We start from the raw sequence: 144,179 nt of genomic DNA on the forward strand, positions 1-144,179 counted from the left end.
TTCACCTTTAAGACTCACTGAAGCTTTATGCTCAGAAAAGGATTTTTAGTGCTCAGACTAAGAGCTGTGAAAGATGTCATTCAGTCATTGTGTTAATCATCTCACATGAGTCATCTTTTAACAACTTTCTCTAAAATCTCTGCTGTTTGTAATAATCTGTGTGTAATAATTTGTGTATGAATTCCACAAACAAATTACGTCAGATACCCTTCTTCAAACTGTTAAAATGTCATCTTCTCCACCTCCCTCAGTGTTAAATCTCTGAATATGTTTAACAGTTGGATATCAGATAAAGGATTATATGTAGTATTGAAGAAGTCATGTGACAGAACACATGTAGGACTACAAAATCACCAATGAATCAATGCTATGTGTCCACAGACCGTATCATTCACCAAATAAAGTTAAATAAAGTGTGAAACTCAATGTTTATTCACATCTGTATGACCAAATGTTTGTCTTTTCAAGAAAAACCCTGTTAGTCAAAATGATATGGCTGCCCTTATCTTCTTATACTGCAGCAGATGATAGTTTACATTACAGCTGTCAGCTTAGCTCTGTTTTTAGGCAGAAAATGGTCACAGTAAAACCACAGATCATGTCCATTTTCTGTAAGCTTTGTGTTGTCAATAGCAGCACTAAAGATCTGTTTGGAATCATCCAAGCAAGGTCAGAACTTTGACAGTTTAGTCTGAACCATGATTCAAACAGAGCTTGAAGAAAACGATAGCCTCTGCTCTTTTACTTCAGAATCCAGTGTAAGTAAGTAAGTAAATTTTATTTATAGAGCACTTTTCACAGACAGTCACAAAGTGCTTTACCAATTCAAATTAGAATCAAATCAAGTTTACAGAGACCCAACAGAATCCTCCAGGAGCAAACACTTTCACAGTGGTGAAAATAACAGCAATGCTTGTATTTTTATCACTTTGCAAAGCTGTTTCTATTTCTCATCCTTAACTCAACCTTGGCATTAATTTAATGCAGTGGTTCTCAGTCTTTTTCTGTCAGGCCCCCCTTTGGAGGATGAAAAATCTCCAGCCCCCCCTCAACCCCAACAACATTGTAACAGTGGTGCAATTATAACTTTCATTGAAAGAAACATCAGTATCTTCACAATACTTTTTTCTTTTCCTTGAATAATTTCTTGTGCAAATTAAAATAACTTAGATTTTTTTGCTTGAACAATACAAACAAACTCAAAAGACTGCTCCCTGAGACAATGTTTTTATGAATAAAAATTTGAAATGTGCAATTATCTTACAAATATGACAAAGTTCCTTTTTTTTTTAGAACAACAAACAAATTTTCATAACAAAGATGAACATTTTAACAATATCAGTGGCTGCAATGAGCCTGTTTACATTGCCCATCTCAGAACATTATAGTGCAAACTGTAGAAGCTGTGTAAAAACAGGAACATTGCACATTTTTCTTTTCCAGTCCAATCTTTGTCCATTCTCCAAACCTAAACTCTGTGTCTAGTCTAGTGACAGATCACCATGGTAGTAGATTGGTTTGTTGTACGTCCCTAAAATGAGTCCAGGGTGCTCCAACGCTAAAACATTAGTTCCACTTGCTCCATATTCTAACCTGAAGAAAAAAACCCCACCCAGGATAGATCCCATGCCCCCCTGGCAAGCCTTCACACCTCCTCTAGGGGCCCCACCCCACAGTTTGAGAAACACTGGTTTAATGAAACCAGCAGAGTGACTCACTACTGCCCTACTGACTTATGGAGCTAACATAGCTGGCTACCTGACCAAGACACCAATGTCAAGGTTATTACAGAATCTGGGACAACACAGAAATTTGTTTGTTTTTTTGAGGTGGCAAGAACAAGAACAAAGTTAACCCATAAAGACCCAAACATCCATCACCGACCAAAAGCGTCTACTCATCTAAAATGTTTAATACTTGTTGATCTACTAATCCTGTTGATACATGTAAATAATTGCTGCAAAATACAGTTGTTCATCTTTTCATGGTCATCAGATATGACCCATTTGGACGTTCAGAGGCTCCGTAGTGAACATGGAAACACTGTTGTCTTCTACAACATTGATTCACCAGTAAAATCCATGGAGTTGGATCAATGACAGTGGATAGAAATGCTTGGTTTATATTCAGTTAATGATAGATTTTACTGAAGAAGTCACATTTTCTTCAGTTTTCTCTGTTTATGATATAATAACCCTCAACTTTAAGCTGAGTTTTTATAAACATCATCATGATCAGTAAATTGAATACAGGAAAATACCTGATTTATGCTGACAATATGCAAAATACGGAGGATAATATTATAAATAAATGATAAATCACTTAAGAAAGGTTTAATATAGAGAGAATTTCATTTGGGAACTGATATAAAAGTAGCAGTGGGTATTTATGGGTTAATTTTGGTCAGGACATTTCATACTTCACCAGAAGCTCAAGTGCTTTTACTCATTAACCATGCCCACTTCAGATTTCTGACTGATCATGCAATAGTTGTCGGTCTCCACACAAGAAAAAAGTTCTGCTGAATGATATGTCAAGAATAAACAGTGAGAAAAAATTACGTCATTCCTTTCTTCAGGCTCTGGGAGAGAGAACACATTTCTGTGTTCATGTGGAGTACATAATACTCTAGTGTCTGGTAGTGTGTGTAAGTGTTGGCAAGTGAAAGTAGGGTTACACAAATTCTAATTAACAGCTCATTTTTTTACAGTTTGTCAGTGGAGGCTAACATTATGTGTTTGTTATGTTATAATTCCTTCTGTCTATCAGTAATATTCTCATCTGAGCTGTTGGTCTGAATTGTCCGACACTTCCAACTCTCTCACAGTTGGTCAAAGTTTTTGTCCGTTTGTTTTGGCAGCATACGCTGTGATGTTCTGTGGTGGCTGTTATTTTTGTGTAAATTCAGTAAACATTTCCGTCTCATAACAATTACCCTGTTTTCCAGCACTAATCTGTCATGTACCATATACGACATCACACTGGGCTTGTCTCCATCTGTCTCTGCTCTTTGACCTCAACACCACCACAGGCGGTTTGGATCGGCTTCATCTACCTGTGAGTTTAGTGTTTGTCTGTGGATGAGAGTGATCAAATAATAATAATAATAATAATGGATTAGATTTCTATTGTGCTTTTCAAGGCACCCAAAGCACTTTACATTATCGATCCATTATTCAGTCGCTCTCACATTCACACTGGTAAACTGTGTTTGCTCTGGGGCAGGCTGACAGAAGCATGGCTGCCAATTCACACTAAACAGCCCCTCCAACCACCACTAAATATTCACATGCATTCATACACCAGTGTTAGTGACATTGGAGGCAAGGTGGGTGAAGTGTCTTGCCCAAGGACACAATGGCACATGACTAGGACAGAGTGGGATTCAAACCTCCAACCCTTTGGTTACTGGGTGACCCACTCTACCTTCTAAGCCACGGCTGCCCCAAATGCCACTACACTGTTGTCAGACTGACCACATATCTATATTGGCAAAAATAAACACAAGCAACAGCATTCCTAAAAGCTGCTGTGTTGCTTTTTATTCTCTGTGTGTATCTTCACTTCTTAACTTCATCTAAGGGGAAAAAGAAGAGCTTTGTGGCTTTAGGCCATCCACAGAGAGACTAGCACAGTTCAGTGTGTGACAGTTAGTCAATAAGTCTGTCTGTGGAGAACACTTCATCAGAGGTTAGGTGATGATATTACTTGCCTCTTTGTCGAAATATTTTTCATGTATATCGTATGTATAATTTAATCCAAAGTGTCGTCTTATCAATACCATTACAGGTAAACTGCAGAGGATCAAATCATTATGGATTCAAATAAGTTTTTTCATGTCTAAATTATATTAGTTTCATGCATGGTTTTCCACTAGTAAATTTTGTGATGCAAGTTTTATCTGCTTCAGATCAGAGCAATTATGTCATTATCAAATCTCGGTTTTCCAAATTTTGCCCATAGATATGGTAGTAATGATGGCAGTAATTTAATGCAAAGTTATGTGAAATGTTTTAATTTTATTATTAGTAAACGCTAAATTTTCTTGTGGGAGGATAGCCAGAACCTCACCACTAGTATTAATACACATGAACATAGAAAGATTTAAACACACATGCATTCATAGATGTATTCATACATACATACATGCTGTACAAGTACAACCTGAACAACTGTTGTCTGACAATTAGGCTGTACAAGAGTTTTCTCATGTTCATTCATGCACAAGATTTGATACGGCGTAAAAGTTATGTTATATAAAACAGTTTGAGTGTTTGCAGTCTTAGTGTTTGAAGTGAAGGTGTTATTTCACATGTGCACTGGATTATTTTTACGTGCTTGGTTCTATGCACCTGTAGGGTGTGTTTTCAGTTAAATTTGGCACAGATGTCCTCTGTTCTGGTCTTATGTGTGGAAGATACTGTGTGCTTATTACATTGTAAGTTAAATATGCTGTCAATATGGTAACAATAAAACATGTATTTAAAAGCAAGTGTAGACTGGGAAATAAGTACATGTTTATGGCTTCAGAATCTAAAAATAGCCTGAAGTGCTTATTGTAAAGACTGTTGTAGAGAAGAGAGCAATGCATCGACATAATGGAAAACTCAGTTCTTCACTTTTTTTTACATGGTTCATGGTTTAAAAGGGCAAATTGTGATATTTTTAGCCTAAAGGAATTAAGCGCTGAACTGTTTCTTCAAGATATCCTATAAGCTGGCAGTTAAGACCAGATATCTACTGAACTGAGGCAATTTTTATGTAGCAAACAAACAGGCATTGTGACATTGTTTGGACAGTGGAAGTGAATCTTTAGTGAAACCAATGACAACATAAACCATACTGAAAAGAAACCCAAACAGTGTTCATTAGTGGTTTTCTACTGGCTGTTCTTTTGCTGCTATGGTTGCACAAAAATCTGAGCTGGGTTAGCTCTAAAATAACAAATGGTATCTTATCAAGCGTTCACAGTTTCAGTTATATGACAGTTCTAATGCCATTTTAATGCACTACCCACACCATTTTTAGCCTTAATTTAAAAAAAAAAAAAATCATCCCTTTAATTTTCTTTCTTTCTTTCTTTCTTTCTTTCTTTCTTTCTTTCTTTCTTTCTTTCTTTCTTTCTTTCTTGTTGATAACAATGTTTTTGCAGAAACAAATATCAGCTGCATGGCTATATATCAAAACACTAAGCATAACTCATTGGGGAAATAGCATTAGTAAATAAATCATGTGTAAAATAAGCCGTCACTGTGGACAACATTATCAGAAGGGAATACAGATCTACATTTTGCAGAGTTACAGCTACATCTAGTGGACAAAGGTGGGATGTTATTGGCTCTTGAGTTGGCTTTCTTCACACCTGCAGATGTTAAATAGAGAAAACACACTCATATGTAATCTTTGTAGAATTTGCATAATGCATTATTTTTCAGATTCTTTGTGTTAAGACTTAAGACATGTTAAATCATTAAATCAATCAATCAAATTTTATTTATATAACACCAAACCTCCACTAGTGACCAAAGACATCTACTGATCTAAAAGGTTTAATCCCTGTTGATCCACTAATCCTATCGATACATGTAAATAATTGGCATAAAATGCAGTTTGTCATCCTTTAGTGGTCATCAGATATGACCCATTTGGACGTTCAGATGCTCCATAGTGAACATGGAATCTTCTACAACTTTGATTCACCAGTAAAACCCATGGAGTTTGATAAATAACAGTGGATGAAGACACTTGGTTTCAGTTAATGATATCGTTACTGAAAAAGTCACTTTTTCTTTTGTTTTCTCTGTTTTGATATAATAACCTCTGAATTAACTCTAAGTTTTCATTAACGTCTAAATCAAATAGAGGAAATAAAATATAGGAAAATACATTATTTACAGTGAAAAATACAAAATATAGAGGGTAATATTAGAAGAAATTGTGATAAATCATTTAAGAAATGTTAACTAGAGAGAAAAATTCATTTGGGAATTGCCACAAAAGTAGCACTGGGTCTTTATGGGTTAAAACAACCTCAGCCAATCAAAGCGCTGGACATCAACCACAGGATAAAATCAACCCAAAATTGAAAATAATACATATATACAGACCTTTCTCCGATTTTATAGAAATTCACAGGTCCTGTCCACATGCCAGTGTCAGTGATTCAGACTGTTACACTGCTGTGTGGTCAATGTGACACACTGTTAAACGCTTTGGGCATTATCAGGGTAGAAAATAACTTTAGAAATTCAAGCACGTTTACCATTTCAAGATACTTTTATATTTAGTGCAAACAGGATGTGAGTCAGATATGTTAATTATGTTCACATAACAGTGAAATGCTTATATTTAGTTACTCACAGTTAGTTCTAACTGTAGACCTAGAAGCAGCCTATGAGAAATTCAACATAGATTATGGTTTACTCTGTTCACCTACGTATGGACAACCTGTAGTGATATTAAAGAGCAAATTATAAAACCTGTTTTCTGTCTAATCACTGGAATCAGGATCTATTACTTGCTTACATCTGTGACTATACATTTACATGCACACTATATTTAAGTTTATGCATAATAAAAAAAGGGTAAAATTCCACAGTGGAAATGAATATTTCACTAATAGGCTATATCTGTTTATGTGCAGCTGTGCACACTTCATTAAAAGGACCTCTAAAGTTTTTCACTGGTGACAGATGTGTGAACTCAGCTGTTTTCGGTACTTCACACACCTTCTGGAAAATGGTCATCTCTTTGATATTAGCTCATATCTGTAAACCTGTTCATATCCTCTGTCGTCATGTTTAACAGTAGCTGTGGTTCTCCTTCTCTCTTTGGAACATCCATTTCTATCAGAGAAGATCTGTGTCTTTATTCCAGCTCTTTGTTCTATAAACAGAGTATCTAAGTGGAATATGCTGTTTACATGACACCTGTTTGGAATAATAGTAGAACAGCAGTCTATGTAAACATACTCAGTATCATCTTTTACGGGGCATGAACATGAAAAAATGTAGTTTTTTTATGTAGTTTTATTGTTCCTAACCCTTACCCTGACAAATGAAGTTGACTGTGCTCTTCTTAATTTTTTAAGCTGTTACTGTTGTAGTTTTTGATGTTAAATTAAGCATCCTTATATTTTGATAGCTTTAAAGCCTTCTTAGTGTCTTTTTCCTTTTGTACTTTTTTTACCGCTTGTCTGTTGTAACTGTGTAATCTGTCATAGTTTTATGTTTTTGCTGTAGCACATAAAACATTGTCAAATAATTAGCTGTTTTTTTCTGAAATACCAGTATTTTTCAATGGGGGTGGTACTGCCCCCCAGGTGGCGTTGGGACATTTGGAATGAGAAAAGTGAGAGGGGGGTGCTGAGGCAGAAATGAGGGGTGTTAGTCTCAGATAGTCATCACATTGTACAAGTATCAATCAACCAGCCCCCCTCCGTTGCAAATTTGTTTTGGAAGGGGTGATGGATGAGGGGGGGCAGCTGGAGGCTTATGATGAGGTGAGGGGGCTTTTTTTCTAACTGTGCTATTCAAATAAAGTAGAAATATAATGATGATGATGATGATGATGATGATGATGATGATGACTACTACTACTAATAATAATAATAATAATAATAATGATAATGATAATAATAATAATAATAATAATAATAATAATAATAATAATAATAGTAGTAGGAAGAAGAAGAAGGTAAAGTATCTCCTTAGATCGTATCACACCCTTTCTATAGAGGAGCAGTCAAATACCAAACCTCTTGGCTGCAGCTGTTGTTACATTAGTCCATTTGATCACCTTTCAGTTTCATCATCAGCTGATTGTTTCCTTGTTTTAAAACCTGCTTATCATTTGGTCTTCCACATAGGATCATGTGTTTGTGTTTGTATTTGTTTTCCTCAGGATACAGAACACCATAACTCAGTGATTAGAAACCCATTAATCTACTCCACTGAATGGTCCGAAGGCAGGGCACTAATTTGTTCTCAATTCATTTCTTATTACTTGTTCATTGCTGGGGCTGATTTCCTTCCTTCATGTGGAAGGAAACAAACAATAGATCATGAGGCAGGCTTTTCATAATAAATATTCCATTTAAAATCCCAAAGTAAATTGTTTTTTCTATAGACATCTTCTTTGGAAAGCCAGATAAGGCTGTTGGATTGCAGGACCAGAAATGTCTCCTATTCAATTCCATAGAAGGACAGAATCAAGGATTTTTCTCCTACGTAAACCTCAGTTCATCTTGGTGCCAACTAGATGCTTTAAGGAACCTGGGTCTAGGTCTGGCACTGCTGTGCAATGAGAGAAAGACTAAAGGATTCCTGCTTTAAACTGAATATAAGCCCAGATAGATTGTGTTGGAGTCTTAATGGCTCACAGAATAATGAATTTCTCCTCTGGTTTTTCTCTGATTGGTTAATGGCCAGCAGATCTGGGGTCAGTGCCAATCAACGCAACAAATCATCTCACAGATTGTCTTCAGTGGCGGAGGGGATGATAGGGGATAATCATGTTTGTGGTTACCAAATAGTCTCCCTGACGAGGAGGCTTTGTGTGTAATTGCCACCTGTGACCGCCAACAATAATAAAGCCTTGTTAAAAATGTATTTCAGGCCCACATGGAATAATATTTGTCTGTGTTTAAGGCTCATGTTGTTTCTCTGAATACAGGAGCGCATCACAAAGCTCAGGCGAGTAGGAGGCCAAAACACAAAGGAATACACATGTTAATTCAGCTGCATATATTTACATATTGTCTTTATCTGACATGTGTTAGCAGATCTTTAAAAGGTGTGTGACTATATGTGATTAGCATACTGTTCTATATGAGCTTTATGTGTGTGTGTGTTTTAAAGTAAACAAAACAGGCCTTTAAAACCCACAGATGAACATTCACAAAGATGTTACAGTTTTTAACATGCATCTGTAAACCTTTAATTTCATGATAATAAGACTAGGATGAATTAACATTTCTGCATCATTTATTTATTAAAATAGGCCAGTGGTAGTTTTTAGCAAATACAGCATTGAATAGATCATAGTTTAAATTTTAGCCAATAACACCAGAAAATTCTTCAATTTTTTTTTGTTTTTAATGAATGTTCTGTACAGTGCACAATTATTGTTGTTGTTGTTGTTGTTGTTGTTTTTAAATAAAGCTGTGAAACTCTTAAACAAAAAACTCATAGCAGGGTCTAAAAATAAAATAGAATAAAATAAATAAAATAAAATTTATTTTTGCAATTTTAAGCTAATTTGTTTTACTGAAGTTGCTTATTTTCAGCCTTTTTTTCATTCCACTACACTTGACTGTTTTACTTAAATGATATTGTGATAGTATTAAGTCTGAAATGATTTGCATAAATCTAAACAACATCTATGTAGAGGTTAGAAATGTCCATATTCTTGTTAATCTAGATTTGTTTGTGTCTAACAAAAACATTTTTTGAGCAACACATTAAAATACATTTTAATTGTTACAGAACTTTAAAACTACCGAACATTACTAGTCGCCTTATATGATTTATTTCAACCAGTGATCACATCTGAGGGCTTCAGGTGAAATTTAAGAATGTTAACATCTTTTTCGCTAAACTACATATTTAATGCATATTGGAAAAAATGAAAAACTTAAACTCAGCTGAACAAATATGAGATTTTGCACCAGTGTCTGTCTGTCTGTCTGTCTATATATATGTATGTGTGTGTATGTGCGTGTGTGTGTGTGTGTGTGTGTGTGTGCGTGTGTGTGTGTGTGCGCACAAAGAAGTGAGCTAAATGGGTTGTACAGGTTAAAGTCACCATTTAACGTGACCCCTGACCCCTTGACAAGAAGCAGCACAAACAAAACCATCTGACATGTGTTGAATGAAACCTGGTATAAAACATCAGAAAAGAATGTCATAAATCTCATATTGTCTGAGCAAAAGGGTTAAAGCCATATTAAATGCACAGGAAGGCCACACCAAATACTGGCACTTTGGTTTATAGAAGGTGTTTTTTCATATATACGTACATCAGATTGGATCTTAATGCAGAGACTGACAAATGCATATGTGTGGTCACTTTAACTTTACTATACCAACAAACCTAATGTTGGACAAGGACTTATGCACAGTACTCTAACTTTTGTTAGAATTGTGTTCATCCATCCAGCTCACTGATGAATCAACAAGGCCATGATCAGTGTCACAGTATATAATTATTTCATTTTAGTTTCCCCTTTGACGCACTCGGACACAGACGTGAGGAAATATAGATTCCATCTTTGACCTTTTCAGGCATCATGACAAGTAAGACACAGGTAAGATGACTGCTGAGACAGGAAGTAAATAAGATACAAAGGCAACTTACAGCATGTTGTTCAGGTTTTTCCTTTAATTTGTCACTCTTCTGTAAATCAGTCTGATAGGAACATGTCATCACTTTAAACTGATAAACCTGTAGAATGACTTACACAAATGAAATATGTTGTAATGTTGTTGTAATAAACCTTACAAGTAAAATTATTTCAATTCAAGACCTCTCAAGACCCTCATTTAAAGTGGGATATTGTGCACATAAAACATGGTAGTTCTATGTTATATACTGAGTGAAAGCTGTCAATTTCAGTAAAGATTTGTGTTTTATATCTTAATGTCATTAAGTTATCGTATCACAGTCCTGATGCTCTCTGAAACATTCTGAGGCATCAAAACCTCTGTTAGTTTTACATAATTGTGTCTATTGTGTTTTTGTAAAAATGGAATTTACACCAAAACAAGGTCAAACTGTTTATTTACCATCTCTGTCACACACAATAACCATGAAATAGATGGCAATGGGCAAAAAAAGAACACAGCATTAATTTTGAGCATTGATTCTGAAGATGGAGTTTACTGAAACCATGGAAAGCTGTTGTTTGATGGTGTACAGTGCCTTTAGTGCCTCCTTCTTTTAGATGTCCGTAAAGAGTAAATAAATATGGGTAAAAAAACAAAAACAAAACAATGAAATGCACAAAAAATGCCACATGACACTGTTTGGTCAGAAACGCATCAGATTAAAATGGTTCAGCTCAGACAGATAAGTGCAACAGTACATTTCTGCCACAAAGATTTTTATTTTTATCATGATTTTTATCACAAGCTGCACACGGCTGTACAAAAACCTAATACATAACTGCATCCACATCCTGTTTTTCAGCTAGTTTTGCTTACAGCAAATACAAAACTGAATATAAATATTGAGAATGGGGAAAAGAGAGTTGGTTTGTTGTTTTATCCAACAGTGTTGGAGTGCTGTCTTTGCTGTAGAGTCCTGGTAAATACAATCAGTGCTGGTAAAATGTTAAGCAGGCAAAGTGGTGTTCGACTCCAGCGGTGGAGCTGAACATTCAGTTACCTTTGTAACAGCTGCACATATAGCTCTTTTATATCCTCTGTTGCACCAAATGATACTCATTATAAAATACAATGAAATGTCAAGGAAGGGTTTAAAAAGCTAAATTGGAGTTTGACTCATTTACTGAGATCTGCGTTGCAGTCCTGCAGAATCACCAGAAGAATGAAATGAAATGTAAAACTGGTGACTTAATCCTAACACCCTTAGATTCAGACACTGTATTAAAAAAACTGTTTGGGGGAAAAGATGAGAGCAGAACTGGAAACACATTGTATATTAACACAAAGAGACAAAAGGCTTCATTTGAGTCCACAGGAGAAAAGTCTGACTTTCTGCACTTGACTGATGAACAGCCACTAGTCCATTTTAACAGTGTGGTCGCTCATGATGGCATCAACACAGATACACGTTGAAGAAGTCATATAAAATGATGATACTGGGTCATAGAGTAAATGTGAAAGTTAGACGATGTGTTGAAAAACAGCCCAGTTATTCAGTCAGTCAGTTCACAGCAGATTGTGGAGATCACTGAGGCTGAGGAGTCCATCCCAAAGCCAACTAAATGTTCATCAACTCTGTCACCAAAAACATTACAGACCCAGAACTGTCCTCATAGTGTCCCAAGAGAGTCCTGTGACTCCTGCTCGTTAGCCAGTATCGTCCGTCCGTTGTCGCTGTAGCTCCGGTTTGGGAGGAAGGATAATCTGAAGGACAGAAATGAAAATTTACTTTAGTAGAAGCCTGAAATAACTTCCTTTAGGACAGTCTCTGATTACATTAATCAGTAAAATCATATGTACTCACACACACAACCACATTAATATCCCAGACCACCACAAAGATTTTTTTTATTTTAAGAATTATTTATACATTTTTCTGGAAACAAGTTGAGATAAAAGCACAAAAAGTCAACCACATTTCTGATAAATTTCAGTATTGTGGATGAGAGTATTTATTTGAGGAGATAGCAACTAGTCTAGGTATAAATTACAGTCTTTAAGACCTCGAATAACATAATGAAAATAAGTTAAGATGCATTTTAACATGCAATGTAAGATAACATAATACTCATGTTTTAATGTAAAAAGAGTGTTGTTTGGTCATTTATGTTATATTCTATGCAGCAGTACAAGCAGCTCAGATAGGGCCCCAGAAAAGACACAATGCCAGCTCCTCAAAAGTGAAACCAAAACATCTCAATCTCAGCCTATTCACTAGGCAACAAAAATCCTAATAGTAGACAACCACTATATTTTTCAATAAAATCATATTCATTCATTACATCATTCATTTATTTTCTGAACTGCTTAGTACTGGGATACCAGAGCCTATCCCAGCAACCAGTGGGTGAAGGTGGGCCCCAGACCAACAACCATTCAGTCTCACATTCACATCTATGGGTGATTTGGACAAATTAACCTATGAGTGCTAGCCTGGCCAGCCATCCATCTTTCTCAATGAGAAATCGTGGGGCTTGAATCCAAATATGAAGGTGGGACTTACAGGCGCTGAGTAAACCAATCACAGATAAGATGAATGTGACACTTTTGTCAGAGAAACTTAAGAATACAGGTGTAATCTGTGATTCAATCCTTATTTTTGAATCAAGTAAACAACTGACAATAGTTGTAAAGAGATTTGCAGACTCGGAACTGACTTTGATTCACTACAAGAACTGTGATTGGTTCGGTATAGAATAGATTGTGCATATTTCACAGCGACTGTCCCAATTCCAGACTGTTTTCTCAGTACTGAATACACTGAGAAAACCGGATGGCTGACCAGGCTATATTAGTGCATGTCTTTGGATGGTGGGAAGAAGAACAGGAACCACAGAGAACCAACTCAGACACAGGGAGAACATAATGAAAAATATAAAAAATCAAATGATAGAAAATGATATCAGTCATAAAAACCATCATCTTCAGTGAAAACAGTTGACCGACAACTGTACTGACCAATCACAATCCAGAGTCTAGGCAGCTGCAGGTTTTGACTTGTTTATACAATCTATACTTCTGACCATTCACCTTCATCTTAACAACCCAGAGGTTTTCAGTGTGGTTCATATCTGTACATTAAAATGGTTATTTTTCAGCAGAATTACATTGTTTTACATAGATTTTAGATGCTTGATGATGGGCAGACCAGATGCACCGATTCCATAACATAATGCAAGTTGTACTGTATGTCTGGCAATGGTCAGTGGGAATTATACAAAAGCACCAGATGTAAGACTACAATCCACTGGGAACTGGGAACTGTTAACATTCTTCTATAAAACTGTGGCAAACTCCTCTGGAAGGATGAGACAAAAATGAAGAGTACAGAGGCCAGTATAAAGGAGATTTTATTGCATTTGTTTTTTCATTGTCTGTTTATCTGACATAAAATATAAACAGCAAATCAAATCAATTAAATCACTGAGACGACAAAAACTATGTTGTATGTTTTCACGAGTATGTTTACAGATTAAGGTCAACAAAACAGCCACAAAACCCTATGAACATTTCTTTTGAGGGGATGGGTAATCTTTGGTGTTCACTAAGACCCCCACAAATAAATAAAAACATGCATAGAGAGACCAGAGGGATGAAGAAGGACAAAGAGAACATGTGCTGTAACTTCTGCAACTTGGTTTTTCATGTTTTCTGTGTGTGTCCTGTCAAAACACAGCTGTCTGTCTGTTAAAGTCATGAATGAGACACCAGGACACAAAACAAAGCACAGCACTGAGGAAGAACTGAAGGGAAACTGGGATTCCATTCACTTTGTGTGAATGCATTGTGTGAAATGTGGGTTGTTAATTTCTAAATCACTGGAGATCTACAGTTTATCCTCGTCCCATGTGAAAAGAGCTTAAGCTAGAGGACTGTGTTCTATCTGAGGTACCAGGAAAAACACCTTTAATAGACCAAAAATGAGACAAATCATCAAATAGCATATAAGAGAGACTAAGTGTTGCCCGTAGAGAGCATTAGTTTGGTGCTGTGTTCCCTGCGTTCTGCACAAACGTCTTCAGCTCAGAAAGGGTCCAAAATGCAAAAGAAATATTGGTGGAAACAGCTTTTGTTTAGCACTGCATGTCCTAAATCAACAGCAAACAGCTGCGTTTACTGCCTTAAGAAATATTTGGAGTTTATTAAGTTTATTTTAATTGAATTGTTAAGACAGAATCTTTAAATAGATCATCTTTATGCTCTCTCTGGGACAAAACAAGCTCCTGTTTTTCCCTTCTGACCATCCACATCCTTAATAGGGACAAAGATCTAAAGCCACATTAATTCAGTCGTAAATAGAGTCATGCTTACATTTAGCATTATTAAATAATTCCTTCCATAACATCTGCGGGCTCTTTGGATTCGGTTATCTCCTGCTGTGTAAAACTGACTTGCATTTAAATTAACATTAGGCCTACAGTTTGACCAAAACACTAAGTCACCACTGATCTAGCTTTTATGTTTATTCTTCTTATCACCACAAATTACATCACATTCAGTTTAAATTCAGGTCACTTTACAGGACGTACATATATGGTGTTATTCATAAGAAAAACACAGACATGTTATCTTTAAATCGTACCCATAAGGCTGAAGCAGATGTTTTGACTGTACATATCAGATGACATATGACACTCGAATACATACACATTCAATATATTAGTCCAAAACACTTATCATCTCTCAGACGTTTAGTTTAACAGACTGCGGCTACAGCCAGTGTGGCTTCAATTTGACTTCAAGTGTCATATGGAGCATTAAAATGGTGAATCAACTATTTTTTCCTCCACATAACATTCCTAGAGCTTTAAAAAAAACAAAAAAAACAGGCTGGTGTGGACATGGGGGGGGGGCATTGGAGTTTTCCCACAAGTAAAATCAAATCTTATAACATCAGTGTCATGAAGAAACTGCAGGCCTGGCGCTTTGTCCAGATATAGTTTTAGCGGTTAACTCCCACCAGTGCTTTTCCTCCCGTGTCTCCTCTAATCTGTCTTGCTTTTTGCTTTTTCGCTGTCTGAAAAAACTGAAGAAAAATGGCAGAAAAGAGAAATAGGTGGGAGGGGAAAAAATAATAATTTTGGTGATTTTTGTTGAGTTTGAGGGTAGTGACACATTGCCTCCTGCATGATCAGAGGGACAAAGTAGAGGAATGTCCTGTGGTGTTTTACTAATTTGTCCCATGGGAACGTGCAAATGCGGGTGAATGTCTGTTTCTATTTTGGTAATAGAAACAGTAACTGAGCCTGAATTGAACTGGTGGGTTGAGCTGATTTATGCTGAAATGTGAAACCCTGGTGGTGTTTCTGTGTGTGTCAGGGAAGATAGACAACACAACCAGCTGCTGTGGAAAAACATAAAGGAGTTGTCATGTTGTTCTATTACATAATCTGGAGCCAGAGTCTGAATAGTAAAGATCGTGGGCGGCAGACACAAACTGGTTGGTAGTTTGATCCCCAGCTGCTATTCACATGTTGAGGTGTCCTTGGAGAAGACACCAAACCTCCAGTTGCTTTCATAGACTGTGGTAATGTGTGGATAGGTTCATGAAAAGTGTCAGGATGGAAGAAAATAAATATAAGCAAGTATGAGGGGATGTGGTGTTCTCTTCTTGACAACAACTAGTCATCAAATTTTGATGCCTGATTTCAGCAAAAAATCCAAATTGAACGTCAAGACCTGCACAGTGAACCTTACCTATGTGAGCTTTTAATGTTGATCGCTATTAAGATGTTAAAGTCTGTGGCTCATCACAGACACATCACGGCAGCTCCATAACCATATCTTGGTTTTACTTTCCAGTAGCTGAAACTTTTACTTTCCTGGTTTTCTGGGGGATATATTCCCATAATTTTGATGTAGGCTGGCAAACTATATCTGACTTGACCGGCAAAATAATAAATGAGGGGAAGCTCTGGTGACCTAAATATAACAGAAACTGGAAAAAAACAAAACAAAAAAACCAAAAAAACCAAAAAAAGTGTAAATCTTTTATTTCTGTGTTCACTCACTTCACCCACATGCTTTAACACTGACTTAGCCTTAATTTGCTTTATGAATCTGTTATTACCAAATGTAGTTATACCCAATTTACACCAACAGAAATTCTTTTAAGGCGCTACTGGATGCATGAGAAAGAAAGAAAAAGGGAGAAATCTACTGTCTTGCAGAATCCACAAACATCAGTCTATGGTAGGATGTCTCTGTTTATTTATCAGCTGAGACATTGATTATGATGATGGCTCAGTATCACTGTGGACCATTGCCATGTATAACATAAAATTATTTTGTAAACACTAGATCAACTAGAAAAAAATGCTTAACAGATCAATTCTAATCTGTGATATTAATAACATAATTAAATCTAAATTTGTTTTTTTACTTGATCCATTTTATGCACCATCATACTTCTAATTATACTCTTTTAAAATAAAACCCCTTACAGTCATTGGAAATTGTCCCAAAGCTGAACACAAGTCTGTTTTTCTGAGCTCGTGCTTTGTAGAGACACATGTTTCTCACAGGACAGTGATGCTACAAACATATGATGCCGAGTCACTCCCCAGAGCGCTTTGACAGGAGCTTTCTCCACTCTGCTGTAAAAACATGGAGCAGCCTTCCCACTGCTGTCGTTGGAGACAGTGCTCAGGAAGAGAAGAAGAGAAAGGGTCTGAATAAACACCCCCTTATTATGAGAAAGTTCATCCTAGAAAGTTCATGGACTTCAAACATATACAAATCAGATTAATATATATTCCTGAGTGGCTGCAGAATGAGTCCAAAAAGCATCACATATACAATAAAATACTGACAGTGACTCATGCTGTAAAGACATGTTGCTATTAACAGTCAATAAAAATAAAAGCAAAGTTTTAAATGCTGATCTTTTACTTGTAGTGCAGTATTTTCCCATAGTGCAGGGGTTCCCAAACTGGGGCTCACAGGGTGTCACCTGGGGGTCACGAGATGATTTTCAGAATCCTCTTAATGAGGCCTGTGATTTGATTAAGACAGTTAATCCCTGTAATGTAGCACCTGTGGTTTGAATGAAGGAATTTTATTCTGTGGGTTTTAATGAACACAGGAAATGCTTTTATTTAGCAAGATTATAGTTTAAGTCAGGGGTGTCAAAGTCATTTTCCTCTAGGGGCCACATTCAGCCCAATTTAATCTGAAGTGGGCCAGACCAGTAGAATAATAACATGACAGCCAATAAATAATGACAACTCCAAATTGTTTTAGTGCAAAAAATAGCATTCAATCATGCCAATATTTACATTTATAAACTATCCAAACAAAAAGGATGGGAATAACCTGAAAAAAATGACACTTGTTAAGAAATATAAGCACAATTTTATCAATATTATGCCTCGGCTTATCATTTACACATAAGCATTACAGATCAGATCTACAAAGGCACAAAACATGTAGTAACAGGCAGAATATTGTTAAAATTGTGCTTAATTTTCTATAGACATTTCAGGTTTTTCATATTTATTCAAGTTATTCACATTTTATTGTTACAAGATAGTTTGTTAATATAAACATTTTCATAATTTAATGTTTTTTTTGCACTAAATCAAAGGAAAAAAATGGTGTTGTCATTCTTTATGGGTTATTATCATATTATTTTTGAGTTTGATGCCCTAACTTGCACTTTGCAAATTCATCGCACAGGCCGGATTAGAACCTTCGGCGGACTGGTTTTGGTCCCCAGACCGCATGTTTGACACTTGTGGTGTAAGTCAACAGTGTACATACAGCAATGCATTAGTGACAAACAGGTAAGGCATTGTTTGGCCTACAGGTTTGACTAATGGTGTCACATTAGTAAAAGTAAAAATAAACATAAAAAGGCCAATAAACGTTGTAAAACAGACACATTAGCCTGAATAATCATTAACACAAAACCCAGTTAAACCCCTGCACATAAAACAGAACACAATAAGTAAAATGTCCAGTACCCACAACACAATGCGGCAAATATGCCACGGTATCATTGCGTGACTTATGTGCGCACGTTTTTTTATGTTTCAGTCACTTCGGGAATTGTGAGGGTCGCCAATCTCTGACACAGTTATTTTGGGGGTCGCAAGTTTACAAGTTTGGGAACCTCTGGCATAGTGCATAAGCTACAAACAAGTTAGACTCTTGTTTGTGAAATTCAAGGATGACATGCATGATCATTTGGCTTTGTTGAATGATACTGGCTGAAATGAGACGTAAAAGAAGCAGTTCACCATTTCTATCTGTTGATGAAGTTGATTTAAATGCTATTGTTGATATTGTTTTGATTTGTCTGGGACACAGCACAGTTTCAGCCTGTGGGAACTGAGCTGGTTAGCAGCAGCTGTAAGACAGAAAGCGAATTAAAAACAGCACGGAACGGGTCATGTATTCATGCAGCTTACAGTTCATAACTGCATCTGGCAACGGTGCTGTATGGACTGCCAGCTTTTATCTGTCAGAGAGTCTGATCTGTGGCCGAATTCCAGTCTGACAGATTGCAAGTGTAAATGAAAAGGCACTTCAAAAACCCGTGCTTACAGTTTGTTCAGATTTCTAGATGTATTCTGTTTTTCATCAGAAAATCAAGATTGTTACTGGCAGCGTTGGCTTCTGATGAGTTTTATAACTGTAGGTACGGCTTAATTTAATTAATTTTACATTCATTTATGTTCATTTTCCCTGCACTTCTGTTTAATATCAGTGTCTTCTGTATAACCTGACAGAAGCAAATACTCAACAACATTTAGAAACCTTTTCACCAACAGTTGCTGTAATCCTCGTCTTCGACGTTTACTGAATACTCAATTTGGATTATTGTTTTCTATTTTTCTGAAATGTGTCATGTTTTGACATGTTTCAGTCACATTTACTGTCATACCTGAAAAGCACCTAAGCTCTACAGACTGTCATTGTTTATACTGGGATAAGACAACAGTTGTATTATTAAAGATATGCATGAAAAAGGGCAGACGCTTTCCTTTGCAGAATTGTAATTATAAACAAGCCCTTCAAAAGACATGACAAAAGTCACGGGCGTAAAAACATCATCTGATCTGCAACATGACCTTTCCAGAGATAAAGAAGAGGTTTGTGTTCCTTTAATTTTGAGCTAATATCTTTCTGGGACATTAAATAATCAAATTTCACTCTTATCTCTTTGCCCTACAGTTGTGAGGAAGGGAGCAGAGATGAGGGAGGGAGATAGAAAGTTTTCCCACAGGAACACAGGGGAGCATAGAGATGAGGCGATGACATTTGTTTTATAGTGCGCTTGTGGCAGGTTGTAGGTTCAAATCCCCTGACTAGGTGACCTATGATCACTGGAAACTATCACAACCGATTTGGCCTTTTTTCTAAATAAACTCTGCAGATGTCTATGAATATTTAGAGCCCTACGAGAGTCACACAGGAAACAAGGAATGTAAATGTCTACTTTGCTTATTATTATGATAAATAAAATAAAACTTATTTTAGTTCTCTGTCCTTGTTTCATCCATAAAGAAAGGGAACAACAAGTACAGACTAAGGCTTTGCTTGGACAGCTCCGATCCCTCAGAGGATTCAGAGGCTAATTGGCAATGTGGATTCAGTTTGATATGTTGGAATCTGGGCCAGTAAAGCTTCAGCGTTTTCAGTACAACTAATATATTGGACACCTCAACTGGGAAGAAGCAGCTTGGGACATAAAACTGGCCGTGACTCTGTGAAGGATAAGTTTTAATACAACAGGCCTTGGTCAGTGTGATCTACTTTTTACTCTCGGCCATCGCTGCAGAGTATTGTCATCAGTTCATCATCTGTCTGTCTATCAGTCCTTCTGTCCATCCCTCCATCTGTCTGTCCATCCGTCGGTCTGTCCGTATTGGCAAAAATTTTGGTGTGGACTGAAGGCCGAGGGTTTTCAAGTTCGGGCAAGTTATGTTTAGAAACTGTATCTGATTAAGTGATGTTGATGATCTAAACTCACTTGGTGCTGGTTTGATCTGGGTCAAGACCACTTCATGTTTAACTGTATCACCATCCAGAGGAGGTTTCTGCCCTTCACATTTGGTTTGGATCAAACTGGACGGACGGAACCGAGCGAGGTTCTTGTGAAAGAACCCTCAGATCTGATTTGGTTCTCTCTGATGATTTAATCCACATGTAAAAATACGCTGAATGCTTTTTATCTGTGTTGTGTCCCATATGGGGCTATACAGCAGTCGGCATGTCTGTCCATATCTAAGTCTCTCATCATTCTGTTTTTGGAGCGTAACTTGAAAAATATCACATATTTTCCCACCAAATTTACTACAATTAATCTCTTATATGTTGCAGTAGTGACTTCTGTTTCCTCTTCTGTTGTCCATCTGTCCATCAACATTTTATTTCAAGAGCGTCACTGGAGAACCATTTGATTTTTCTGCCAGAATTGCTGCGGTTTATCAGTTGTGTCTTTTGTTACTTTGTCGTCTGTCCATCACATCCATCATATTTCACATTCTTTTCACCTTTTCTATAACCAGACTGAGCAGTAAACACCATATGCAAATGGATGTTAAATTTTCTACATATGATGTTCACTGATTCAAGGTGCCATTTTCTAACTCTACTCTGCTGTCGATGAGCAAAAGCAGTTAAACAATGGAACAATAGACCGGTGGCTTGTTTTTTTCAGACGTATGATTAATTATTACATCCATTGTTTGTATCTATTGTATTCCACCTGGTCTCTAGAATAAACTGCCACCATATGTTTCTGCAAATACATATAATCATAACATGATTTGTCTTTGAAGAATCCACTGCATTTTACAAAGTCCTCCTGGCTCCTGTCTGTTTTCAGGTCTAGAAAATAAAAGTGCAACAAGAAAAGCACTCGGAGAGCACAGACCTCCGCCAAGACAGATCTGCCCCCCCCAATCACCACCAAAATTTAATCATTTCTTCCTTGTGCCAGTATCAACATTTCCTGAAAATTTCATGAAAATCTGACCATAACTTTTTGAGTTATCTTGCAAACAAACAAACAAACAAACAAACAAACAAATAAACAGACACGCATGCACACAAAGCAAAGCGATCACAATACCTCCAGGCGGAGGTAAAAAACACTTAGAAAGAGTTAGTACTTTGGTTTAACTATTGCAACAGTCCATGCCATAGTGTTTTCCCTCAAGCCAGTAGAACTCTGAACTCCCTCTGAATGCTGCCTCCCACACCACCGTCCATGACAAATTGAGACTTATATACATAGATAAATATGTGTACTGCACACACAAATGCATCAGAATGTTCATCTGAAGCTGCTCTTTTTATTATCCCACCCCCCAAAGGCATATTGTTTTTGGCTCGGTTTGTTTGCTTGTTTGTTTGTTAACACTCTGCTAAGCAAAATGGTTGTTTGAATTCATACCAAATTGGGTTTATATATTGCCAGTGACCCAGAATAGATCTGATTATATTTTGGGAAAAGTAGATCAAAGTTCAAATTTTTTTATGAATTAAAAAAAAAAAAAAAAAATCCCCATTTACTTATAATGGTTGAAATTTCATATGTCTTGTTGTAATTATCCAAATTACGTCCAAAAATAACGAAGCGAGACTCTCGGTTTAAAAATATGCATTCATTTACTGCGTGTGGCAACTTGAAAAACACATACAACTTTCACAACTCGTGGGATACATACATCTACTTCCGTGAAAATTTCTTATACCTATGGGTAATGCTAAGCCTCATGGGAAACGTAGTTATCTTAATCTTAACATTCACTATGGCTTATTTTAGCTCAACTTTTAACATAAATCACAAATAAAATATACTGTATATTTTACTCAGAAATAAATTAACATGAAATTGCATATGCATCATGAAATTATAATAAATCCAAACACAAATTACTTGTACTTTATCTTTTTCCAAATAAAGTCACAACATGTCTGTAGCAGCAAAACTATAGGTTGAATTCATGCCAAATTGGGTTTATTGTTTGCCGGTGACCCAGAATACATATGGTTACATTTTGGGAAAAGTAGGTCAAACTTCTTTTTCTTCCCATTTACTTATAATGGGCAAAATTTCAAATGTCTATAAGAACATCGATTATGTTACAATTTACTTCAAACATGGCACATATATAGAGGCACTGATATGCTGACATCAGCACATGCATAGACATGATAACATCAGCTGGATCGATGCTAAAAATAAGCTACAATGTTTGCAAGGGGCGGGGTTTGTTGTGCCTGGCACCACTTGTTTTTATTCTATTTTTCTATTTTCTTAAAAGTATGTACTGTGTTTTTAATATTGTCTGCTCTTAGATGTGTTTTGTGTCTTTACGTGTGTATGTTATTCAATATGATGTGTATCTGATATTTGGATAATGGTAGTTCACTCCCCAGTATGCAGAGTGTATATCATGGAAGTAACAAATAAAGCTGATTCTGAAAGACACAGAAACCAGCCAAAAAAGCCCCACATGCAATAATTCGCTGGACTGTCTTTTGCTTTGATTACACAAGGACACATTCACTGTGGAATTCTTAATGCTAGCAATGTCAAAAAAACTCCCATTTTTTTATGACCATAGTTGTTTTTTTTTCAGCCAAGATGTTACATTGATGATGGGAGAGTTGGATCACTGTGTAAAGTCTTCTCCAGCACATCCCAAAAATTCTGAATGGGGTTCAGGTCTGGACTCTGTGAAGGCCAAAACATGTGTGAAAATGATGTCTCATGCTCCTGAATCACTCTTGGCATTGTACAGTCTTTATGCTCTCTAGTAAAAATACACTTGTTGAAAAAATGAGAAGCCATTCACTGCATCAGTTAATGTCAAAGAAACATGAAACATATGAATCACTGCTGTAAATATTCAGTTGAAGAATCTAGTTTATTCCAGGTGGGGACTTTATTTTTAGCTGCACTGTGTATTAATAAATGCATTTTAATCACATCTTTGTAAACATTTCTGTATTAAACCAACCTCACTCTTCAGCTCTAACAGAGTAGTATGAGAGCCTAAGCCTAACCATAAACAGTTTAATGATACTGGTGTGGGCTGTTAAAACACTGTGGCTTTGATTTATACATATGTAAAAAGGTTGACATGAAATGTTTTTTGGTTCTTGTAATGCTGAGATTAAATATATCTTTGCTTAGCAGAAACACAACATGGCATCTATCAGTTCTGGCAGCTGAGTTTCATTGCACTCCATGGATTTTCAAATCATTTGTTGCTGAAAGAACATATTTCAATAAAATTCTCATACACTGGCATAATGATATACAGTGAAAAATAAATAAAAAGTTCACCATAGACATGTGATTAAAAAGCCAGAGAAAAAACACAGGAACAGAAAGGTGAAATGGAATCTCTATGTGATGATAAATGGCTTGTACATTTGTATTGTAAACAGATGTAACTATTCCAGGTATCTGTATATAGCTGTAGTCAAACAGGCCTCTCTGCTGATTTATTAATGAATTACAAACTAATAGAGCCCCTAGAAATGTATAGTCTAGTCCTCATTCCACCATGAATTTACTTTCTGATGGTGACTACATAATGTATTTGCTACTGTCATCCAAGTGTGTATTATTTCAGAAACAGGGGAAAAAGACAGAGGTTTTTGTGGGAACGATGCCGGATAGGTTTATTCCAAAAACCTTGAATCACTTCAAATTGCAGATTTGTTTCTCATCTCGAGTGCAGAATAAACCATCACGTGTTGAGATTTCACGGGGGACAACAAAACAGCTGCATTTAATAGACAGCACACTATAATCAGTCAAATGACTTAATAAAGATGTCAGCCCTGTTCTCTCTCTCTCTCTCTCTCTCTCTCTCTCTCTCTCTCTCTCTCTCTCTCTCTCTCTCTCTCTCACTCACTCACTCACTCACTCACTCACTCACTCACTCACTCACTCACTCACTCACTCACTCTCACACACACACACACACACACAGTCAACAAACACAACGTTTAATCACACATGCAATAAAATCCAAATCTACTCAACATGCTGTTACATGTTTATTTTTGATTACTGTTCATCTTAGTCCTCCGTTCTTGTTTTAGGTGATTTGTTTACTTTATATTTTAATTGCTACTCTTATTCTTATGGTTTTATAGTTTTACTGAATTGCCTTTTATTATTCTTATCTGTACTGTTTATTTTACTGTAATCATGAAAGTAATTTACTCTGCCATATTGAAAATGAGGCCTTCACTTAAATACAGTCCAAGTTAAAATATAGATGCTATTATTATCATCCCTGAGTCATCACAACAAAGACAAAGATCAACTATGTTTTGAATATGTCTGTGAACACAAGGCTTATTAAGTCTCAGAAAACTGAAAAATAATGACCAGACTACACACATGTTTATTGGTACTGTACTTTGAGGGGAGAAAAAAAAAAAAACTCATTAAAATTAAAGCCTGGTGTGAATATGCCTTCAAAACCAGACTTCAGTACTGTCCGACTGATCCACAAACAGCATGTGTTAGCATGAATCCACACTGCTAACTGTCCTGTAGACCCTTTATGTGCAAAATCTGGATTTCTAGGACAGAAATATACACTTGGTTTTGTTGTGTGTCATTATAAAATGATATGTTCTCATACAAAGATGAGACAGATCTGTGATTTGATATTTTTAGTGTCATTGTGATTTACACCCTTTTTCACAGGCACAAAGAGAGCTGATGCTGATAATCCTTTTCTTCTTACTTTATATGGATATGCACAATAGTGATGTAATCAGCATGATCATTTTACAGTGGTTTGTATGTGTTATGTTTCTTTATACGTTGTGTGTGTATGTGCAAACTATCATATAGCGACTGGTATTAACCAAACAAAATGCCTTCCTCTCTCAAAGCAGAGGTTATTTTGTTAAAGGAGAATGAAAAGGATTTCATCTGAGTGAGTTTTGGACCTGATCCCCCTTCTTCCATTGAAGTTAAACCTCCTCACTTCCTGAGCTCCAACTGCACAGAGATGAACCACTGATAGAGATGCTGCTTCTATTTTAAACCCATGTATGTTCATGAATTGTGCAGATCTGTATGTGTGTTTATTTATGGCTTTTAACCCTCAACGACCTAAAGCATCTACTGATCTAAAATGTATAAAACTTTTTAACCACCGATCATATCAACACATTGAAATAATTTGGTTAAGATGCAATTTCTCAGCTTTTCAATAACATCAGGCATGATTTATTTGGAGGTTCAGAGGCTCCATAGTGAATGTGGAAACCCACATAGCTGAACAAATTATAGTGATTGTAGATTATTGTTATTATATGTTCAGTTAATGATACAGTTGCGGAAAAAATTATTAGACCACCCCTGTTTTCTTCAGTTTCTTGTTCCTTTTAATGTTGGGTACAACCAAAGGTACATTTGTTTGGACAAATATAATGATAACAACAAAATTAGTTCATAAGAGTTTAATTTAAGAGCTAATATCTATCCATTTTCCATGTTTTCTTGATAATAACCAAAATCACTTCAGTTCTTACATCAATAGCTATGGCACTGTACTGACAAAAACAATGCTTTTAGGCATTCCATGTTTTCTTTTCTGTCTGTTTTAGTCACATGATACACACAGGAGTTAGTACTTCATTGCATAACCATTGTTTTTGATGACTTTTGATGGTCTAATATTTTTTCAAGAAGATGTAACTTATGCTTCAGTTTTCTCACTTTTCATGTAAAAACCTTTAAAATACTCTGAGCTTTTATGAACATCTACATCAGGGGTGTCAAACATGCAGCCCGGGGGCCAAAACCGGCCCGCCAAAGGGTCCAACCCAGCCCGCGGGATGAATTTGCAAAGTGCAAGTTAGGGCATCAAACTCAAAAATAATACCATAATAACCTATAAATAATAACAACACCAATTTTTTTCTCTTTGATTTAGCACAAAAAACATTAAATCATGAAAATGTTTACATTAACAAACTATCCTTTAACAATAAAAGGAATATCCTGAACAAATATGAGCAACCTGAAATGTCTAAAGAAAATTAAGTGCAATTTTAACAATTTTCTGCCTGTTACTAAATGTTTTGTGCCTTTGTAGATCTGATCTGTATAATGCATATGTATAAATGATAAGTTGAGGCATTATATTGATAAAATTGTACTTATATTTCTTAACAAATGTCATTTTTTTTCAGTTTATTCACATCCTTTTTGTTTGGATAGTTTGTATCCTGGCCCATGGGATGAATTACTGAAATACAAAAATTACACTGAATTTATTAACAATCAAGGATGTCAAAATAATTTTAGTTCAATTCCATCTAAAGTGGGTCAGACCAGTGAAATACTATCATAATGAACTATAAATAACGAAAACTACAATTTTTTCTCTTTGTTTTAGTGTAAAAAAAATTAAAAAAATAAAAAAATTACACAAAAATGCTAACATTTACAGACTACTCTTTTACAAAAAAATGTGAAAAACCTGAAGAAATATGAACAACCTGAAATGTCTTAAGAGATTTAAGAGTAATTTTACCAATATTCTGTCTGTTCTTAAATGTTTTGTGCATTTGTAGATCCACTGTGATCTGTACGTTGTATTGAACAAGTAAAACTGAGAAGCTGAGGCCAAATAATAGCATAAATTGTCAAAAAATTACACTTTTTTTCTTGATAAATTTCATTTTGGTCATGGTTGTTCATGTTTTTCCACATTTTTTAAAAAGATAGTTCGTAATTGTAAAAATTTTGATAATATAATCTTACTTTTTTAACTCTAAAACATAGAAATTACACATACAAATTTTGAAAATTGATATTAATATACTATTATATTATTATTTTAGTTATCCAGCCCACTGCAGGTCATATTGGGCTTTATGTCGCCCCTGAGCTAACATGAGTTTGACACCCCTGATCTACATGATCAGTAAATTAAATAAAAGGGAAATACCTGATTTTTGCTGAAGAATGCCAAATGTAGATGTGTTATAATAGTCACTGTGGACAGTATATATGTAGAAGAAAATAAAAAAAGAAACTCACCACAAAAATAGTTTCAGGTCTTTTAAGGATTTCAGGAACAAAATTAAAATAAAATACTGACAAATGGTCTGCAGTTGTTAAATTTGCTTGAAAGAGTCTCTTGTAACTTGTAAAAAAAATAATGCAAAAACACCCTATAAACACATCTGTCTGTTTCAGTGATTGTATAAAACTGCAGAACATGGGTGTTGTTGTCCACTGTTTCAGAAATATAATCGCTGTATCTATCTATACCCAAGAGTGTAGGCTGTTTGGATTTAATGAAACTTAATTAAAATTTAGTTAAGTGATTGACATGTAGCACAGTGTTTTATATGGACAATAAAACTACTGGACAATTACTCATACGTGCTTCAAATAAAAACATGCCTGTCTAACTATCTTCCTGTCAATCAAAAACAAACAACCACACCAACACGCACACACAGCATGTCAGTCACTATCACTTAAGAATGAAAAACAGCTCCTTCCAGATTTAATCAATGCTAAATCTAAAGCAGCTGGAAGTTGTCTGTAGCCTCAATCCCTCAGTGTCTTTAAAGTAGCAGATGATGGATTATGACAAATTTGGCCGTGGAGGAGACACTTAAAGGCTGTCCATCATCCTCTATTGTCTTGTCAGAGGAGGAGGAGGAGGAGGCTTAATGCTCTGCACAGATCAAACGAGAAAACTGAACATCTGAAAGCTTAGGTCTGCAAAACATCCAACAATGAGAGAAATGGGAGAAATGCAGTGTTAATCAAAAGTATTTAGAAAAAGTAGTTCAACATGAGAATATACCAGACGTGATATCAGTATATTTAACAAAATAAAAATCCATTCATTCATTCATTCATTCATTCATTCAGTCAGTTTCTCACAAAATATCTCAACCTGATTCCAAAAAATCAAAAGGGATGTTTCTGGTTCAGGGATTTCTAGATTCTCAGAGTGTTTTGAGTCTAACATGTGCAATAGAAGAAGGGATATTCAAAGTCTTTGCAAGTTTACATTGAGGAACATTATTCTGAAATTGTTCCTCAATGTATTGATATTTTCACAGATTGGTGATGATGCTCAAGTAACATGTTTAGAAATATGAAGAACGTCTTAGAGGTGGAGACTTGAAGAAGTAAAGATGTGCAGATGTTCACCAATCTGGAAAAAAATGGGAATTCTGTTGCAATGTAGGGAAAGTCCAAAGAATCCTCAAAATGGTGTTATAACATTGTCTTATTCCACATGTTATAAGTGAAAAATGCTCCCATCAGAAGACATTATAATTCACAATATACAGGCAGAAGATGCTGTTTACATGACACCTGCAGCATCCAGAATACTGTTATACTCAGAAAAGCAGTAAAATAATGGCGTGTGTGTGTGTATGTGTACTAGATGAAGCCATCATTTTGCACATGAACTACACAAAGGTGAAATGAGTTGGGGAAAAAAGGAGCATCAATTAAAGTATAGAAGCTATGGTAAAATAAAAACAGAAAATCCTTGCTTTCCTTTTACAGTTGGAGTAATCCCAGTATTTTTATCCTGCTCCGGGGAGGCAAGGGGTATTGTTTTTGGTTCGGTTTGTTTCTTTGTTAACACTTTAGCAGCAAAACTATAGGCTGAATTCATACTAAATTGGGTTTATAGATTGCCAGTGACCCAGAATAGATGTCATTACATTTTTGGAAAAATAGGTCAAAGTTCAGTTTTTTTTTTTTTGTTTTTTTTAAAATTTAAAATCTTTTTTTCCCATTTACTTATAATGGGCAAAATTTGTCTATGCTGACATGAGCACACGCATAGACATGATGACATCAGCTGGATGCCAAAATAAGATGCAATACGTGCAAGGGGCGGGGTTCATTGCGCGTGGCACCACTTGTTTGTCATGTGTTGGCTACACCAAGTACATATTTAGCAAACTCCGTAACAAAGGAGTGGAGAAACTCAGCAGATGCACTTGTGTTTTGAATATTTGTCAATGAGTAAGAAACAGGCTATTAATAAAATATTGTACATTTAAAAACACAAAGAATATGAGTTACACAGTGAGCAGTGAGTGGCTTGTGTATCTCTGCTCTGCATCAGCTGTATTTCAAATGCACCAAGTTCATTATATTTTAACACCTGTGTGTGGCTATCAAACGCCGCAGTTAAAAAATACAAGGAAACAATCTAATCATGGGAAATCCCAGAATGCATGCAGTCACAGCTGCTATCTTTATCTTACAAGGATAATTTCCTCATCCATCTCAGCTATCTTCATCTCATCATCTCATTGTTCTTTTGTCTCATTTTTTGGATTTTTATTGTCTTTGTAGCAATAGATTGAGTTTCTTGTACTTTTTGCCACACATTTTCCTCCCTCCATTCATCTAACTGTACATTTTACAACAATCAGGATAAAACACTTAAACCAACCTGCTACTAGACACCTCACACACACAGACACACAAAGAGAGTTTATAGTTCATCAAACATGGGGCAGTAAAGATATATTCAATGTTTGGCATGAAGGGAGAGGCTACTGCAGCTCTAACTGAGAACACAATGTCCAAACACACGCTTCTCAGAAAACAATTTAACTCATATGAACTGAATTGGACTGAATTGAAGTGAATTATACTGTCATTGCTCCTGTGGGAGAAATTTGCTGTCCAGACTGAGTTTAAAGTAAAAACACATGATCAAAGCAATAAAAACAAATGAACAAACAAATCCTAAGAATGCCTGAAACTCATCCCCAAATTTAATATCAACTCTGCACAATGCACATGCTCACCGGTTTTATTTATGTCAGATTTAACCTGAGCCTTTATATCATCTCTATCAGACATGGTTCCATTATTTTTCTGTCTTTTCTGCAGACGGATAAATGTAAAGTATGCGATTCTCCTGAAGCCAAAACAAGGTCAGCAGTTAAATATTCACCACTTGTGGTAACTGTGTGCCACTGAAACTCAATTGCAAGGCTATAAATGTGAAGTGCAATAAAAGAAAAGTAAAGAAACTAACACACGATTGCACAAAACAACAGGAAATGGTGGTAAAATCGCAAAAAACAATGCATTATATGTACTAGAGATCACTGTTGATAGTAGATGGTGATCACGCTTGAAAAGTAGGACAAAATATTAGCATCAGGTATGGTTCATGTAAGTACTTGTTGGATGCAAGTCTAACAAAAGTCCATTTAGTAAATAAACAGCTAATTGTAATTTCCATTACAAATTTAAAATTGCTGAAATTAAGCTGTAGTCATGTGGTGAAACTTAATAAAAGGCTTGTGGCTCATAAAAATTTCATTTTTGGGACACATTCAGTTTTTTTTGTAATGCAAATTCATGATCAGGGTCATTTTCAATATATCATTCATTCATTCATTCATTCATTCATTCATTCATTCACTCATTCATTCATGCATTCATGCATTCATTCATTCATTCATTTTCCATAACTGTTTAATTTTCATAATCCATGGTACAATCTGAACAAGTCACCAGTATCATTGTGGGGCTGATACTGATTTAACCATTCACTGTCACATTCACACCAACAGTCAACTTTCTGTGATCACTTAACTATTACTGTACATGTCTGTGCTGTGGACGGAGGCTGGACACAGAGGAACCATACAAACTCCACAGAGAGGCCCCATGCAGCCGGCCGGCGCTGGAGGGACCATAGATTAACATCTCTTGAGCTGACACACAGAAGTTAAATATAGGCTGATGATATTTACAGACGGGAGCAGGGTTTGAAGAAAATATAAACCATTGTGCTTTAATTTCACTGTCTTCTAAGGACATTACTGTTTCTTTAATACTTGGCCATCGTCATGTTAGCTTTTTAGAACTAGAGAAACACACCGAGTTTATCTTGTCATTAAATCACAGAAAACAAATACCACACTAACAGACTAGGAAATGTTAGGTTAAATGCCACCAGGTATTTTCAGCTACATGTTAATATCAATACATATAGAAATAAAAAGTCAGTGTAATAAATAAACACACTGATTAGCAGACTAGGTGCCAGACTATGTGGGCTAATATACAGTTGTACTCATAAGTTTACATACTGATAATTGATTTATTGGCCGATAACCAATTTATTGGCAGATAACCGATATATTGGCAGATACATGAAATAAGAGATAACAAATTATGGTGGGCTGATTAATCGGTCTTGCTCTAATAATTATAATCCTACTATAATAGACATTCTGCATGTCTTTGTCTGATCGATGTTGCATTCTGCATCATCACATGAGAGGGTGTTTGTACTCCTTTTCCTCAGCCTTCACAGGCCTGATCGCTGCCAAACTTGCCAAATACATAGAAACATTACCTATCTACTACGCACAATTTTATGTCTATATTCAAATGTTGTGATTTATACTGGGCGATTTTTCCTGGGTGACCAGCTCACAGGTAAACACACACCAGCTTGCAGCGAACCACAGACAGGGTCCCACCTCTGGCACAATTTTATGTCCGTATTCAAGTGTTGTGAGGTATGCTCAGCAATTTTAGCCTCTCTCTACTTTCAAGTCTTCATCCCTGCCGCCGTACTCCATTTTCAGTCATGTGCTGAAATACAGGTATAAATACATATATTTCAGTACATGACCAAGACAGAAACAGGATCAGGTTTGTATACATGTAACTGATGTTATTAACAACAGTTACAGCACAGTGTGTGACTTGCTATGTTGCAGATCGAAATAAATCGATGCAAATAGCCAGTATTTCACTGCATATACTATAAATTGATGGTACTGAAATAAGCAAACTGCCTAAATGCACAATTGTGTCTTGAAAATATTCCTTCAATATCCACTCCCAAATAAAGTGAACAAATAACAGCACAACAGTTTTTTACAAAATTGCTGCTGCTCTTGCTGTGTCCATTTACAATAACGTATAGTCACTTTTCACACACAGTGGCACCACGGGTACAATGCCGCTAGTAAGTGGGGTGGCCATGGCTCAGATGGTAGAGTGGGTCGTTCAAAAACCGAAGGGTTGGCGGTTCAAATCCCGCTCTGTCCATGTGCTGTTGTGTCCTTGGGCAAGACACTTCACCCTCCTTGCCTCCAGTGCTGTTACTCACACTGGTGTATGAATGCGCGTGAATGCTCGGTGGTGGTCGGAGGGGCTGTAGGCGCAAATTGGCAGCCACACCTCTGTCAGTCTGCCCCAGAGCAACTGTGGCTACACATGTAGTTTACCACCACCAGAGGGGGAATGTGAGAGTGAATGAAGAATGGATCCACTGTGTGTGCTTTGAGTTCATAGAAAAGCGCTATATAATTCTAATCCATTATTATTATTATTATTATTATTAAACCTAAAAACCAAAAAAGGCTAGGGTGCCTGTTGTCATCAGTCTGGGGACTGCAGCAGGATACTAGCCATGTTGGTTAAAGCTGCCCTTTTTGCTGATATTGATACAGTTAATTACTTGGGATTGTCCACGATACAGTAAACTAATAAACTAAAAAAAAAAACCTAAAAACTAAGCTAGAAGCAAAAGCTTGTGATTGGTCGGGATAGAATAGATTGTGCACGTTTTACATATTCTAGACTGTTTTCTCAGTATAGAATACATTGAGAAAACCAGATGGCTGGCCAGGCTAGCTTTTCTAGTGCTTTGTGTGCTACTTATGTAACTGTTATCATAGATACGTCCAATTATTCACAATTTCAATGCTGGTTAACACTGAAAACATCATAGAGTGACATGCCAAGTGCTAAAGATTGACTTGATTAGCAACAGTAACTAAGGGGGGCGGGGCTTAGCAAAGGGTCAGTGTCCTCCTTAGGCAACAAAAGAGCCATCAATACTGTTATCAATAACACTTGTTTTTAACCCAATGAACCAAAAAGAGGAAAAGATCTTAAAAACAGAGGAATATTTTATAAGACAGCCAGAAGTACATTTATTTTGAAAAATGTTTATAGAGAGAATGGAAATACATAGAGGGATCTTACCCTATAATGTGGATTCAGACTGCAAGGCATTTAATTGAAACATTTTTGCCTTTTTACACCGTACAGATGTGCACTCATGTTTAGGGGTGTAAGAAAATATCGGTTCTGCAATATATCGCGATATTTCATTTCACAATACTGTATCGATATTAAAAATTACTGTATCGATATTTTTAGGTATTTATTCAAATGCAGATACTGTGGAGGTTCATTTTTGTTTTTTTGGTTTTCTTTATTGTTTATATTTTCTTTATTATTATTTAACACTGTTTAATGGTTCTTTGAAGGATCCTAAAAGAACTTTTTATTGTCTGAGAGTGGCAGATGTTAGTTCCTTTGGAAACTAGGAAAATTAGAAAAATTTGGTGATATAACATTAGATCCTGTTGTGATCAAATAAAAATGTGTTTAGTATTTGTACATATTTTGGGTATAATTCAAGTCTTCCAGGAAATAATCTTAAAAAAAAAAAAAAAAGAAACAAAAAATTGCCTTTTTAACAGTATCATGATATATCGTTTATTGATCCTAATATTGTGATTTGTATTGTATTGCCAGATTTTTGCCAACACACAGCCCTATTCATGTTTATATTTACAACAAATAATTTGTGTGATAGATGCTCATTCAGTTCAGGCAGTTCTGGTTTGCAAATATAACAACAGAGCTGAGTTCAATGCAGGAAACCCACCCAGAGGAAGCTCATTGATAGCCAAAATCATATTTACAGAAAACAAACAGAGCCAGGCTTTTGTCCCTGGGAAAATAGAGCGCCTTAAATGAATTTCAAAGAGCTGATTTTCCCAGGTGGGTCCACTCTATGTCCAATTTGTCACCAAGGAAACTACATTTCTGTGACAGAGAAGAGCAGAGATAGAGAATGAAAGAGAGATGAGTTTCATTTATGAGCACAGATGAGTTTGTGGTGATGAAAACACAGTCCACTGCTGAATAGGTGGAGAGTCGACAGCAACCAGTGTTGCAAAGTGGAACAAGAAGAGCAATCGCCCAAGTCAACCACAAAGTTTTTACTGTCTTTGGTAAATGTAAAAGTTATTTTCTGCTCCATTATTTTGTGGATACAACATTAATCACAATATTATACAGAAAGTAAATAGGGCAATTATTAATACTCTTGGTAGACAGAATGTGAAAAAGACAAGGATGTAGCGGTCTAAAAATGGTGAGAGAAAGATGTACGGTGCTAATTATAGAACCAAGGAAAACGTCAATATTTAATAAAAAGATAAAGAAAGAAAAAGGGAGATAAAATCTTTTGGAAACAAAGAAATGTAAAATATGGAGAGGAGCAGCTGGAGGATTTGGGGTTTCAATCAAACAATAATAAATCACTCTGGTCTCATAATAATTCACAGACTGGAGTGTTTATCCTTCTCCACTCTCTCTGTCTAAACTAAGTGTCTGTGGTCGACTAAATACTTTTTCCCCCACTACTGATGTGCTTCTTATTCAGCTACGTAAATTCACACCTGCGGTCGAACCCACACGTTTTAAGAAGCTGAGCTGTCAAGTGGTTAAGGACACTGATCATAAATTCTGGGTGTTTGTTGTACATTCTTCCCTGTTTTTTTTTTTTTTTTTTTTTTTTTCTAGACTTGTTTCTTTCCCTGTGTCCATTAGTCTCTCTACTACAGTGGTTCTCAGTAGGTCTGGCTTTGGGAAACACCATCACCATTTAATGACCAGCCATGAACAAATTGGTGGAAAACTTTAAGCTTCTAAAATGTATTTAATGAAAATGCTATGCAGTTTTAGCTTTAATAGCAGAATATCAAAATATGCAACGGAAAGAAAAAAAAAAAAAGATTAACTAAAACAACCAGCAGGTGGCAATGCCACAGAGGGATATATTCCTTTTTACACTAAATTAGCTGCATTTTAACTAAAACCAACTGCTGCTTCATGTAAGAAAATCCATATCTTATGTAGTTGGTATTGTACTTGTGTTTTGCCATGCTCAGTCCATCCATCCATCCATCCATCCATCCATTTTTTAACGCTTATCCGGGCCTGGGTCGCAGGGGCAACAGTCTAAGCAGGGATGCCCAGACTTCCCTCTCCCCAGACACCTCTTCATTTTGCCATGCTCAGTCATCACATGAAAATGAACTTTGTGGGTCATCTTCTATGCTGTCAAATCATATGTCACTTAGCATTACCGCCACCTACTGTTAAAGAGTGTGAATAGACAACATGCTGCTGCATAAAAAAATTGGCTTTTTTTTTCTTAACCTTTTTTATTATTATTATTTATTTATTCATTCATTTTACCCCATCCCTGAAGGGGAGACAAGGAGTATTGTTTTTGGTTCGGTTTGTTTCTTTGTTTGTTAACACTCTATAATGGGCGAAATTTCACATGTCTGTAGCAGCAAAACTATGGGTTGAATTGATACCAAATCGGGTATATAGATTGCCAGTGACCCAGAATAGATCTGACTACATTCTTAGAAAAGTAGGTCAAAGTTTAAATTTTTTATGAATTTTAAAAATTTTCTTTTTTCCTATTTACTTATAATGGGGGAAATTTTAAATGTCTATAAAAACATAAATTTGGCACATATATAGAGGCAGTTGATATGCTGACATCACCACATGCTCAGACATGATGACATCAGCTGGATTGATGCCAAAATAAGCTACAATACATGTAAGGGGCAGGGTTTGTTGTGCCTGGCACCACTTGTTTTGTTCTGTTATGGATCAGTTACAGCCAGTTACAGCCTTTAGATTTGAGACTGAGGAGGTGAAATCAAGCGGGAAAAAAACCCCACTGCAATCTTAAAATACACACCTTCCTCTCAGTCCAAATCAAAACAATATATGATTAAGATTGCCTGATACCATTTCACCCTGCTATACAAAAGAGAAGACACAGAATGAACAGTAGAATCTGAAGCAGAACCAGCAAATACATGACAAGCACACTTTTGAAAGTCAGAAAAATGGCTGTATGCAAATTATGTACATTTCCATATACTAGTTTGGAGGGAATAATCTGGGTTGCATTGTAATGTCAGCAGGTGACACTGTAGGGTATGTTACACATGACTCTCATAAACAGAGTAGAAGAGCAGAGCATTCTATTGTTTTATTTTTTCTCAATATAAAAGGGCTCTGATGTTTTTTCATTAAGGAGACAGATAATTTATTCTTCTTTTCAGTCCACACTACCTGTCATTCCAGGCATGTTTTCACACTTTATCATAACATCTTAAATGTTTGCTACATCAGAATTAGTTTGATGAAGTTGTTTCAGTTTACCTTTATATATTATACTCTTTTCTGGAAAAACTGCAAAAAAAGAGCTGAAGCAAGTGAAAAGTAAAAAAAACAAAAAAACAAAAAAACAAACAAAAAAAAAAAAGGTACATTAAATACTCACCATCTTGGTCCAAATACACCTATGAATACCCTCCCATCACAGGGTACTCTATCTATACCAATGGAATAGACCACAGACAGGTTGACTTAAACATGCTGCATGGTCATTATGCCATATTTACCCCATAGCACCAAAAACATACAAAACATACACTGAAGCTTTAAGCTTTCTTGTAACAGAAAAGACTTTGCCAAGTAGTAATGTGATCTGATGAGTCTGTTTTCCAGGTTTTCTGTCAGCAGGAATATGCCAAAACTATGGGTCAGTTTTCATTTAACATGGTAGAAGGATAGAACGAAGGCTCAGGACTCTTTACATTTTGGATCAAATCCATAAAAAGAGGCAGAGTCTGGAACGTTTTCTAATACCATGAGATACCATTTGATTGAATTACAGCACTGGGTGTCCTTGGTGGAAAAACACAGGAGCATGTGGGAAACAATGCAGTAGTTTTTGTGTAATCCTGCTGGCACACAAACAAACCAACAAACAGACCAGCTAAACACTACTGTGTCATGTAGCCTTTCATGGATATGTGTGGTCTACTGAGCGAACACACACACACACAAACACACACACACCCGTGGGTTGAAAAAAAATCTGCACATCTCTCTCTCTCTCTCTCTCTCTATATATATATATATATATATATATATATATATATATATATATATATGTACACACACATATATATACACACATATATACACACATAGTGATGCGCGGGCTGTTTTTTCAACCCACGAGCCCTACTTTTGTAGAATTATTTTACCCACCCCAAACCACCCGCACCACTGCAGCTTTTTATAACTGCTCCGACCCACAACCAATTAATTAGGGCTGCATATTTTAGTTTGAATGAAAACAACTTTATTTAAGCCTTGATTGCAAGTAAATCTGACAAACTTCCTTAGTGGCACTTGTAAAAGAGCAGGTCGTCCAATAACCGAAGGCTTGGCGGTTCAAATCCTGCTCTGTCCTAGTCAGTCCGTTGTGTCCTTGGGCAAGACACTTCACCCTCCCTGCCTCCAGTGCCACCCACACTGGTGTATGAATGTTTGGTGGTGGTCGGAGGGGCCGTAGGTGCAAATTGGCAGCCACGCTTCTGTCAGTCTGCCCCAGGGCAACTGTGGCTACAAATGTAGTTTACCACCACCAGAGGGAGAATGTGAGAGCGAATGAATAATGGGTCAATAATGTAAAGCGCTTTGGATGTCTAGAAAAGTGCTATATAAAGCCAATCTATTATTATTATTATTATTATTATTATTATTATTATTATTATTATTATTATTATTATTATTATTACTATTAATAAAATAAAAGCACTACCTGTGCTATACTTCTCTCAGAGAGCATTCCACCAAGCCACGCAACAATGTAAAATATAGGCTATATATTCCTAAATATTTTAACCTGCTATAGGGAATTTATATGTGACACGGTACATATTTTTGTGTCTCTGCTCAGTCAATGACCCACCCCACAAATAAAGTGACATTTTTTTTAACCTACCCCAACCTGCTGATCCACGCATCACTAATATAAATTGAAGTTGTAAACAAAAAAGAAAAAAGTATACTCATAGAACTGAATTGTATAAGTTGAAGTGCATTACTGGATTTGCTGAATGTAAGTTATTTAGAGCTAATGCATCTCAGGTTTAGGGTTTTTCTTCGTCTAAACTTGTCCACAGTGACTTGTCGAACCTTCCATGGGTTACACTGTCAGTATAGCTTAAACAAAACCCACTGTCCAATCTTTAAGAATCCATTCATGTCTATTATACACTGAATTTTTGCCCTCATAGTTTATTTGTCTTCTTCTGTGCTGCATAGATCTAATTTCCCTGTATGGATGGAAATGTTTGATTTTATCTTAAAACTCAAAACACAGACACGTTTGAGAAGGAAGAACAGAAAAGGCTCATACACTGAGTGAACACAACATGGCCTTGAGGCAAAGAGTCGTCTTACTCGTCTCCCAGATGACCTTCATTCCTGAGAGATTTCAGATTCAGCCTTTTTTTTCAGAAAGCTGCTGTGTGCCTTAATGCTTTCTGCCAGATAGTTGAGTCACATAACAAATCACACAGATTGTTTATGGTTTCGTTCATGAATTTAGCACTTAGCCTCTATAATCTCAAAGCGGATGTGAAGGTGAACTAAGGATATACTCAAAAACATAAACCTCTGCAGGAAGAGCAAGACATTTTGAGTTGTAGTTTGTTATTATCCAAAATAGACAACTTTGACATGGGGAAAACGTTTGTGAGTTCTCAAGATATCCTAAAATGACTTGTACTTTATTTCATTGCCAATTGACTGCACCTCACCGTGTAAAAACAGTTGTTTAATGAACAGATTGTTTTAAAGGATACATTTGTGATTATGATGATTAATCCAATGTCACTACTTCTGTCATACTTTTTTTTTTTTTTTTTTTTAAGTTTAAGCTCACACATTGACTCCCACAGAGTTTTTTGTAGTAATGTCAGCTGCTTTGAAGGAGGTAAGATGAGACATCTGAGAGAATCACTGAGAAAACAGCGAGGGCCAGAGGAGAGACTGGAAACTCCAACAGTCCTTAGATTGATCAAATAAATGCACTTTGGACAGATTTAAAAGGTACATTAAAAAAAGAAATTAGATATGAAGAGACCCCTAAAATACCTTGCATCTCTCCAGGACCCAAACTTAGAAAAATGAATAATGAACAGTCACAATATCTGCTTTTTTTTTTTTTTTTTTCACTGATTCTTCCACTGTCAAAGCCTGCACTGCAGTATGAGATGAAAAGATCGATGGAGCAAAAAAGAAAACATTTCTCTTTGAATTAGGCCGAGGTGAAAAAAGCAGATATATGGCAGGTGTTCCAAGTATAAGTCAATGAATGCAAAATGTGACTTCAGTGAAAACACAGCAGCGTTTTCAGTCCAATGTATTTTAAAGCATTGTTAGCAAAAGTTATGCAGAATGGTGTTTGTTTTCTGCTTGGCCAAAAAAAAAAAGTCAACACCTCAAATGAGTTAATAAATCCTTCCATTGGATAATTACTGCAGTGATTAATATGTTTCCACTGTAACATGTTGTTTATCTGATGCAGTGAGTATCTTCTCATTTCTTAAAGCTATTATTATTATTATTATTATTATTATTTTTATTATTGAATAACCATCAGTTTGATAAAGACCATAAAGTGTGGACTGTGTTTTAATGGATAAAGGTCATGTGGTCTGATGAGTCCAGACTGACCCTGTTCCAGAGTGATGGACGCATCAGAATGAGAAGAGATGTAGATGAAGTGATTACCCATCATGCCTCGTGCCTACAGTACAAGCCTGTGGGGGCAGTGTTATGATCTGGGGTTGATTCAGTTGGTCAGGTCTGGGTTCAACAACATTATGTGTCCAAAAAATTAAGTCAGCTGAACCTGAATTTTCTGAATCCCCAGGTTTGTTACCTCCACCGAGGAGGTTATGTTTTTGTCGGTGTTGGTTTGTCTGTCTGTCTGTTTGTATGCAAGATAACTCAGAAAGTTATGGACGGATTTGGATGAAAATTTCAGGAAATGTTGATACTGACACAAGGAACAGATGATTAAATTTTGGTGGTGATCGGGGGTGGAAGGGGTGAGGGGGCCCACTGATCTGCCTTGGCGGAGGTCTGCGCTCTATGAGTGCTTTTCTAGAAAAGAGAGCGCAAACCTCCACCAAGGCAGATCAGGGGCCCCCTAACCCCTTCCACCCCCGATCACCACCAAAATGTAATCATTTGTTCCTTGTGCCAGTATCAATATTTCCTGACATTTTCATCCAAATCCGGGGCAGACACTGATCTGCCTTCGTGGACGTCTGCCCTCTCCGAGTGCCTCTAGTTTATCCATGTATTTCCTCTTCTTTGGCGACACAGGCATATTCCAATATGTAAATGGTTTATCAGACTGAAAGTGGGTCAGGGAGCATGGACTGACCTCTAGATTCCAGTCCTGAACCAGACTTAGAATCTTTGGGATGCTGACTGTCCCATCATCAATACAAGATCTGCGTAAAAATTGATGTAGCTATGGACATTAAATAAATGTTGTGACATTGCTTGAGCTCATCGACACAATGCCACAACAAATCTACAGGCAACCACAACAAAATATAGAGTGTGGGACTTTTTGACCAGGCTGTGTAACATTATAGAACTTAATTTTATATTGTTTTTTTTTTTTTTTTTTTTTTTTTTCTTTTTTTTTTTTTACAAATGGATGTTGTAGTTCATCATTGTGGAGTCAATATTGGATAATGTGTACACTAGTGGGTAGATTAGTATTACATCACACCATCAAATTTTAGAGGCATATAAGTTTTTAGCTCATTCTCTGTCCGCAGTCGTCACATACTGCTGTTTGGCTTCAGTTTTCAACACCCCAGGGTAACCTTAAGGCACAATTTTTGACATGCAGTGTAACAGATTGAAGTCAGTAAATTTTTAAAAACATCACCTGTGCCATTATGTCTAAGTGGAGGTTACAGGAATGACCAGTGTTCACGTCCCATTTCAAGTTCCCTTTATTTATGTAACTTCTTATTTCATTTCTTTTCCTCTAGTAAAGGGCTGGAGGGCTGGCTCTCTCAAAACCCCTGAATTTTTTAGGTTAAAAATAGCCTCCACTTTTTGTTTGCTTTGAAGATGTAGTAGGAATGTTATGTGACGGCACGGCCACATGACCCACATATACTTCACTGCAAAAATTATTGTGATTCTGTTGTAATTTTAGAATCGCCATATACTGACAGATATGCAATAACAGCCAAGAGAAGCTGAACTAAATATCACTAAACCTAGAGTACATCACCATTTGCCTTCAACGAATCTGGCAACTATGCACTATGCAAAAAACTCTGCTGAGAATACTCTAAAAAAAGGTCTAAATATTGTCATCATATCAGCCAAGAAATATGATAAAATGTGTATTTAGAGTCAAAACAGCATATTTTCTTTGGCCCTTACCCAGTACCTCAAACCTCCACAAACCTAGAGGGAAAACACTGAACTGGTCTGAAATGTCAGAGTTTTGTTTTTTGATAGATTCCTTTAGATTCTTTGATAAAAGTAATGACAAATGGAAGAATTGGGGAATAACATTTCACATGTGTGGATTTCTTATAGAACACACTTGTCTAGTCTTAAAATTACTGTTCTGATGCTAAATTAATCTGAGTCAGATTATGAAAAATGAAGAGTTTTATTTTAAAAATTATGATAAATAATGAAAATGAAGGTGCAAAGACAAAATAATGCATGTGACTAATCTATATTTATTCAAATGGTTAGAGATTAAAGCTGAATTGTGATTTATCCATTTCTCTGATATAAACACACAGCTTGAGTCATTGCCCAGGTACTTTTTTCAGTTGTACAAAATTGTACAGTTGTTTAATCACAATGTGTTTCTGTTAAACTATAAATGCCAAATATATATTTTAATACAGTATGTGATTCAGTAAATTAGCAAAACGTGATGGGATCCCCCCCCCCCCCCCCCCAAAATGAACGTTATTAGAACAGAATATGGCGAGAAATTATTGTTAGTTTAATTTTAGTGCTTTTTGTATTCATGTCTTTTTTACAAGGTAAATATTCATCTATTTCCAAATTTCTAAACAGATTTATATAATAGGCAATCATATAACTGCAGGTAAATGGATAAAAAATTTATCTGGTGGTATATTTGCTTGGATTGCAGAGGTATGGACTAAGCCCCAAATGTTTACGACGTCTGGTTCCACCAGTTACCTGAACTTCTCCCTAACCCCAAACCCTTTCCTAGTCCTTAACCAAGATGTTTTTTTTCCTAAATAATCTCAACATTATCTAGACGTCAGTTCAATTCCTCATATGTTGAAAACTGATGCTCTATAGATACCCTATGCATCAAACACCTTGGCCAAGCATCAGGTTGAATAAATTCCAGGTTTTTAGGTAAAAAGTTGCAAGTGACTGTTAAATGACAAGTAAATGTAATGGCATCAGTGTACAGTATTTCCCTCTGGAACATAATGAAGCAGAAATAGAGCCTTTTTCTCCCCTACATACGACTATAGAATAATTTTCCATAAATTACCGATCTGTTTCTGACTGAAATAACATATAACACAGATTACAGCTGTTACACTGCTCTCTGTCAACTAAAATTAAACACTGATGCAAGAAAACTGTAATGTCCAAGATTTCTGCAGTGCAAATGATCAAACCTACTAAAAGTAAAAACAACAGAACAAAAAGTACAGTAAAAAATTTACATACGTGTTCCGTTTTTTCAAGCAGAGGAACACAAGGATGAGGCAGACAACGTGAGTGTATTTACTCAACAGCTTTAACCCCTTTCAGATGGTTAATGTTTTTTTTTTTTTTTACATTCTCTACACCACTAGTGGTCATAACACCAGGTCTTTGTTATGACTCTACACAGTATGTATGTTTTGTGTTAAGACCACTCAGGAAACAGCCTCAGGTTTCTCATAGTTCAGAAATATGCTATTAATGCCTTTCATGAAAAGAAAGAAAAACTATAACTCACATCCCTTAAATGCATGTATATAAATGTAAATATGGATATTTTTATGTTTTAATGTTTGAAAAACTGACTTGTGGTCAATAATAGACTTTTCCCATAAGTCCGCTCTCCCCAGCATAAAAACTACCACATCGAGAACCTGTGGAGAACCACCTCGGTATGTCTTTTTGTTGTTATATGTTTCCTGATACATGTTTTAGGCTATTTGTATCTTGTGTCATTTATATAGTTTTTGCCTTTTATGTTGTGTTGTTTTATTATATCTTTTACATCATTTGCATCTTGTTATTTCTTGTACTACTTCATCATTGTTTACATCATGTTGTTTGCTACATTTTTATGTTGTTTTAATCTTATATTATTCATATTTTTGTACTATTTAGTAATTAATGGTGTTTTATCTCATTATATTGTTTCATCTTGTTGCATCTTTTTGGTCAGTTGCATATTGTTATGTCTTTAATGTGGTTTTCATCTTGTTTTATCATTGTCAATGATTATTTTGTGTTGTTACATTGATTTCACCTTTTATCTTTTACATTGTTTACATCTTCACATGTTGTTTCACTTTCTTACATTTATTTGTACACTGTTTCATCTTGTTGCATCTTCATCTCGTTGTGTGATTCATCTCATTTTCATCCTGTGACATTCATGTTGCTTGTATCTTGCTGCATACTTACTAATGCTAATTTTGTGTTGCTACATTGTTTTTATCTCATGCTTCTTATGTTGTTTGTGTTCTTCTTGTTATGCTTTTTTATGCTTTTTTTCATCTTGATATGTTGTTCCACCTTATTACCTCCACCAAGGAGGTTATGTTTTTGCTGGCGTTGGTTTGTCTGTCTGTCTGTCTGTCTGCGTGCAAGATAACTCAAAAAGTTATGGATGGATTTGGATGAAAATTTCAGGAAATGTTGATACTGGCACAAGGAACAAATAATTACATTTTGGTGGTGATCGGGGTGTGTGTGGGTGTGTGTGTGTGTGTGTGTGTGTGTGTGTGTGGGGGGGGGGGGGGGGGGGCACTGATCTGGCTTGGCGGAGGTCTGCGCTCTATGAGTGCTTTCATAGAAAAAACAGCACAGACCTCCGCCAAGGCAGATCAGTGCCCCCCACCACCACGCCCGATCACTACTAAAATGTAATCATCTGTTCCTTGTGCCAGTATCATTTCCTGAAATTTTCATCCAAATCCATCCATAACTTTTTCAGTTATCTTGCACGCAGACAGACAGACAGACAAACATCGGGGGGGGGGGGGGGGGGGGGGGGCACTGATCTGCCTTGGCGGAGGTCTGTGCTCTCTGAGTGCTTCTAATTACATCTTTTATGCTGTTCTCATCATGTTGCATTGTTATTTTATCTTCATCTCATTGTGTGATTTATCTCATTTTCATCTTGTGTCATTTATGTTTTTGTGTATCTTGTTGCGTTTTTTTTTTGTTTTGTTTTTCATTACATTGTTTTACAAAACCACTGCATTACACATCATCAACATTTACAAAACCCTCAAGAGATCACTCTTATTCTATTTAAACCAAGAAAGTGAATTCACTTTTCATATTATTATCATTGTCATGTATTGAACACTGACATTTGGCGACCCAATAAAAGCAGTGAGATACTATGAGTTGAGGCCATACATTTGAGAAAAACAATGGTTAACTAAAAGCAAATGAATGAAAGAACACTAGTCTGATTTACAAACAGCTAAAGGATATAAAATACATAAAGTCCCCAGAGAGAGAACACCTGATGCTCAGTGAAAAAAATAAAAGGACATGATTTCCAGTAAACTATGCAGTAAATTTTTCAGGATCCTGCTGGCTTTAATCTGATTTTCTGAGTCTGTTTCTTGTCAAGACAGATTTTAAGAGAGGACATCAGATTGGATTTAACACTGTTTGCCTTTTTGTTTCCTACACACACACACACAGACAGAACACATAAAAAAACCCAGAAAGACAGAAACACTATCACGGCAAAACCTGTTGAAGAAATGTCAGGTCAGAGAGTGTGTGTGTGTGTGTGTGTGTGTGTTTGTTACAATTTATTTAGAATCACAGGCATAAGAAGACTAATGTTTGATTATTCCAAACTGGTTTTCAGATTTGTGTTTGTGTGTATGTATCTGCATAAATCCACATGTGGTTGTTTCTGTTTGACTCCGTGTGTTGAAGTGCTTGTGTTAAAGTTAAACAATGCCGACACGAGCAGGTCGCCTCCTCCATCATCCTCTGCACTCGACAGAGCAGCGAGCACAAACACAGCCGTCTACTAAATCACCGACATTAACGTCAACACAAACCTCCCGTAAAAAACAAAGAATTCTCGGAAAATTATCTATTGTGTTGTTGCACAATCACAGATTTTACTTTGTAAAAAAAGACATATTTGAAAAAAAACTAAAAAAAAAAAACTAAGAAAGGCTAAAGGAAACTTAGTACTACTAGAAGGTAGATTACAAATATAATCATTACTATAGTTAACTTACTATACTTGCCTGTTTCAGTGAGTTATTGAATGATAAGTCTGCTCCATTGTCTTGTATCTCCTTCTGTATTTTCTTCATACAATAACTTTAATTCTTGCACTTTAAAAACATGCACTTTATAGCATATTTATTGTGACTCAGCTGCACTCTTCTAACCGTAGACTGTATTGTTCATTGACATCAATCAATCAATCAATCAAACTTTATTTCTATAGCACTTTTCATACATGTTACATGTAGCACAAAGTGCTTCACAACAAAACCCCCCACAGTCCCGCAGTTGCAAATAAAAATACAAGCAATCAAAGTAAAATTTATAGTAAGAGTTTAATTAAAAGCTAGCCTAAAAAGATAAGTTTTAAGTTTACCTTTAAAAATATGAACACTCGCAGCGGATCTCAGGTCCTCAGGTAGGCTGTTCCATAGTTTGGGGCCATAAAAGCTGAATGAGGCCTCACCATGAGTCTTAGTGTGGACTCTAGGAACAGTTAAGAGATTACTACCTGAGGACCTGAGGGTCCGAGAGGGCTCATATGTTAAAAGCAAATCAGATAAATAAATAGGGCTAAGACCATTAAGAGTTTTAAAAACCAATAAAAGCACTTTAAAACTGAGACATGAATTGTTTTATTGTTTGTAACCTGCTAAGGGAGCAGAGATTAAAATTTAGCAGCTACAGCAGAACAGAAAAGACAAGAAAAGAAAAAGTAAAATAAAAAAACATACTGGATTTGTTGTCTGACAACTTTTTTAAAGCAAATATCTGTATTTCTGCTCTTTGCATTGTTGTTACAGGATTGTTTCTTTGTTTTATTGATATTATTTATCTTAAATCATAAAGCATCTTCTCAAAATTCAACTGACAACCAACAGCAACAACAAAAGTCTTGGTCTATAGAGCAGTGCATGTCACACATGACAGACGTAGCAACACATAAGACGTAACAAGACAAAACTGTTGTTTATGCTGTTTTTATATTGTTGTTGTTTATATTGCAAATGTATTTATTTCTTGAAAAGCCCAACCAGGGGCAGCAGCGCACAACATTAGATGTTTTATATGTTCTCCACCCTTCACTACTTTGTCCCTGATAAATAAAATAAATAAATACAACATAAAAGAAACGGGAGACGGGACTGTGGGGAAATGTGTCGTCTATTTAGTGGGATGACATGACTAATGCTGCATTCCAGAGTGCTGGGAGGTAGAATATATCTCAGTTGGAGTTAACTACATCCCACCTCAAAGTATTCCAGGTGATCCATGCTGAACATGGAGATCACAGATCTAAGCTCTTATTTGCTTTGTGACTGAAGAGGCATTTTGACTGAACACAGTCCAGTGTTCTCATATACGCAAGCAAGATGGAAGAAGCAAAATGACGGATGAGCTGTGAAGTTATTTTTCATTGTGAACTTGCACACTGTGCACTGCCATTGTTGAGATGATGTCTATTATGCTGCTAACAACACTGTGAATTTCCCCATTGTGGGATCAATAAAGGAATATCTTATCTTATCTTATCTTATCTTATGTCACATTGTAGTTTGTGGTAAGGTCAGGGTACTTCTGTCTGACCCCACTTTGCAACAAGGATCTCCGCTTTGGACAGGTGTTCCAATGCATTTATATATTTGGACATCAGAAACTTCCTATCTCCCAGCACTCTGGAATGCAGCATAATACTGACATGGATGATGTAAGGTTCAGTCGCTTTTCACAAAAACAGCCTGTAGAAATATAAAAATAAGTTTTACTTCTACCAGAATATTTTATCAAGTTTCTGTACATTTACTTGTATGAAAAATGTATGTACTTTGACCATCTTTGGCAAGGAGGGACCACATTTGGACAAAAAAGGGTCATGCTTAATAATTAATGCTTTAGCTGTAGTGACACAGTAAAACAAAACTGGAATTATTTGAATGATTTATTGATTGATTGTTGGTGTAACATTTTAACAACAACTACAGTAGAGCTGTCTGTTCAGAAAAAAATCTATTTATTTCAACAAACAGATGCTTAGAATGTTACCTGTCAATCAAAGGCCACTCATTCACCTGTCACTCACAGCAGCCACACCCTTAATTATATATAAATGTAAGTATTAACAAAATATTTTAAGTGAATTAAATAGATTTTTACCCCCTGTACAAGAAATTAGCTTAAGAGATATAAGCTGTCTCTTTTCAGGCTATGAACATGTTTATTTTTTGTGAAAAAGTTGGACATTTAACATTTGTTTGACTACTTCTAGTGGACTTTTTTTTTTTGCCACGTTTGTGTTTAACCACTTGACTCTGAGCATCTCCGTCTCTGATTCTAATCACACTGCAGTCCATTATTAATATGATCTGTCTTCATCCACCTCACCATCTTCATGTGCGCTAAAAGTTATTTTCCATAAGGTTTACTGCAAGGCAATTTTCTTTTGCTGGTAAAATATTCCATGTGCAGAACATCAGTGTTGGCCATTAGACTTACATTCAGAGAAGGGATAGCATGTTCACATTTGTCATTTAACTGCTGGGATATTACACATGACTTTAATCAAAGTAAATGCTTAATTCAGATAGGATGGGTCTTGCATCAAACCATATGTTCTCTGTGTAGCAGTGTCAGACACAGCACCAGAATCTATTACATGCAAGATGGAGGTATTGGTGAGGTTTAAGTGAGCAAATTTTTTTTATTTTACAATGCAAACTATCTTGATTTATACATTAATTCACTAGCATTAACATTTATCACATCGGATATAAGTGAGTGTAAGTAAAACAGTATGCTTCTTGGACTGATCTAAATCTGGTTCTTTCATTACATTAATAAGACGTAAAGTATTCAGAACTGGCCAAGTTACAGAGGAATGCATCAACTGGTCTAACTTTTAACTGCTGTGAAAACAGGGTGTGAATAGATGATCAGCTGTGTCAAAAAGACAGATATTCGCGTCTCTATTTTTACAATAAAGCCAAGCTAATAGATTATCATTATGAAGACAGCAACCTGCTGACTGTAGACAAGGCTCTTTACAGGGAAATGAATGAACGTGATGCTCAAAGGCCCTAATCCTTTCCATGGTGTGGTTTTAGAAAGAACAGCAGGACTCAAATGCTAATTTCTGTGTCTATCATCTCAGATCAGTCATCAGGACATCATCCCCTAATATATTATGTTGATAGATTCCAGAGTCTCATTGGATTTGCTGTATTTTTCGAGAAATGTATCTATCTTTGTATCCATACCTTAAGCACACTGGACTTCAGTGAGGATTTCATGTTTTCTTATGAGTAAACTAAGAAACAGTCTATGCAGCTGAAGCCTTATATTTAAATACTGTAGATGTGAATGTGTCACACCATAGAATAAAATATTATTTCTGACCAGTCAATAATACGGTCGTGGAAAAAATTATTTGACCATCAAAAGTCATCAAAAACAATGGTTATGCAATCAAATACTAACTCCTGTGTGTATCATGTGACTAAAACAGACAGAAAAGAAAACATGGAATGCCTAAAAGCACTGTTTTTGTCAGTACAATGCCATAAATATTGATGTAAGAACTGACGTGATTTTGGTTATTATCAAGAAAACATGGAAATGTCTAGATATCAGCTCTGAAATTAAACTCTTATGAGCTTTTTTTTATTGTTATCATTATATTTGTCCAAACAAATGTACCTTTAATTGTATCACACATTAAAATGAACAAGAAATTGAAGAAAACAAGGAGTGGTCTAAAAAAACCTTTTTTCCGCAACTGTATGTGCATGACCAAAAATCTACGTCCGTTTAAGTGTAATTAAAATAATTTCACCAAGTCCCAGTCCAAACTCGCTTCAAAGCCTATGACAAAAACAGGAGTTTTATCCCACAGACCACAGAAACTGTTGGAAATGACTGTGTGACACAAGATGAAGCAGCGAATGTGTTATAAATACAGCATAGTTCTAGGTTGACCTTTGTAGGTGACTAAAATACAAATATTTTCAGCTTCGTTGCCAGTGTCTGATTCTGTAAACCCTGGACAAAGCATGCAAGTTTCTTTTCCATTTATATAAGTAAGTAATCTAAACAACTGATAAGCATAATGTAGCTGCTATTTGATGGATGAAGCACTGATGGTACTGTGCTCTGGTTAATGTAGTGTTAATGTTAGGGCATGAGTTATGCTTATTATAGCTTCTTGCATCTAAGAACCTCCACCAAAAAACACTGAACTCATAATAGAGACTCACATGTCAGTATCTATTTATACATTTAACAAGTATCATGTGTTTAGAAACAAATCTCTGAATTCTAATCAAGAGATGTTACTTCATCCTGTTGCACTTGACACATTCATCCCTTGAAGGTTGTAGCTTACAAATGAAAATATTTCCATTGTGTTTACTAAAAGGTAAAGCAGAAAAAGGTGTAAATAAGAATGTGACTTTGTGAGTTTACCTCAGTGCCATAGATGTTCCGTTGACTGATGCTGCTGAGCATGCTCTGTGGGTGTGTCCGTAGGAGCAGCTGGCCTGTCGGGTGTATCTCTCATTCCCGCAGCAGAGAATGACCAAAAAAGCTCTCCGAAACGCTCTGTTCAGGAAGGCGTACAGGAAGGGGTTCAGCCCTGAGTTAATGTACCCGAGCCACAGCCAGGCTGTCCAAAGCTGCCAGGGCACTGAGTAGTGGATGAAGGGGTCTACCACGTTGGTGATGAAGAATGGAGCCCAGCATAGACAGAAACAGCCCATTATGACCGCAAGTGTCTTTGCTGCCTTGGTTTCTATGCGCATGCGGCTGTTTGTGATGGGAACATGGTCTGTGGAGCCGGAGCCTGTTGTCGTCCTCAGGCGGTAGTGCTCCAGTGGATCTGAAGAAGTGGACGACCTCACTGTGATGATGGGAGCCGTCCCGGTCACGGGAGCAGAGCCGGCGCGCTGCAGAGTCTCAATCTGGCGCACGTGGGTCATGGCGGTGACGTAAATACGCTGGTAGGCCAGTATCATGAGGGCCAACGGGACGTAGAAGGCCACCGCAGAGCAGACCAGAGCGTACGGCCGATTGACCAGAAATACACAACTTGTGTCGTTGGAGCCTCCCGTCAAAGCTCGTCTCTCTTCAATCTAGAAACGACAAGGGACACAAAATATGACAAACTGGACTCTTTCACTCACACAACCATATTAGTAGGACTGGAGAAACATCTGGTTGAATCCATTACCATTCTGGTTCTGTAAGGTCAAGATCAAGGTTATTTATATAGCATATTTAGAACAACACAAACTGCACAAATTGCAGTAGTAACATAAATAAAATACATAATATGGTCAAATAGTAAGAATAAGAATATACTAAAAACTGATGAAAACAAAATAATAGAAACAAAGGATAAAAACAACTAAAACAATAATGGTAGTGTGTGTATTAAAAGGCAGTATAAATAGGTGTGTCTTTGAAAGTAATTTAAAGTGCTCAATGAACTGTGCATAATCTAATTTGTTGGGGCAGAGTGTTCCAGAGCCTCAGGCCTGCCACAGTTTTTATTTTATAGCTAATCCTTATATCATCATCAATATTATTAACAGTAGAAAAAAAAAAAAAAAAAAAAACTCAGGTTTTATGTTGTATTACCTCAAAACCAAAGACAATCCTCCTGGTAAGATGCAGCAGCGGGGCCTTAGGAAGGGTTTTGGTGGAACATTAACATGTGTGGAGGTGAACAGCAGCATTAGAACACACCACAGAGAACACACTGAACTGGTGATATTCTGTGTGTAGCTGCAGTTCAGAAGTCATGGTGGCATCACGGACTCAGGGGTTCATTGAAAATGGTTCCACATAGTGAAAAGGCAAGAATAGTGACTGAAATGGTAGCAGCCAGGTAGAAATGTTCAATGCTATCCAAATCACAGTAAATAATACCTTGACTTGAAAACCACAAGGCTAGCTGGTTTCTTACTGTTTTCAACCATCAGTCAAAATAGTGGCTTCCTTGAGGATGGTTAATTATATAACCCTTGTAGAGTTATGAAAGGTAAAAGCCTAACTGACAGGCCCGTCCCATATTAGCTCCAACTGACCTGTTATTAAAACTAAAAACAGGAAAATGGCACACACAACATACTATACTGTCTGAGCTGTATCACGATAAAGCAGTGTCCTTAACCTATAAAGACCCAGTGTCACTTTTATGTTAGTTCCCAAAGTAATTTTTCTCTCTATTTAACCTTTCTTAAATGATTTCTCACCATTTATCATATATTATCCTCTCTGTTTGGCATTTTTTTCAGTGAAAATCAGGTATTTTCCATTATTTATTTTACTGATTATGTACTTTAACCCTTTCATGCACGAATTATGAGAACCTTAATCAAAATTTTTTCCTGAGTGTTTTTATTACTCTTTAGGCATGAAAAAAACAATGTGATTGAAAATTTTCTTCTGAAATATATTTTAAAAAATAAATAAATAAAAATAATTTTAAAAATTTTAAAAATACATTAAAAAATAATAATGAAAAAAAAATTCTTATGAACCTATTTTTCATGAAGTTGCAAAAATGTCCACTCAGCTGGACACTGCACATTTAATTTTTGACGCACAGAAACATGTATTTACTGATAAATTGTGTGAAAACTATGGGGAGGCCTTGTGATTCTGGGGGTTTATGCTCAGGAGAGATCTACATAATGTTACCAATTCATGTCAGAAAAGATATGTAGTGTCTTAAAACTTTAATAAAGATATGTGTAAAAAAAAAAAAAAAGGAAAAGAACAACAAAACCCATGAATATACAAGAGAACAGCTGTGGAATAATTGTCCACTGTAGTGACCACTATGCATGAAAGGGTTAATCATCGTACTGAGATTACATTTGAGGGTTATCATACCAAAAAGAGAGAAAACTTGAGAAAAAGTGACTTTTTCAGTAAAATCAGTCATTAATTGAACATAACCCAAGTGTCTAAAACCACTGTCACTGATCCAACTCCATGGGTTTTACTGGTGAATCAATGTTGTAGAAGATGACAGTGTTTCCACGGTAACTACGGAGCCTCTGAACATCCAAATGGGTCATGAAATGATGAAAAACTGCATTTTACACTAATTATTTACATGGATTGAGAGGATTAGTGGCTCTAAAGTTATTATCCATTTTAGATCAGTAGATGGTTTTTGGGTCAGTGGCGTATATTTGGGTCTTTATGGGTTAAGGCCACTTTATTTTCAATCTATTACATTTAAGAAGAAAAACAGGAGTGAAGGAAGAATAACTGTTCACAATGTTTTCCTGATTTGAGAGAAAGAAGTTTTAAACACAAATACACACAAGATACAACCCTACGCTAATTATTTCACTGACAGTCTTATTTACTATAGCAGTCTGACCTTTTTCACATATCAAGTGGTTTATTTACAGGTAGAAAACACCCAGTCACCTTCTGTTTGGATGCTGTCAGTCTGTGCATTTCATTTAGTCTGGCCTCTAGGAGTCCAGCAGCTCTGAAAGAACCTCACACCAAAACATATTCAAAGCACCAGAAAATTCTTGCCGAAGTAGTGCCGTTGCTCGAAGCAAAAAACCCTCCACAGGGACTGAAATAGTTCTGTGATCACTGCATTACTGTGTCATTGTTCAAGGGATTGGAAATGTTATTAAAATCTAAGAATATTAAGCTGGAAATGTTTGTGCCTTTTTTATCCTTACAAAAAGAACATCTCTGTTTTGAGGATGTCAAAGGAGGGATCTGAAACCTCCTCTGTCCTTGATTTGATGTGGATCGGAGATGTATTAATAATAATCATTTAACCAGTAGTTGTTGACTGAGTTCATCGCTTGTCACCCTCTCCTCAGATTCTAATCGTTACTCACAATGTCCTCGATGCCGATGGCGTTCCAGCTTTGCATGATGGGTAGGAACGAGATGAAAGTAGGGATTAGCCAGCAGCCGCCCAGCATCACAGCCACTCTGACTGGGGTCATCTTATGTCTGTAGACCAGTGGCTGGCAGCAGATAGCGTAATACCTGGAACCATACTCGTATATGTTAACACACACTGGCAGGTTTTGGTAAAATACTCAAACAGAACAAAACATGACCAGTGCAAAATATGAAGATAAGATGGCCTGGTGTTAAAACATTATGTGACAACTCAACAAAATGTAAAACACTCACACTGTGCAAAAATGTCTGAGCAGTATAAGATTTGGAATAGATTCGTAGAAATTGTAGTTATTATTTATATAAATAGCTTTATATATTATTACAGTATACATAAATACAAGACTTGCACTTTTGCAGCTGTAGCATTATGAATACAAGGAGCTTTTTCATGGGTGTATTTGAGATCTGTCACATTAATAAACCATGTTAGAAATAAAAGCCCCAGTGGGTTTTTCCAGGTCGGCTTTTGACATGACATTGGTAAGAATGTCTGATTTATGAGGGAAATATAGTAAAAAGTTGACCTTGGTACTGGCTTTATGTGGCTATTTGGACTAAGATCATATAACAACAGCATGATATGATGTCTTGTTGTTACACAGCTTCATGACAAACAGAAACAATTGTTTGTCTGAGTGTTTGTATAAGTTTATCATCATTTTTTAATTTTAATATGAACAAAAATATTTTGTAAAATGTAAGCCATGCCAACACAGTAAAAAAAAAAAAAAAGGAAAATATTGTTGTTTGAGTGGGAAGTTTTTGGAAATACTATTTGGAAATGATCTATTTTGGTGCTGATAATCTCATTTTAAACTGCGGACTATGATTAGGCATATATATATATATATATATATATATATATATATATATATATATAAAACTGAGACTTTTTTAAGATCACGCAGAAAGTCTGTACAGCACCTTTAAGAAATAGGGGCTTTATCTTCTACATAATTCGTTCTATAGTTTTGTCAACAGTCATGTAATAAATGACACAAATACTGTGCTGTGCATTTTATATGTTTGTATTGTTTATTTCATTAATAAAACCTATATGGAAGTGTAGTTGTACAGATGTTGAAGTTAATAATCATTCTGCCATTTGTCACTCATGGTTCATTTCTTGTCACATGTGTGATTGGGTTGAACAGATCACATTGACGTTACAACTTTGTAACTGATCATCTGTCATCTGTGGCCTTTCTTACAGGTTACACTGAGAGGAGGTGAGGGAACATTTGTCATTTCACACTCACCTATCCAGTGCAATGCAGCAGAGGTGCAGAATGGATGCTGTAGTTAACAGGACATCCAGAGATGTTCGAACCAGGCAGAAGATGGCTCCGTACCTCCACTGGCCGGTGGTCAACTCAATCGCAGCGAAGGGCATCACGACCACCGCAACCAACAGGTCAGCAAAAGCCAAAGACACAATAAAGTAATTGGTCTTCTTTTTCCTGACAGGAGAAATCAATCTGTTAAATCATTGAAAATGGTTTTAACTCTCCCTGATTTATTGTACTTTATCAATGTGTTTTATCTTGTCTTACATGCAGGAACAATAGTCAGCATCAACTCCAACACGACAAGGTTCTAAAGTGTCTGGGTTTTTTTTCATAGGATGCATTTGTTAAAATATGAATGGTATCTGTAGTGTTCAATTAAAGTAAATACTGTGTCTTTCTCATATAAAGTTAATGTATTCACTCCAAATGTATGTTTATGTTGTTTATGTGAATCAGGTGACTGAAAACTAATAAGTCTCTGTTTAAATATACAGTTTTTTAAGGCAGACTTTCTGTAACATGAACATTTTACCATTTGAGGGGTTTGTTTCTAATTGTTGTCCCCATCATTATAATGCACAAGATGTGGAATTGTTTGTCACTGGTCAGTTTTATTAAAGCTGTGGAACCATAAAATGAAACTTAATTTCACATTCAACCAGGTCTGCCAGAATTACATGTGTAGCCGCATGACATTTGTACTGTCTGAGAAAATACTAGCTGTTTTATTGTGGTTCTTTCGCCACTATTTCCTTGAATGCCTCACGGGAACATGTGTATGTGTGTTTGCAGATGCCAACAACAGGAAATAAGTACTTCAAAGCTGATTTTGTCTATTGCTGAGCTTGTTTTATTATTATTTTTCATCCTAGTGTCTGAAGGATTCAATTTAAGACTTTAAAGACCATATTTACGACCATATGAATCCAATTTAGGCGCTGTTTCACATCCCATTATGCTGGGATCAGACTTTGAGGATGCACCTGATGTGTATTCAGCCCAGTATGAGGTGGTGGGAGATGTTTCCTGGTGGATTACTGCAGCTTTAGGACTGTAACACCTTTGTTTTAATAAAAATCTAGCATTTTGTTGTTGTACAAGGGACATTGGGTTTCAAATGTCCTACTTTCAATGGGCTTAACTTAATCCAATGCATTTGTAATATTGCATTTGTGTTGGAGTCTGTTTTATGCTGGTTGTTTCCTGACTAATGACCTTCTCAGTAGCTTACAGCCATGATAACAGCCACAATCCACTTATTTCTGTGTAGATGACTGGGGTCAGGTTTTCCATGAATATCTACACTCCCTCAGTGCCTCTCTTCTTCTCTTCTACAGCATCAATGTGCAATACTTGAATCAGCTACTGTCAACAAATGACCACTCCCTGAAAAAAAAAAACTTCTAAATAGAGAAACATGCATAAATTTTCTATACTGACCTTCAGAAACCTGTGTTCAAAATAATATCATTAATATTTTTCATTGTCAAAAAAAAGCTCTTGGGTAATATATTAACTTATACACAGTGATGTGAGGTATTGGTCCCATTATTAACCCATAAAGTTAAATACTGACCTGGTTTGAGGTGAGCATGTTCTGCAGACACTTTGTTCATAATTATATTTTTAACTAGTATATAATCACATGAAACTAGTCGGCATTGTATTTTTTCATCTTACTCTTCTTCTTATTTCCAATCTCTAACAGGTAGCATATCATTAAAAGTGCAAGAGCTAAAATCAAGGACAAAAAAATAAACAACACACACTTTTCTTCCGTAGCTCTCAAATGAAGGACTAAATGTAAATATATGTAGGCCTGCATGACTTGACATTGTTATCCATGACTGTCTCCAGACTGTCTGATTAGCAGTTGGTAATGACATATGCCAATCATGTATTTATCTGACGTATCTGAAAATGCCTGTAAAATTAGGACATCATGTGGTAGATTTTCTAGGCAAGGAGTATGACACAAGTCTCATGTCCTCTCAGACCACTTACATTATGCTGAGCGGTAATTATGAATTTCTGCCCAATGATGCTACACAATTATCATTTATTATTATTAACAATTATTATTACTGCAGCTTTAATGTACATTACCGTCACATGTTATGTTTAATTGTGGATAGTTGTTATCCCCTGCATTAAAAAGCCTAGAATTGACATAAAAGACAGAAATTCTGTGTTTTGTTATGGCCACCGTATGTGAGGGTGAGGGGAGGTATTCAGCTGGTTGCACTCTGGACCTTCACTGATAGATACCACTAAATACAACGCACTGAGACTTTGGGTTAGTGCTCATGCTTTCAGAGATATAGTGAAGGACACACAAGGTCAAAGGGCTCACCGTAGATGTCTGTCCTTGCAGAGGGCAACCATGACCAGCAGATTCCCAAATACTGTCATGATAATGATGATGGACAGAAAGATGGTGAGAACTATCTTCTCCACTGAGCTCAGGAATTCCTGCTGCTGTTTTTCCTCTTGTTGTTCTGTGTTTCTTATGTCATCCAACAAACTGCAATAAACTGTCAGTTAGTATAAAGAGAGTCACATTTTTCAAGCATGTCCCCATCACATAGCTTATGTGTGTTGGCAGCTCCTTGAAATAACCTACAAAATGTGGAAACTTTGGCAGATTACTGTCACATCTTCACATGTGAGACTCATCGAACTACACAACCCATGTCTCAGATCTGCTTAGAATAATTGTCAGCTTGTAAAAAAAAAGAACTAAATCCAAATTGGAATTATTATTCTGGTAATGTATTTAGTCTTTATTCATAGTAGTATGTGAGTAGACAAAACACTCAGGAAGCCAGAAACCCACAGAGACTGAGGAGAACAATGTGCAACAAATATCACAATTAGACCCGACATCACTGTCTGATTGTATTAAAAATGTAACCTAGTTTTCTGCTGGATGTTTGTGGCACATCTAATCACATTACCACTAACTTGTCGGTGGGCATAAAGAGAGTGAAGCCCACATATGCTCTTCAGATCCAGGGTCATTTGAACTCAAATGACCCACAAAGCATGTGGAAGGGCATCAGGTGCATCACAGACTACAAGAAGAGTGATGCACAGTGTCCTGAGGACCCAATGCTCCCCGACATCCTGAATGGCTTTCATGCTCACTTTGAGGTGTCCAACACCACAACCCCCTCTTGCCTCAACCCCTCCCCTGATGAGTCTGCAGTCTTCAACATCACAGCAGCAGAAGTGACGGGAACACTGCAGAGGGTCAACCCCTGGAAGGCTTCAGGGCTGGATGGGATTCCAGGCAGAGTTCTGAAGGACTGTGCATACCAGCTGTCTGAGGTCCTGACGGACATATTCAACATCTCGCAAGTCCAATCATGCTTGAAATCATCCACCATCATCCCAGTGCCAAAGACCTCTCCAGCATCGTCCCTCAGTGATTACTGTTCCTCTGCACTCACTCCTGTCACCATGAAATGCTTTGAGGGCTGGTGTTGAGGCACCTGAGGCAGATGATCAATGTGTACGAGGACTCCTGCTAGTTCCTATTCAGGTGGAACTGGTCCACAGCTGACACCATCTCTGCTGTTACCCACCAGGCCCTTTGTCACCTGGAGAATAAGGACTCCTATGTGAGGCTGCTGTTGCTGGACTTCGGTTCTGCATTTAACACTGTCATCATCAGAGACTGGTGTCCAAGCTAGCAACACTAGGAGCTTCTTCATCTATGTGCAACTTTGTCCTGGACTTCCTGACCTGCAGACCACAGTGTGTCAGGATCAACAATAGATCCTCCATCATCATCCTGAAAACTGGCTCCTCCCAGGTTGTGTGCTCAGTCCACTGCTGTACACATTGATGACTCATGACTGCAGAGCTCACCTCAAAAACAACCTGGTGGTGAAGTTCGCAGTTGATTCAGTGGTGGTTGGACTCTTCATCCATGGAGATGAGTCGCTTGAAGTGGAAGACCTGACACAGTGGTGAGGAGACAACAACCTCATCCTTTACATCCAGAAGTCCAAGGAGATGGTTGTTGACTTCCGTAGGTCTGGTACCACCTCGCCTCCTCTCCACATCAACAGTGCAGCTGTGGACATGGTTTCCTCTGTCAGGTATACCGGGGTACACCTGACCAACACCCTTGCCTGGCGCACCAACACCACAGCTGCGGTAAAGAAGGCCCACCAGCACCTCTATTTCCTGAGGAGGCTGAAGAGGGCAGGACTAGATGCTGATGTCCTCAGGACCTTCTACAGCTGTGGTGGAGAGCGTGGTGAATGGCCTCCTAATCCACGAAAGTCCTGTGTTGTTCTTAGGTTGTTCCTAAAGCATTTGTTAGGGCACCCTACAAAAAGGGGATTTTGTAGCGCGTTCATAGAAAATCTTGCACAAGATCATCCACCTGGCTACGAACTTAGGAATGGTCTACGAACTCTCCAATCTTAAAAGGCCACCTTAAGATGGTCGTATGAAATTGTCCATAAATTGTTTGCACGATGTTCATAGCCATTTGTAATGCCTTTTGTGACCGATGCATTAGATTTTAAAAAGGAAATTATTTGTTGTTATAATAAATTACTTACTTTTGAGATGATACTGTGGCCATCACTGGTTGTCTGCACTGATGTCAGCAGAGGAGAGTCCTCATCACCCCATTCTCCGGCCCTGTTGACGTCTGACACAGAACATAATACAATGACATCAACATAAATACATTTCCTTGACATTTATCCCAGCATTAACCATTACACCTAAAGGCTGAACTTTGACTCTGAACTTGACCTAACTCTATGTCCTATGGGTCACTGTGTCAAGGCCAAAGTCACAAACCTGACAGAAGAACATATACTGGACATATGACACAACTTTGTTGCTATTACAGTAAGTCTGCATTTCTCCAAAACCTGCATGGCCTCACTTTCCTTGAATAAAAGGGATTGATTTCTATCTCGTTTGTCTGTCTCAGTGGATGATTTAAGGCAGCAAATGTGATTTTTGTACCACAAAAAATCAGCAAGCTCACAGCCTGACACAGGGTATATTTATAACACAAATAGGATGCAACAGGCACCAAATGTTTCTGCCAGATTCCACCAGCCTGTTAGTTTGTCTTTGTAATGTGATAATAATACCACGCATTAGTGAGTACCACCAGGGAAATTCTACTGTCTTGTGCTTATTTTAAAAGTAGGTCATAGGTTATTTCCACAGTCTGTGCAGTGTGTCCTCTGTACTCCTTATCTAACATGGTAAAGAGGTTTAAAGTAAATGAAAACCCTCCCAGTTTACTTCTTGGGGGCATTTTTGACAACCACTACTCCTAAAGAGGACACTGTACAAAGATAATATGACCTCAAAATATGGATGTCGATTAATTAAACCAATAATACTGAAATATAGATGCTGCTGCACTTTTTTTCTCAGGTCCAACCAAGATCAACTATTAATGGTTTTGTAACTAAAAAGGCCTTTACACACCAGTGGGATTTTTTTGCTGCTCAGTTAATTCATACACTGATGTATTTTTTTTTTTTTTTTAAGTTTATGACTACTTTCATGAAGAATGGAAATATTACACAGCTAGGAAGTGAGGTACTGGATATGAGGTCCTGTTTCTTAACCCATGAAGACCCAGTGCTACTTTCCTGGTAGGTCCAAAATAGCTTGTTCTCAATATTTAAGTTTTCTCAATTGATTGATCACCATTTATTCTAGTATTATCCTCTGTATTTTTTTTTTTTATTTTTTTTTCAGTGAAAATCATGAATTTTCCGTTATTTAACTTTACTTGATCATGTAGATGTTCATAAAAGCTCAGATTAAAATTGAGGAATATTATATAAGAAATGGAGAACATTCAAGAAAAACAGACTTTTTCAGCAAAGATATCAATAACTGAAAGTAAACACAAGTGTGTCCATCCACTGTCACTGATCCAACTCTATAGGTTTTACTGGTGAATCAATGTTGTAGAAGATGACGGTGTTTCCACAGCAACTACAGAGCCTCTGAACGTCCAAATGGGTCATATCTGATGACCATGAAAAGATGACAAACTGTATTTTACACCAATTATTTACATGTATTGATAGGATTAGTGGATCAGAAGTTATTAAACATTTTAGATCAGTAGATGCTTTTGGTCAGCAGTATAGGTTAATGTTGACATCAGAAATATGTTCTGTTGATTATTTGTTCAAAAAAAGCCTTACTTTACTGCGCCATGCAGTATTTATGCCATCCAATGCTTATGCAACATCATAGTAAATGCCATGACATTTTTTTATGTCCAATTTTATGCCAATATCTTGTATTGATGGTGGAGAGTTGGACCACTACACAAAGTTTTCTCCATCAAATATTCTCCATGGGGTTAAGATCTGGACTCAGTGGAGGCCAATCCATGTGTGGCAATGATGTCTCCTTTAAAAGCCTGATGATCCCTGATGGTTGTTAAATAAATGAGAAGCTACTCATAGCATCATTTAGGCTTAAATAAGGAGTTGAAGCACAAAGATATTAATCACTGTGGCAGTTATCTATATACTGAATTTTATACTCTGGACTTTTTTTCACAAGACACTTACTGGAAATCTTCTATAAGTGGAAGGGGTTTGGTCAGGGCAGATCGGTGTGACAGGAAATACTCTGCTCTGTGTGTTCTGTTCTTGGGGAACAAGAGAGAGCCTTTTATTGATACAGTTATAGAAACCTTATCAGCCTTAAGCACCTCTAACAACATCTGCTGCGTCACAGCCTTTTTATATGGCTTGACTGCATTATCACTCTCAAGGGTCAATATCATCACCTTAAAGACTGTGACAGACAGTGAACCTGTCAACAACACTTAGTCCATCTATCACTACATCAACATTTGCAGTATGTCACGTCTGCAATTCACTTAGTCCAGTAAATCTACCAACACTGGGCCATCAAAGTCCACGGTGTTAAATACTTCTAACAAGGTTTAAATTAAAGTCACCGTAGAAGATTGCTTTATTTGATTGCTCTTTCTTTTTATTTTATGTTCCTAATTAAGTAGAATTCAGTAAAGTCATTTGACTTCTATTTATAATAAAAGCAGAAGAGTACCAGTTTTGTACTGTGAAAATGGACTGCTAAATTGATTTTCTGTTCAGTACAGAGAGCCAAAAATGTTGAGAACCCATGATCAAGTCAACACTTTTCAATGACTTGTCTGAACTGTCCAAACATAGCATTTTAGACATACACATAATATTAACTAAATGGTGCAAATATGTGGCACTTTTTATACACTTGACCTCCTGATATACACTGACTTTTCATCAAAAGTGCTGAAAATTGAGTTGATAATGAAATCAAAACAGAGGTGACAAGAATAGTACAGTGTGTGTTTGGTTTTCTATCAACAGCTTCTTGCTGAGAAGAAAAAGATAACACAACACAGATAGATTACACCAAAGCCTTGGTGTACTTGGCTGGAAAGCACACATGCCATCTGTAGTTACAAGAGCCAGTAAGACACTATGTTCTTTCTCTGAATACAAAAAATACAAACTAACAAGTCCTCTGGGCATTATAGGTCTGAAAAGTGGTTTGGCTCTTCTGTAGTCTACAATGGTCCTTCATATATGTCCTCTGAAGAGTAATGTGTGGCTGTGATGATCTTACAAATGAGACTTTTCAGTGTCTAATTCGCGAAAGGTGTTTTCTCAGACAGTGTCTCCTTGTTGAGCTGGGGAATCCTGGCAGCATATGCAAAAGTTGTAAAACATAACACTGGCATCAAATCTGCACCTAAATGCCAGGATGATGAATCTGACTGCTGAAGGTTCACATTACATCAAAATGAACTTTTACACATAAATTCACAGCATAAGAGCAGTAGATTTTGTGTTTTGGAGGCAGTCTGTGCAGCTGTACACACAGTGGATTCTTTAAGCTACAGCTGCCTTCATCAACCCAATGGTTGAGGATGTGTTTCTATCAGAGTAAAATACATAACGACACTACCATATAAGTAGTAGTATTTGTTCATGAACTAAATAACAAATAAAACTATTAACTCAAAATGAAACAGCTGCTAAGGAACCTAAGGATAAGATTCATAGAGGAAGGTCCAATTCTCATGTCATGGGTTTAATTTTATGAGGAAAAATGCTAAATTATGAATAAGTGTTTATTGAATACTACAAAAAACTGCATATAGCTTCAGAAAAATATGAAATTATGAAATATATGAGGTTTTCCCAACTCCAATAGAACATCCCTTTTCCTTTTCTTATCAGGCTGGAATGTCACGCTCTGAAAATGTGATTGAAAATTATTTCAGTGATATAAGAAAAAAAATGTAGCCTATTAGTACATCTAAAAAGATTAAAATATCATGAAAAAGTACATTTTTGATGTAATTTGATTAAAAGAGCAGTACTTTCATTTTTTATTTTAGATTCATTACACATTCAGTGAAGTAGTTCAAGCCATTTTTGTTTTAAAGGAGTCATATGTAGGTTTGTGGCCAAAACTGGTACTGCAATCACATTCAAAATACTGTAGAGCGTGGTATCCCCTCCCCCGTCCCCCAGACTCAGGGTTACCAGAACCAGCATGAGCGTCTACTACAAGGAGCTACCATGGCTAGCGATGAGTCCTACACTGGTATTTATACGAATGAAAAGACCTGCAGCCGGGCCACAGTCACTTCACCTGACAGCTGTCATCGGGCAGTGAAGAGGCTGCAGCCCGGGCGCACCCCCACAAAAGTGAAAGTGAAATTTAACGTGCGTTACTAATTCCTCTACATCTCCTGCTGTTGTGAAGCATCAGACTATTTTATGCAGTTTGCCTTGTGATCAAACAGAGCGTGTTTACTGCATCAATTGACACGTTAACCCTCCCGAAGCTTGTATGACAGTCTGAACTGCTGGAGAAGAATGGCCTTACTCTACCAAAGCTATGCAAACAGATTGTTGTGAATGGGTTGGACAATGGTAGCCTGAAGCTGCGTAGATGACGGTAGCGAATGCAAACTGTATGGAAACGAAACTGAGTCCAGTCCACTTCAGTCCACTTTTTCTGCTCCATCAAACACTTAAATTGGATTTTCTTGACGATCTCTAGACTATATTCATCCCTGTGGTTTGCACCTTCTCCTACCACACTTTTCCCTTCTAGTCAACTTTTCATGATGCTATACTTTGAGATAGCGCTAAATTCTTCTGGCTTATACTCCTTGTGGAGGATGTCAATGAGCCCGTTTACATCCATGGAGTTATCAGATTATTCAAGTAGTATAATCTGATTTGATTTAGCAGATAACAGCAGTAATTTAATTTTGGGAAATCAGATTAACACACCTGGATTTCTCCCCAAAACTCTGATGTCTTCCTACATGTGTACAGGTTAATCAGATTTATTTCATTCTTTTAATCTGTACATGTGCAAAAACAATCAAAATCATAGAAAACAGAAGTGGCAGACTTCAGTGAATGGCAAACAATAATAATATGTTTGATTCTACCATCACTGCGTACATACTCAGAAAGAAATCCAATAATGAACTGAAATGTCTAAACCAGGGTTTTTTGGTTGTCATATTTGTGCATGTAAATGCATGAGATTAGTTCCAGTTATCTGATTATTTACAGCCATGTGAACACACTCAGTGAGTGTCTTCTGGACATCTGTCAAGTCTGCAGTCTTCCCAATGATTATGTTTATGTACTGAACCACAAATAAATACTTATTTACTCAAGCTTGAAATCAAATATTCTATTACTGTGATTTTCTTTTTTAAAGCTGTCAGCCATAATTATCAAAAATTGAATCAAAAAATGCTTGAAACATTTTAATTTACAAGTAATGAGTCTAGAACATATGCATTTTTTCACTTTCCAAAGTGACAATTTGACATAAAATATTATACTTTCCTTTATTTATACATTTCTTCAAATGCACCTGTCAGTGTTAAGGTCAATATAGTGTTTATGAACATCTGAGCAACAGAAACTTAGTTAAACTATTAGTTACTGAACTGGGAAATAATCAGCAGCTATTGTACTTATAATTTCCAAATATTCATTATTCATTGTAAAATATATATATATATATATATATATATATATATATTTTTTTTTTTTTTGGTTTGATGGTATATTTTTACCTTTTTGAGTGCTGTTCAGACAAAACTACATCTGAAGTGAACTTTCATTTTATTAATAGAATGGTGATTATAAAAAAAAAAAAAAAGCTCAGACACTAAAAACCCCTATAAGTATGAAAACATCCAGATGTATTTTGTAATCAGCAAATGTCTGCCAAATAAAATTACTGCAAAGAGGATAGTAAACAGAAAAGTTTGGTCCCCTTTGTCTGAGTTCTGCCATTCAAAGGAATAAGAACCTGAACAATAAACACTCTCAGATGGTACAATTGCCTAAACTACATCTGAAAATGTACTGATTACTGTTTGTCTTTTAATGGATTGTGGATGAAGCTAATCAGCATTATCCTTTTCCTTTAGACAATGAACTCATCACTGAAAACGAACACAACTCACCCTCCTACTCACTGCACACTCACTTACTCACACATCAGACTGTAAGGAATGAGAAAATATTTGCTCATCTGAATTTCAACAGTAGGAAGGAAGAGAGAAGTCTGGAGAAGAAGGGAGGGCAGTTATGTCTTTGACAACTCGTTGCAGTCGTCCTGTGTGATGTACGTCCAAGTGGGTGTGTTTTCACAGCTCACCGCGTTCAATTCACATCTGACCGACACAAAGCTGAGCCGGACAAAATGAATTCTGGATCTGGATTCATACTACGAGGCAGGAAGAGACTACTGCGTGTTTTTCTTTTATCATTCTTCAGATTTTTTTTACTTTTATCATCATCTTCAATGCCATCAAGTTGTAGCACTGTAACAAAACTGCATTATGTTTCACTGAGGCAGAATAATGGAGTTAAACGGGAAAAGAAGGGGCATGTAAGAAAAAGAGACAGGCAGAAACATAGGCTTTGTTGCAGACATTTAAGAACAGATTGTATCCATAGACCAGTATTTCCCAAACTTTTTGTAGATTAACATGTTGTGTCTCCTTGGGACCCAACTTTACAAAATTTCATCTATGTGTTATTTTCATGGGCAACATGGTTGATATCCCAATTGCACAAAACTGTACAGAAGTTGATACTGTGTCCTTATGTAAATAGAGCTTATAAAGCTTCTTTTGTTCTTATTTTACTTAGATTTTTTACCTCCGCCAGGAGGTATTGTGATCGATTTGCTTTGTGTGTTTGCGTTTGTTTGCGTGTTTGTTTGCATGTTTGTTTGTTTCTTAGCAAGATAACTCAAAAATTTATGGATGGATTTTCATGAAATTTTCAGGAAATGTTGATACTGACACAAGGAAGAAATGATTACATTTTGGTGGTGATCGGGAGGGGGGGCAGATCTGTCTTGGCGGAGGTCTGCGCTCTCTGAGTGCTTTTCTTGTTTTATTATTATATCTTATATTTATAATATACTAGAGAGACCAACATCTACCAGCAAAGAATTCCTTGCATGTGTTTACGTACTTAAAAAATAAAGATGAATCTGATTGTGATTCAGTGGTTAGTAGTCGCCTCACAGCAAAAAGGTCCTGTGTTTGATCCCAGTGCTGGGTCAGAGTCCTTCTGTGTGGAGTTTGCATGTTCTCCCTCATGTCAATCTCTTGGGCAGTTTAGAATGAATGAATGTCATTTTCATCTCATTGTGTCTTTAATCTTGCATTGTGTCATTTATGTCTTTTAATAACAATGGATTAGATTTATATAGTGCTTTTCTATGAATGCATACTCAGAGCAAGTACAGTGGATCCATTATTCATTCACTCTCACATTCACACTCTGTGGTGGTGGTAAACTGCATATGAAGCCACAGCTGCTCTGGGGCAGACTGACAGAAGCGTGGCTGCCAATCTGCGCCTACGGCCCCTCCGACCACCACCGAGCATTCATACACATTCATACACCAGTGTGAGTAGCAGCAGATTCTAGAACGCTATGCACTGGAGGCAAGGAGGGTGAAGTGTCTTGCCCAAGGACACAACAGCACATGACTAGGACAGAGCAGGATTCAAACCACCAACCCTTCAACTGCCAACCGCCAGCTCTACCATCTAGGCCATTATGTCATTTTATTCTTGTGTCCTTTAAATAATTTTTGCTTATTGTGTAGTTTTCCTCTCATTGTGTCATTTCTCATTTTTATCTTGTTCCATCTTCTACATTTGAAGCCTCTCCTCTACATTTTACAGCAGTTGTCTAGTTAGCATGTTATTCTACAGAACTTCATTTTGACCATACCATGACAGTTCTCCACAAGTTCCTATCTGCATACCATACATATAAAAAGAATATAAAAAGCATACTGAAAAAAGCAAAACATTAAATCAATGTAAAAAAGTTTTCACTTGGTCACATCTAATAAAATTAAGTTAAGTGAACTAAATAAAATTTAATTGAATTCATTCAATTTTCAATCAATTCAATTTTATTTAGTTCATTCAATTTAATTTTTATTAGATATGACCAACTGAGGAACTTTTTTTACATTGATTCAATGTTTTGCTTTTTTCAGCTCAAAACCCATTTGTTCCAAAAGACATAGTACCATGTTCACAGAGTGAACTCTTAACTATGGTACATCATAGCAAAAGAGACGCACCAACTTCTGGCACTATTTGGTCTTACAGTAAACATTAACCCTTAAAGACCTAATACTATTTTTGTGGTGACTTCCTGATTAATTTTGCCCTTTAACATTTTATAGTGAAAATCAGGTGTTTTCCTCTATTTAATTTACTGGTCATATATGTGAAAAGCTCAGGGTAACTTTCAAGCTTATTATATTAAAACAGAAAAAGGTGAAGAAAAAATGACAAAAAATATCATTAACTAAACATAAAAACAATCAGTGTTAAAATCAGTGAATCAGCATTATAGAAGATAATGGTGTTTCCATGTTTATAACGGAGCCACTGAAAGTCCAGATCGGTCAAATATTATAATGATGAAAAACTTAGAAACTGCATTTTACCTGTATTATTGACATGTATTGCGAAGATTATTGGTTCAAAAGTTTTAAACATTTTATTCCAGTATGCTTTTGGTTTCTGGTGGCTGCTTAGGTCTTTGAAGGTTAATCAGACCAATTTCCCAAATAAAACATAATTTTAAAATATTTTTCATGCGAGAATATTGTCGTTTACACTTACACAAATCTATAGTCAGTTTATCATGATACCGACATAAATTTGTTCCAACGTTCTGTGAAATTTCCCTACACTTGGCTCTGTATTCCACATGGGAACATGATAACAAACATTCCCACTGAACAACGATGATCCTGGATTGACCGATCCCTGTTGTGTATTTCTTTGCTTGGAAACTCTAGCCCCTTTTACATTAAACTTCTGTTACAGGAATATTTTGCCTTTATTCCAGAATGACGTTTGTGTAAATAAAATGGTAAATAAAATGGTGGGGTCATTTGGTCCTACCTTTATCGGCTCTGTGACGCCTCTGGAGGTAGTAACAGAGCTTTGATGAAAGTGGAATCATGATTCTGGAACGCTGTGTAAAAGGAACATCTCTTGTTCCACAACCAAGGTGTTGTTTTGATGACGTATTGTGTGTGCAACCCCTGCACCAAGGGGATTTAAAAATGAGCATGGGCCGTGTACAGTAAACAAACATATCAATGCAACCAGAAAGATATTGAACTGGGGAGGTGTCGCGATCCACAAACTATTGTCACTTCGGGCAGAGGACTCTATCTATGCTAACATTTGTAGAACACTGAAAGACCTCTGGAGAGGTCAGCAACACCGCTATGTTCAGGGTATTTCCGATGTGCAGGTTATACGTCACACTATACGCTGCGCTGCATCTCCGCCCCTTTGATTCCGTAACACAGGTTCACTGTGTTAAAGTCCAGCCTGTCTCACCTCTGTTACTCCTTGTGGACATCAGTCAATGGTGGAAAAAAGGTGGGATCACCATCTCACCTTCATTCCAGGATCTCTGTGTAAAAGTGGCTTCTAACAATGTGAGACTACAAATAGTATCTGTTCCAGTCACTGGTGGTCCTGACTCATCCCATGTAAATGCCAAAAGTCATTATCTTGCTAGTTGTGTTTGTAGATAAAATGTAGATAAAGCAGCAAAAACTGCTTTCACACAACATCACTTTGACAGCTGGAGAGTCAGTAAGAAAGCTGATTTTATTCTTATCATAATGTGTTTGTATCCTGGGAAGATGCTAAACTTCACTTCCACTTTGACTTAATCTAAGAATATTTGGGAACCTCTGATTTATAACATAGGCCTACTTCCAATTTATAGACAGATGTATAGACTACATATATAAGACTGAGACTGACTAATAAACAACTGTAGGCAGATAGATGATGTAGGAGGACTGACTCATCACAAGTGAGCTGTAATTAGAAGATGCTCGCTTGCCATCAGGGGAACTTCCTGAACCGAAGGGCTGCACATAAAAAACTGCATACCTGACGGATATGTAACTATACTTGATAAAAGCGAAAGTGTAGATTCTTCAGACAGAAATCCAAAGCTGCAGACCTGCTTAACAAACTGAAAGAAATCCTGACAATAATGAGGATAAGATATAAGGACACAACAGGACAGAAACGCAAACAGCAAAATGTTACATTTCAGGAAAACTGTTCAAAAGCTCAACCAATGTGATTCAACAATATGATATTCACACACAATCATAACTTACGCTACACAAACTATGTGTAACACAAACTATATACTACTACATGTATAGGAATGTAAACCAGAAGCCTGTCCTGCAGTCTGACTCATCACAGCAAATAAAATGCTGGCATCTATAATGTTTAAAAGCTGCAAAATCATGTGAATATCTTACATCCATCAGTGTATTGTGACAATTACATCCCCGTTAATAAACAAGTCGATTAAATTAAATGCTCTTTAACTCTCTGCTCATTTGTTTTGTTGTCAGGTGGGAAGCAAATACTTCTCACATAAAATCACACCTCAGACTGTGAGAAGGCTGAACCTTGTATGTCTGCGTGTGCGCGCTCACACACACATTTGTGTGTTTGTATGTGGAGGAGGAGTCGCTGGTCTTGTTGTCAAGGAGACTGAGAGGTATTATGCTCTCCAGTCTACCCTCCTGTAATGTTAAATGTTTGAATAAGGATGGATGTCTCTTAAACAAACTACTGTCAGGACAGACACTGCAGGAGTACAAATCAGAATCATAATACTTTAGTCATCCCAGAGGGAAATCTGTAGGGTTGCAGATACTTCAAAGGACACTTTTGCCCATAAAGTTGGAATAAAACATTTTTTACCTCCTCTTATGAAAGAATTATGATAATGTGATTTATTCTTGATAGATAAAGTATAACTGGGACTCAGTATGTAATCATTATATCTGGACGAAGGTGAATACTTAATACAAAACTTACAAAACTACTTAAAGTATAAAAGTAAATGTAAGGGGAAAAAATTGTCATTAGGACAAAAGCTTAGGTGGTTCCACAGGGGCCTATAGTGCACTACCCCACATCCCCAAAAAACATTTTCCTAAAGGCCATAATAACTATAATGGTATATTAAAATGTTAATGTTGAAACATTTGGGATGCACTAGTCTACCCGTTTCAGTCGCATATATGCCCATTGAAAATGAACACATTTTAGTCCAATGCAAACGTATTAGAGAACCATATATGTGTCCTGCTGAGCATTAACATGTGTTTCATGGAGTGGAGGATATGAGGACTAGTTGAATATAAGTATTGGAATGCTGCAAACAGTCAAACTTCAGAGGCATGTTATCAATAACCTTTATTGGAATGTAAATGTACATCCAAGCTTTGCTGCAGGAATCTGTGAGGCCAACAGATGGAAGATAAAAGCACTGGACAAGAACATTGGTGTACTCAGGGCAGGCTTAGTAACAGTTACCTTCGTATGGTTGTCTATATACAGTAGAATGGTAGGGACATTTCACTGGAGTTCTCTTGAGTCTCTTCCACGGACATCTTCATACTAGGCTACATATGTCTGCTATATCTTTGCTAGAGTGTGACGTGATTTGTGTCATGTGCAGGTGTGATGGATCACATATAAACCAATAGTGTGTCAGAAAGGTATATGTTTATACTTCTCATCCAACCACAATCAAATTCACTCTATCCATATGGCACAATTTATCTGGATAGGTTTTTTAAAAGATTTGAACAATGACAAGCCAGAATGAAAACAAGCCGAAATGAAATAGGAGTAACGAGGCTATTTTTAAAATGTAAGGTGTAGAGGTAAAAGTCAGCTGAAAAATAACTACTCCAGTATAGTATAGATCAGTAGTTCTCAACCTTTTTTCAGTGATGTACCGCCTGTGAAATATTTTTTCAGCCAAGTACCCCCTAACCAGCGCAAAGCATTTTTGGTTGAAAAAAAAAAAGACTTAAAACAGAGTGCTGTGCCATCAGTGTCTGATTTATTAAACTTTGGAACTCCATTTGTAGTGGTCTCTCTTGAACTATTTGGAAATAAAAACATATAACTAAAAAAAAGAAAGAAAGAATTAACCTAATTATTATATATAAAGATTTGTGCACATAAAAATAATTATCAACATAAAGTGTCCTCTTTTGGGATCATAGTAAAGATCTGTTCTCAAAAAGAAATCATTAACTTAATTTTAAATAAAAGCAGAAACTGCTAAAAATAAAAAAATATATATATGTTTATCATCTTAAAATATCTATTTAATAATTAAAAAGAAGACTGACAACATTACCAACTGTCAACACTGAATATTGCATTGTTGCGCTGAACTGAGTGTTTTTGCATTTAGTCAGACATTTTAGTGAGACACTTGGGCTTGTGCTCTGCTGAGGATCTTTGTCATTCTTGGTGGCAGGGAGGCAACTGCTGTGATCAAGCTCTTTATTTTTAAAGGATTTTTGCATGGATGCTACTTTTTAAATATATTTTAAAATCTCACGTACCCCCTGGAGCGTCTTCACGTACCCCCATTTAAGAACCACTGGTATAAATAACCAAAATTCCTACTTAAGTAAGGTAACAAAGTATTTGTACTTCATTTACTTGACACCTCTGATCAGCTAGAGATAAAGAACATGTTGCAGCTGTAACATATTCATCACTGCAGTAATTAATCAAAGGAAGGATCTGAACTGTTTGTACAGTTAAATCAGAGTAGTGATTTATTTCTGGCCAGGCTGTGTATGTTGCATGCAGACAGTGTGTGAAGGTGGAGAGCGTGATGACAAAAGCACCAAGTGACCAACCTCCACTCAACAGAATTTGTAGTCCCTGAGCTGGTCAAAGTAGTTGAATTGCATTTTGGTCCCTTTTTGTCTGGTATTGTAAAAGGTGAAATTGGTCTCCCTGCCTCTTCAAAAACTGTTTCACTGTAGGATTGTTAAACATGAGAGCAAAAAAACAAAAAACAAAACCACTTTGCTTTTCTACTTCACATGCGCTGGTAAACATTTGCCAAATGTTAATGGATGGTGTGATGAGGACTCGCTGTCGCAGTTGTCGTTGACTCATATGTTAAGACCTGCAAACAACATCTGAAATTAAGGCACATTGACCATCCATTGTTACGAAAAGTCAAAGGTCAGATATCCAATCAGCCAGGACCATAATGTTATGGATTAAAATGTAAACACTGGAAATGGCACCTATTTGTCATTTGTCCACATGCATGTGAGTAAAATATTTCCTGTTTGGGAGACAGAATGTATAGAGGGAACAGAAAATGGAATGGGCAGCTAGGAAACATTTATTATTCATGATGAATTTATTACAACCATTTTACGTTTCTCCCACTTGTCATACATCTATAAAAGCTATTTTTCTGGGTCAAAGTCAAAACCAGAATATTTTAACTTTGACTGAACTCTTAAAAGCTGATAAATGTAAATTTTTGTGTAATGTAAATATTAACTGCATGAACTGCCTTAAATCCTCCTCACTCACTGTGGTGAATCACAACAATAATCTTCTTAAGGAATAAAAACATCAGCGTCTTTAGGGGTTTTTACATAAATGGAAACAGCATCTGAACTCCCAACATCTGAACTTCATTTTAAGCTCCTATTTAAGTCAAAAGAGATTATTTTGTAAATGCCTATTAGATAATCAGACACTGAGTGGTGAAAGGTTTTTCTTATAAAATTTTTTGGTACTAATACAAAAATGCCCAATATATTTGTCAGTATTTATTAATGGCGCAGAATTTGAAAGGAACAAAATAAAATGCAGACCTTCTGCGAAATTAATTTAGCGATGATTCATTCACAATGTGCAAAACTGTAAGGTTTCCACAAGACCAAATGGACTGTTGTGATGCCACAAAACCCATAAACTAAAGTAACCGTCTACCATTGCAAAAGTTCCTGTGCATATAACAGAAAACATTCAATTACAACCATTATCTTCTTAAATATGTGGTGGAAAGACAATATAAAGTAAACAGACGACAATTCAAAGTGCACTGAATGTCTGTCTTAAATTATGTGTGGAAAATCATATTTAAGTGGCACTCTCTGACTTATTTATGTTGTGTGTTTTCTGTCACTTCTGTTGCTCAGAGCTTGTTGCTGTGTTGTTTGTGCAGCAGTATGGGCTGTTTCCACCCCTTCTGCTTATATATTCTGAATTGCTGTAAACTCTCCTTTGCCATTACAAAACACTATGTTGTGACCCGCAGGTGGGAGATTTTATTTCAGCTGCCAAAGAAATTAGCATTTTAAAGGTTTAAACAGAGTTTCAACAAAGGTGTGTTTTTGATTGTGGGGAATATTTGTATTAAATCTGATAATAGCATTGAAGTCTGGAGTAGAAGACATGTATTCTGTTTGTTTTACTAATGACAGGAAAAATGCACTTACTTTGGCTTATGTAAAGACTATTTAACCCCTTTGTGGTGTTCATATTTTTGCTATTCAGCCAGTGTTCGTGGGTGTGGTGGACCCGCTGCATTTGTGGGTTTTTAATTCAACATAATCAAATAATTTTATGTTAAAATACTCAACAGATATTTACTTCATCCCAATTACAAGCAACAAAAAAGCATATGTTTAATATTTGCCTTTTGCATTTGCTAGATCACATTTATGAATTGAAGTGCTACCCATTTGTAGTTTGTTTTTTTAATAAAATGTAACATAATCAAGATATGAGAGGGGAAAAAAATCATAAAAAAATAATAATTACTCATTATTTTTCTTTTAATAAAAAAATGAAAACGGGTAACACAGACCCAAACACCATACAAGGGTTAAGTATTTAAAAGGTGTGTGTTTTCAATAACACATGCATAAAACACAGTACTGGTCTGGTAAATATACCTTTTTGCAAAATATAAATTGCACTAAATATGACCCTGAATGTTTATTTAAGCACAAATTTGGTCTTAAGTCCTGTTGTGAATTGGGTTTTCTTATTATATATATATATATATATATATATATATATATATATATATATATATATATATATATATATGTGTGTGTATGTATATATATATATATATATATATATATATATATATATATATATATATATATATATATATATATATATATGTGTGTGTGTGTATATATATATATGTGTATATATATATATATATATATATATATATATATATATATATATATATATATATATATATATATATATATATATATATATATATAAAACAAAACAAAACAAAAAAACAGGTCCCTTGTGCACTCTGTTGCTATTTTACATCTAAAATAGTAAAATAGCTGTGTTTGTTTTTTATGGATGAGAATGAATAACTCTGTCCACTCACTTGGGAAGATCCAGGAAGACACTGAAACATTGATCAATCACAGTAACTAAATGTTTTCCATGTCAGAATTTATTCAGTAGCATTTTTTGATCATATGCGTTAACTTTAACTTTTTTTTTTTTTGAAAAGGGAAAAGACAACCTCAAGAATCCTAAAAATGTTTTAGGAATTACAACTCTTTATATAACTCAATTAAAGCTATATGGTTTATAGAAGAAGGCATTCCTATGTGGTGAGAAGATGTAACTTCAGATGAGAAAGTCAGAGTAGGTGCAGGAAGAGAGAATATTTAGTCTTCTGCAGACAACTGGGCCATTATCCTGGAATAACCACTATAACGACACATCCAATCAGACAAAATCTGCAGAAAATCAACTCATTATCACATTCCAGGGTCTAATGTTAAGTAGAAAAACTATTAGAGATTACATACGCAGCTACTTCTGCTACATGTTCTTTGTGTCTTTTTGATACATATAAGCTCTTTGCATATGGCAAGTGATGTGCAAAAGAATCTAGTAATCTGCTGCAGCAAAGTAACCATCTGGAGACATCTTTTCCAGTCTACTCACCATATTTGGCAGCTAAAATAAAGAATCTTTGGAATGTAACACCCAGTGTAGCGGCATATGGGCCGTATCTGTTGAGGGTCTAAAAATACCCAAATCGTTTTTAAAAGCTTGTTTTATTAACAGTTAACACTAAATATTGTGTAAAAGGAGAGTTCCATTTTTAAGTAACCCAGAATTATAGCTTGATCACCATCTCTGTCATATAACTAGTCTGAACCACAGACTACCACTCAGTGTTTTGTGGGCCACAGATCTGAATGTTCAGGTTTGGTATTTTGGCTGTCAGTATATTTGAATAAGATGATGGAGCTTAGGAATAAAAAGAGCTGAAATCATGGGTGTATAAAGAGAATTGGACACGATGCTTCTACTCTGACATGTTTCCAAATCCCCAGGTGGCCACTTGTGGTACTGCAGTGTAAAAATCCTTTGCAGCCAAAAAAAAAAAAAAATCATTTTCCCTTTAAACCACAAGGAAAGGATAACTACGACTGGGAAAAGGTCAAATATGACTCTGTTTATTACCAACACAGATATTTCACTTGTTTTAAATTTTCTGAAGGCTCAGAAAATGGTTAGTACAGTCTGGTGTCTCTGCAGTGCCAGTAGGTTTAGGTCACAAGTGGCGTTTTTGGGTTCTCCATGACAAAATAGAATATTGACAGTTTGCACATGCAAGAGAGCCAATAAAAACAAATACACTTGTCAAATTGTTATATTAATATATAACATATGTTGAGTGATTCACAGTGTGATCTCATGCAGCATGTAACAGAGGGAAAACACTTCTGCTTATGAGCTGCTTCCGCCACCAGTGAATAGCAGTGGATAATACACTGTTCCCCATAAAGTTGGAATAATTTTGTGTTCAGACACATTCCTCTTTTCATTCGTACTTAGATACATCAGTAATCACCTTTGATCAGGTGTAATGATTACATACTGAGTCCCACTTACACTTTATCTATCAAGAATAAATCCTTTTGTCACAATCGTTTCATGAAGAGGCAAAAATATTTTATTCCAATGTTATGGGTAACAGTGTATTTGCAAAAAAAGTTTTGCAAAAATCAAGTTTGTTCAACATGAAATAAAAATTTGGGCCATGTTTTAATCTAAGGATCACTGGAGACACATGTGAAGGCACATTCTTGCTACACAGTCGGTCTAAAGGACACTTGTTCTCTGACATCTGAAGATGCACTGATTCACAGTCGGAACGTTGCACAGACCATAACAACTAACACTGTCTGTTAAACGCCATTAGGTAACTTTCAGCTACTTCAGAAATGTCAACGGTAAAACAACTTTGCATAATGTATAAATACACTAATAGATGATAGCTGACTATCGGAGAGACCATATAATCCAATGACAGTTAACACTAATATTAGTTACTGTACAGTACTGTGGAAAAGTCTGGGCCACCTTTAGCTTTGTTCTTTAAATGAGCATACACTATTTATTTTACGTTCTCTTTTTTTCCCGATACAACAAAACAATACAGAAAATATGTGCACAGCCATAGAAAACACACAATAAACTGAACTAAATGAGTTCTTAAGGTCACTTTTTAGTTTGACCTCTGACCCCATGACAAGAAACAACACAAATAGCTGACGTATTGAATGTAACCTGGTATAAATCATCAGAAAATGTATGCAATAAATCTCATATTGTCTGAACAACAGGGATAAAGACATGTTAAGGCAGGTCACATTAAATACTACCTCCCTGGTTTATAGAAGCTGTTTTTCCCTGTAACTTTTGTTTTTACTGATCATAGAACTTAATGTTGGCCTGGGGCTATCGTACAGTACTGTACCTGAGTTACATTACACTGTAAAAAAAACAAAACAAAACAAAACATAAAAAAGTGATATTATTCCGGCAGCTGGGGTGCTGAAAAAATATTTTTAAATAACAGAAAATAACCATCTCATAAAAATATGGTAATTTTCCAAAATTAAAATACAGTTTTTTGCCCTAACTCTACATGAGATTTTGCATATTTTTTGGACTTTTTAATGTTTAATAAAGAATATTTACATGTATTAAAACAATCAAATTACATATATATATATATGTATATATATATATATATATATATATATATATATATATATGTATAAATAATTTTTAATGAGACTAAGTTGTACAATCCACTGATAAAAACTGTATTTTGACAGTTTATCAGTGCTTATACATGTTATACATTCACAAAAATATATTTATTCAACATTTTTGTTGTGAAACCTCCCGTAATTACACAAGATATTTGTCAATTAACAAACAAGTCTTGTTAAACTTACAGAACAAATACTTCTTTTACGGTTAATTGTCAGTAATATTATCTCGTTTTATTTATTTATTTATTTATTTTACAGTATTAAACTTTAAATTAACAGTTTAATCTCATAAATAGACAAGAAATATTTGTGAAATTACAATACATTTGCAAATGTATTTCAGCTGTATTTTTCTGTGAAAAAAGAAAAAAAAATCTCTTGAAATTGACATTTTTTGGTTATTCACAGTTACAGTTTTTTCATGTTATTTTACATTTGACAAGTAAAATCACGGTCTATTTTTGTCATTTCATTGATATTTTCCTGTGTCTTAAAAATACAGGAAAAATCTGTAAAATAAACAGTGAAAATTCTGTTAAATTACAGATTTTTTTTTACAGTGCAGCAGGTTGTGAATTATAGATGACAATCCTTGGATGTTTAGCTCCTCAAGTACAGCTGCCTTCAAGCTGTCTGTCAGGAAAAAAGTTTCAATCAAACATTATTTTCTATTCCTTCATTAAAACATTACTGCATATTATTTCCTAACACATATTCCTAGGTTGCTGTGCATACATAAATTCCCATAAAAGGTGTAAACTATACACAATATTTTAAAAGCCATGAAATCTGAAGACCATCTGTATACTCACGACAAGTACATGTTGCTCTAGTTGAACCAAACCTCAAACTGACCCTCAGATCGATATCGTACCCATTATTTCCTCTTTTTCTCCATTTGTGAAGGGGTTTTTTCCACACTCTTAGCTGCATGCATGACTGGAACAAGTGGTAGCTGAGCGGACAAAGCGTGGGTGAGGCTAATGGGTTGTGAGCAGGTAATTGACCATGTTGGGCTTGTCACAATAAGAGCGCCAGGTCACAGTTTGAGGTGGGTTTGAGGAGGATGACTACTGGGTGAAGTGAAAAACACAAACACATGCACGTATACACATAAGAGGCCATGTGAGCCTGTACAAATGACAGGCAGACAGTGGAAATACAGAATGTCATCTCCAACTGTGTGTCTAATGTATACTTTTAGTTAGGACTGATCACTTTTCCACTTTCTCATAGTGCTACTGTCCGCATAAATACCTCCTTCTCCTTCTGTACCAGGAAATCATGCTCATAATGCATTCAAGGAAAATGTTACTGAGCAATCAATTAAGAAAGGAACATTAACAAAAAAAGGCTCCCATCAAATTAAATGACATATGTTATAAAGACAGCTTTTAAAGTCAGAAACAAGTACTGAAATATGATTGTGACTCGTTGAGATATCAGCACCTTCAGCATATCCAACATCCATTTTGTTGACTTAAACCTAATTTTTTTCATACATTACCTTTATATATTAACCCATAAAGACCTAAACCTCCACCAGCAACTAAAAGCATCTACTGATCTAAACTGTTTAATTCCTGTTGATCTACTCATCCTATCAATCCATGTAAAGAATTGGTGTAAAATGCAGTTATTCATCTTTTCATGGTCATCAGATATGACCCATTTGGATGTTCAGAGGCTCTGTAGTTACCATGGAAACACCGTCATTTTCTACAACATTGATTTGCCAGTAAAACCCATGGAGTTGGATCAATGACAATGGATGGAAATGCTTGTTTTTATGTTTAGTTAATGATATCTTCACTGAAAAAATTCACCTTTTCTTCAGTTTTCTCTATTTCTGACATAATAACCTTCGCCTTTACTCTGAGCTTTAATGAAAATCTACATAATCAGTCAAATAAATATAGGACAGTATATGATTTCACTGAAAAACCACAAAATGCAAAGGATAATATTATAATAAATGGTGATAAATCACTTAAGAAGAGGCAAACAGAGAAAAAATATATATATTTTGGAAGTGCCAGATAAGAGGGTCTTTATGAGTTAACGCCACTGGATGATTTATCCTTTTATTGCTTTCAAAAAATGCTAAACATTTTTCTGGCTTACAAATATATAAAGGTATGGTTCTGTATAATGGTTTGGTAATTCCTGTTTTATGAAATAAAACTGCCATTTAGGTCCACATAATGTTCAGCTTCCCCATGCACTTTAAAAATAGAAAATACTTATACTACTAATACTTTGGCCCATTACTGGAAAGTAAAACTGTTACTTTTATCTGATACAAAATGTATAAACCAGACTCACCTCTCAGAAGTTATGCTCCCATATAAAATCAACTTGTTCAATGCTGTTCACATAATGTTATTGGATAAAAATCAGTGGTTATGGTGTTGCAACAAAATATCTGTAAATGTTGAACAAAAGAGCTTTGATTAGTAATAGAAAAAGGTAATGTTTTTGTTTTACATATTCCTAAATGCACTGAGTCTTGATGCATTTTTTATATTTTACCAAATGACAGTTGATTCCTTTAAGCCTAACCCCATGTAAAACTGCTGTAAAAAGAGGTTGATCGTTTAGCACAGTGTTTTTCAACCTTGGGGTTGGGACCCCATGTGGGGTTGCCTGGAATTCACAACAACTTACTAATAAAAAATATATGGTTTGTTCACAGAGACAACCCCAATCCATAAAAGACATGACAAACTGTGAAGCTGAAACTGAAGCACTGTGGTACTGTTTATCTGTCAAATGTTCATTGTGGTCAGTTTCAGATGCTGCAGCTCTTTCATAATTCATAGTTTGTGTTATTGTTTGTTAAGTATTAATTGTCAGCCTTGTAAATCCAAGCTGGACTGACTGTACATATCCTGACCAAGGAAAATAAAATTCTCACTTTCTGCAGTAATCTACACCTGGCTTTTCTGCCTCCATTCATAATAATATACAGTACACAGACTAAATGTCATCTAAAATTAACATATATTTGCAACAAAGTATATCAAACTATTACATGATCAAAAACAAATTAAATGTAGCAACAAAAAAAAACAACCAAAAAAAGTCTACATTTTGAATGTCTGGGGTCGGCAGAAATTTGTGATGTTAAAATGGGGTCACGAGCCAAAAAAGTTTGGAAACCACTAGTTGAGCACTACTAAATGCATTAATTGTCAACAAATGAATAACTGATGGATCGATTAATGGATTTGGTCCATATTAAGATGAATATTAAGCTTCCCAACCACAAATACCGACTGGAAAAATAAAAGATCTGAAGATTAAAAAAAAAAAAAAAAAACCTCAATAGAGTTTTTATTGTTAGTTTCATGTTCATTTCCATGTTTTTGTATTAATTACTTTAAGTTTGATGTTCAATGAGTCAAGTGTCATTATTTTGACTTAGATGCACAGTTTAACAATGACCCCATTTCTAATAAGATAAGATTCATATCAACACATACAAAGCTTTTATAATGCAGTATGACTTGAAAAATACACTATCAGATGGGTAGTGAAATTTTGTTATGAAGCAAGTAACACTCTATATTAGGGCTACACAATTAATCATTTAAAGATCGCGATCTCGATTCACACATGTATGCAATCTCATTTCTAAACACGGACGATTCTTAAGCATTTTATTTCACAGACTGCATTACAAACAAATGCCCACAAACGCAGAACCACCGCCACCTCCTCCCTCAACCAATAGTAAAGCGTCTTTACAACATGTGACCTGCTTCTGTCAACTGCAGTTGAGTGAGGAAAGAGTGAATTACAGCGGAGGAACATCTGCAGTAAAGACAGTGAAATGGATGAAAACCCCATTGTAGCTGCAAGTACATATTGTCATATATAGAGTGTATATATGACAATATGTACTTGCAGCTACAATTCTGCTACATATGAGCATTATTTCAGGGAGACAGGGTGGATTTTGCCCTGTAAGTTGTGAATTTATGAGAAAAAGCCTGAATGTGAAATTGAGAAACTTCCAGTGATACCAAAACAAACAACTACATCATTATTGAGTCTAAAGGACAAACTTGGTTCATGAATGTAACAGTAGTTGGTCTGTTTCAGACTCACAGGGGGAACTGAGCACTTCTTAATTCTGTATACGTGATCTGTGCTCACTTCTTGAAATTAATGTTTGCATGAAATTCTGTAGCCCTTGAGCTCTGTTTAGGGGTCAGACAGAGGGAAGTCAGATACAACGGTATCAAACAACTGAGGAGTGATAGGAGAACCTAAACAGATAATGTAGGTCAGTGGTTTCCTGTCTGTGGTGGTTCGGTTCGGTTCAGTTCACAGAACAGCAGAACATTTAACACTGACGGTCACCTGACAAAAAGGCACGTGATCAGACGTCAGATGACACTCTGAAGAAGACTGCAGATGTAGTCCAAACATGTCAACAAGGTAAAACACTCACTCTTAATAACTTTGTTGCAAAGAAGAATTGCTAATCTAATTTAACACTGACATATAACAGAAGCCATATCAGTGGCATTTTGCATTTGAGAGCCTCATCCTCTCATGGTGAATGAAAGCGTAATTGTCACCTGTTGATAACACTACACATAACGTCCTGGATGAAAGGTTACTGAGCAGAGCTGTCATACAAAAACAGACAGGGTCACAAGTGTAAGGCTTCTAGAGTACTTAAAAATTAAAAAAAAAAACTTCCTTCTCTGAAGAACGTTAATGTCACTTATTTTGTTCATCTTATGGTGAGAAAATATATCCTGTATTTGAAGAAGACACTGATCTGACTCTGTGTAAGTTGTTCAAAATACACAGTTCTTACTGTAGTTGGAAAGTCCAAATGGACACTTTCTGTGTACAGCTCTAATTACCATTAGCTTACAAACGCCGTCGGCTAAAATCAATCACCCCAGCACCATATAGACTCCAACACAACTTCACATACGCACATAGAAATGCTAATTATTACCAGGTTTTGATTTTGTTTTAATGTACTCAGAGCTGGATGATCTGGCCAAAACATCACATGATGATCTTTAGAGGTAGAATCTGAATCATAATTTTCTCACCTCTTTTAATATGTAGGCGAATTGGTTTCTGGTGGTTTCAGCTGTGCGTGTGTGTGTGTGTGCGTACACGTGTGTGTGCATGTGTGTGTGTGTGATGGCATTTTGTTGCTGTTATGTTAGCAGAAACTCTGCATTTTTGTATCATATTGGACTGACATTGTTGTATTATTCTGACAATATCTACTAGATAAATCAACTATAAGCCCACAGTATCATATACATTCATCTGTGACACTGCTGTGGTTCTACTAATTACATGCATTGGTGTGGACTAATTTATTCTTTTACACTTTCATAATGAATTTAAAGGATTTCTACCCTTGAACATAACTCTAACAGTGGTACCATTTTCTGCTTGCGATCTAAGAGAAATTTAGTGTCTCCTCAGGACCCAAAATTAGAAAAATAGATCATGAATTGCTGTTTTTTTTTCACTGAAACTTTTGCATTTACTGCTGTATTTATGACAGTAAAGTATGTACAGCAGTAAAAACAAAAGTTCCAGTGAAAAAAATAGCTTCTATAAACTAAAGTGGTTGTATTCAGTGTGACCTTCCTTTTACACTAAACATGTCTTTAATCCTTTTGTTCAGACAATATGACATTTTTGTCATTCACTTTCTGATTTTTTATTTCAGGTTTTATTCAACACATGCCAGATGTTTCTAATGGTTTTTGCTGGTATTTGCTGGTTCTTGTCAAAGGGTCAGGGGTCAGACAAAATACTGACTTTAACCTTTACAACATATTTAGTTCAGTTTTTTGTGTGTCTTTTAAGACTGTGCACATATTTCCCGTATTGTCTTGTTCTATCTGAACAATAGAGACTGAGAAACAAATATGCATGTTCATTTTAATGCTGCAAAAACAACAAATCTAAAGGCTGCCTAAAACTTTTCCACAGGAGTGTATCTTACTATTTCTTTTTATTTTACTCTGCTAATAGGCAACCCACTAAAAACAACTCCACAACCCATTTGGGCCCAATATGTGTATGTCATTATCTTTGAATTTGCACATGGAAACACTGTACCTTACAACCATTATCCCAGTTTGAGAAATCTGGAGTCTGGAGTACTCTGATAGTATCCAGGATACTGTTACACATATACACCTCTTCAGTGACAGCTGTGCAGCATTACTGTACAGGTGCAAAATGACATAACAGAAATGCAAACACTGTGGCGATAATGACAGCATGTCATTTCTTAACCCATAAGGACCCAAATATACACCGCTGACACAAAAACCATCTACTGATCTAAAATGGATAATAACTTTAGAGCCACTAAACCTACCAATCCATGTAAATAATTAGTGTAAAATGCACTTCGCCATCTTTTCATGGTCATCAGATATGACCCATTTGGATGAACGGAGGCTCTCTAGTTACCGTGGAAACACCGTCATCTTCTACAACATTGATTCACCGGTAAAACCCATAGAGTTGGATCAATGAAAGTGGTTTTAGACACTTGGTTTATGTTCCGTTAAACACTGATTTTGCTGAAAAAGTCACTTTTTCTCAAGTTTTCTCTCTTTTTGGTATGGTAACCCTCAAATGTAATCTCAGCATGATGATTAAAGTACATAATCAGTAAAATAAATAATGGAAAATACCTGATATTTACTGGAAAAAATGCCAAATGGAGAGGATAATATATGATAAATGGTGAGAAATCACTTAAGAAAGGTTAAATAGCGAGATAAATTAATTTGGGAACTAACATAAAAGTAGCACTGGGTCTTTATGGGTTAAGCTACAGATACCGACTATTGTTTTTGTGTACTGAAAAGATTAAATATATTTATCATATCGCATTGAAAAAGCATCCAAACATTAAAGTTCCAAATCAGATTTTTTGTGAATTAAACAAAAAAATCTTGTATTAAGCAAAACAAATCTGCCAGTGGAACAAGTGAAAATGATCTTGGTAAGATTTCTTTAAATTAGATTTTCAAGATCTATTGTCTAAAAATATGTTCTTATATCTAACTGAAAAGTTACTCTTTAGGTAATTATGTCTTGTTTTAAGTGTGATGAGATATTGACTAGAAATGAGAAAATACACTTGGTAAGATTTAGATTTTTGCACTGCTGAAATATATATCAACAAATACTGATGATATGTAAAACTACAAAGAAATGCTGAAAATATACAAAAGACCAACTCTATATCACAAACAGAAGAAATATATGCAACATATACAGTATATATACAAGGTAAAATTAAAAACATGGTGCATTATTTGTTTATTCAATAACAGTACTATAAAACCAACAAAATTGTAAATGTGCCAGTGTAAGACAACTGTTGTCCCTTGATCAGATGTTAAATTAGCATCTAGTAAATGCAGTATATGGATGTTGCACGTGATCCTAAATGAGCTAATATGATTTCATGGCTGTTCTGTTTTCTTCACTATATCAACTGTACAAGGTGATTATAAGTCAGTGTTATGTTTACAGTCAGTGCAGGTGTAAGAAAAGGCTTTTCCGCTTCGGTATCAGGAGTAGGATCCTAGTCTAAGTATTTACTATTGTTGATAGCAGTGTGTTTGTACTACTGCCCATATGAAAACTTTCCCTTGGTAATAATATTAATGGATATGCAGCTTTGGGTGAGGTGGATTGACATTTATAATGAATAAAACCTGGCTGGGGCTGGAAATGGGCTAATGAGTTACCGTTAGCACAGACAACCTAAAATTAGCCCGAAGGCAGTGTCTCTCCCCTACATGTCCACAGGGAGCAGCTAATAGTAGCCGATAGCAGGGACGACAAGTTAACTATTTCCAGTGAAAGCACAGACCAGAGCCAACAAATTCACTTTCCCTGTGACAAATTTCGTGCCCTAGTTTCAGGAGCCAGGGGCAGGTTACCTGGGTACACTCACTGTCTCACAGCACCAGTTTATTTCACCTGCTGATTCATTTACAGATGCTCATACTATCCAGCACTATCAGTCTGCTCCTGGACACTGGCCAGGGCTGGACTCGTGCCTTTCTCATGGTTTTAATTTTTGGAGGAAGAAGGACTGCTTTTGTCTGTCTCAAATCAAAATTAAATTCTGATGCAGTAAATTGCCAAGTAATGATAAATCACCACAAGAGTTTTTCTTATTTATTTTTTTTACATGGTTTTCCGTCCAGATGCTGCTGGAGGCCATACTGTAACTTTATTACTGGGATACAACTTCAAGGAAGATGGGTGATGAGGATCTATTGGGTCTTATTGTTAATGTTGGCCCAAGGGTATGTCTTTAAAAAAGATTACACATATTTGTACACATATTTGAACATGTGCACTTGCCAAAAGATGTTGGCAAGCATCAGAGGCTGACTGATACTGGGTTATTGGGGACGATGCAGATACTAACATTAAGGAGGAAAAAACCTCTGATAAGTAGGATTTGTTTTCCAAGAAGACAATCAGTGACTGCAGACCCTCATCCCCTTAAATCATATTCATCACTGTGAATAATTTGACTGTGTTGTAAGTACACTAAAAAGACATACACACCGCATAAATCTATTCCTTGACCTTAAAACATACTCCCAGGATCTGCATTCAAGTTTCTATCATCAGTCATATTGAAGTTACTTGGGGTGGAGTCGTTGTGATTTCATTGCCAATGCTGTCAGTTCTATTATCAGAATGAGTATGAACAGGTCTAATACTGTATGTAAAAGGAATGAACAGTGACTAAATACCAAATCTGTGTTCAAAACTGAGAATTTAGAGGTGAAAGAAAAATATGCTCTTAGTTCTGGATCGTCTTCCAGATCTGCAACAAATAGATTGTGCTGATAGATATTGTTATGCAGTGTGTGTGTGTGTGTGTGTGTGTGTGTGTGTGTGTGTGTGTGTGTGTGTGTGTGTGTGTGTGTGTGTGTGTGTGTGATTGTTTTCACAACAACAGCTCCCTTCATTTCTGAGAAAATGACAAAAATGTCCAAAAGTATAACAGTGGTGAAGAATCCAATCCAAATCCGATCCAGATCTGGACCGTCTATGAGTAGGATCCAGATATGGGACACACATATGCAAAAAAACATGTAAGATTTTGAGTTCCAGGCACAGATGGATCTGACCGCAACATCAGTTTAATTTCTAAAAACAAGTGGTGCCAGGCACGACAAACCCCGCCCCTCACACGTATTGTATCTTATTTTGGCATGGATCCAGCTGATGTCATCATGTCTATGTGTGTGCTGATGTCAGCATATCAATTGCCTCTATATATGTGCCAAGTTTGAAGAAAATTGAAAGAAAATTGATGCTTTTATAGACATTTGAAGTGTCACCCATTATAAATAAATGGGAGAAGAAAAGAACATTGACCTACTTTTCCCAAAATGTAATGACATCTATTGTGGGTCACTGGCAATCTAGAAACCCATGTGGTATGAATTCAACCAATAGTTTTGCTGCTAGAGTGCTAACAATGAAACAAACAAACAAACCAAAAACAATACCTCTTGCTTCCCCTTCTGGGGGGGGGGGGTTTACAATGCTTTTAAATGTGATTATAACACTTAAAATATGTATTGAAAGCAACATATTTTCCAATCTACCCTTATTCTATGTTAAAATGTATGTACCTGATCTAATGGTTGTAGTCCGTCTGTTGTTAAGCTTCTTGGATATTGTTGTTGTTGTTTTAGCTTTTCAAAACTGATAATAATGGTTACATTTTATATTTTTTACTAGAAATACCTCACATTTTCTTGCTGGACAGTGATCAAAACCTCCACCTGTGCCTAATTCTTACATAAAGGTAAGGAAAACTCTGATATGATTTGAGATTTTGGAGTATAAGTACAGCATCACCATCTTTCTTTCACAAATATATTATTGATAATGGTTGAACACATTGTGAAAAAAGCTCTTTCAGACTCCCACTACCATTATACTAGGCTTCTGAACAATGACAGCCAACATCCTGTACATAACTCAAATTAAGAAAATAAGCTATTTGTGCTGTATATGTTGTGTAAAATAATACTATCTGTATACTGATAAAATCATCTGTCCAGTGTATCAGTTGACTCTAGAAAAGCACCTCCAAGTTTAGAATGTCAAAAAGCTACAACAGTGATTTGTTACCGGTGGGGGTGTGTGTGTGTGTGTGTGTGTGTTAAACAGTGGCCTAGGGAATTGCTTTTGGATGACACCACTGCATTGGCCTTCCATAAAGATGTTGTGCTTCCTGTGGTTGCTTAGACATGTGCCAGTTTTACTAAATACAGTGTAAGTCTTCCCTCCTCCGTGTCTGTAATCCATCAATACCGCAGGGAAACAATCAGAGCAGAAAGAGTGGGATGTGCGTTGGCATAAGTGTGTTGCTTGCATTTTCATTTTTTATTATTTTCTTTTATTATTACATCACACAAATGGAAAGATTATCAACTGAGATTCGGGGATAAGACTCCAAATCTACTGTCTATTTTGGTAAGTTTACCAGCAAACTATCTGTTTTACTCAAACTTACTTAGTGACAAAACAGGTTGGTTTTACACGACTGCTTAATTGTAACAACAGGTAAGTGAATGTTTACAATATATTTATGTTTTACTGTTTCGGTTACCAAAACTGTATGGAGAATAGACAAAAACAAGACATCTAGTAAAAATGAGAAATTAGACAAATGGAAATGGTTAAATGATTTTCAAAGTGCATGAAATAAAACATTTAATGTATTCAGTGTTAACACAAGTTGGTTGTGTTCACTCTCTACATATATGCCATTTAGAATTCAATAGAATATTCATTATTGTTATAATTTTTTGTACAGCTTACAGTGACAACAAAGATTTGTAGTCTATTCTATTGTATTTTATTCTGTACTATTCTATTCTGTTCTATTTTATTCTATCCTATTCTATTCTGCTGGGGTTATAGAGGGTTAAGGTACATTATCTTTAACTCTTTCATGCATGAATTATGATTACCTAAATCAATATTTTTTTCCTGAATATTTTTATTCTTCTTTAGGCATGAAAAAAACAACAAAAAATAATGTGATTGAAATTTTTTTAGGAATCTATTTTTCATGGAGTCACAAAAATATCCACTCAGCAGGACACCATGCGTTTAATTTTAGTAGCAAATAAACATGTATTTACTGACATACTGTGTGAAAAGTATGAAATAAAATCATTTTTATTGCTACGAAACTGATGTTTCCTCACATTTTAACATACTATAATAGTAGTTTTACTCACTCAGATAATATGCAACAAAAAAAAACAACTTTTATTTTTAAAAGAAATATAAATTACAGTTTAATAAGAATTAGCAACTGATTTACACTCAGATATGTTACTGCAGATCAGGTTTAGCAAAAACAGGAACAGTAATGGTATGAGTTGTAATGTATGGGGTGTTGCATAAGTGTCCACAGTGTTGGTTTATATGAAAGTAAAACAACAGAATCCATGAATATACAAGAGAACAGCTGTAGAATAACTGTCCACTGTAGTGACCACTATGCATGAAAGAGTTAAGATGTACTGAGTTAAACAAAGTACATAAAACCACTTTGTCTCTACAGCTTCAGAATTGAACTGAGTTGAGTTGAACAATCCTTGTATATTTTATAATGAAATTTCACTACAAATGTTAAATTCCCCATATGTTATGTCGTAGTTAGGATATTGTGATCTGTTTACGATTTAAAATTAAATTCCCCTGATTTTTTCTGCCTGTATGTGTTTCTTTATGCGTCTCTACACATAAAACCACACACCTGTACAGTGTAAACAGTACAATCTCCAGTGTATTCCCAGCAGTTTCTCTACTATTGTGCAGTGCATTTACAATGTTTAGTCAATTAAAACTATTGAAAAGCAGCCAAACAGAGGAGCAGGAGCTTAACCTGCAAAATGAAATCCCCATATCAATAAAAAGTGCAACAACCATGTGAGCTTGTCTATAATTTCCTCAAATACAAAATGCTTTAACGATGAAACAAGTGAAGGAAACTGCAGCGTATTGGAGATGAAATGCCAGCAATGAGCTCTATATGTTCACAGTAATTGAACAACAGCTGACCTTTTCATGAGCCCTGACAACCACAAAAAAAAAGTTTTTTGGAGATGCTGAAAGGAGGCGAAGCAATTTTGGGGGAAATCAGAGGCCGTGCGCATGAAAAATGCCTTTGGACTATGAACATCCTGGTGTTACAGAAGCGTCGTCCCACCTATTACTGTCATATTGACTCTGAGAGACAAAGACACGCCTCTTACTGTAATGACAGGAGACATAAGTGTCATAAAACATGTCTTAATGAGTATCGACTATACCGAATAGAGTTTACCTAAAGTTTCAGCACTTGTCCAGCAAGGTTACTTTCATTTCATCAAAAATGCAAAGGTCAGTGTTTGTTTGTAGCCCATATTTGTCTTCATGTACATCCAGTCTGTTACAATCATTTAATTTGGTTTTATTTATGCAGCACTAACAATAAGATTATCTCAAGATACTTCACAGATTCAGATCAAGGTCTTAAAAAGACTATAAGGAAAAGAAAACCCAACAAATCCTCAAGGATAATCAAACAATATCATGACTTTGACATTTCTATTACATCCCACAGTATAAGTAAGCCTGTATTAACACATTTATGCAGTTAATGTATCCACGCTTTATACAAAATATTAACAAGTACATGTTAAAGGAGTTTTGAGGTGTTTTTACTATTTTCCTCTTTATATAAACTCTAAAAACCCACCCCTCAGTATAAAAAGTCCAACATAACTACATACAGCCTCAGTACAACAACACATCTGTGACAGTAAAAAAAAAAAAAAACCTTAGTCATTAATACACCCTTTATAATGAGTTAAATAGCAAATGCACAAAAAATGAAAACAATACAATTAGGTCACAGAAATGAGCCAAATAGTGAGTGAAAATTATGAGCAGCACAAATGAAGAGTAATGCATGTGATGTGTGCAGCCTGATGAAGAGGAGATTAATTCAGCTTTCAATTACAGAGCCATGATGAAGACTGTCAATCACTAACCTAATTGTAGAAGAAAAAGTGATTAAAATGCAACATTCAAACTGCTGCTGTCACTCATTAAGCAGAATTAACCTCCTGCATCACTGACTTCATCTATTCAAGACAGAAATAAAAGATGACATTTGGAACTTTGCATTAGTTGTGGCTTTGGGAGGTTGTACAAAAGATGAGGGGTTGATTTAGAACAAAATCAACTTTTCCTTTGGAGGGAATGGAAGGTGCTCACCTGTGCCGGGCTCTGCACCTCCGGTCCTGTGATCCGTAAACTCCCCTGGGTGGTCGAGGCTCTCATATTCCAAAGAGAAGAAGAAGAAGAGAGGGAGGAGGGGGAGGAGAAGGAGGAGGAGAAGGAGAACACGCCGCAGCCGCGCGCCCGGAGTGACCGATCTGAGTGAACGGCCGATGGGTGACACTGGGCGACAGACCGCCCCATGGCACCGGAGAGAGAGAGAGAGAGAGAGAGAGAGAGAGAGAGAGAGAGAGAGAGAGAGAGAGAGAGAGAGAGAGAGGGAGGGAGGTGACCCATGCTGCCATCGTGTGGAAATAGGATGTCATGACACATGAATGAATGTAAACCAGCGACGACTGATGATGAGGAGGATGCTGATGCTGATGATGCTGATGATGACTGTTATATTAAACTATATTCAAACATTCGGGTCCTGATATCTCATCTCTTTAGACCAGTGTCTGTCCTTGGGGTCGGGACCCCATGCGGGGTCGCCTGCAATTCAAATGGGGTCGATTGAAATTTCTAGTAATAGATAATCCCCCCCCCCCCCCCCCCCCCAAAAAAAAAAAAAAACAAACAAACAAAAAAAAACCTCACTAATAAAAAATATATGGTGAGTCCATAAATAGTCCAATCCATAAAAGACATGACAAACTGTGAAGCTGAAACTGAAGCAGAAGTTACATTCCCATATAAAATCAACTTGTTTAATGCTGTTCACGTAATGTTATTGGATAAAAATCAATGGTTATGTTGTTGCAACAAAATATCTGTAAATGTTGAACAAAAGAGCTTCGGTTAGTAATAGAAAAAGGTAATGCTTTTGTTTTACATATTCCTAAATGCACTGAGTCTTGATGCATTTTTTATATTTTACCAAATAACAGTTGATTCCTTTAAGCCTAACCCCATGTAAAACTGCTGTAAAAAGAGGTTGATCGTTTAACACAGTGTTTTTCAACCTTGGGGTCGGAACTCCATGTGGGATTGCCTGGAATTCACAACAACTTACTAATAAAAAATATATGGTGAGTTGACAGAGACAATCCCAATCCATAAAAGACAAACTGTGAAGCTGACACTGAAGCACTGTGGTACTGTTTATCTGTCAAATGTTCATTGTGGTCAGTTTCAGATGCTGCAGCTCTTTCATAATTCATAGTTTGAGTTATCATTTGGTCAGTATTAATTGTCAGCCTTGAAAATACATGCTGTACATATCCTGACCAAGGAAAATAAAATTCTCACTTTGTGCAGTAATCCACACCTGGCTTTTCTGCCTCTGTCCATAATAATATACATTATATAGACTAAATGTGTCTAAAATTAATGTTTATTTCTAACATAGTATAGCAAACTATTACATGATCAAGAACAAATTAATTTCAGCAAAAAAAAGGCTCAGTTTGGAACATCTGGGGTTGCCAGAAATTTGTGATGTTAAAATGGCGTCACGAGCCAAAAATGGTTGGGAACCACTGCTTTAGACCTTTATGTAAACTGAATTATATTTACTCAGACTCCGTTTTATTGTCATTCCATTCGATCAATGGTACATGATAGAACAAACTGTAGATACCCAGGTCTCGATTTTAGCATAGGAAGATCAAATATAAAGTCTAAAAAAAAGAATATATAAACGGTAAGTAGGGTAGAATAAAACTGCAAGAAAAAAATATGCAAAAAAAAAAAAAAAAAAATTGAAAGGGATAAAAAATACTAATAAATGCTGAATAACAAAATTCACAGTATGCAGCAACAGTAACAGTTAAAGTGGTGGTGCATATAGCAGCAGCATGAGCAGCAGCAACAGTGGAATAAAGTGGCAACGGTGAATTTATTTATTTGTTACAAATTTAGCCTGGATGTTTTAACTCCACATTCATACTGTTCTATAATTTCACCCCACAAACAAAAATACAAAAGCTCTTCCTAGATGTGTGCACCTTATACCTGTTCTCAGCTGTATTTGAATAGAGTTTTTATTCAGAGATTCAGATCTGCACTGTTTCTTTTAAGCTTAAAGTTTTTATCTATTTATCTGTTGGTTTTTTCTTCTTTTCTTTTCTTTTTTTTTCTCTCATGCCTATACTTTTCATTACTTCCCTGCTGTAGTGTTCTTAATGTTTTATGTAAAGCACTTTGAATTGTCTTGCACATGAAATATGCTATATAAATAAACCTGCCTTGCCTTATAATAAAAAAAAACAACCTTAAATTATGGTTTCCATTGAGTTTTAATATTTTTGACTGGATGAACAATGAGTTGGTGTATTCTTTATACCCGATCTTGTGAAAGATTCTTATTGTTTTTTGTTTTGTTTTTTTCTGGAGCATAAATAATGAATGTAATGTGCTTTAGTTATTTTCCCTGTATTAGGCTGTCAGAATCCAAATCAGAAAGAAATGTTATTATCCATTGTCAGACCTCTGGAAATTCCCCTCAAATACACATTAAACATAAGTTAAATGAAGCCTTTGTCTAAATCTGAACAGAAAGGATAGTTTTCTGCCACCTTCGTCCACCTGCTCAGATGTGTTCTGGGCTCGCCTGGATGTGGTGAAAGGGTTTATCCTCATGTTCTCCTGGACCTTTTGGTTTTGCTGAGCTCACCTTTGAATTCATTCCCCAACTTCTTGCCATTTCTCTGATAGATTCATTTAGTTTCCTTTACTTGCACTGACACCTCTTTGGACATCACATTGAGAATTCCGGTGAACAGCTATAAATGCAAATCCACCATCTGGAATCAACTCCAGAGCTTTAATCTGCTTCATTTTTTTTTATAGAATAACCAATGAACAGGACACATCTGGACACAAAGCTGCATGTCAGTCAGTTGTCTACTTACTTTTGATCCTCTGAAAATGGAGGGACTTTAATCAAAATAATTCCTAAATGATTGATGCAATTTTTATTTTAAACTCCTTGAATGAAAGCTGAAAGTCCACACTTCAACCACATGTTGACTGTTTCATTCCAGATCTACTGCAGTAGTGAACATGCATCACTGTCCAGACACTTATGGATCAGACTGTAAATCTATTCATCATTTACTCACGTGGATTCCAGTGAGTTTACAACCTTTATGAAAACACTTTAACCCTTTCATGCCCAAATTATGAGAACCTTAATCAAAAAATTTTCCTGAGTGTTTTTATTCCTCTTTAGGCATGAAAAAAAACAATGTGATTGAAAATTTTCTTCTGAAAATAAAATAAATAAATAAATAAATAAATAAATAAATAAAATAAAAATACATAAAAAATAATAATAATAATAATGAAAAATAAATAAAAATTTATGAACCTATTTTTCATGAAGTTGCAAAAATGTCCACTCAGCTGGACACCACATGTTTAATTTCTGACGCACAGAAACATGTATTTACAGATAAACTGTGTGAAAACTATGGGGAGGGCTTGTGATTCTGGGAATTTATGCTCAGGGGAGATCTACATAATGTTACCAATTCATGTCAGAAAAGGTATGTAGTGACTTAAAACTTAAATACAGATGTGTAAAAAAAAAAAAAAAAAAAGAACAACAAAATCCATGACTATACAAGAGAACAGCTGTAGAATAGCTGTCCACTGTAGTGACCAGTATACACGAAAGGGTTAAAAAACAAAAGCTCCATGTTTTTTTTCATTGACACTATGATCAGTCCATGTGGGCCAGGGGTGTCAAACTCATTTTAGTTCAGGGGTCATATTCAGCTAAATGTGATCTCCAGTGGGCCGGACCAGTAAAATAATAACATAATAACCTATAAATAATGACAACTCCAAATTTTTGTCTGTGTTTTAGTGTAAAAAAAAAAACAAAACAAAAACAAAAACAAACCAAAAAAAAACATTAATTTATGAAAATACTTACTTTTCTAAACTATCAAAAAAAAAAAAAAAAACTGAAAAAACTGAAATTTAAATTAAAAAACGTAAGAAAGTTCAGTGCAATTTTAATAATATTATTCCTCAGCTTATCATTTCTACATGTGCATTATGGATCAGATCTACAAGGACACTAAACACTTAGTAACAGCAGAAAAAATGTTAAAATTGTGCTTAATTTTCTTTAGACATTTCAGGTTGTTCATATTTGTTCAGGTTATTCACATTTAATTGTTCCAGGATAGTTTATAAATGTAAATATTTTTATAATTTAATGTTATTTTTTGTACTAAAACAAAAAAAACAAATTAAGTTGTTAATTCTAGATTTTTCTTCTTTTTTTTTTTTTTTTTTGGCTTAATTCAAGGTTTTTTTTTTACTTAATTGAAGATTTTTTTTTTATTTATTTATTTTTTTTGCTTAATTCAAGATTTGTTTTTACTTAATTGAAGATTTTTTTGGCTTAATTCAAGATTTGTTTTCACTTAACTGAAGATTTTTTTTTTATTTTTTTTTTGGGCTTAATTCAAGATTTTTTGCTAAATTTGAGATTTTTTTTTTTTTTTTTTTTTTTTGGCTTATTCCAGATTTTTTGTACTTAACTGAATTGTTATTTATTTATTTATTTATTTATTTATTTATGTAGGCTTAATTGAAGATTTATTTTACTTAATTGAAGATTTATTTATTTTTATTTATTTTTTGCTTAATTCAAGATTTTTTCCTTAATTCGAGCTAATTTATTTATTTTTATTTTATTTTATTTTTTTTGCTTAATTCAATTCAAGACTGTGGAATTTTTGCATTTGGCAAAAACATCCCAGGGGCCGAACTGGACCCTTTGGTGGGCCGCATTTGGCCCCCGGGCGCATGTTTGACACCCCTGATGTAGGCTATTATTTATCTGCTTATTCCAAAAATAGTTTAAGTGCAGCATTCTGAATAAATGCACAGTAATTGTTGACTTCTGCAACTCCATGCACTTTGGCCCTGTGCTTTTGTAGTAAATATGTAGAGTTTTGTAAATAGTTTCTCAGATACTGCCAGAAGTAATCCAAAAGGGCACATACAGGAAGTGTAGTATTTGGATCGCCTGTTGCAACATGTTTCTACATTAACACTCCACGTTTTCTATAGTCTCTGTGTTTTTGTGCAGTGGCGACACCAGTTACCCACATACTTAAAGGAGTTATTTTACTTTTTCTATAATAATAATAATAAGAGTCACATATTACTAGATATGTAGAAAAAAAATGAGCATTTCTTCTACCAGCCAGTGGAGACTTCAGGAAATGTTCCACGGAGCCCCTGAAGTTAAAGTTACTATCATATGCGCACAGTTAATTATTTGCGCAAGATAATTAACTTGTGTGCACAAGATAAAACTAATCTTTGTGGAGCTGGGGGGCTCCATATTCCCAGCTAAAGTTCCCCGGACCTGCATGAAAGGCAGGTAAGAGGACACACCAGGTGAACACCTAGGAGGGGCGGGGCTTAAACTGAGTCGTGCCGCATTCAATGTCCATCAGTAAATCAACCTCCTAGTAGTGAGTTATTTATCCAAATTGTGCAAATAGGTGTTTAGCCTAACCTGTAAAAATTTCAAAACAAATTTGCAGGGAGACGACAAAGCCTCATCAACATTTAAAACACCCCCATGAAAACACAAGAACTATCATGTCTAATTTTCAATATTTGTGCAGAGTTTAACACCTTTACTGTAGAAACTGCGATTAGGTTTTGAAAAAAAGCTATATCAGAGAAATTAGCTATTGATTGTTCATGCGTGCAGTTTCTTAGACGTAAACCATGTCTGTCAGGAAGAAATGTCATTTTATTTAGTAAAATTTGCTTTTGACTGTAAACTGGTCAAACATTTTTGTTGAGACGCTGCAGCTTAAAGTTAGACCAGCCTTTTCTATTTTCCGTATTTACCGTTTTATTTTGTTTTAATGTAACAGATAGCTCTACAGTATGTTTGTATATCCTCCTGAGATCCAGGAAAGTACAAGTTTCTGCTTTTTTGCTTGAAAAATCAGTCTAGAATGAAAATGAGCTAACATTTCTTTTTACATAAACTACATTTTTATTTATTTTTTAACGACTGCTCTTTGTAGTAGACAGCTTTTTCTTTTCTTTTCTTTTTCTTGTCTTTTCTTAATAAAGCTGTTAAATAAACTAATTAATTCTTGTCCACGACTATGGACAAAAAACAAACAAACAAACAAACAAACAAAAAAAAAACCTCATAGCTGGGAAAACGCACATGATAGACAACATCAGACACAAAATAAATAGAGTGAATGAGAATAAGAAACCAAAATAAACAACACAGGAAAACAGCAGAATTACAGAGTAGAACATATTTTAAAATGTGCGTGAAAACATATTAAACACATTACATTTTTTTAATTGCACTACTTAACTTAAATGTTTATTTTAAAAAATGTACAAAAGTTGTTTGGTTTTTTTTTTTACTCATTTAAACTCTTTGTGTGTGTGTGTGTGTGTGTGTGTGTGTGTGCGTGCGTGCGTGCGTGCGTGTGCTTGTTTATTATGTTGTAGAGAAAGCATATTAAAAAAAAAAAAAAAGAAAAAAAAATCGGAGTAAAACCCCTCGTATTTTTTTGAAGATACTTGGCGAATCCTTGAACAGCGTATAAGTAGATGAGCTCATAATTCCGGTGTCCCCTGAACGCCTCAGAACAGATAGTTTCCTTACTACAGAGAAAACAATGAGATAGCAGTAATGTGATAAGCACACTGCGGCCATGGCGTCTGCTGGACTACACTAATTAACCGGCGATGACAGCCGGATTAACTGTGAACCAGAGCCGACTCTTACACAGTTTACAGACTGTCCTGTGTTAAAACTGGATGTTTCCACCTCTGCTCGTCTCCTAACCTGGGCCCAGGATGTCTAAACTACCTGGAAATGCGGGGGTGGCGGTGCTCGGGGATAAGTCTCTGGAGTTCTACCGGGACCCAGTGAGCTTCTGCCGGCAGAGGGTCGACAAACACCGGGGCAGAGTGTTCCAGAGCCGGCTACTGAACAGACCGACCGTCTTCGTGTGCTCCGTGAGGGGCATGAGGGAGCTGCTGTGGGGTATGTGGACCAGGGACCAGGGTCTGTGCACCTGCTGGGTCCTGGTAGGGATGAAGAAAGAAAACACAACGATGGCCCAAAAACAAAACCTCCTATCTGCAGATGTTTACATTTTGAGTTTTCATATCAAATGGACTGCACTTTGGGAGGCATAAATACCGAGTATGTGTTGTTAACACATAATATAGAAAGAGAGTGTGAGGACAGTAGAATGTGCTTGGATATCTTTAACAAAGACCATACTATAATAAAACTAAACGGTTTTTTGTTTGTTTGTTTGTTTGTTTGTTTGTTTGTTTGTTTGTTTGTTTGTTTGTTTGTTTTGTTTCCTGAAAAAAGTGATTTTTTTTTTTCAGATAGAAGGTTTTGTTTTTTTGGCCATCGACGAGAGAGAGAGAGAGAGAGAGAGAGAGAGAGAGAGAGAGATAGGAAATTCAAGTATTCAGCAGCTTTGCATACAGCACAAGAAAACCAAAAGCAGACCAAAACAGGGGGGTTAGTAACCAGGTTGACATTAACTCTTTCATGCATAAATTATGAGAACCCTATTCAAGATTTTCTCCTTGATTATTTTTATTCCTCTTTAGGCCTGAAAAAAACAGTAAGATTGAAATTTTTTTAATGAATCTATAGTTCATGGAGTTACATAAACCATGTGTTTCATTTTTGAAGCAAAGATTCATGTATTTAAAACCAATTATCAGAAAGAGATAGACTGTGTGACAACTATAAAATGAAAAAAAAACATTTTTAATGCTGTTAATCTGATGTTTTCTCATATTTTAACATATTCTAATACTGGTTGCAAAAAACAAAAAAAAAGCAAAAACAAAAAAAAAGCAAAAAACCCCCCAAACAAACAAACAAAAAAAAAAAACCCACAACTTTTTGTTTAAGAAACCTGTTAATTACAATGCAGTAACAATTATCTCAAACATGTTAGTGCAGATCAGGTTTATCAAGAACAGCAAAGTTACAGTAATGGCATGAAGTGCAGTGTGTGGGATGGTGCTGTGTTGGCTGATACGGAACTAAAACATCGAAACCCATGGATATACAAGAGAACAGCTGTAGAATAGCTGTCTACTGTAGTGACCAGTATGCATGAAAGGGTTAAGGTTAGTATATACTCTTAAAGAACTTGCTAAAGAACTTCCTTTAAAAAAGCTTCCTGTACAGTACTGTAAACAAAGACTATAGATGGATAGATAGATAGATAGAGAGAGAGAGAGAGAGAGAGAGAGAGAGCAGGGTGAAATAGTTTAATTAAACATTAAACTGAGGTTACATTTTGTTTACTTAGGTTTCTCAAAAGATTCAAGGTTCAAAGATTCACAGGACATATAGAGAATTGAGAAACCATTAATCTCTCATCTTGCTGTTAAATGCCATACAATTAAAAATAACACACAAAAAGAAAATAAGTGGTTTAAAAGGTAAACTATAATAGAATATAAAAACTGTTAATCAAACCTATTCAGCAGTAGTGCAATACATTAACAGTGGTGAGGCAAGGAGGTGCAGAATGGAACAAAACAACGGCAGATTTATTAATAATAATAATAATAATAATAATAATAATAATAATAATAATAATAATAATACATTGCATTTATAAAGTACTTTTCATTCAACAAACTCTCAAAGTGCTACAGAGAAAAGAAAGTCCTACATTTAAAAAAAAAAAAAAAAAATATATATATATATATATATATATATATATATATATATATATATATATATATATATATATATATATATATACTACATTAAAAATAAATTACTACATTTAAAAATCAAATACTACATATAAAACAGGACATCATGGTGGGCCATGAAAAGCCTGAATGAGTCCAATGACTGTGGTGCTCTAAGGTGGTCAGGGAAGGAGTTCCAGACACAGGGGGCAGCAATGACTAGAGTGTAATGTGTAATAAAGTGCAGATGTAAAAAAAATAAAAATTTCACCGATTGTAAGTCTACCAAGTTTCTTTACAGATGTTGTGTCTGTCTATTGTTTTATTTATGTCTGTTGAATCCTGTGACTTGTGACACTGAGTCAACCCCTCAGCAAAATACACAATAGGACTTTTTCCATATATGAAGAAAAAAAAAAAAAAATCACCCCAGGATTAGTGTCTGATCAGTCATGGGAAAGACTCGTGACGGTGGTGGAGAAGGGGAACAGGGTGGAGGATGATTCTTATTATGTGCAACCACCCACAAGATTGCCCAATGGATGTCTATACTGCAGGAAAAAGTTCCATCAAAGTCCAATGAAAGAGTGAAAATATAATTTGGGTACAGTACAACAATAGAGTATAAATCTGCTAGATTGTTAAAGACAAAACTGGAACCACAGACACACTATGTCAGTGGCACTAGAAAAAGTTTTGTGTGAAATGACATTTGAAATAAAGTGATAAGTATAATTAGAAACATAGAAAGTTTCATAAGTCATAGCAGTACTGTAGCAGATATGAAGATAAAATTTGTGACATTTGAGTGTAGACCTGACATTAATCTGTCTTTAATCTGTTTGTCGTGGTTCAAAGAATGAAAATGCTGTGAAGTCAGACATCTTCAAGTACAATAGTATGATTTTTAATTCAATTATTTACATGTAATGCTACCCTGATTCAACATTTTGTCTCTTTATACCAACTATTAGTGTCATTTTTATGTAAATAATAGTGAGGAATGCTCTGAAATACATCCTCCATGTGTCACTCAGTTTACATATGATTGTGTGTATTTTTTCCTAATAAGTGCATGTTGTGTGTTTCAGAGAAGTCAAACATGTTTCTCAAGGATCCGACTGATTTGATGACCAACATGTATGGAGATACAGTCGTAACCACCAATGGTAAATACACCCCAAAAACAAAAATCTGTTTTTATGGTGCCTCATAAATCCTAGATTATGTCAGTACAATGCTGACAGGTACGTTTTCTTCTCTCATAATGTTTTGTTGTATTAGAAATACCTTGATAAACTCAAGTTAGATACCTACTCTGATTTAAAATGCCTATTTCTACTACTTTTTAGGATACTTATTTTTATTTTGTATAGAGATTTACCTGCCTATGAAATAAATTTTCCTTTGAGATCAATAAAATAGTACTTTTATTTTGTGATTCTTCAACTACACACACACACACACACACACACACACACACATATATATGTATGTATGTATGTATGTATTATTATTATTATTATTATTTTTTTTTTATTACTATTACTTTGCCACTTGTTTCTGCTAGTAGGCTACTTTCCAATGTGCAATTGTAATTTTTCCGCTACTGTCTTTTATAGTTATTGTCTTAATGTTTTCTTGTGGTATTTCTTGTGTGTATATTTGCTGTTTGTGCTAATTATTGAACCTCAATATCCTTAGGGCTCTATCTAATCTAATGTAATCTAATCTCTAAAATGCAATAGTAGTTAGTGGTTATTATTACAATATAATTTTTAACTGTGATAATTTTGTTCACATTCTCAATTAAAACCCTTTCACATGGTTCAGTTTTTTTTGTTTTGATGTTGAAAATTTTATCATTAGATGTTTTTTGACTTATGTTCTGCATCTACAACTGTGAAATGTTCTGTTGTTTGTTTGGTTGGTTGGTTGGTTGGTTGGTGTGTTTTGTGTTCTGACCATAAGGAATAGTTTAAAACCACACATCATTTCTTTCTTTTTTAACTCAGGTTTTTGTTTTCTTCTTAAAAGATGTATGGTATTGTAAAGTTAACTTGAAACCGAAAAGTGTTTAATAGTAAAAACACACAGTGAGAACTAAGATTGTTGTCATTTTTATGATTTTTGTTTTGATGAAAATGAACAAAACAAATACTGAATCAATAAATCAAAGACCACACCTGTTTTTGTCTTAAGTCTTTCACATTGTTTTTGTTTGCTAATAAAATTATTTATTTGACATTTATTGTGGTAATAATTGAAACTGGCTGATTTTTTTTTTTTTTTCTATTACTGTCATCCAACCATAATGGATAAGTTCAAAGTTACATAGAGATCTCTGTAACACTAAAATGCAGTATGTAACACTGAAATGTGGTTAAATGGTGATGAAATGCTGTGTGTTTGTGTTTCAGGTGAAGAGGCGTGTCTTCTCCGTCTGTCCTTAACCAGCCTGTTTACAGGAAGCTGTTTAGAGTCTTCAAGGGATTATATCACCAGGTTGGAAAAATAAATATGTGTAAACGGAACCACTCATTCCTGTACAACAACAACACCAGTTAGTGTCATGACTTTGAGTTATGGTGTTTGTTACCCCTGTCAGGGTTAGGAGTTTACTCTTGTTCAATGTCCTCCATGACATCACTTATCGTTTCCAGGAAATGTGTGATGCAACAGCAGAGCTTCGATTGGTGCAACTGTTGCCCATTAGTGCCAAAAGTCTTTTGAGCAAAATAGAATAATGTTGGTGAAAATGTGTTGAAGAGGCAGAATAAACATTCAGCTTCACAGTATTCTTCTTGTAGACAAATCTTGTTTCAACTAAAATCTCTGTGTTTTTCCGTGTTTTTGTACCTCTTTCTCTGCAGTGTGTGTGAGCGTTGTCTGAAGGATCTTTCCCTCAGGTAACACATCAACACACAACTACAAAGTATTTGACAGGCACTGAAACTAAAATTAAATGTCATTTAGATAAGCAGTATGATGGGCCAGCAATCATTTATTATTTCAATAACATATTCTGTACAACACTAAATGTGATGAAGCCTCCACTGTAGTTTACAGCAGTGCCCCACCCACAGTCCTCTCTGATTGATTACACATCATTAATGTAACCAGCCAACACTAAAACAAGAAAATAGCATTTACTTACTAATAATTCTTATTTATATTCCCTCCAAATTGGTGTGAAAACAGAAAAAACATATTATTATTAGTATCTTCCTTATATCATTTGACAGACAGCAGGTTTTTCAACAAGTTTTTGTCATGGAATTTCTCTAAAATTTGACACCAAGATTTCATTTTTAATTGAAAATATATGTAGTTCTAAATATTCCCCCTAGATCATTAATAGTATCAGTATGTCCCCAGGAAAGAAGCATGTCAGTCAACCCCTACTTCCTTGCATTTCTTACATTTGTGTAGTACCATGCACGGGAATGTAATAGTAATATATTTTTCAAACGATATATATATATATATATATATATATATATATATATATATATATATATATTTTTTTTTTTTTTTTTTTTTTTTTTTTTTTTTTAATTTCTGAACGTTTTAACCTTTTCACATTTTTCCATGTCTACCACTCCCCAACATAGTTAGTGATATTGTTTGAAGTAAAGTCAAAGTGGTATCTTTTTTTTATCACATCATTTATTATCCTCAGCAGAATTTAAAGAAAAAATAAATATAGGTGCTTCACAGGGTCAAAAAACACAAAATGTAAACAGAATCAGGTGATCATCCAGGACGGGGGCAGAATGCCTGAAAAAACAAAAGGCCCGAGAAGGACTGTTGCAAAAATAAGTCATCAATGTTCAAAAAGCAAGAAATGCAAGAGCCAGAAATAAGTCTGAGGCACTATGATGCAAAAAAAGTCCTTTATTATCTGTATTTTCTGTATCCGTTTTACCATAACCAATGTGTTTCAACTACGCAGAGGTTTTGTCTGAACATAATACACCACCTTGAAGGATGCACCTTCTGGAATTGGCAGCAAACTCGATCAGACCTGTCCAGCTCTTTCAATATTTTGGACTGTGTTTTTTACTTGATTGATCAAACTCATGATGGACAAGAAGTGTATCAAGAAGATTTTACATAGAGAGGGATGACATAGGACATAATAATAATAATAATAATAATAATAATAATAATAATAATAATAATAATAATAATAATAATGATAATAATAATACATCGGTTTTATATGGCGCTTTTCTAAGTACTCAAAGACGCTTTACAATAAACAGCCAAGGGACGAACGTCAAACAGGTAGACAGATACAGAGTTAATACTAAATGGTGATCAAAGAACAAATACAGAGGCAAATACGGACAAAAGAAAACACAAGAGAAGGTAACTGAAAGTGGATGAGATTGAACAGGCAGTCAGTTTTCGAATGATGATCTGAAGAGGTGGGATTTGAGGACATCTGAGGCTCATCACCCCCTTCCAGCCCATGCAGAGCTGGTGCTGGTGCTAAGCTACAGGCTAGGAGATGGAGATACAAGCATTTTTTAAAGTCCCATTTTTCACTGGAAATGTTTACTCACTGCACAACGAAGATGGATGAGTTGGAGGCACTACCTTGCAGTGGGCGACAACCTTATTAAGATGCAGGAGTGAGTCATACAGAAGATCCTTCATCCTCACCTTAGTCTGATGATTGCTTAGGCTGTCTTTGGTTTTCTGGACCTGGTGGAAAGAACGAGTTTCCCCTTGAGGATCTTGTGTATGTGTATCTGTATCTGTACACAGTCCTGTCCTTTTTATCTCACCAACTGATAGGCCATAAGCTACTGTGAAGGCTCTATGTCCGTTGCTGTCGTCATTGTCGTCGTCTTTGTTAGCAATTATTTCAATTTCTCCAACAAAACTACTGGTCAGATTCATTTCAAATTCAATATGTAGCTTCCTTGGGACAATGTCTACAAAGTTTGTTCACATTTTGACAAATTAAGATTTTTTTTTACTAATTTTTTGTATATTACATATGGGCCATATTTTAATGGCTCTTAACATTGAAATGGTTATAGATATCAATATAGTTACTATTGACCACTGATAGGAAGTCATATATGGACTTTGATTTAATTAGTTGAGTTCTCCTCCAGTGAAAGTACCACCCACTTCTATTGGGAGATTGATCTCCTGCATCAAGATCACAGGATGCTAACATAGCATCAGAACCTGACAACCTCACAAATTCAAGTAATTGATTCTTGATAGAACATGCCAGTGAGCTACAGGGCCATTGGTCCTATGTCCTGATGAAGACTCTGTGTAGTTGAAACACATTGGCATACATTAAAAACTCAATTGTAAAGGATATTGAAGTTATATTCTATTGTTCAATGTCGTATGTGTGTGTCTGTGTGTGTGTGTGTGTGTGTGTGTGTGTGTGTGTGTGTGTGTGTGCGTGTGTGCATGTGTGTGGGTAGCAGGCAGCCAAAGTGTATCTACTCAGCATTCAAGAGTTTGGGGACAGAGTTGGTTTTGGGTCTCTTTCTGAATGTACAAGCAGAGGAACAGCCTGAACTTTTCCAGGAGATCACACACCTCTGTACGCTGCACTGGCACGGTAAGAACACTATACTGTTTACACACACACACTAAACATACTTTATTAAATTAAACCCCAGACAAACTGTTTGCATGTTGGGCTGATGCTGCATGTATGTTTATGCAAAAAAACACCAGGGCATAAGGATGAGGAAGTAGTGCAGGGTTTTAATAAAATGCTGAAGTCACTGTTTCCTTTCTACTGTAGTATTTTGCGTCACAAACCATTTCTCTTATAGTCTTTTCAGTAAGTCTAGTGTGTCATAAAGTTTTGATAAATATCCCACTTCCTCTTCCACTGCAGCCTGGTAAACATTGTCCTTTTTCTTCGTTTTCAGGTCTGATCTCCGCTCCAGTAAACGTTAAAGTTCCTATGTGGTCGTCAGGTTTCTCCACAGCTCTTGAGGCCAGAGCCAAACTAATGGACATCATTAAAGATAAACTGGAAAATGACAAACAGGGGTGAGACTCTACTTTGTCTGTCTTTTCCCTGTTTTGAACTTTCCAGTACAAAGACAGATGGAGTTTCCCCTGAGTCACAACACTGATGCTTTTCTTAATTCACTTAGTTTCCTCTAATTTGCATCAGTCATCACTACCCTTCCAACAGGGTACATAGTGTTTAGTGCACATATACTACAGGTTGTCCATCTCTGCTGATGCTTGGATTTGTTTCAAGCAAGTGATTATTTTTCAATGGTCTTCTGAATATATGCTAACATCTTAATTACATAGTCGCTGTCACCTTACTCCCTCCCCCTTCTCTAGTTTTGTTGGTACTCTTGGATCTTTGCCGCTGCCCAACTCCAGCTCTGCCTCCCAACACCTCCTACTCTTCATCTCAGCTCTGATCCCCAAAGCTCTGGCATCGCTGCTCACCTCCTTCACACTGGCACTCAGTGGGAATGAACAGGTACACAAACACACCAAACTGCATACTGTGACTGAAGAATTATCAAAAATGTTTGTCTCTGTATAGCCTTTAAAACCCTTCTGATTACAGTAAAAAGAATGACTTTAAAATAAAATGTTCAGAATGTAATTTCAAGGCAAGGCAAGGCATGTTTATTTGTATAGCACAATTCATACAAAGAGTAATTCACAGGGCTTTACAAAAATGGAAAAGAGACACATTAAAAACACAATTACAATTAAAGCATAATCAATAAAACATAGATAATAATCAGTTAAAATAAAGTAAAAGAGAAGAGTGCATAAACACACCAGGGCAGCACTATACTAAAATTATTTGTCCGTATTTCTTCCTGTAGTCCCTTATTACTGATTTTCTTGAGTGAAGGAATGAAAAACTTGTGGAAATGTGGTTTGAAATACTGAGATAAGAATGAAGTCTTGTTAAGTATTAAGACAAATCTGTGTGAAAATAAACATTTACATTCCAAAACCAACTACACCTTCACTCAGGTTAAGTGCATAAGCAAAAACTTTAAGTTAGATAACCTTAAACATAATACACTAATAAATCAGTCACATGTAACTTGTACCTTAAATGTATTTGTGGCTAAAAACTTGCATAATCAATCTCTGCTTTTCAGAGAGCAGGCACAGGGCAAGATCGTTTTAATTCTAGCAGCTTGTAGCCAAATTTAGATAGTTGTTTTCATTTTTATACGTGAGGTGAAGAAGTTGAGAGGACAGGCAGGACCTTTCAGTGTGGAGGTTGGATGTTCTCCCCAAGTCTGTGGGTTCCTCCCAAAGTCCAAAGAAATGCACCTAAACAGGTTAACTGTTGGTGTGAATGTGAGAGTGAATGGTTGTTTGTTTGTTATGAACCTTGTGATGAACCAGCGACATGTCCATAATGTACCCCGGCATATCTGGAGGTACCAAGGACCCCCATAAAGAATAAGCGCTTCAGAGGATGGATGGATGGATTGAAACTGAAGAGAAAAAGACGAAGAAAAAAGTAATAGTGTTTGGAGCCACAGTGGTCTTGGGCAGTTTTTATTGGTTCATCAGAGTAAAATACACACTGTGTTTCCTTCAATGAGTCAGTTCTGAGCCAGGTCTCTACTAAAGCCAGTGTCGAGGTCAACATGAACAAATAAAAGCCAGTTCTCAGTTACAGTTGGTAAATGGCCTTTTTTACCTTGATAGTACTCTAAGCTCTTCACACTGCACCACATTCACACACACACAAACACTCACATGCAAAATTTCTCTTGGGTGCCGAGTTGGAAAAGTTTGGGAGCGATTATTTTAAATAAAAAGAAAAAAGTGAAACTCTCAGCTCAACAAAGCTACAATATGTGACTAAAAACAGAGCTGGTTTTCCATTTTCAGGAGGAGACTCGTAGACGTGCGATGGCAGACCCTGACTACCTGCAGAGAGTTCAGCTGGAGGTGCAGAGACTGTGGCCTCCTTTCATTGGTGGACGCAGAATTGCTGAGCAGGTAACATTTCCTACCTCATAACTGACTTAAATCCTTTTACTTTAATGACTCATATTTAAGTTTCATAGCTTTGTATTATCTGAACTTGTTTGGGTGTTGTTTACCATTATACAGGGTTCCTGCAGGTTCTGAGAAAGTCTTAAAAGTCTTGAATTTACATATCTGTATGTAATACCTTAAAAAAGTCTTTAAAAGACATTGAATTTGATATGGTAGGTCTTCAGTCATGTTCCCATAAACTTGTTCACTGTATTGTGTTGAAATGTGTCTGGGAAATGTCCAAGCTGCAAAGACAGTTGTGTTAGTCTACTCAACTCCAACCCGACAACTTATATTAAAACTAGGAACCAATTATCACTAACTTTGCTGCTTCCGGTTAGAAATGATCACAGAAAATAAAAGTAAAATGGGGAAGTGCAGGTTGGAGTAAATGAATAAATACATTTTCCTAAATTCTAGGAGTCATGAATTTTTGCCAGTGTGGCTGTGAAAGGCCTTGAATTCTGTTAAATGGGTCTTTAAAAGTCTTAAATTTAACTTGTAGAAACATGTAGGAACCCTTAAAGATTTCTTTTTTGTCAGACAGATGGAAAAAAGTTAGTTCTTTTATCTTGACATGTTTCAGCTACAACCTGTAGCCTTCCTCAGACGAGTCACTTGATGTTTCTGTGTCGTGTCATTGTCAGCTGTTTTATCCTGGTTTGCCAGACAACAGGGGACGATTATGCCCCCTGCTGCTTGGCATCCCACAGAGGACAGCGTCCCAGGTGTGGGATAAGGTGTAAGATCTCTCATCCCTGTTGGTAGTCCTCAGGGCCCATTTTCCGATTTCTGTGGCCTCCCTGATCCATCTGTGGTATTTGCTGGTTTCTGTGAGGTACAAATGTAGGAACCCTGATTATGACATAACAAACTGGGTAAGGCTACTTCTGTCTGGCACATATGATCTTTGTGGCAATTGGGGATTATATTTTTGTTTTTGTTTTGTTTTTTTTACAAATATGGATCTGTAGAAATGTGGAAGACAAAACACAATCTCCTAAATTTAGCTGTTAAAAAAATTTGCTGTAAATAGGTTTGTCTGTTCCACTCTTTTCCTCTAGATGGCGACATATTCCTTCACTGTTTTCCTTCCTCTTCCTCTGATTCTGGTTTAATCTTTTGTAGCAGCAAAAGGCACCTCAGAGTACATTGTCATAGCTGTGCAGTTAAGGCACATTTGGTGAAACTCTTTATATGTAGGTTGTATTTAGTCTCTTCAGAGTTCTTGATATCAGCTTCATGTGTCACAAATATCTTTCAGTCAAGTGTCCAACAAACATTTTGATCATATATTTTTGGTAGGGTTGCAATTATTGATTCCTTTCCATTATTAATTGTACTGAATTAGAGTTATAAGTGAGTGAAAACTAAGCATGGCAGGTTTATTCATACAGTGTACTTCACACGCAAAGATAATTTCAATGTGCTTTTACAGAAATAAAAGAAACATCCAGAGGACAATAACAACAAAGAGCTAACAACAAAGAGCCGAATATTGAAAATACAACTAGAGGACAGAACAGGATACATGAAGTCATCATATAAATAAAGAAAATAATGTTATAAATTATTTATTAAAAATATTAAAAGAATATAGAGTCCTCCACAGTTACATAACAGAAAGAATTCATTAAGGCTTACAGTGTGATAAGGATTCACACTAAAACTAGTAGTGGAAAAATAATTCCATTAACTGGAATAAAAATTTAAAGACAATGCATATTTAAACCTAAAAAAAAAAACTCAGCTGAAACTGTAATGCAACCACAAATTAAAATAAAATAGAATTGCAGATTAAATCAGCTTTATTTTTGTTACAGTTTTTGATATGCTGTGGTTTTGTAAAGCGTATCTGACTCCATATATTCTTTCATCCTGTTTTTTCCCTCATATGGTAATACATGACACTAGTTTTAAATGTGTCAATTCCTCAAAAAAAACAAAGCAAAACCTATGTACTTGTCACTATTAATGCACTTGTGAAACAAACAAAAACTAAACCCAAATCAAAAACCAGACTCAAAGACTAAATAAAAATAAAAAATGTAATGTGTATTAACGCTGATCTGAATATCATATTCTTTATTTATCAGTTAGTTAGGTTATAAGATGTCAGACATCACATTCATTTCAACGTGATCATATCATGTTTTTTCTCTGGTTTAAACAAACAAAAAAATCAATCTTAATAGAAGACAAACTAAAGCAAGGAATTGGCACATTTGTTGAAATATCATGGATGTAACCTTGTATTTTGACAGCAGCTCAATCGGCCAATAGCATCTCACCTTCACTTAAACCTCTGTCTCGTGATTGGTCAACTGTTTACCTCAAGGGCGGATGTGTTTGATCTGTGTGACCTCATCAGACAGCCTTATGCAACGGCCCAATCAGGGGCATTGATCCGACTTTGTGATCGATCAGCTCCGCTTCCCCGGAAGCAAGCAGGGTTCAGAGTCAGCGGCCGAGGCTGGGAGGGGCCGTGATGATGATGATGATGATGTGGGCTGGTGACGCTGTTTAGCCGCCTGGAAAGTCATTTGCCACTTCCAGGCGATGCACCAGTACACTCTGATCACTGACAGCCTCTGAGGGTTCATGACATATGGAACTTTAGGGGTTTAGAGTCTGGAGATAAGACGGTGGGTCCGAAACTGTCCAGGTCACATACACCCTTCATCACCCTGAACAAGATGACGCTGTCCTGACTTCTGAGTTTCACTGTAGTCACAGTTACAATAGATATTCAACATGACAAAACAGCCGCTCCTGATCCTGATCTAGGCAGAAAACCAACCCATGACAACATATTTTTATATTCTCTTAAGTCCGAGCAATGCATTTTTGTCCATTGTAGGGCAGAAGAGTTTCACAGCTTTACTTAAAAAAAAAAAAAAAAGAAAAACTGCAAAGGATATACCATAAAATAATTAAAAATGAAAAATGTATCTGGAAAAAATCTCTTGCATTATGCTTTTTCCAATAAAGACAATTATGTAATGCAAAAAAGCCAAAACCTTTAGTTTCCTGTGTCTCAGGAGGATGTGACCAGTTTATATAAAGTATATAAAACAGTCCCAGCCTTATGTTATATATATATATATTTATACCTACATGTACAGAGGTTTAAAGCATTTCCATGTGTTTTGCCACAGAGCTTCAACTCATGACTTGGTTCTATTTTCATTATTCATTAGAATCTTAATAAAAGTATATTCTTAGACGAGAGTAGCTCACTTTGAAATGTTTCTATTTTTAAATGCATGCAAAGTGGAAAAAAAAACACTTTGGCATTTTTCTGTTTTTTTTTTAATTATGGAAATATGTGAATTTCATGCAGTTTCTAAAGCCATTAAGTTCTTGAACATCTTAATATAAAATAAAAATTATTTGACAATTGGATTTGGTTGGAAATAAGAGAGTATCTTGATAACTCATTAGACAAGACCTTTTTTGTTTCCAGTTTGTCAATACTGTCACCATAAAAGTGCCTATTTACAGTTGTTTGGTTTTCTTTTTTATTTAACCTTTATTTATACAGGTAGCCCCATTGAGATACATTCATTTACATGAGAGACCTGTTTCAGACAGACATAAAACTATATTGAGTTACAACAATACAGCCCATACAGTATATAAACTAGAGTTCATATAAAAGTGTAGAGTGCAGGATAAATACTAAAAGCAGGAACAATTCAGAGACGCTTTCTCCAAATAGATAAAGACCTAAATCATGCAACCTCAGTTATATTTCAGTCTGCATGTAAATCTAGCTCTGATTCAGGCCAATAGTTAAAGCTCTCTGAGGAACACAGTGGGATTATTTTCATTTTTTAATGAAGTTTGCAGATTTTAAGAGGATTTCGGTTGAGGTCTTGCTCATAACTAATCCACTAGAAGTTTGACATTTATTAACTGCTGGTCATTTAGTACTGAGCAAGACCTCAGTCATGAATGAGTAACATATTCTGAGGTAGAAACAGAGGCGGCAGAAGTACACACATCCTTTATTTACATTGGAGCAATGACACTTGTGTAAAAAAGTGTCTGGCAAATGTATAAGCTTTGATTTACACTGACGCAAGTAAAAGTGCTGCTCTTGTCAGGTTAATATAATGTGAAGACTATTAAACAATTCAAAATTCAAATAAAACATACTGAAAATAATGAACTTTTATACGCACCAATGGACTACACAACACCACAGAGATAGGTTTTCTACATTTAAGTAGAAATCCGCTTATACGTGCAGCTGCTTAATAATAAAAAAAATCAATAATTACCCCCCCCCCCCCCCCAAAAAAAAAAAAACATAAAACTTAAAAGTTATGAGCCACTTTTTAATCGTTTGTTGTTTATAAGTGTTTATTTAGAGCATATGTACATGCACATGTTCCACTTTCACATAAGTCACACAATGGTCAAAAAGGGGAAATGGGTAAATAATAACAAAAAACATGTTACATGATCTCCTGAAAGCATATTGATAACAATATTAGTCTGCTAAAACCATGAGGCAAGACACAAAGTTTGTCGTATTACATAGTAACAAGGAAGTCTTAAAATGTAAGGAGTAGAAGGTACAGACATTTGCGTTAAATTGTAGTACGTCAAAGTAAAAAGCGGTCAACAAATAAATATTCAACTTCAGCACAGATACTTGAAAACTACTGAAGTACAAATGTATTTGTATTTAGTTACTTTGTGCTTTAGGGTAGACAGAGTTAATTTAAAATTATCTGGACGCCATAAAGATGATGAGCAGGATCTATAATTATTATTAACAGAGAATGACAGTTCTTGAGTTACTACATAATGAAAAACCATATTTAGATCATAAATAAGCAGTAATTAGTAGTTCAGTGGAGGAAAACTGTTATGTCATAGTCTATGTGGTTGGTCATGCAGAATAAACCATGAGTATGTGCTTTGTAATGACCAATACTGAGCCCATATGCTACTGATATGTATGTCAATGAGCAACCAGACCATGGTGAATATGTGCACTTTAACCCTTTAGTGACCTAAAGCTATTTTTAAAGCAACCCTAAGGAGTTTTTCCTCTATATTTAACCTTTCCTATGTGATTTATCACCATTTATTATAACATTATTAGCTGTATTTTGCCTTTTTCAATGAAAATCAGGAGAGGTTCAGACTAAATTCAAAGGTTAGAAAGAAAACGTGACCCTAGCTAAATATATCATTAACTGAACATAAAAAAATAACCGCTATTATTTTTCAAACTACATGTGTTTTAGTAGTGAATCAATGTTGCAGAAGATGACGGTGTTTCCATGTTCCATGTTTACCCAAATTGTTTTCATGTATTGATATGATTAATCGCTCAGAAGTTATTAAACATTTTAGATCAGTAGATGCTTTTAACCCATAAAGACCCAAACAACCATCGACGACCAAAACCATCCTACTGATCTAAACTGTTTAATACCTGGTGATCCACTAATCCTATCAATACATGTAAATAATTGGTGTAAAATACAGTTTGTCATCTTTTCATGGTCATCAGATATGACCCATTTGGACATTCAGAGGCTCTGTAGTTACCGCAGAAACACCATCATATTTTACAACATTGATTTTCCGATAAAACCCATGGAGTTGACTCAATGACAGTGGATGGAGACACTTGGTTTATATTCAGTTCGTACTAGATTTTGCTGAAAAAGTCACTTTTTCTTCATTTTTCTCAGTTTTTGATGTAATAGCCCTCAACTTTAATCTGAGCTTTTATGAACATCTACATGATCAGTAAATTAAATATAGGAAAATACCTGATGTTCACTGAAAAATGCAAAATACAGAGGATAATATTATAACTGGAAAAGCACTCGGAGAGCGCAGACCACCACCACGGCAGATCGCCATTCCTTGGCGGAAGTAATAAATGGTAATAAATCACTTAAGAAAAGTTAAATATAGAGAAAAATATATTTTGGAACTGCCACAAAAGAAGCGCTGGGTCTTTATGGGTTAATATAAAGGTTAATATATTAGGTTATGTAAGGTTAATATAAAGTATAATGATTTTTTTTCTCTGTCTTTCTCAATAAATATGTCATTGAGTATATTTTCAAGTCATCATCATCTAAATCTCAAAGATAATTAATTTACTCTCATATAAGTCAAAGAAAAGCAGCATATTTCCACATTTTAGAATCTGAGTCAGTTATGTTAAAAAAAAAAAAAAAAACATTTTGTATATTTATATACTGGCGATCCTTTACATAAGTGTGTTAATCAAGAAATAAAGACACCACTTCACTATAAAACGTAACAAATAAGGAGAAAAGACAGAAGGAAGTGAAAAGAGTTGATGAGATGTTTATGCGTGCAGGTAGGTGAGAGTGTTAGTATTCACGATCAGGTGGAAAAAAAGAAGCTCTGTCAGGTGGAACCAAGTAATGCAATAGTTTTCTCAACCTGTGTGTGTGTGTGTGTGTGTGTGTGTGTGTGTGTGTGTGTGTGTGTGTGTGTGTGTGTGTGTAAGTATGTGAGTTTGGAGAGAATGAACTCAGCAAGGGCAAGGACATCTTTCATTGAGGACCAGGAAAAAAGGAGATTTGTGAAAAGATTTTCCACTCCAGCAGAGAGTGGCTGAAAGAAAAATGAGAAAGGGGAGAAGAAAGAGAAACAGCAATCATGTACTCTGGCAGTCCATTAGTGCAGCTACTAATGGATGGAGTGAAAAAGTGAATAAAAAGGGCAACAATAGGGTAAGTGCTCTTTTTGCCCCAAGTGGCTTCCTTCACCAAAGCCTCAGTGAAAACCAAATAAGAAATTAAATAAATGGAATTTTAGCAAAACATGTGTTAAAAGATTTCCCACTATGTTCCCAGTATGAAGTCTGTTCAGGTGCTGAAGGCTCTAAGTAACACACACTCAAAAAAAAAAAAAAAAATCTACAGTTGTTGTAGGTTTAACTGAAGGGTCCGATCAAGCACTAAAACATGGACACATTTCGTGTTCATCAGTTTCTGTCATGTAAGCAGAGTAACTTATATGCATGTATTATACATATTTGAGTAGGTATTTGTAAGCACTTTAACAATATGTATAACAAAATTTGGAAAGATAACATTTTTAGGTGAAAAATGTCAAATTACTGCTCAGTAACACATGGACTTGAAACGGATATCAGTTTTTTAAGCTGTACGCAAACATTCAAAACATGCGGTTCTTGACAGACACTGATATCAAGTAGGACAAAACCTTTTAGATATTATGTTCAACTATGCTGAAAATGAATTTTGGAGTAAAATATTGAAAGTCTCTGTTTTATTGACATGAGAATGTAGTAACACGTGGACGACTCTATCATTGTATGCATCACCCAAACTTATTTTTTAAAACAACAAGCTAGATACAATCACAATTTTTTATTTAATGCATTTAATGCCAACACAGTGTTATTTACAACTTGTGGTGGTCCATACTGATATAGCTAAATTACAAATAAAGAGTAATTTCTCAGTAACAGTTCACAGATAGTCTTTTTAAATGTGACCAGTGTATGAATTCACAAACTTCATCATTCAGAATTTTAATTTCTTGAAGTAATAGACAGTCTTTTGCATGTCTTTTTGTTAATTAAATGCAGCCTAGCAGAAGGTTTAGAACTTCTCCTGTACTGTGTAAGTGGTATTTTAAAAGGGATAACAGTTCCATAAAATAGAGATCTTTAGCTAAAAAATGAGCCCACTTAAATGATGTGTGCAAATTTACTTTTTCATGTTGATATTCACTTTCACTTGATCTGACCCTGACTGGGATTTCTACAGTTACCTCAAGATATTTCATGTCCCATTTTCTTACATCTGAATATTAGTATTAACTTTCTTTTGTGGAAGCAGAAAAAGTTTTAGAATGAGTGTGTGTTAATCCAGTCAGGTGCAGGACATCCTTACATGACTGGAGTAATAAAACTCAGATTCTGTCATTATTTTGACTGATGTTACAAAGCAAAAAGATCATTTTTAACATTAAGACAAAACATTATTTGGAAACAATCTCCTAAAATCTGTACAGACAGAATCACTATGATCAACAGTCATAAAAGTAAAAATACAAATACAGTGCACCATCTCACAAGTCAAATATGCAAAAGATGGACCTAGTCTGAAGAGTAAAATCATGCAATCTTTGCACATTGACTAAAAGGTATAAACACATATTGTATTAAAGGTAAAAAAAAAAAAAAAAGAAAAAGAAAAAACCCACACACATCACACCTGATCTTAAAGGTTAAAACAAGCAAATGGTGCATATTGTCTTAAAGGTAAAAACACACACATTGCACTCACTATTAAAGGTAAAAACATGCAAACGTAAAAAAAAAACAAATATTGCACATTGTCCTTCAGTTACAAACACACACATTACAGCTGATTTTTGTGTGAAGTCTGTGAAATCAGAGGCATTACAGAGCCAGAGGACTGAGTAGATGTTGATTTTAAGGAGCGTACTGATGTTATATTCCTCTTCTGTGTGTGTGTGTGTGTGTGTGTGTGTGTGTGTGTGTGTGTGCGTGCGTGCATGCGTGCATGCGTGTGTGTGTGTGTGTGTGTAGGACTCCAGCATCGCAGGGTTTCATGTCCCGAAGGGTTATGGTGCAATCTATATCAGCCACTCTGTGCATCGAGACCCAGAGGTGTTTGAGCAGCCAGACAACTTCCTGCCGGAGAGATGGAGCGGGAGGTGAGAATCTGAGATTAGTTTTGGTTTTGTCTCTTTATAAATCTTACAGCTACTTACAGAAAATAGGTGACAGTGTACACAAGCTGGAGGAAGTGTAAAAGTTCATGAAAGGATTTGAAAAAAAGGTTTTATTTCTTATATGAAGGCAGCGAAAACAATGGGTGAATATAATAACTTATCATTATGTTAACCCTATAATGCCAAATGCATCATATTTGATCCATGAGTTTTGAAGCCCTCTACATGATCAGTGTGATATTTTTTTTCTTGAAAAACCTGATGTATACAATTAGATACATGCAATACACAGATTATCTACCAAGGGGGAGGAATTTGTTCACCAGAGGCCTTTCCAGTGACAGTACAAGATTGTCAGTAATGAGGAAGGAGGCAGAACTTTGCCAATTTTGAAAAGGAATTACCAATTTGTTAGACATGTTTGTGTTATACTATGTTTTTGTTTGTAAAAAAAATAATAATATTGGAGCACTGAGACCTGATGTATCAAATATGATACAAAATTGAAACTTATACATGGAAATTAATTTTAGAAAAAAACATTTTTTGGTTGTTCAGAAGGACAAATAAAGGCTCCATTTGCAAAGAAGTGGAATTTTCTGACAATGATTTAACTGTTCAGGCTTTACAGGGTTAAATAAGGTTTAATAAAGTAAACCTATTAGTAAAAGATTTCACCTTTAAAGACCTAGAACTACTTTTGTGGTGACTTCCAAATAAATTTTTCTCTACATTTAACCTTTCCCTGTCGTTTATCACCAGTTATTGTAATATGATCTCTGCATTTTAACCTTTTCAGTGTAAATCAGGTACTTTCCTATATTTAATTTACTGACCATGAAGATGTTCATTACAGCGCAAAGTACATTCAGAGATTATATCAAAATGGAGAAAACTGAGGAAAAAGAGACTTTCAGAAAAATAAATCAACTGAATGTAAAAACAAGTATCTGCAATCACTGATTGGGTTTTACTGGTGAATCAATGTTCCAGAAGATGACAGTGCTTCCACTTCCACTGTGAAGCCTCTGAACATCCAAATGGGTCATATCTGATGCTGCTGAAAAGCTGAGAAACTGCATTTTACCAGAATTATTATGTTTATGTTTATGTTTATGTTTACGCATTTGGCAGACGCTTTTTTCCAAAGCGACTTACAGGGGAAAACCAATTAAATCACTCAATCAATCAAATTGTATTTATATAGCGCCAGATCACAAAAAAGTTATCTCTTGACATTTTATATATAGAGTTGGTCAAAACCAGACTCTAAGTCAATTCTACAGAAACCCAACAGAATCCCAACAGAATTATTAACATGTATTGACAGAATTAGTGGTTCTAAAGTTATTAACTCTTTAAGTGCCAGACAGTTAAGGGGCTAATAAGCCTTAAAAGTGCCACAGAATTTGGCCGTTTTTCAGTATTTCGCGTCGTTTTAATAATATTTGAAGAATCCTGCAGGAAACCGCTCGGTAACATCCGACCGATTGCTGATTAGATCCAAAACGCACCGGACGCAGCCGATTCATTATTGATCGTAATTTGCATAATTTATAATAATAATAATAATAATAATCTTTATTTATATAGCACTTTTCATACATTAAAAACTGTAGCACAAAGTGCTTTACATATCAGTTTAAAAATCAGTACCGCCCCCCACCCACACCCACCCACTCACCCGCACACACACACACACACACACACACATATACATGCAAACCCACAAGCTCACACATACTTAAGAAGACTGACTGAGCACGGGTAGACCAGAACAAAAATGTACAAGTAAAAGTAAAACATCAATTTAGGAGGCGCTGTCTCAGGGAGCCATCTGCACCAGGATGCAGCCGCCGACCCCGGCGACCAGGCACCAGCAACACAGCCCCGCATCCCAACTAGTGGGAGAGGGCCAACTGGGACCCCCACCCACCAGAAAGGAGCGGACCCCAGTGAGAGAAGGCGCCACAGCCCCCGGAGTCCACAGCCGCCCCCCGGCATGGAGGGCTCCCTCTGATGAAACACCGGAGAATAAGAAACATTAAAAAGATATAAAAATATTATACGGTTGCGTGACCTCAAATTCCCGTCTGCTTGGTCTCAAAAGGGGGACACAGAAAGAACGTCATCGAAATGTGAGAAAGAAATGGGGGTGGATGGTTTGTTTGTACACAAATATGGCGTGTTTTCCAAAGCCGATCTGATCGGCCCGTGGCACTTTACAGGTTGTTTTCGTAAAGCCGATTTAATCGGCCCATGGCACTGAAAGAGTTAAACATTTTAGATCAGGAGATGGTTTTGGTCACGAGCAGCTCTTTAAACCTTGAAGTGTTTGAGAAATGTGTAAAGTATAATTCTAGATCTGCTGCATTTTATTACTTTTCCTCATAGCAGAGCTGGATTTATGACACCAGTCTAATCATTTATTAAAGCCATTTAAAGAAAAATGCAAAACTTAGAACTTCAACTGTTCTGAGGAGCAGAGATGGAGACTTGAGGTTGTGAATTATTATTGCATTTCGTCACATTTAATTGCTATAATTGTATTTTTACTAGCAGGTTGTACAAAGGTGAGTGTGTTTTAACGCAGTGACGGTCATTAAACATAACGTTTAATTTTTCTGATTCACTACTTTCTTCCTGTTTATCCAATCTGCCTTCACTTCACACAACTGTCACCACACTGCCCTGTCATTCTCTGCTCGAACTCAACCGCATTATGTGAGCAGCCGACGGTCTTTTACTTAACATCAACTCAGGAGCATATTTTGTGCTTCCTACACCATATACAGTTGAGTAACACACACTGCCATGCCAAAAACAAAAGCCCAACACTCACGCCATTCATTGGAACGCTTTTAGCTTTGATTACAGCACACATTCGAAGTGGTGTCTTTTCAATAAGCTTATGTAATGTCCAATTGAATCAACATTAGATCATAACACTGCCCCCACAGGCTTGTACTCTAGGTGCAAGGCATGATGGGTGCTCCCGATGAGAGTTTAGCACTTCCACCCCACAGCTAGAGGCTATGAGGGACAAAAAATGACAGAATTAGAAATAAATAAATAAATAAATGCAGAAAAAATGTACAAATGAATAAATAAATAATTAAATGCTAACAATTTATGTTATTATTACCATATTTTTATATTTATTTATTCATTTATTTCCTCAATTATGCATGCATTTTTAAATGTATATATTTATGTGTGTATATATATATATATATATATATATATATATATATATATATATATATATGTGTATATATATATATATATATATATATATATATATATATATATATATATATATATATATATACATATTATTTGCATATTACAATTTATTGATTTATTTAGTTATGTATTTCTGTATTTCCACATTTGTTTATTTCTGTGTCCATTTTGTCAGTGGAAAAGTATATATGTAAATTAAGTGGGCAGTCCTAACTCCACTCTGAAGCAGGATTGGTTACATCAACGCGATCAGACCTACGATTGTGGCCTTTGTTACTGTCATGTTTCGCAACAGTTCAGGAGGTTGCTACATTATAACATAATGTGTGCGCACTTGAAAACCCTCAGTCTTCAGTCCACAGCAAAGTTTTTGCACATACAGACGGACAGATGGACGGATGGATGATGTGCTGGAGTTTAATATTCTGCTTTTTAAATCCTATCCATTTTACTGAATGTCGTGTGAACAGTTGTAGTTAATCAGTGCTGATACTGCAAGTGCAGCAGTCAACTGGTTGTTCATCAGACTTGGGACTTGCCATGCACTAAAAATGACTTGTGAGTGTCCCTGTCCTCTGTGGTCAGTGTGGGGTGGGAAAAAAAAAAAAAAACCTCCATCAAATAAAATACCATTAACGCATTTATTCATCCATTTTGTCGTATTAATCCCTCTACACTCTGCATCTTATTTGTCTAGACTGCAGCCTCATTTATGATTCTATATTGAGAACTCACACCCCTGGTTACATTACATACACACGCCTACATCGTTACCATGGAAACCAATACAGATAGATTAACAGCGCCTCACTGCACAAATCTGTCTTGATCACTTTCACTTATGCAGCCGCGGATTAGATATAAGAAGAAAAATGAGCCTCAGCGAAAATGAGACGGTTCGCAACGCCACGGTCGGATTCAACAACCTGATCGGGTTCCTTCACTAATTCTCTCAGTCAGTTAAACTCGACTCTATTCACCCGTTTCATTCATTCACCTGTTTATTCTCATTCATGCACATTCATTCAGGCAGCGGAGCGCTCATTCAGACAGGGGAGAAAAATCTATGAATGTATGTAGCTGTCATGGAAACCGGTCACCTGACACTGCCTTTACCAATGGGGATTCCCTCTGTGTGTGTGTGTGTGTGTGTGTGTGTGTGTGTGTGTGCGCAGGGTGGGGGAGAAGCCGTTTCCTCTCCAATGATGCCCTGTGGTGTGTGAAGGGATACAGAAATGAGTCAGAGAAGATCTTCTGCTGTTTTGTGTGTGTGTATCAGATTATTATAGAAGGTGATTCCTCTAAAATCAAACAGGGTTTTCCCATCATTAGAAAAAGAAACCCATGGTGTAAATGGCAATTTAATTAATGGGAGGCATTTAATGGGCACAGGAATACAGTCATGTTTTAGATTTACATGTTTTTTGCGTGTATATATATATATTTTTTTATCTTTGTTTTTTTCTCCATATTAACACAACTTTCATCCAAACATGCAGTCCAGAGAATTTCACATCATAAAATTAAAACAACACAGAAAACAGCAGCAACATTAAGAGTTTTAACAAAAAAATAATGTTAAAAATATTGAATTAGAGCACTGTGCAAAAGTTTTAGCCCACCATTAGCTTTGTTGTTTTTGCGGGGTTGAAATGTGTATGCGTATTTATTTCTCATTGTTTTTGCTTAGAATACAACAAGAAAATGCAGGGAATATGTGCACAGCTTAAAAAAAAAAAAAAACATACAGAATGCTAAGCTAAACGGATTCTAAAGGTTAAAGTCACTATTTGTTGTGACCCCCTGACCCCCATGACAAGAAGCAGCACAAACAGAAACATTTGACACGTGTTGAAATATTGTCTGAACAAATGGACTGTGTTTGATTTGTTAGAATTAAATTAAAATGATGCATTTTCAAGTTTGAATTTATTTTACATGCACTATAAAATTACACCTTTAATTAAAAGCCAGAAAAAACAGTGGCCTTTAACTTTATTAAAAAATAAATAAATACATTTTAGTAGAGGTTCCTATAATAACATTTTCCTCAATGGACCTTTACACTTAAATACAAGCAACAACATTTAAACATTTAGAAAAATAATCACTGGTGAATGTTTTAAGGACATTTATTTTAGAATTTCATGTCATATTTAAAGTATTTCTATTATGAACATCTTTGGAAATAATTATTGTTCTACTGTGACCAAACCATCAGAGTTAATTGTCTACAAATGGGAGTAGAATCTAGCAGAGCACACACAAAAAAAACCCACATAATATAATTTAAGAACAGCTAATGTAGAAAATCTGTTCCACAAATAGATCAGCACGTCATTTAAAGGACTGTTATATTGAATTTATGTGGAAACTTGCAGGTTATCTGATAATTATTCCCAAAACTACTAATATTTTGTGTCGGTATATTATTCATCATTAGTGTGTTATTGTCTTTTCTGCAGAAATACAACATACTGTAAACCATGTATGTATTTACTACACACAAATATAAAGACAGGTTTATGTGGGTGTGGGTGTGTAAAAAAAATTTACTAAACAGTTGATGAGCTTAGGCAGGAACGTGTTGTTACCTTGCAAAATGAAATGAAGGTAAAAGAAAAAAAACGAATCTAAGAATGAACAGACAAATAGCTGCTGCCATGGTAACACACTTCATCACACCCTTCTTACCAATGGGGATTCCCTCCTGTCTGTTTGTGTAACTGTAGGGTTTAGAGATAAATCAGAGGATATTTTCCTCCAGATCCAATTATGTAAAAAAAAAAAAAAAGTGCACTTTAAGGTACAATGTGAAAAATGATATTGTGTTGTCCCACTATTGATTAACATAAAACCACAAAGATACATAAAGCTACTGAGAAACACAAAGAATCACAGTGTTACACAATAATCCAAATTTACCCTCGTATGATGGATAGAAACCAAAAAAATCATGTAAATAAATCTGCACCCAAGATGCACATTGGCAGGTAATGCTGAAGAATTTATAGAATTCTAAACAAAAGACTCTTGAGTTTCTATTAATGTACGATATTTTTAATGCAGCCATGTTTTTTTTTTGTTTGTTTGTTTTTGCACCCCTTATTTTATTTAATTGAAGCAGCAATATCTCCAAGGATCAGACAACAATCTCATCTGCAATTTTCGACTTTGTGATTAAATAAGAACAATAAAAGAATAAAAAGTACTCCTTGAATACTTAGATTTTTATGCTTATTTTGGTGTTCAGTTCCAGATTTTGTTGTCATCCATTTAGGTATTTACTACTTTGACTTAGATGTATAAATAGTGTTGTGGAAAGTTGTCTTAAATAAAAGATAGTTATCCAGTTTTCCAACAGTGCCCGAATTTTTTGGGGAGCACTGATATTATTATTATTATCTTTCTCCTCTTAAAAAAATGGTATAACAATTCAGTTACAATTCAGTATTTTATTGTCATTATAAAAATGACAAAATAATATTCTAGTGCCTTCCAAACTGGCAAAGCAGTAGATAATACTATGCAGCCGTTCCCTGGGTCCACACAGATGACAAATATCAGATTACAGATACTCCACAAGATCTACCAAAAGAAGGCAAATAAATACTTGCATTGTGTTTACTGTCACGTAAAGAAAATCTTACGTAACATCAGAAGTTCGTCTGACTATAACCTATCATCGCAGTTTTTGGCCTAATGTTTGTGTTATATAATAAGTCATATTATGGTCATGGTTACATTTTTGATTCATGTCTACTTGTTTGGTTATGTAGAAAAATGCCAAAGAAATGATTAATTATTATTGTTTATGAAATGTCTCTCCACTCAGTGTTACTAAATCCAAAATATCACGAGATAACAGAGGTTGTTTTACTTCTGTAGTTAGATCTAAATACTCTTAAATACCTAAAACATACTAACCTAAACATAACCTAAATACTCTTTAACCTGGACCTTTGTGATTATGTACTTGCAAAATACTGAGACTGAGTCAATGCATTTTATAACCCCAGCAGATTTCACTGATAGGAACTTGCCTTTGCAGCTGTAGATATGTGTTGAATTAGGAAAAATGTAAAACAATTACTTGCTTAATCTTTGTTTTCACCATGAAGAACTGCTGCTGCTGCTGTGGGTCAGGAACCTGCAGGTAGAAACGCAGGAAATTCTTGCAGCCAAGGTTCTGTCACTTTATATGCAACATAGGTCAGAATAGACTGCCGGGTTACAGTTTCCAGGTTAATGGTCTGGAGAGTTTGTTAATTGGGTCGTGTATTGATCTGCAATAGTAACTGTATGTGTTTGTGCAGCATGTTTCATTAGATGTTGTTAAAGTGCTGCTGTGACAGGTGATTTTCCCTCAGACTGAATAAATAAACCACTCCTCTGTCTGTCAGTTTGTGTATTTTACATATCGCATTGTGTTTATCTTCCGGCCTCTTTTCTTACCTGTCTCCGTCTCTGCTCGTCCATCTGGGGAATCTTTTTCCTGCCTTGATAGTTGCCCAGTTTCTTTTCTTTCCACCTGCCCGTTTCATTTAATGACTGCGGCGCTGTTACATAACAAGCGCCCCTACAGTAACCACACCAGAGTTCTCTATGTGTGTGTCTGTGCAATAGTTGCTTATATTGGTTATTGTGTGTGTCCTAGTTCATATTGTTAGTCTGTTAGTGTGTGTGTGTGTGTAGGTGTGTAGGTGTGTGTGTGTGTGTGTGTGCTTTTCCAGTTGGAAGTAAATAGTAAAGCTGCAGAGTTAACATCCTATCAGCCAAACGCCCACGCAGGCTCTGGCCGCAGAGAAATGAAACGGAAACGCTACCAAACACAGATAAAAATCCACTGCAGCAGGTTCAGTTGTGAGTTTTATATAAATCCTAGAGTCTCCTCCTTGTCTACAAAAATGACTGACTATGTGACTTCAGGTCAAGTGGAAAATTTGACTTTAGCATGTTTAATATTCATGTGCACAGTTGAAATGAAGTTATTATTGTACTGTTGACAAAGACTGGTTCATTTCTTTGGTTCCTTCTTCCTGGTTGCATGATATTTCAAACATGATGTTGAGAAAATTAATAACTTTAAGCGACAAACACTATAACCAGACATTTTTTTTCACTTTTTTTTTTTTTTTATCTTTACCTCCGCCAAGGAAGTTATGTTTTTGCCAGGGTTTGTTTGTTTGTCTGTTTGTTTGTCTGTCCGTTAGTGTGCAACATAACTCAAAAAGTTATGGACAGATTTTGATGAAATTTTCAGGGTTTGTTGGAAATGGGATAAGGAAGAAATGATTAAATTTTGGTGGTGATTGGGGGTGGGGGGGCCCACGGGGGGGGCGCAGACCAGAAAATTTCATCAAAATCTGTCCATAACTTTTTGAGTTATGTTGCACACTAACGGACAGACAAACAAACAAACAGACAAACAAACAAACAAACCCTGGCAAAAACATAACCTCCTTGGCGTGGGGGGGCCCACGGGGGGGGCCACTGATCAGCCTTGGCGGAGGTCTGCGCTCTCCGAGTGCTTCTAGTTTACAATGTCTTCTTCATTATGTGTCTTATATATCTATTTCATCATGTTTTTTTTTTACATTGTTTTTGTCTTTTTTCATCTTTTACAATATTTTATTTATGTTGCATCCGTATATCACTTCAGTAAAGTTTTTTTTTTAACATTGTTTTTGTTTTGTTTCGTCTTTTACAGTGGTTTCAATGGCTTTTTTTTAACCTATTTATTTTACTAGAAACCTATTCATTTCAGCTGCTTTTGTTCATATTTGTATAGTATGTTTTATATATGATGTACAGATTGGGTGGCACTTTTAATTTCATTGTACTGGTTACAATGACAAAGATATTCTATTCTATTGTGTTCTATTCATTCTGTTGTGTTCTATTCTATTCTATTCTGTTCTGTTCTGTTCTGTTCTGTTCTGTTCTGTTCTGTTCTATTTATTGTGTTGGGTCTTGTGTATCACTGTCATCATGATGTGTGTTTTTATATTGTTTTTTACTCATTTCACCAGTTGGGTTTAGTTAAATTTCACTCAGGACCAAACATTAGGCTTTAAACCTAAATACTAATTTGACATATGATAATTGTCAAAATGTGACTTTCTCGATATGAACCTGTTCATCGTGATTTCATTTGTAGCCAGGCCAAAGGAAAGGACAAAAAAAACACATGACCAGGAAACACAGAAATGCAAATCATCTGAGTGCTCAGGTGTTTCTTGGCTGATTTTCCACACATTAACAGTTAATTGAATGAATTAAATGTGTCGTCAGCCAGGAAGCATTTCTGCCTCAGCTCTCTCATTACACTGTACAGCGGAAAAATTAATTACACCGTACAGTAGATTATACTTGTGATTCCTTTTCCATCCACTCAGCATGTTTGATCAAGCCTTTACTTGGTAATTCTTCCTCTCTGTGTATCTCACTGTTACCGGACTGGATTGTTCTCTATCATCTTACTTTGTCGGGGGGTGGGGTGGGGGGGGTGGGGGGTTAATAGTGCATTAAACCAATAGACAGAAGCTGCGAAGAACTCAAATATTCAATATCTCCTCTTTTTGCACACTAACACACCATCTCACACTCTCCGGTCCCAGACCATACACACTTCTAATGCTTCCTGTTTCCCTTTAATCAGGGCTCAGGTTTCAGGAAGACAGGATGCATTAGTGATGAGAGGAAGAGGATGGTCTGCATCAGGAGGCCGATGACAAACCTGACTGTTGGAAAGAAACATTACCAACCCTGTGTATCTGTATGAGTTCACAGAGGTTGTATTGTACACATACGGATGCAGGAGGGTCAAGTATTTTGTTGTGCAGCATCTGACTTTTTGATGCAGAATTCAAGAAAACTGAAAAAAAGAAGCCTTTGAAGTTATTCAACAGAGGCTTTAAGAGACTATTTTATCCTCTCCTAAATAAATACTGAACTAGAAAAGCACTCGGAGAGTGCAGACCTCTGCCAAGGCAGATCAGCCCCCACCCCCAATCACCACCAAAATGTAATCATTTGTTCCTTGTGCCAGTATCAACATTTCCTGAAAATTTCATCCAAATCCATCCATAACTTTTTGAGTTATCTTGCTAACAGACAAACAGACAAACCCCGACGAAAACATAACCTCCGCTGTTCCTTGGTAGAGGTAATAATAAAGATTATTTGAAGACAATTGCTATAATCTTCATAAAAACAGTGGCAAATGAAACAGAAATCTGATCATTTGCTTCATAATTTTTGGCATGTTAGGTGTGCATCTGTTAGCATTTATCTTATTATTTGAACTTATTTATTGTTTCTGTGTGACCTTGTTTTTGCTGGTGCAGGAATGCAGGCCAGGAGCACCTGCTCTGTTCTTTCGGCAGTGGGCCCAGGAGCTGCATTGGATCTAAACTCACCGAAGTCTTCCTCAAGGTGACTTCATGTCTTTGCTCTTAAACTCTGTACACAGTTGCACACAATTCTGTTTCTATGAAGTTTAGAATTTGGTCCATGAACTTTGAAACCAAGTGGAAGAAAATGAAAAACAGATAAAAAGAGACACAAACATGAAGTGAAAATCAGTTTACTGACACAATTCTGTTAAGCTGGGCTGTGCAAGTCACTAAAATGTAATAGTTGGTTGGAGCTGGTGATTACTCATTAGGGAAATTCTCTTAGTAATGCACACAGTTATATTACACTGGTCTATTATATTTTGGAAATTAGCTGCTTCAAAGATAAAATATGCACCAGTCTGGCATGCATAGGTAAGATGAATTGGAAAATAAATGACGTAAGTGTGGGTTGGTTAATGTTTATGTTCATGTAACATAAAAAAAAAAAAAAAATGATAACGTATGGAGGCATACCTACAGAAGAGGATTAGGGCCCCTGGGGAAAAAAATTAAGGTCCAATATATATATTTATTCATTTATTTATTTATTTATTTATTTATTATGAGGGAAAAAGTACGAATTCTGACTTTTTTTTTCAATGGCCCTAATCCTCTTAAGTACACCACCAGTCAAAAGTTTGGACTCACCTGTTTTTTCTTTATTTTCATGACCATTTACATTGTAGATTTGCACTGAAGGCATCAAAACTATGAATGAGCACACATGGAATTATGTAGTTAAAAAAAGTGTGACATAACTCAAAGCATGTTTCATATTTTAGATTCTTCAAAAATAGCTACATTTTGCTTTTATTACTGCTTTGCACATTCTTGCCATTCTCTCAGTGAGGTTCATGAGGTAGGCACCTGAAATGTTTTCCAAAAGTCTTGAAGGAGTTCCCAGTGATGTTGAACACATCTGTGGTCCATTTCATGCCATTTAAATGAGAAGGTGAGTCCAAACATTTGAACTGGTAGTGTACTTACCTTTTATCTGTATTCATATAATTGATTTATAAATCATACACTAGTAGGAATCTGAAAAGTGATTGTATTGTAATGTGCAGACAGTGTTTTGAAGTAGAACTGGAGGCTCAGAGACAAATATTCCTTTTATAGTATAGTATAGTACAGTTCGATATAGTAGAGTAGAGCAGAGCATATCATACATTACCTGCGTACAAACTCAATCACACAAATAAAAATAAACACTTAATATGACACAACAGATATATATCAGCTACTGTCAGTGGTGAAAGACATTAATCTGTGGTTAATGAGCTCATTTACTTCTTGGTAATCGTACTTGTATTATTTAATGTGAGATAATAATTATACAGTTCCATCACTAGGTACCACCAGTAGTACTGAAGTTACAGTCCTGGGTCATATTTAGAGGAACATTTTTGGACTAGTTAAAATGAAATGCAAAACTGATTATATTTCCAGCAAATCTGCATATTGAATTGCAGAAAAAAGTATGCCTTTAACTTGAAACAGTAAGAAAAAAATGACCCAAATTGCCAACAGTGAAATGATCGTAGCCTGTTAAATAGAACAATAAAACTTGCCTTGTCTAGAATTTAGAGTGATGTTCTTGGAGTGGAGTTCACCGGCAGTGTTTGGATAATGTTATTGATGATTTTTTAAAATTTGTTTTATTAATGTTGTGTGAAAGTTTATTTGCAGAGCAGCTGCATCAAGAGATAATATGAAGATAATAAATGATAATGTAGTTTTTAATGTTGGATAAAATGAGTGTAGAATCAGCAGTGACAGAGTTGAATCCTCCAGTAAATAGAGCAGCACTCGTGGGAATGATGAAATGCTCTGAGGTGTGTGTGCTCGTGTGTTTTTAAAAGATATTAGACAGAGAGCTTGAGCGTTCCTGTACAAACTGTCCTGGATAAATAGTCCCGACGGCAGCACTCACCATAGTCACCACTGTCTTTGTACTGTACACATCTTTATTTTCCCATGTGGTGGTGTTCCTCCTGGAAACAGATGTACAGTGGAAGCCTTACACTGAGGACGAAGGGGGGAGACACCACTTAAAAACAACTGCTCTGAATCTGCTTGAATGGGAAATGTTTGGAAATTTGGATTCAGGAGAGGTTTTCTAGTGTCAGTTAAAGGTTACAGATCTGTTTCACACCAACTTTTCAATGAAACCTCACTGGAACCACAGCGCAGAGTCAGTTGGTCTGGTCCGCCCAAAAGAGGTGGTCTTGGTCCAGATGGAACTGAATCACAGTTTGGTCAATGTGTGAACGGTTCTGTCTTCTGGACCAGTTACAGTTGGTTAAAGCTACATAAGGCTAATTAGCCAAGGAAACGCAGCACAAACTTGTTGCGGACTTTGAGTTATGAAAGTGCCCTAAGACAGATGCATCATCTAAAATCTTCTGACGATCACCAATATTTATTCATTAATTTATGAGAAAGTGCACATTACAAGTTGATTGTTAATTTTCAACTATAGTCCTTGGCACATAGAAAACTGACTGCAATACAAAAAACATAACGTGCCGCTCACTTTTAATCCCCCTCGGCCAAATATAGTGTAAGATTCTGTTGAAAGTTACTGCCCTATAATTTAGATGAAATTGCCTTTGTGTAAAACTTATTACATACATATGTATATTTGAAAGTACTCAGATATTATAACTGCACAAGGCCATTGGACCTTGAAAAAGTAGGTCAAGGTCATCTATTTTCAATAGGCTTCTGCTCCATGCCAAGATGCATCCACAGTATAAATGTGGTGCAGATATCTCAATGCATTCTAAAGATAATGTGATTGTCATTGAAAAGACAACAGACAGACGACAAAACGATTGCAATACCCCTTCGGCCAGAAGTTGGCCAAGGGGTAACATGACAGTAACATATGTGTAAAACATTGGACACAACAGGTGTCAGAATACCTTAATAAATGTTTTTAACGGTTACACATTCAGTTCTAATTAAATGTTCAGTGTTTTTCATCCTCAGATCATAATAATGATTATTTGGATCTATTTTTAGTCACTTTTTGAACAACCGGATTGGATTGCTGTGGGAACACTATTTTAACACAGCAAGATCTAACAGGAAATTTGCAGGGTACACACTGGAATTGACCATCTGCATTTAACTCATTTATTTATTTATTTATTTGCACATAATAAAAACAGCAATGGAAAAAAAACAACATTCAAACAAGTAACAAAATTGTGCAGGAGAGGTTAGAAGCCAAAAAAAAAGGCTGATATGAATACCTCCCCCGAGATGAACAATACACAAAAAAGAATTAAAAGATACAATATAACTGAAATAACGAACTAAAATAAAAACAATAAAAATGTAATCCACCTTACAAATCATCAAATACAAATCAAATGATATACAGCCTTACATTTTTTCATGAATTAAAGTTATTTTCAGATGCTTTTTAAACAATGATAAAGTAGATGTTGATTGAAGTTCAAGTCTTAGATTATTCCACAGATTTGGTCCACGATATTTCAGAGAATACTGACAGACTGAAGTTCGGCAGTACGGAAGATAAAATTTGCTTGAATATCGTGTCGAAAAGTTGTGAATAACAGAAGACAACATAAAGAAATTCTGAAAAACTTTAGGAAGAATATGAGTTAAGTGAACATATTTGTACATGAAGACACAGGTCTGGTAAACGTTCACATCAAAAACTGAGAGAAGATTGAATTTTTTGAAAAGAGGACCAGATGAGTCGAATCTCTCAGAAAAACTGATCATTCTTAAAAATTTCTTTTGAATTAGGAGAATCTTATGGAGATACGTGGGCCGGGTTGCCGCCCAAACAGTATTGCAATAAATAATGTAAGGATAAATTAAGCAATAATAAAAAGTCAAGAAACAAGAATGATTTATCAACGAACAAACTCTGTTCAAAATGCCAACTGACTTCATGATTTTTTTACAGACAAGCTCAATATGAGATTTCCAATTAAATTTTTCATCTACAATAATACCCAAAAATTTAATGTAAGATACCTGGGTTATTTCAAAGTTATCTATGAATATTTTTTTTGTTTTCCTTGGTATACTTCTTATTTTTGTTACAAAATATGATAAAATTAGATTTTTGGGTATTGAGAGAGAGTTTATTCATCTGAAACCATCTACAAATAGACAATAGTCCTTCATTTGCTTCTCTAATCAGTGTATTGAAATTTTCATGTGTTATAACCAAATATGTGTCATCAGCAAACAAAAGAGGCAAAAGACATTTTTACATACCATAGGGAGGTCATTGATGTAAATCAAAAAAGGAGAGGCCCAAGAATCGAACCCTGAGGAACCCCACACATTATCTTAGCTCTATTTGAATTATACTTATTGAATAATATATACTGTTCTCTATCATTTAGATAATCCTGTAGCCATGTCAAGGCAACATCATCAAATCCATATTTCTGTAATTTAGCAATGAGAATGTGATGATCAACTGTATCAAATGTTTTGGATAAGTCTAAAAATATCATCACTAGCTGAACATGCAGGAACACACCACACGCTGCAGAGTGGATGCCTGGGGGCAAATGGGGCATTAATTGCCTTGCTCAAGGGCACATCAGCCAACAATTTCTCTTCTGGTCCAAGGAATTGAACCAGCGACCCTTCAGTCACAGCTGCCTCACATGATAGATTTTGCTCAAATGGGAGTTTTAATTCTTAAAAACATAAATCATCATCCGGTAAAAGAGTAAAAGAATCACACAAAATAATGTGCATTTTAGGTGCAGTTTGAGTGTTGCATATTCACGTATTTGATATATTCATGTTTTTGCTCATTTTTTATTGTTACTTCATAAATGTGGACACAAATCTGAGAAAAAAGCAGGAGGAAGTGAGGAGATTGAACTAGTCAGCCAATGAAAGGCTTAAGTCAAAATCCGTTGAGTCAGACTGTTAACCAACACGCTCATAGGAGGTTATTTAGCCTACACTGGTAGCCACTCAGACGGCACCTCAGATTAGTGACGAAAAGCACAAACACATGTATGTGATCCACACTGACACACAAAAAGAGAGTTAGGGAATCCTGGAAAACAGTGACGTTGTGTGTTGGGAGATATATGAGTGTGTATCTTTTGTTTCTCTTGTCTTTTTAGATAGGGGTGTTACCAGAGCCTGTCAGAAAATCAGAAAGGGAGGGATGACTCAGTCCTTCACACATAGACACACACGCACACACACACACGCACACACATACATACAGATAGAGCTCATGAGTCATTGTAAATGTTAGTCCAGAGTGAATGGAGCTCAGGTGAAATGTTCACCGCAGTTTAATGATGTCCTCTCTCTCCATCCAGCTCTCATTATTGTAAAACCACACAATTATATCATATTATTTAAAACTGAATGAATTATCCATATATTCATATTCTGACTGCATTTTTATGACTTCAGCAAGTGCCATGGAGAGGATAACGTGGGCCGAACACTGTTCTCGTGTCTTTCTCACCATATGGACAATAGGGAGTCATCTTCCATTCATATTTACATTGGTTCCATTATTCAGAGAGGAAGACTGCTGTGATTGATGCTGAATTCATTTATCTATTGTATTAATTCATGTATACATTAGAGCTATGCAGTATGATGATATGGTATGACAATAGAAGAGCCTCTCTTGTTTCATACTATACCTTTTTTTTGCTACAAATTGTTGCAATATTTGACATTGTCTGAACAGCCCTTTGCCTTCTTTCACACGGCACAAATGCAGATATGAAATGTGCACGAATTGAACACAAGCAAACATGGAGGAGAGAAAATGTGATGTAGAGTTGGGTAATTCTGAACAGAAAAAGGAGTCCGATCAGCTAAGATGAAACATCCATGAACTTGTACCTAAAAGGGAGCATAAAACCGTATTTTTTATATTTTATCCATTAGCATTTATATTTGTAGAGCTTAAACATCAGGAGCTGCTTGAAAAAAAGTAACACACTGAGATCAGGAGTTTCATCACTAACGGGGTTGGGTTACTGCAATAAATATCATTGCAATAGCCATTTTTACCCTCGACCCTCAAGCAGGGTATTGTCATCAGTTCGTCGTCCGTCCGTATGTGCAAAAACTTTGTAGTGTACCAGTAGTTCTCAACGGGGGGGTGGGGGGGGGGGTGGTATCAATGATAAGGAAACCCTGGCGTGGACTGAAGGCCGAGGGTTTTCAAGTGCAGGCACATTATGTTTTATTTTGTCTGGGTTCATTTTGCTGATGTTTTCATCTGAAACTATAACAAAATGCTTCAGAGTTTGATTTATGACATAAATAATCATTTTACACCACAAGTCCACATCTGTTTTCTTAAACTCTCAGGAAGGAAGGAACATCAGCCTTTAAACTTAAATTAAATATAGATTTGACATTTATCTGGATATGTATTGACAGGTGACATGAAGATTTTGATCAAGTATCTTTCACTGGGTTGGATATATTGGGCAGCAGGTGAACATTTAGTCTGATGTGTTGGAAGCAGAAGAATGAGCAATGTAAGGACCTGAGTGACTTTGACCAGGTCCATATTTAACAGTGATGATTGGGGTCAGAGCATCTCCACAACTGCAGGTTTTGTTGGGTTCAGGATCTTGGTCCAGATAAAACCAGCACACCTTCAGAGGTCTGGTGGAGTCCAGGCCTGGAGTCAGAGCTGGTTTTGTGGAAAAAGGTGGACCTACACAATATTCTGCTCCTACAGATGCTGGATTGGTTGAGATCCGGTTGTTCTTAGATACTTTTGGTTGGTACTAGGAACAAACAACCAGATCTGGTGATGCTCTGACGCCATCACTATTTCTCCCTTGTCAAGTTGTTCAGAGCCCTACTCTTATTCATTTTGCTGTTTCTAACACTGTTTTTAAAACTGTTTTTTGCAGCCTAATATATCCCACCCACTGACAGGTCCCATTGTAATGAGATCATTAACATTAATACCACTTTACCTGTCTGTGGTCAGAATGATAGAGCTTCAAATCAGCTGGAAGGGGAAGTCCTATATGCTGTAGGTGTGATGTGTTCCAGTAGTTTTGTCCATGTAGTTCATGTGATATACAGACAAACAGTAAGTGTAATAAACTCAATCTTGTTTTGCTGTGAATTAGGGCCTTATTTTATTTTTACATCTCAAAACCTTTCAACTGAGACAGGAATAAACTACTATATTTACATTTTCGTCACTTGTTAATTGTTGAACAAGTGCACAAAGTCTCTATATAACATTAGAAAAATGCCTAAGCATGTAGGATCCCTTAGATGACATCCCACTCTACCACAAGCTGTGAACGTCCAAGAGGACCCATATATATGTTTTAAATGAATTCCCAGACCCTTTAAACAGACTCCCAGGATGTGGATTCATATTTCTGTCATCAAATGTTTCAAAGTTACTTGAGGTTTAGTGGATGGGATTTCACTGTCAATACTGTCAGTTCTACTATGTATGAACATCCATTCAATACAGCAGATTTAGAAATGAAAATATGGAGCAGTGAGAAATTGATCATGATTGATTTTTTTTTTCCTCACAGCAATAGCTTCCCTCTTTTCCAGGAAATTCACAAAAATATCAACAGTGCCCAACCTTCCAAAGGTGAAGAAATCTTAAAAATATTTACATCATTTTCTGAGATGGGTGCACATCTATGTTGTGTAAGATTTTCATGTCAGAGTCAGGTGTAGATTCTCAGCCACAGACACACACATATACCGACCTCAGCATTTCCACCGGTAAGGTGTACCACGGCAAAATCCTTGCCACCACACCATACATTTGATACAAAAAAATGATCAGTTGCATTAGACTTATTATGCATATGTATAATATATAAAAGGCTTACTATTTTCTTTTTTTAAACTTATTATTTATTGGAGACATAGACATTCCTCATACAATCATTAGACTTACATTGTACATACATTATAAGTTATATCCTCCATTCTATAGAGTTCCCATACACGGTTTTTCCATGATTGGAGTGTTGGAACATTTGGTGTCAACCAGTTGACAGTGATGCCATTAATTGCGGCTGCCAGGAGAATTTGCCGTAGATATATATTATCTCTACTTTCAAAGTCCTCAGGAATGGCTCCTAGCAGGGCATGCAAGGGCTCCTTAGGTATGTGTAATCTGAATATGTCAAATAGTGTGGTGTAGATGTACATCTGCACTGGCCTACTATTTTCAATAAGAAGTTGCACATGCTCCATGCCGCTGTACAATTTTTACCCCTGTATTTGTTTTACCCTCTAAGAGTTATGCACATGCTCCAAACCACTGGGCATGGACAACCACATTCTTTCCAATGTAAACATCCAGTAGTGATCCAGTAGTGAAACCGCCACACCAAGAGATCAATTCCACAGGAAACACTGGACCTGATTGACCTTTGCAGTTGATTTTTATAAGACTTTTTCATTCATTGAATTTACAGAAAATGTGTTATATTATAACATCTGTCATATTGCACAGCTCTAATATATACATCGTGACCACAAATTGTGGGTGTGTCCCACAAATTTTCATACATTTTTTTGTACAAATTTGAGCTAAAACAAGAATAACTATCCTCAGTGATGTGTAAGTAAGTAACATTTTAACCCTTAAAAACCTAGATCTATTTTTGTTGTGACTCCCAAAGGAATTTTCTCTACATTTAACCTTCCTAAAGGATTTATCACCATTTACTCTAACATTATCCTCTGAAATTTGCATTTTTCAGTGAAAATCAGAAATTTACCAATATTTAATTTTCTGGCCACATTAAAATAAAAGCTTAGAGTAAATTCAAATGTTATTATATCAAAACAGAGAAAAATAAAGAAAAATGACCTTTTCAATAAAGTATATAATTTACTGGATATAAAAACAAGCATCTTCAATCACTGTCATTTGTCAAACTACAATTTGTAGGTGAATCCGTGGTACAAAAGTGTTTTCATGTTCACTATGCACATCCAAATGGGTCATATCTGATGCTGCTGAAATGCTGAGAAACTGCATTTTACCACAATTATATAAATACATTGATTGGATCAGCGGTTCAAAAGGTCTAGGTTTAGGTCATGAGGGTTAATTATAGGATGAATTCTGCTTCAAATGGCACAAACCCAATTTTGATTAATTGGTCCAATAATAGATATATTCAGAGGTTAGTTCAAATTGCATCACATAGGGCAAAGAAAATGCATTAAAACTCAATGAAGTGGAAAAAGAAACAAAAGATATGCCATTATTGCACTATCACAGCGATGTAATAAAATGCCTCAAAGTCAGTGTGAAAATATAAGAGCAACATAATAACTAATTTCTTGTTTAGAAGATAATTTTGCCTGTTTTGCAAATTAAATGCAGTCAGTTTAATACATAAATCTTGCCTTAATTATTAAGATAGAATAAAAATGTTTTAGCCTCAAGCAGCACGTTTAGTACAATGACCGACTCTCCTACAGACACCATTAACTGTTTAATATCAGCCTGAGTTTTTCCCGTTGTAAGTCTTTGGTGTGCCCTCTGTGAACCTTGGCTCCGTCTCACTCTGCCATGGCAGCTCTGTGGTGGGCTCTCTGCAGGCTGACCACATGCACATGCCACCACATCCACAGCAGCGGAGGGCGTGACCAGAGTGTAAAGTAGACCGGAGGGATCTAGGTCAGAGATGTGACTCATCGCCTCCTTTTCTCATCCTTCCTCTTTCCTCCTTCCTCCCCCCCTCCTCATCTTTTCCTCCCTTCCCCTCTCATTCATGCAGCTCCTCCCAATCTTTCAGAAAATGTTCATTCATAAAGTGAGTGGGTGTGGGGAGGTTGCGTCGTATAGGGGGATGGTGTTGGTTGGCTGAGCGGTGGTGTCAGCCAATGGGGGACGCTGGCTTTGACATCACCAGCTGTGGAGCTTGGGGTGATACTAGTGGAGTACAAAAGAAATCATCATTTCAACACAAATTAAAAGATGAATTGGTGGATTTTAGTTAAATTTTAAGCTAGGAAAAGCATGAAAATGTTTTAAAGAGGAAAGATGTATTTATTATTTAGTTGAATATTTGGTCCTAAATGATGGTGAAAAATCCTTAATACTATTTAGACACAAATGCTTTCCATTTGTTGAGAAGTAGGGCTCTCTGTGTGGTTTTCATTCATTGTTTTTACTGAAAGTGTAATTTATATTGTTATCTGGATATTAAAAAATCTATAGATGTCCCATCACTCAGTATCAGTTCAGCTAGCTTTGGCTAGACTCCACTTGGCTGGGTTTGGCCTCTAGCACACAGCATTTCCTCTGCAGGTACAGTGTAGACTCACCATGGTTGGTCGTCATAGCGACAAACTGATTTGTGACCCACAGTGTAGCTACAAGCAAGGCAACAGCAGAGGATGACAAAACTTAAAAAAAAAAAAAAATTACTGAAACAAAACATAATATTATGATTTTTTTTAACGAAAGTGTTTAATTTACACTTTGAACCTGTAGTAAATTTGCTTGGACTTTTTTGGGAATTTCCAGCAAAGCTTACTTCCATGACTAAGCTTTCAATCACAACATGATGACACACATATTCAACATTCAGCATTTAAGAAGATTATTATCAGCTCCACAGCAGAAACATAGTGGTTACATAATGGAGTAATGGAGTTCTTACTAACTGAAATAACTAAAGTAGACTGAATAAGGAATAACTTATCTCTAAGCATAGAAAAATAAATAAAAATAAAGGGAGTAGTATGTACAAAAGGGGAAAGTGCAGTCAACAATATACAATTATATTATTTGTGCAAAAAAAAAAAGAAATGTCACAGTGATAAAACTAGAAGAGCATTCAGAGAGCGCAGACCTCTGCCAAGGCAGATCAGCCCCCCCCCCTCCCACACACACACACACACACACACACACCACCACAATTTAATAATTTGGTCCTTGTGCCAGTATCAACATTTCCTGAAAATTTCATGAAAATCTGTTCATAACTTTTTGAGTTATCTTGCTAACAACCAGAAAGACAGACAGACAAACCCCGATCTACACATATTATTACCTCCGCCGTTACACTTGGCGGAGGTAATAATATGTGTAGACGCAGCAATGATCTGCACATTAAATGTGTAAATTTTCCATCACATTCAGCATCATGTAGGCTCACTTTGAGCCTCAGTGAAGATGATACTAGAAATAGGAAAGTACCTGGTGGTACCTGCTCTCATGTAGTGGAAATGCCAAAGTATCTGTGTTGAGTTGAGCTGATACTGTCAGTGTAAATAAAAAAAAAGTAATAATAAATAAGAGCTGCTGAATGATTCCATGAACAAACAGCTGTTTAGTCTGTCATGCAGCTGAAATTACATTCATATAATCGTTAGCCTCATAGCATAATTGCCCAACTCATATTTTTTCAGGTCATAGCCGATGATGCAAAATGAAGTAGCAGTGTTAGGAGAGTAAAGTTATGCAGATATCACAGTTTGGCCACAAATATGTCTGAGGTAATTATGCTATGGGGCTAACAATACACATATCAGTATGAAAATTAGTGCAAGCGCTGTTTTATGTACAAGTACACTAGCAGCTAAATACGTTCCCAGATTGTTGCAGCAGCATGAGAGACAGTTCATTTCAGCTGTAGAGGATCTTTGTCTTATCGTTACTCACTGCTGTTGCATCATCTGTCATCATCATTAAAATTACCCTTAAATATTAATAATGATGCAACACTTTTAACAAATGCATTTGGTCAGTTATCATTCTCTGTTAAAGTAACACAAAACTGGAACTCACTTCCCACCCACATTAAAGATATACATACATACTCCACTTTTACAGCTAAATTAAAAACATGGTTTGCAGACAGTTACACCTGCACACACTAACCTATGGCTCTGTGTTATTTGTGTCATGATCACAGATGCTGTCTGTCCATATGTGATGTCTGTTTACATCCCTGTCTGTGATTCTGTGCTGATGGATTGTGTGTGATTAAATTGTATGTGCTGATTTTGTATGTTTGGATTATATGTGCTGTCTCTGTATGGTTGTACTGATGCGTCACTATTCTCTTTTATCTTTTTTTGTATCTTTATCGATTTATCTTGTCTCTTAGCTGTCTTAGCTCTCTGTTTTTAATTATTGTGCTGTAATATATTGTTTTTTTTAGGGTGCCTATTGTCATCAGGCCGGGGACTACAGCAGGATTTAGCCATGCTGGCTAAAGCTACCCCTTTTTACTGTTATTGATACAGTTCATTAATTGGGATTGTCCACGATAAACTAAACTAAACTAAACTAAACTAAACTAAACACTTTTTTAGCACCGTTAACTGAAGAGCCAATATAGTAATGTTCCGATTTAATACCTTTCAGCCAATGTTTTATATTAACTTTTAACTGCTGCAAAAAATGAACTTGTGATATTTCCAATTGATGATTACCAGCAAATTGCAGCTTGTAACATTTCTAATCGTACTTAGTTTGAACCATTTTCTTGCTCTCGCTGATCTTTTTGTAGCTGCACAAACACTTAAATAAATACCAAGAGTAGTAGTGTTTGGTTAATGTGGGAAAAAGTACGACCAAGCATTGCGACATCCAGGTTTGATTTGATTTGATTTATTTATTTATTTCGAACATGCAAGAAACAAAACAAAAATAAAACAAAATAAAACATTCAAACGGACAGAATCCATCTTCAAGCACATATAGTCTGAATTTTGCATGGTTGAAAAGGAATAGGAAGAAGTATAAACTTATTTAATCCTACCCCTCAGTGCTTTTACACCTTTATCACTAACTTGATACAAGAACCAAACAATACTATTTTCCTAATTTTAGCATCGAACCACAACAAATACATAATGCAGTAACTGAATTACACACAACAGTGTGGTCATGGCAGTACAGTCATACAAACAGACGCGACAATTCAACCATTTTCTCCAGTAATTACAGCAGATTTATCAGTACAACATCATCCATAAACAAACAGGCCTTAGTGTCATTATTAAATGCTGTACCTCTCAAGAATGATTTTTTATATCTTCAGGTTTTGCTTCATGTTTTGCTGGAGTTGAAATTAGATTCATGTACAGTAAATGTGGGTAGACCAGGTTCCTGTCTATGCATCATGGGTCTTTTGCTCAAGTTTTAAGCAACATTGTCAAGTTCAACTGTCTTTAATTGAAGCTTCTGGTTTCATTGTTCAACTAAATGCAGGTGTGTTAGTGCATGTTTTGCAGTCGTGCTTCAATTCACAAGGCATGTGCAGCTGGGAAAATGACCTCAGTGCATACCTGTTATATCAGGATGGAAGGTTTTGGTCGAACACAAATACGCATCACAACCACAAATTGTGTTTTATTTCAGACGTCACAGTGTACAAGCTTATCTAACTGTAGTGAAATGTCTGCTATTCAAATGCCACCATGAATTCATATGTAAATTGAAGAGTCAAACTTGCATCATATAGATAATATTTGCCAGATGGCCAAATGAGCAGAGCCATGAAAAACTAAAAACAAAAAAAACAAAACAAAACAAAAAAAAAACATCCATATGACTCATATAATGCTTTTCTTTTTTTTTTAATGTCTTGAGTCACTATCACCAACCGAGTGGAGGGACCTAATGTTCTGGTCCAGCTTGGCTCCTAAAAAGTGTTGCGTTGCTGTGCTATTTTCAGCAGTAGAAAATATTACAGAGAAAGTAAAATGGAGGCTGCAGCTTTGTCGTGTTTGGATGTGGCGTATGCTCTGCCAAATGCCTTTTAGTTTAACATTTTGTTTTTTTCTGGGCTGTAAAATTAGAGGAATTGTCACTAACACCCCCATCAAGGTAGCGTGTTAAGCTGCAGACAAAAATTAACTTGTTTTTATGAGGATGTAGCAAAGATACTAAAACTACAACACATGCAACAAAACAAAAAAAAAGGATTTTTTTTTTGTGTGTTTTCCTGCCAGGAAGTGTGCATGTACCTGTTAAAGCACTATGACTGGTGTTTGGACCCCCCATCGCAGGACCTTGAGTACAAATGGCTGCCTGTTTCTCGCCCCGCCAACCCCCCCACCATCTCCTTCACCCGACTGGATCAGACCAGATCTGACGGGAACCACACTTGCTAGGGAAGCCCGGTACGTGCAGTGATGAACCTGCTGATAAACGGAGAGAAGAACAAAAAATGTACAACCACATGAAAAACTGTAGCTTTAGGCCAAATGTGTCTGTCAGATTGTGCAGTCAAAGCTGGAAAATATCTGAAGACACAGAGGGAAGCCGGTAAACTGCGAGGCTTTCCCCTGCTGCGTATTATACAGTAATCATCGCGGGGAAAGCCGACGAGTGTGCTCCTTTCACTCTGTGTGTTCCTCTGCCAGATATTCAGCAGCTTTCCTGTATGCATCTGCAACACAACACAGCACAAATGAGTCATTATATTTTTCATATTGTTCAATATTTTTGCACTTTTTAAGTTTCTCATGTAATTCCAGTTAGAAATGATTCATTGGAGGATGAAACAATCTGACCCCATTAACCTATCAGTAGGATCACATCTATCCTAAATTCAGTCTCTGTAACTTTTCTCCTCACTTTGCAGTATGTGTTCTGTTAAATCAAAGAAAACACACACGCTCTTAAAAAGTGAACCTTCAGATTCCATCACTGACTGCAAACCTGTCTCCCCTCACCCCCTAGCAACCACTGCTTAGCAACAGTTCGTCATACCGACTCTGACTTGCCTCCTTTTAGTATGCAAGTCTTACACACACAAAAACACACACTCAGACCTGGTTATTTTTGAAAGCGCGCAGTTGGCAGCGATACACGCCGCATCCGAATCACATGGAAACGATGCCAGAAGGTGTTTTAAGAGAGCACGCCTACATCTGAAGGAGACTCTGTAGCGCAGGAGCCATAGGAATTATTATTATTAATATTAGTCATAAATCTAGAATTGTTTTAGTTGCATATTTTTTAATAATTATGCAGGTTACATTTGCTTGTGTCCGATGTTGTTTTTGAGTTCTTCATGTAATGTTTGTATTTTTAGAGACAGTACTCATCCCACTCAGATAACACTCAGCCATGTTGCGTATGTTGTTATTTTTGAGTGCGGTTGCTTAATTTTTAGAAGAAATAAGACTATGAAATGTAAATCTATCGCTGTTTTTTGATGACCTTTAAATATGATTAGTTATTTTGTCAGTTTAAATGTAACAATAACAATGTTTTGCTGATTTGACTCTTGTATCTAAAAAGAGAAATTTTTATATATTGTTTCTTTATTAAAACTTCATTGAAATCATTGAAATCTTGATTAATACGTACATCCTTTACTAATCTTACATTCCTTTCATGGTAAATCTTTGCACCAAAGTCCAAATGCTGATTGTTAATAAGTCAAAAGCGCATTCCCTGCTGCATAATAAAGGATTTAAAGCCTCAATAAATCTTGATTTAGATGCAGAAGCTGGGAAAAACATAGTTAAATGTCAGTAAGTGAACAGTTAATAGCTAGAAGATACATTCAGATGTAAAGCATGTGTGAATCTTAATGAACCAGCTGAAAAAAATCTTAGCAAAGGTTGTTTCTTAACACTGTAGGCAATTTAGGTCAATAAATGCGATGAACTGGCGAAATGTCCAGGGTGTACCCCGCCTTCGCCCGTAAGTAGCTGGGATAGGCTCCAAGTGACCCCCGTGACCCTAGTGAGGATAAAGCGGATTCAGAAAATGATGATGAAATATAATCATCATTAATCTTTTATAAACAACCCCAGCTTTCATTATCTTTCCTTAAGCAGTCAATAAACTCTTAACAGCCTTCTTTTATGTGTATAAATGTCTTATAAGCTCAAAATAATATTTTATGATATAGATAATAACACCTGTACAATCCAATAAACACATAATATTAATAATAATCGTATCAGAGTCTATTACATATAAAGTAGTGTTTATTACCAGAGCATTAACGTCATATATTCACTGTATACTGTAGGTGTTTCAGTGTCTTCATCATTATGACCACTGTGCTGAAGTTGAACCTCCACATGAGTGCAGATCAGTTTCTCTAAGCTGTGCATCCAAAAAGGCAATAACCCTATTAAGCTGTTTACATGGCTTGTGAAAGACAATGCTTTACAAATATTTCTTGTGAACATAAGAGTTTTCCCACTGGTGACAGGCATTCACATGTGCATGCACTGACTCCGAAACATCTGAAAAATGTAGGTCAACATTTCTGTCCAAATGCGAAGGACCTTGAAAATAAAGATCAATGTCAGTGCCCAAAGAACTTGTTCAAAGCTTCCCAAGTTGCACCTAAACACCAAAGAGATCAGATGATTTGGTCCAAGACTTATCCGTTACCAGGTAATGTTCCAAAAATGTTCACGGAATAAATGACATGTCACATATCACATGTTTAAGCACTCTTTCTATATTAAACCAAGCTCTGTTGATATTCCCTAAGCATATGGTGTCAGTGAGTAAACCTAATTAAAAACCTAATTAAAAAAAAGTTGAATATTGTTTGTGGCAGACACAGCTGTTACTATAGCCTCAGTCGAATCCCAAACGTACCAAAAGTGGTTAAAAACCCATGATGTTGACACGCATGTATATAAAGCGTGTTGTTATGAAATGTTTACATATCTGTGGTTTGTGAAAACAGCGCTAACATTTTATTCTGGAGACCAGGTGGGATACACTTAAGTTGTAGAAGTCAAAAGGAGGAGGAGGCTGATGTATTAATACCTACAGACGACAGATTTCGACTCAGATGGTGAAATATTAGTTATAAAATCTTGTCTTTCATGTTGCACCAATGCTACCATTAGGAGCAGGTTTTCCTATTTTCCTTTGTGTTAGTTGTTCAGCCTTTTCTTTTTGGATTAATTGGTGGTTTCATGTGTCTTTTAGGAATTATTTCTTTGTAAGATAATAACATTAACTTAACTACCGATATTCTGACTTGGTGTAAATGTTGTTAGATCACTTTGTTAGACCTTTCTGTGG

General features: G+C 35.9%; 2 protein-coding genes and 1 long non-coding RNA gene across 4 annotated transcripts in view; 2 read left to right on the forward strand and 1 right to left on the reverse strand.

The window, feature by feature from the left end:
- Nucleotides 1–10,762: 10,762 nt before the first annotated feature.
- On the reverse strand, nucleotides 10,763–91,168 carry LOC115430785 (5-hydroxytryptamine receptor 4). The gene is made up of 7 exons (XM_030150987.1): nucleotides 91,024–91,168; nucleotides 59,681–59,770; nucleotides 57,457–57,627; nucleotides 55,074–55,274; nucleotides 53,742–53,895; nucleotides 50,326–50,990; nucleotides 10,763–12,089 (listed from the first exon to the last, which is right to left on the reverse strand). Exons 2-7 carry the CDS (start codon nucleotides 59,701–59,703, stop codon nucleotides 11,996–11,998), a joined length of 1,308 nt encoding a protein of 435 aa, XP_030006847.1. The 5' UTR covers nucleotides 59,704–59,770; nucleotides 91,024–91,168; the 3' UTR covers nucleotides 10,763–11,995.
- Nucleotides 91,169–97,649: 6,481 nt separating this feature from the next.
- LOC115430861 (putative cytochrome P450 120) overlaps nucleotides 97,650–144,179 on the forward strand; it is a 47,541-nt gene continuing 1,011 nt past the window's right edge. The window contains exons 1-11 of one of the 2 annotated variants that reach the window (XM_030151128.1): nucleotides 97,650–98,028; nucleotides 100,817–100,894; nucleotides 102,146–102,230; nucleotides 102,599–102,634; nucleotides 105,188–105,324; nucleotides 105,644–105,767; nucleotides 106,074–106,218; nucleotides 107,610–107,720; nucleotides 116,353–116,480; nucleotides 127,094–127,181; nucleotides 141,122–144,179. The exon at nucleotides 141,122–144,179 is cut by the window's right edge and continues 1,011 nt beyond it. In XM_030151128.1, the coding sequence (XP_030006988.1) occupies nucleotides 97,839–98,028; nucleotides 100,817–100,894; nucleotides 102,146–102,230; nucleotides 102,599–102,634; nucleotides 105,188–105,324; nucleotides 105,644–105,767; nucleotides 106,074–106,218; nucleotides 107,610–107,720; nucleotides 116,353–116,480; nucleotides 127,094–127,181; nucleotides 141,122–141,283 (1,284 nt within the window). In that variant the 5' untranslated portion in view covers nucleotides 97,650–97,838 and the 3' untranslated portion in view covers nucleotides 141,284–144,179. Of the gene's footprint in view, nucleotides 98,029–100,816; nucleotides 100,895–102,145; nucleotides 102,231–102,598; nucleotides 102,635–105,184; nucleotides 105,325–105,643; nucleotides 105,768–106,073; nucleotides 106,219–107,609; nucleotides 107,721–116,352; nucleotides 116,481–127,093; nucleotides 127,182–141,121 lie in introns of both variants that reach the window. The other variant, XM_030151127.1, reaches the window with a different exon arrangement.
- On the forward strand, nucleotides 119,857–124,342 carry LOC115430862 (uncharacterized). Its single transcript, XR_003936997.1, has 3 exons — nucleotides 119,857–119,978; nucleotides 122,266–122,277; nucleotides 124,330–124,342. It is a non-coding gene; the product is annotated as an uncharacterized LOC115430862 (long non-coding RNA).

The sequence above is a fragment of the Sphaeramia orbicularis genome, chromosome 12 (assembly GCF_902148855.1).
Source record: "Sphaeramia orbicularis chromosome 12, fSphaOr1.1, whole genome shotgun sequence".
NCBI classification, from domain to species: Eukaryota; Metazoa; Chordata; class Actinopteri; order Kurtiformes; family Apogonidae; genus Sphaeramia; species Sphaeramia orbicularis.

What these genes read in the sequence shown, in the direction of transcription:
- LOC115430785 (XM_030150987.1), bottom strand. Translation starts at nt 59,703, where the DNA reads ATGGCCACAGTATCATCTCAAAA. An exon ending in CCATCGGCATCGAGGACATT is followed by an intron (nt 50,991 to 53,741) that starts GTGAGTAACGAT and finishes TGTCGTTTCTAG; the next exon opens with ATTGAAGAGAGACGAGCTTT. An exon ending in GGAACATCTATGGCACTGAG is followed by an intron (nt 12,090 to 50,325) that starts GTAAACTCACAA and finishes TCTGTCCTTCAG; the next exon opens with ATTATCCTTCCTCCCAAACC.